Source organism: Pagrus pagrus (assembly GCF_965226575.1).
Source record: "Pagrus pagrus genome assembly, chromosome: 12".
In the NCBI taxonomy this organism is placed as follows: Eukaryota; Metazoa; Chordata; class Actinopteri; order Spariformes; family Sparidae; genus Pagrus; species Pagrus pagrus.
This window is the reverse complement of record NC_140196.1, coordinates 5,023,824-5,168,002: the sequence shown is the minus strand read 5'-3', so window position 1 is coordinate 5,168,002 and position 144,179 is coordinate 5,023,824. Positions and strand designations below refer to the sequence as shown.

Below are 144,179 nucleotides of genomic sequence, written 5' to 3'. Positions count from 1 at the left end.
CCTGAGACCAGAAGAGACAGTTGACTCCCTTTTGTCCAACTACGTTGCCTTGAAACAGAAAAATACGACTTCTGCCCTGAGACCAGAAGAGATTCACCTGCCCTCAGACAACTTCTGCCCTGAGACCAGAAGAGACAGTTGACTCCCTGTTGTCCAACTATGTTGCCTTGAAACAGAAAAATACGACTTCTGCCCTGAGACCAGGAGAGATTCACCTGCCCTCAGACAACTTCTGCCCTGAGACCAGGAGAGATTCACCTGCCCTCAGACAACTTCTGCCCTGAGACCAGAAGAGATTCACCTGCCCTCAGACAACTTCTGCCCTGAGACCAGGAGAGATTCACCTTCCCTCAGACAACTTCTGCCCTGAGACCAGAAGAGATTCACCTGCCCTCAGACAACTTCTGCCCTGAGACCAGGAGAGATTCACCTGCCCTCAGACAACTTCTGCCCTGAGACCAGAAGAGATTCACCTGCCCTCAGACAACTTCTGCCCTGAGACCAGAAGAGACAGTTGACTCCCTTTTGTCCAACTACGTTGCCTTGAAACAGAAAAATACGACTTCTGCACTGAGACCAGAAGAGATTCACCTGCCCTCAGACAACTTCTGCCCTGAGACCAGAAGAGACAGTTGACTCCCTTTTGTCCAACTATGTTGCCTTGAAACAGTAAAATACGACTTCTGCCCTGAGACCAGAAGAGATTCACCTGCCCTCAGACAACTTCTGCCCTGAGACCTGGAGAGATTCACCTGCCTTCAGACAACTTCTGCCCTGAGACCTGGAGAGATTCACCTGCCCTCAGACAACTTCTGCCCTGAGACCAGAAGAGATTCACCTGGCCTCAGACAACTTCTGTCCTGAGACCAGGAGAGATTCACCTGCCCTCAGACAACTTCTGCCCTGAGACCAGAAGAGACAGTTGACTCCCTTTTGTCCAACTATGTTGCCTTGAAACAGAAAAATACGACTTCTGCCCTGAGACCAGAAGAGATTCACCTGCCCTCAGACAACTTCTGCCCTGAGACCAGAAGAGATTCACCTGCCCTCAGACAACTTCTGCCCTGAGACCAGAAGAGATTCACCTGCCCTCAGACAACTTCTGCCCTGAGACCAGGAGAGATTCACCCGCCCTCAGACAACTTCTGCCCTGAGACCTGGAGAGATTCACCTGCCCTCAGACAACTTCTGCCCTGAGACCAGAAGAGATTCACCTGCCCTCAGACAACTTCTGCCCTGAGACCAGGAGAGACAGTTGACTCCCTTTTGTCCAACTACATTGCCTTGAAACAGAAAAATATGACTTCTGCCCTGAGACCAGAAGAGACAGTTGACTCCCTTTTGTCCAACTACGTTGCCTTGAAACAGAAAAATACGACTTCTGCCCTGAGACAAGAAGAGATTCACCCGCCCTCAGACAAATTCTGCCCTGAGACCAGAAGAGACAGTTGACTCCCTTTTGTCCAACTACGTTGCCTTGAAACAGAAAAATATGACCTCTGCCCTGAGACCAGAAGAGACCAGGAGAGATTCACCTGCCCTCAGACAACTTCTGCCCTGAGACCAGAAGAGACAGTTGACTCCCTTTTGTCCAACTATGTTGCCTTGAAACAGAAAAATACGACTTCTGCCCTGAGACCAGGAGAGATTCACCTGCCCTCAGACAACTTCTGCCCTGAGACCAGAAGAGATTTACCTGCCCTCAGACAACTTCTGCCCTGAGACCTGGAGAGATTCACCTGCCCTCAGACAACTTCTGCCCTGAGACCAGAAGAGATTCACCTGCCCTCAGACAACTTCTGCCCTGAGACCAGGAGAGATTCACCTGCCCTCAGACAACTTCTGCCCTGAGAACAGAAGAGATTCACCTGCCCTCAGACAACTTCTGCCCTGAGACCAGAAGAGATTCACCTGCCCTCAGACAACTTCTGCCCTGAGACCAGAAGAGACAGTTGACTCCCTTTTGTCCAACTACGTTGCCTTGAAACAGAAAAATACGACTTCTGCCCTGAGACCAGAAGAGATTCACCTGCCCTCAGACAACTTCTGCCCTGAGACCAGAAGAGACAGTTGACTCCCTTTTGTCCAACTATGTTGCCTTGAAACAGAAAAATACGACTTCTGCCCTGAGACCAGGAGAGATTCACCTGCCCTCAGACAACTTCTGCCCTGAGACCAGAAGAGATTTACCTGCCCTCAGACAACTTCTGCCCTGAGTCCTGGAGAGATTCACCTGCCCTCAGACAACTTCTGCCCTGAGACCAGAAGAGATTTACCTGCCCTCAGACAACTTCTGCCCTGAGACCTGGAGAGATTCACCTGCCCTCAGACAACTTCTGCCCTGAGACCAGGAGAGATTCACCTGCCCTCAGACAACTTCTGCCCTGAGACCAGAAGAGATTCACCTGCCCTCAGACAACTTCTGCCCTGAGACCAGGAGAGATTCACCTGCCCTCAGACAACTTCTGCCCTGAAACCAGAAGAGACAGTTGACTCCCTTTTGTCCAACTACGTTGCCTTGAAACAGAAAAATACGACTTCTGCCCTGAGACCAGGAGAGATTCACCTGCCCTCAGACAACTTCTGCCCTGAGACCAGGAGAGATTCACTTGCCCTCAGACAACTTCTGCCCTGAGACCAGAAGAGATTCACCTGCCCTCAGACAACTTCTGCCCTGAGACCAGGAGAGATTCACCTGCCCTCAGACAACTTCTGCCTTGAGACCAGAAGAGACAGTTGACTCCCTTTTGTCCAACTACGTTGCCTTGAAACAGAAAAATACGACTTCTGCCCTGAGACCAGGAGAGATTCACCTGCCCTCAGACAACTTCTGCCCTGAGACCAGAAGAGACAGTTGACTCCCTTTTGTCCAACTACGTTGCCTTGAAACAGAAAAATACGACTTCTGCCCTGAGACCAGAAGAGATTCACCTGCCCTCAGACAACTTCTGCCCTGAGACCAGAAGAGACAGTTGACTCCCTTTTGTCCAACTACGTTGCCTTGAAACAGAAAAATACGACTTCTGCCCTGAGACCAGGAGAGATTCACCTGCCCTCAGACAACTTCTGCCCTGAGACCAGAAGAGACAGTTGACTCCCTGTTGTCCAACTATGTTGCCTTGAAACAGAAAAATACGACTTCTGCCCTGAGACCAGGAGAGATTCACCTGCCCTCAGACAACTTCTGCCCTGAGACCAGGAGAGATTCACCTGCCCTCAGACAACTTCTGCCCTGAGACCAGAAGAGATTCACCTGCCCTCAGACAACTTCTGCCCGGAGACCAGAAGAGATTCACCTGCCCTCAGACAACTTCTGCCCTGAGACCAGGAGAGATTCACCTGCCCTCAGACAACTTCTGCCCTGAGACCAGAAGAGATTCACCTGCCCTCAGACAACTTCTGCCCTGAGACCTGGAGAGATTCACCTGCCCTCAGACAACTTCTGTCCTGAGACCAGGAGAGATTCACCTGCCCTCAGACAACTTCTGCCCTGAGACCAGAAGAGACAGTTGACTCCCTGTTGTCCAACTATGTTGCCTTGAAACAGAAAAATACGACTTCTGCCCTGAGACCAGGAGAGATTCACCTGCCCTCAGACAACTTCTGCCCTGAGACCAGAAGAGATTTACCTGCCCTCAGACAACTTCTGCCCTCAGACCTGGAGAGATTCACCTGCCCTCAGACAACTTCTGCCCTGAGACCAGAAGAGATTCACCTGCCCTCAGACAACTTCTGCCCTGAGACCAGGAGAGATTCACCTGCCCTCAGACAACTTCTGCCCTGAGAACAGAAGAGATTCACCTGCCCTCAGACAACTTCTGCCCTGAGACCAGAAGAGATTCACCTGCCCTCAGACAACTTCTGCCCTGAGACCAGAAGAGACAGTTGACTCCCTGTTGTCCAACTATGTTGCCTTGAAACAGAAAAATACGACTTCTGCCCTGAGACCAGGAGAGATTCACCTGCCCTCAGACAACTTCTGCCCTGAGACCAGGAGAGATTCACCTGCCCTCAGACAACTTCTGCCCTGAGACCAGAAGAGATTCACCTGCCCTCAGACAACTTCTGCCCTGAGACCAGGAGAGATTCACCTTCCCTCAGACAACTTCTGCCCTGAGACCAGAAGAGATTCACCTGCCCTCAGACAACTTCTGCCCTGAGACCAGGAGAGATTCACCTGCCCTCAGACAACTTCTGCCCTGAGACCAGAAGAGATTCACCTGCCCTCAGACAACTTCTGCCCTGAGACCAGAAGAGACAGTTGACTCCCTTTTGTCCAACTACGTTGCCTTGAAACAGAAAAATACGACTTCTGCACTGAGACCAGAAGAGATTCACCTGCCCTCAGACAACTTCTGCCCTGAGACCAGAAGAGACAGTTGACTCCCTTTTGTCCAACTATGTTGCCTTGAAACAGTAAAATACGACTTCTGCCCTGAGACCAGAAGAGATTCACCTGCCCTCAGACAACTTCTGCCCTGAGACCTGGAGAGATTCACCTGCCTTCAGACAACTTCTGCCCTGAGACCTGGAGAGATTCACCTGCCCTCAGACAACTTCTGCCCTGAGACCAGAAGAGATTCACCTGGCCTCAGACAACTTCTGTCCTGAGACCAGGAGAGATTCACCTGCCCTCAGACAACTTCTGCCCTGAGACCAGAAGAGACAGTTGACTCCCTTTTGTCCAACTATGTTGCCTTGAAACAGAAAAATACGACTTCTGCCCTGAGACCAGAAGAGATTCACCTGCCCTCAGACAACTTCTGCCCTGAGACCAGAAGAGATTCACCTGCCCTCAGACAACTTCTGCCCTGAGACCAGAAGAGATTCACCTGCCCTCAGACAACTTCTGCCCTGAGACCAGGAGAGATTCACCCGCCCTCAGACAACTTCTGCCCTGAGACCTGGAGAGATTCACCTGCCCTCAGACAACTTCTGCCCTGAGACCAGAAGAGATTCACCTGCCCTCAGACAACTTCTGCCCTGAGACCAGGAGAGACAGTTGACTCCCTTTTGTCCAACTACATTGCCTTGAAACAGAAAAATATGACTTCTGCCCTGAGACCAGAAGAGACAGTTGACTCCCTTTTGTCCAACTACGTTGCCTTGAAACAGAAAAATACGGCTTCTGCCCTGAGACCAGGAGAGATTCACCTGCCCTCAGACAACTTCTGCCCTGAGACCAGGAGAGATTCACCTGCCCTCAGACAACTTCTGCCCTGAGACCAGAAGAGATTCACCTGCCCTCAGACAACTTCTGCCCTGAGACCAGAAGAGATTCATCTGCCCTCAGACAACTTCTGCCCTGAGACCAGAAGAGATTCACCTGCCCTCAGACAACTTCTGCCCTGAGACCTGGAGAGATTCACCTGCCCTCAGACAACTTCTGCCCTGAGACCAGAAGAGATTCACCTGGCCTCAGACAACTTCTGTCCTGAGACCAGGAGAGATTCACCTGCCCTCAGACAACTTCTGCCCTGAGACCAGAAGAGACAGTTGACTCCCTTTTGTCCAACTATGTTGCCTTGAAACAGAAAAATACGACTTCTGCCCTGAGACCAGAAGAGATTCACCTGCCCTCAGACAACTTCTGCCCTGAGACCAGGAGAGATTCACCCGCCCTCAGACAACTTCTGCCCTGAGACCTGGAGAGATTCACCTGCCCTCAGACAACTTCTGCCCTGAGACCAGAAGAGATTCACCTGCCCTCAGACAACTTCTGCCCTGAGACCAGGAGAGACAGTTGACTCCCTTTTGTCCAACTTCGTTGCCTTGAAACAGAAAAATATGACTTCTGCCCTGAGACCAGAAGAGACAGTTGACTCCCTTTTGTCCAACTACGTTGCCTTGAAACAGAAAAATACGACTTCTGCCCTGAGACAAGAAGAGATTCACCCGCCCTCAGACAACTTCTGCCCTGAGACCAGAAGAGACAGTTGACTCCCTTTTGTCCAACTACGTTGCCTTGAAACAGAAAAATATGACTTCTGCCCTGAGACCAGAAGAGACAGTTGACTCCCTTTTGTCCAACTATGTTGCCTTGAAACAGAAAAATACGACTTCTGCCCTGAGACCAGGAGAGATTCACCTGCCCTCAGACAACTTCTGCCCTGAGACCAGGAGAGATTCACCTGCCCTCCGACAACTTCTGCCCTCAGACCTGGAGAGATTCACCTGCCCTCAGACAACTTCTGCCCTGAGACCAGGAGAGATTCACCTGCCCTCAGACAACTTCTGCCCTGAGACCAGAAGAGACAGTTGACGCCCTTTTGTCCAACTACGTTGCCTTGAAACAGAAAAATACGACTTCTGCCCTGAGACAAGAAGAGATTCACCCGCCCTCAGACAACTTCTGCCCTGAGACCAGAAGAGACAGTTGACTCCCTTTTGTCCAACTACGTTGCCTTGAAACAGAAAAATACGACTTCTGCCCTGAGACCAGAAGAGACAGTTGACTCCCTTTTGTCCAACTACGTTGCCTTGAAACAGAAAAATGCGACTTCTGCCCTGAGACCAGGAGAGATTCACCTGCCCTCAGACAACTTCTGCCCTGAGACCAGGAGAGATTCACCTTTCCTCAGACAACTTCTGCCCTGAGACCTGGAGAGATTCACCTGCCTTCAGACAACTTCTGCCCTGAGACCTGGAGAGATTCACCTGCCCTCAGACAACTTCTGCCCTGAGACCAGAAGAGATTCACCTGGCCTCAGACAACTTCTGTCCTGAGACCAGGAGAGATTCACCTGCCCTCAGACAACTTCTGCCCTGAGACCAGAAGAGACAGTTGACTCCCTTTTGTCCAACTATGTTGCCTTGAAACAGAAAAATACGACTTCTGCCCTCAGACCAGGAGAGATTCACCTGCCCTCAGACAACTTCTGCCCTGAGACCAGAAGAGACAGTTGACTCCCTTTTGTCCAACTACGTTGCCTTGAAACAGAAAAATACGACTTCTGCCCTCAGACCAGGAGAGATTCACCTGCCCTCAGACAACTTCTGCCCTGAGACCAGAAGAGACAGTTGACTCCCTTTTGTCCAACTACGTTGCCTTGAAACAGAAAAATACGACTTCTGCCCTGAGACCAGAAGAGACAGTTGACTCCCTTTTGTCCAACTACGTTGCCTTGAAACAGAAAAATACGACTTCTGCCCTGAGACCAGGAGAGATTCACCTGCCCTCAGACAACTTCTGCCCTGAGACCAGGAGAGATTCACCTGCCCTCAGACAACTTCTGCCCTGAGACCAGAAGAGATTCACCTGCCCTCAGACAACTTCTGCCCTGAGACCAGAAGAGATTCATCTGCCCTCAGACAACTTCTGCCCTGAGACCAGAAGAGATTCACCTGCCCTCAGACAACTTCTGCCCTGAGACCTGGAGAGATTCACCTGCCCTCAGACAACTTCTGCCCTGAGACCAGAAGAGATTCACCTGCCCTCAGACAACTTCTGTCCTGAGACCAGGAGAGATTCACCTGCCCTCAGACAACTTCTGCCCTGAGACCAGAAGAGACAGTTGACTCCCTTTTGTCCAACTATGTTGCCTTGAAACAGAAAAATACGACTTCTGCCCTGAGACCAGAAGAGATTCACCTGCCCTCAGACAACTTCTGCCCTGAGACCAGGAGAGATTCACCTGCCCTCGGACAACTTCTGCCCTGAGACCAGGAGAGATTCACCTGCCCTCAGACAACTTCTGCCCTGAGACCAGGAGAGATTCAACTGCCCTCAGACAACTTCTGCCCTGAGACCAGGAGAGATTCACCTGCCCTCAGACAACTTCTGCCCTGAGACCAGAAGAGACAGTTGACTCCCTTTTGTCCAACTACGTTGCCTTGAAACAGAAAAATACGACTTCTGCCCTGAGACCAGAAGAGACAGTTGACTCCCTTTTGTCCAACTACGTTGCCTTGAAACAGAAAAATGCGACTTCTGCCCTGAGACCAGGAGAGATTCACCTGCCCTCAGACAACTTCTGCCCTGAGACCAGAAGAGATTCACCTGCCCTCAGACAACTTCTGCCCTGAGACCAGAAGAGATTCACCTTTCCTCAGACAACTTCTGCCCTGAGACCTGGAGAGATTCACCTGCCTTCAGACAACTTCTGCCCTGAGACCTGGAGAGATTCACCTGCCCTCAGACAACTTCTGCCCTGAGACCAGAAGAGATTCACCTGGCCTCAGACAACTTCTGTCCTGAGACCAGGAGAGATTCACCTGCCCTCAGACAACTTCTGCCCTGAGACCAGAAGAGACAGTTGACTCCCTTTTGTCCAACTATGTTGCCTTGAAACAGAAAAATACGACTTCTGCCCTCAGACCAGGAGAGATTCACCTGCCCTCAGACAACTTCTGCCCTGAGACCAGAAGAGACAGTTGACTCCCTTTTGTCCAACTACGTTGCCTTGAAACAGAAAAATACGACTTCTGCCCTCAGACCAGGAGAGATTCACCTGCCCTCAGACAACTTCTGCCCTGAGACCAGAAGAGACAGTTGACTCCCTTTTGTCCAACTACGTTGCCTTGAAACAGAAAAATACGACTTCTGCCCTGAGACCAGAAGAGACAGTTGACTCCCTTTTGTCCAACTACGTTGCCTTGAAACAGAAAAATACGACTTCTGCCCTGAGACCAGGAGAGATTCACCTGCCCTCAGACAACTTCTGCCCTGAGACCAGGAGAGATTCACCTGCCCTCAGACAACTTCTGTCCTGAGACCAGGAGAGATTCACCTGCCCTCAGACAACTTCTGCCCTGAGACCAGAAGAGACAGTTGACTCCCTTTTGTCCAACTATGTTGCCTTGAAACAGAAAAATACGACTTCTGCCCTGAGACCAGAAGAGATTCACCTGCCCTCAGACAACTTCTGCCCTGAGACCAGGAGAGATTCACCCGCCCTCAGACAACTTCTGCCCTGAGACCTGGAGAGATTCACCTGCCCTCAGACAACTTCTGCCCTGAGACCAGAAGAGATTCACCTGCCCTCAGACAACTTCTGCCCTGAGACCAGGAGAGACAGTTGACTCCCTTTTGTCCAACTTCGTTGCCTTGAAACAGAAAAATATGACTTCTGCCCTGAGACCAGAAGAGACAGTTGACTCCCTTTTGTCCAACTACGTTGCCTTGAAACAGAAAAATACGACTTCTGCCCTGAGACAAGAAGAGATTCACCCGCCCTCAGACAACTTCTGCCCTGAGACCAGAAGAGACAGTTGACTCCCTTTTGTCCAACTACGTTGCCTTGAAACAGAAAAATATGACTTCTGCCCTGAGACCAGAAGAGACAGTTGACTCCCTTTTGTCCAACTATGTTGCCTTGAAACAGAAAAATACGACTTCTGCCCTGAGACCAGGAGAGATTCACCTGCCCTCAGACAACTTCTGCCCTGAGACCAGGAGAGATTCACCTGCCCTCCGACAACTTCTGCCCTCAGACCTGGAGAGATTCACCTGCCCTCAGACAACTTCTGCCCTGAGACCAGAAGAGACAGTTGACGCCCTTTTGTCCAACTACGTTGCCTTGAAACAGAAAAATACGACTTCTGCCCTGAGACCAGAAGAGATTCACCTGCCCTCAGACAACTTCTGCCCTGAGACCAGAAGAGACAGTTGACTCCCTTTTGTCCAACTACGTTGCCTTGAAACAGAAAAATACGACTTCTGCCCTGAGACCAGAAGAGATTCACCTGCCCTCAGACAACTTCTGCCCTGAGACCAGAAGAGACAGTTGACTCCCTGTTGTCCAACTATGTTGCCTTGAAACAGAAAAATACGACTTCTGCCCTGAGACCAGGAGAGATTCACCTGCCCTCAGACAACTTCTGCCCTGAGACCAGAAGAGACAGTTGACTCCCTTTTGTCCAACTACGTTGCCTTGAAACAGAAAAATGCGACTTCTGCCCTGAGACCAGGAGAGATTCACCTGCCCTCAGACAACTTCTGCCCTGAGACCAGAAGAGATTCACCTGCCCTCAGACAACTTCTGCCCTGAGACCAGAAGAGATTCACCTTTCCTCAGACAACTTCTGCCCTGAGACCTGGAGAGATTCACCTGCCTTCAGACAACTTCTGCCCTGAGACCTGGAGAGATTCACCTGCCCTCAGACAACTTCTGCCCTGAGACCAGAAGAGATTCACCTGGCCTCAGACAACTTCTGTCCTGAGACCAGGAGAGATTCACCTGCCCTCAGACAACTTCTGCCCTGAGACCAGAAGAGACAGTTGACTCCCTTTTGTCCAACTATGTTGCCTTGAAACAGAAAAATACGACTTCTGCCCTCAGACCAGGAGAGATTCACCTGCCCTCAGACAACTTCTGCCCTGAGACCAGAAGAGACAGTTGACTCCCTTTTGTCCAACTACGTTGCCTTGAAACAGAAAAATACGACTTCTGCCCTCAGACCAGGAGAGATTCACCTGCCCTCAGACAACTTCTGCCCTGAGACCAGAAGAGACAGTTGACTCCCTTTTGTCCAACTACGTTGCCTTGAAACAGAAAAATACGACTTCTGCCCTGAGACCAGAAGAGACAGTTGACTCCCTTTTGTCCAACTACGTTGCCTTGAAACAGAAAAATACGACTTCTGCCCTGAGACCAGGAGAGATTCACCTGCCCTCAGACAACTTCTGCCCTGAGACCAGGAGAGATTCACCTGCCCTCAGACAACTTCTGTCCTGAGACCAGGAGAGATTCACCTGCCCTCAGACAACTTCTGCCCTGAGACCAGAAGAGACAGTTGACTCCCTTTTGTCCAACTATGTTGCCTTGAAACAGAAAAATACGACTTCTGCCCTGAGACCAGAAGAGATTCACCTGCCCTCAGACAACTTCTGCCCTGAGACCAGGAGAGATTCACCCGCCCTCAGACAACTTCTGCCCTGAGACCTGGAGAGATTCACCTGCCCTCAGACAACTTCTGCCCTGAGACCAGAAGAGATTCACCTGCCCTCAGACAACTTCTGCCCTGAGACCAGGAGAGACAGTTGACTCCCTTTTGTCCAACTTCGTTGCCTTGAAACAGAAAAATATGACTTCTGCCCTGAGACCAGAAGAGACAGTTGACTCCCTTTTGTCCAACTACGTTGCCTTGAAACAGAAAAATACGACTTCTGCCCTGAGACAAGAAGAGATTCACCCGCCCTCAGACAACTTCTGCCCTGAGACCAGAAGAGACAGTTGACTCCCTTTTGTCCAACTACGTTGCCTTGAAACAGAAAAATATGACTTCTGCCCTGAGACCAGAAGAGACAGTTGACTCCCTTTTGTCCAACTATGTTGCCTTGAAACAGAAAAATACGACTTCTGCCCTGAGACCAGGAGAGATTCACCTGCCCTCAGACAACTTCTGCCCTGAGACCAGGAGAGATTCACCTGCCCTCCGACAACTTCTGCCCTCAGACCTGGAGAGATTCACCTGCCCTCAGACAACTTCTGCCCTGAGACCAGAAGAGACAGTTGACGCCCTTTTGTCCAACTACGTTGCCTTGAAACAGAAAAATACGACTTCTGCCCTGAGACCAGAAGAGATTCACCTGCCCTCAGACAACTTCTGCCCTGAGACCAGAAGAGACAGTTGACTCCCTTTTGTCCAACTACGTTGCCTTGAAACAGAAAAATACGACTTCTGCCCTGAGACCAGAAGAGATTCACCTGCCCTCAGACAACTTCTGCCCTGAGACCAGAAGAGACAGTTGACTCCCTGTTGTCCAACTATGTTGCCTTGAAACAGAAAAATACGACTTCTGCCCTGAGACCAGGAGAGATTCACCTGCCCTCAGACAACTTCTGCCCTGAGACCAGAAGAGATTTACCTGCCCTCAGACAACTTCTGCCCTGAGACCTGGAGAGATTCACCTGCCCTCAGACAACTTCTGCCCTGAGACCAGAAGAGATTCACCTGCCCTCAGACAACTTCTGCCCTGAGACCAGGAGAGATTCACCTGCCCTCAGACAACTTCTGCCCTGAGAACAGAAGAGATTCACCTGCCCTCAGACAACTTCTGCCCTGAGACCAGAAGAGATTCACCTGCCCTCAGACAACTTCTGCCCTGAGACCAGGAGAGATTCACCTGCCCTCAGACAACTTCTGCCCTGAGACCAGAAGAGACAGTTGACTCCCTTTTGTCCAACTACGTTGCCTTGAAACAGAAAAATATGACTTCTGCCCTGAGACCAGAAGAGATTCACCTGCCCTCAGACAACTTCTGCCCTGAGACCAGAAGAGACAGTTGACTCCCTTTTGTCCAACTATGTTGCCTTGAAACAGAAAAATACGACTTCTGCCCTGAAACCAGGAGAGATTCACCTGCCCTCAGACAACTTCTGCCCTGAGACCAGAAGAGATTTACCTGCCCTCAGACAACTTCTGCCCTGAGACCTGGAGAGATTCACCTGCCCTCAGACAACTTCTGCCCTGAGACCAGAAGAGATTCACCTGCCCTCAGACAACTTCTGCCCTGAGACCAGGAGAGATTCACCTGCCCTCAGACAACTTCTGCCCTGAGACCAGAAGAGATTCACCTGCCCTCAGACAACTTCTGCCCTGAGACCAGGAGAGATTCACCTGCCCTCAGACAACTTCTGCCCTGAGACCAGAAGAGATTCACCTGCCCTCAGACAACTTCTGCCCTGAGACCAGGAGAGATTCACCTGCCCTCAGACAACTTCTGCCCTGAAACCAGAAGAGACAGTTGACTCCCTTTTGTCCAACTACGTTGCCTTGAAACAGAAAAATACGACTTCTGCCCTGAGACCAGGAGAGATTCACCTGCCCTCAGACAACTTCTGCCCTGAGACCAGGAGAGATTCACTTGCCCTCAGACAACTTCTGCCCTGAGACCAGAAGAGATTCACCTGCCCTCAGACAACTTCTGCCCTGAGACCAGGAGAGACAGTTGACTCCCTGTTGTCCAACTATGTTGCCTTGAAACAGAAAAATACGACTTCTGCCCTGAGACCAGGAGAGATTCACCTGCCCTCAGACAACTTCTGCCCTGAGACCAGAAGAGATTCACCTGCCCTCAGACAACTTCTGCCCTGAGACCAGAAGAGATTCACCTGCCCTCAGACAACTTCTGCCCTGAGACCAGGAGAGATTCACCTGCCCTCAGACAACTTCTGCCCTGAGACCAGAAGAGACAGTTGACTCCCTTTTGTCCAACTACGTTGCCTTGAAACAGAAAAATACGACTTCTGCCCTGAGACCAGGAGAGATTCACCTGCCCTCAGACAACTTCTGCCCTGAGACCAGGAGAGATTCACTTGCCCTCAGACAACTTCTGCCCTGAGACCAGGAGAGATTAACCTGCCCTCAGACAACTTCTGCCCTGAGACCAGAAGAGAGTCACCTGCCCTCAGACAACTTCTGCCCTGAGACCAGGAAAGATTCACCTGCCCTCAGACAACTTCTGCCCTGAGACCAGAAGAGATTCACCTGCCCTCAGACAACTTCTGCCCTGAGACCAGCAGAGATTCACCTGCCCTCAGACAACTTCTGCCCTGAGACCAGAAGAGACAGTTGACTCCCTTTTGTCCAACTACGTTGCCTTGAAACAGAAAAATACGACTTCTGCCCTGAGACCAGAAGAGATTCACCTGCCCTCAGACAACTTCTGCCCTGAGACCAGAAGAGACAGTTGACTCCCTTTTGTCCAACTACGTTGCCTTGAAACAGAAAAATACGACTTCTGCCCTGAGACCAGAAGAGACAGTTGACTCCCTTTTGTCCAACTACGTTGCCTTGAAACAGAAAAATACGACTTCTGCCCTGAGACCAGGAGAGATTCACCTGCCCTCAGACAACTTCTGCCCTGAGACCAGGAGAGATTCACCTGCCCTCAGACAACTTCTGCCCTGAGACCAGAAGAGATTCACCTGCCCTCAGACAACTTCTGCCCTGAGACCAGGAGAGATTCACCTGCCCTCAGACAACTTCTGCCCTGAGACCAGAAGAGATTCACCTGCCCTCAGACAACTTCTGCCCTGAGACCAGGAGAGATTCACCTGCCCTCAGACAACTTCTGCCCTGAGACCAGAAGAGACAGTTGACTCCCTTTTGTCCAACTACGTTGCCTTGAAACAGAAAAATACGACTTCTGCCCTGAGACCAGAAGAGATTCACCTGCCCTCAGACAACTTCTGCCCTGAGACCAGAAGAGACAGTTGACTCCCTGTTGTCCAACTACGTTGCCTTGAAACAGAAAAATACGACTTCTGCCCTGAGACCAGAAGAGACAGTTGACTCCCTTTTGTCCAACTACGTTGCCTTGAAACAGAAAAATACGACTTCTGCCCTGAGACCAGGAGAGATTCACCTGCCCTCAGACAACTTCTGCCCTGAGACCAGGAGAGATTCACCTGCCCTCAGACAACTTCTGCCCTGAGACCAGAAGAGATTCACCTGCCCTCAGACAACTTCTGCCCTGAGACCAGAAGAGATTCACCTGCCCTCAGACAACTTCTGCCCTGAGACCAGAAGAGATTCACCTTTCCTCAGACAACTTCTGCCCTGAGACCTGGAGAGATTCACCTGCCTTCAGACAACTTCTGCCCTGAGACCAGAAGAGATTCACCTGCCCTCAGACAACTTCTGCCCTGAGACCAGGAGAGATTCACCTGCCCTCAGACAACTTCTGCCCTGAGACCAGAAGAGACAGTTGACTCCCTTTTGTCCAACTACGTTGCCTTGAAACAGAAAAATATGACTTCTGCCCTGAGACCAGAAGAGATTCACCTGCCCTCAGACAACTTCTGCCCTGAGACCAGAAGAGACAGTTGACTCCCTTTTGTCCAACTATGTTGCCTTGAAACAGAAAAATACGACTTCTGCCCTGAAACCAGGAGAGATTCACCTGCCCTCAGACAACTTCTGCCCTGAGACCAGAAGAGATTTACCTGCCCTCAGACAACTTCTGCCCTGAGACCTGGAGAGATTCACCTGCCCTCAGACAACTTCTGCCCTGAGACCAGAAGAGATTCACCTGCCCTCAGACAACTTCTGCCCTGAGACCAGGAGAGATTCACCTGCCCTCAGACAACTTCTGCCCTGAGACCAGAAGAGATTCACCTGCCCTCAGACAACTTCTGCCCTGAGACCAGGAGAGATTCACCTGCCCTCAGACAACTTCTGCCCTGAGACCAGAAGAGATTCACCTGCCCTCAGACAACTTCTGCCCTGAGACCAGGAGAGATTCACCTGCCCTCAGACAACTTCTGCCCTGAAACCAGAAGAGACAGTTGACTCCCTTTTGTCCAACTACGTTGCCTTGAAACAGAAAAATACGACTTCTGCCCTGAGACCAGGAGAGATTCACCTGCCCTCAGACAACTTCTGCCCTGAGACCAGGAGAGATTCACTTGCCCTCAGACAACTTCTGCCCTGAGACCAGAAGAGATTCACCTGCCCTCAGACAACTTCTGCCCTGAGACCAGGAGAGACAGTTGACTCCCTGTTGTCCAACTATGTTGCCTTGAAACAGAAAAATACGACTTCTGCCCTGAGACCAGGAGAGATTCACCTGCCCTCAGACAACTTCTGCCCTGAGACCAGAAGAGATTCACCTGCCCTCAGACAACTTCTGCCCTGAGACCAGAAGAGATTCACCTGCCCTCAGACAACTTCTGCCCTGAGACCAGGAGAGATTCACCTGCCCTCAGACAACTTCTGCCCTGAGACCAGAAGAGACAGTTGACTCCCTTTTGTCCAACTACGTTGCCTTGAAACAGAAAAATACGACTTCTGCCCTGAGACCAGGAGAGATTCACCTGCCCTCAGACAACTTCTGCCCTGAGACCAGGAGAGATTCACTTGCCCTCAGACAACTTCTGCCCTGAGACCAGGAGAGATTAACCTGCCCTCAGACAACTTCTGCCCTGAGACCAGAAGAGAGTCACCTGCCCTCAGACAACTTCTGCCCTGAGACCAGGAAAGATTCACCTGCCCTCAGACAACTTCTGCCCTGAGACCAGAAGAGATTCACCTGCCCTCAGACAACTTCTGCCCTGAGACCAGCAGAGATTCACCTGCCCTCAGACAACTTCTGCCCTGAGACCAGAAGAGACAGTTGACTCCCTTTTGTCCAACTACGTTGCCTTGAAACAGAAAAATACGACTTCTGCCCTGAGACCAGAAGAGATTCACCTGCCCTCAGACAACTTCTGCCCTGAGACCAGAAGAGACAGTTGACTCCCTTTTGTCCAACTACGTTGCCTTGAAACAGAAAAATACGACTTCTGCCCTGAGACCAGAAGAGACAGTTGACTCCCTTTTGTCCAACTACGTTGCCTTGAAACAGAAAAATACGACTTCTGCCCTGAGACCAGGAGAGATTCACCTGCCCTCAGACAACTTCTGCCCTGAGACCAGGAGAGATTCACCTGCCCTCAGACAACTTCTGCCCTGAGACCAGAAGAGATTCACCTGCCCTCAGACAACTTCTGCCCTGAGACCAGGAGAGATTCACCTGCCCTCAGACAACTTCTGCCCTGAGACCAGAAGAGATTCACCTGCCCTCAGACAACTTCTGCCCTGAGACCAGGAGAGATTCACCTGCCCTCAGACAACTTCTGCCCTGAGACCAGAAGAGACAGTTGACTCCCTTTTGTCCAACTACGTTGCCTTGAAACAGAAAAATACGACTTCTGCCCTGAGACCAGAAGAGATTCACCTGCCCTCAGACAACTTCTGCCCTGAGACCAGAAGAGACAGTTGACTCCCTGTTGTCCAACTACGTTGCCTTGAAACAGAAAAATACGACTTCTGCCCTGAGACCAGAAGAGACAGTTGACTCCCTTTTGTCCAACTACGTTGCCTTGAAACAGAAAAATACGACTTCTGCCCTGAGACCAGGAGAGATTCACCTGCCCTCAGACAACTTCTGCCCTGAGACCAGGAGAGATTCACCTGCCCTCAGACAACTTCTGCCCTGAGACCAGAAGAGATTCACCTGCCCTCAGACAACTTCTGCCCTGAGACCAGAAGAGATTCACCTGCCCTCAGACAACTTCTGCCCTGAGACCAGAAGAGATTCACCTTTCCTCAGACAACTTCTGCCCTGAGACCTGGAGAGATTCACCTGCCTTCAGACAACTTCTGCCCTGAGACCTGGAGAGATTCACCTGCCCTCAGACAACTTCTGTCCTGAGACCAGGAGAGATTCACCTGCCCTCAGACAACTTCTGCCCTGAGACCAGAAGAGACAGTTGACTCCCTTTTGTCCAACTATGTTGCCTTGAAACAGAAAAATACGACTTCTGCCCTCAGACCAGGAGAGATTCACCTGCCCTCAGACAACTTCTGCCCTGAGACCAGAAGAGACAGTTGACTCCCTTTTGTCCAACTACGTTGCCTTGAAACAGAAAAATACGACTTCTGCCCTCAGACCAGGAGAGATTCACCTGCCCTCAGACAACTTCTGCCCTGAGACCAGAAGAGATTCACCTGCCCTCAGACAACTTCTGCCCTGAGACCAGAAGAGATTCACCTTTCCTCAGACAACTTCTGCCCTGAGACCTGGAGAGATTCACCTGCCTTCAGACAACTTCTGCCCTGAGACCTGGAGAGATTCACCTGCCCTCAGACAACTTCTGTCCTGAGACCAGGAGAGATTCACCTGCCCTCAGACAACTTCTGCCCTGAGACCAGAAGAGACAGTTGACTCCCTTTTGTCCAACTATGTTGCCTTGAAACAGAAAAATACGACTTCTGCCCTCAGACCAGGAGAGATTAACCTGCCCTCAGACAACTTCTGCCCTGAGACCAGAAGAGACAGTTGACTCCCTTTTGTCCAACTATGTTGCCTTGAAACAGAAAAATACGACTTCTGCCCTGAGACCAGAAGAGATTCACCTGCCCTCAGACAACTTCTGCCCTGAGACCAGGAGAGATTCACCCGCCCTCAGACAACTTCTGCCCTGAGACCTGGAGAGATTCACCTGCCCTCAGACAACTTCTGCCCTGAGACCAGAAGAGATTCACCTGCCCTCAGACAACTTCTGCCCTGAGACCAGGAGAGACAGTTGACTCCCTTTTGTCCAACTTCGTTGCCTTGAAACAGAAAAATATGACTTCTGCCCTGAGACCAGAAGAGACAGTTGACTCCCTTTTGTCCAACTACGTTGCCTTGAAACAGAAAAATACGACTTCTGCCCTGAGACAAGAAGAGATTCACCCGCCCTCAGACAACTTCTGCCCTGAGACCAGAAGAGACAGTTGACTCCCTTTTGTCCAACTACGTTGCCTTGAAACAGAAAAATATGACTTCTGCCCTGAGACCAGAAGAGACAGTTGACTCCCTTTTGTCCAACTATGTTGCCTTGAAACAGAAAAATACGACTTCTGCCCTGAGACCAGGAGAGATTCACCTGCCCTCAGACAACTTCTGCCCTGAGACCAGGAGAGATTCACCTGCCCTCCGACAACTTCTGCCCTCAGACCTGGAGAGATTCACCTGCCCTCAGACAACTTCTGCCCTGAGACCAGGAGAGATTCACCTGCCCTCAGACAACTTCTGCCCTGAGACCAGAAGAGACAGTTGACGCCCTTTTGTCCAACTACGTTGCCTTGAAACAGAAAAATACGACTTCTGCCCTGAGACCAGAAGAGATTCACCTGCCCTCAGACAACTTCTGCCCTGAGACCAGAAGAGACAGTTGACTCCCTTTTGTCCAACTACGTTGCCTTGAAACAGAAAAATACGACTTCTGCCCTGAGACCAGAAGAGATTCACCTGCCCTCAGACAACTTCTGCCCTGAGACCAGAAGAGACAGTTGACTCCCTGTTGTCCAACTATGTTGCCTTGAAACAGAAAAATACGACTTCTGCCCTGAGACCAGGAGAGATTCACCTGCCCTCAGACAACTTCTGCCCTGAGACCAGAAGAGATTTACCTGCCCTCAGACAACTTCTGCCCTCAGACCTGGAGAGATTCACCTGCCCTCAGACAACTTCTGCCCTGAGACCAGAAGAGATTCACCTGCCCTCAGACAACTTCTGCCCTGAGACCAGGAGAGATTCACCTGCCCTCAGACAACTTCTGCCCTGAGAACAGAAGAGATTCACCTGCCCTCAGACAACTTCTGCCCTGAGACCAGAAGAGATTCACCTGCCCTCAGACAACTTCTGCCCTGAGACCAGGAGAGATTCACCTGCCCTCAGACAACTTCTGCCCTGAGACCAGAAGAGACAGTTGACTCCCTTTTGTCCAACTACGTTGCCTTGAAACAGAAAAATATGACTTCTGCCCTGAGACCAGAAGAGATTCACCTGCCCTCAGACAACTTCTGCCCTGAGACCAGAAGAGACAGTTGACTCCCTTTTGTCCAACTATGTTGCCTTGAAACAGAAAAATACGACTTCTGCCCTGAAACCAGGAGAGATTCACCTGCCCTCAGACAACTTCTGCCCTGAGACCAGAAGAGATTTACCTGCCCTCAGACAACTTCTGCCCTGAGACCTGGAGAGATTCACCTGCCCTCAGACAACTTCTGCCCTGAGACCAGAAGAGATTCACCTGCCCTCAGACAACTTCTGCCCTGAGACCAGAAGAGATTCACCTGCCCTCAGACAACTTCAGCCCTGAGACCAGAAGAGATTCACCTGCCCTCGGACAACTTCTGCCCTGAGACCAGGAGAGATTCACCTGCCCTCAGACAACTTCTGCCCTGAGACCAGGAGAGATTCAACTGCCCTCAGACAACTTCTGCCCTGAGACCAGAAGAGATTCACCTGCCCTCAGACAACTTCTGCCCTGAGACCAGGAGAGATTCACCTGCCCTCAGACAACTTCTGCCCTGAGACCAGAAGAGATTCACCTGCCCTCAGACAACTTCTGCCCTGAGACCAGGAGAGATTCACCTGCCCTCAGACAACTTCTGCCCTGAGACCAGAAGAGACAGTTGACTCCCTTTTGTCCAACTACGTTGCCTTGAAACAGAAAAATACGACTTCTGCCCTGAGACCAGGAGAGATTCACCTGCCCTCAGACAACTTCTGCCCTGAGACCAGGAGAGATTCACCTGCCCTCAGACAACTTCTGCCCTGAGACCAGAAGAGAGTCACCTGCCCTCAGACAACTTCTGCCCTGAGACCAGGAGAGATTCACCTGCCCTCAGACAACTTCTGCCCTGAGACCAGAAGAGATTCACCTGCCCTCAGACAACTTCTGCCCTGAGACCAGCAGAGATTCACCTGCCCTCAGACAACTTCTGCCCTGAGACCAGAAGAGACAGTTGACTCCCTTTTGTCCAACTACGTTGCCTTGAAACAGAAAAATACGACTTCTGCCCTGAGACCAGAAGAGATTCACCTGCCCTCAGACAACTTCTGCCCTGAGACCAGAAGAGACAGTTGACTCCCTTTTGTCCAACTACGTTGCCTTGAAACAGAAAAATACGACGTCTGCCCTGAGACCAGAAGAGACAGTTGACTCCCTTTTGTCCAATTACGTTGCCTTGAAACAGAAAAATACGACTTCTGCCCTGAGACCAGGAAAGATTCACCTGCCCTCAGACAACTTCTGCCCTGAGACCAGGAGAGATTCACCTGCCCTCAGACAACTTCTGCCCTGAGACCAGAAGAGATTCACCTGCCCTCAGACAACTTCTGCCCTGAGACCAGGAGAGATTCACCTGCCCTCAGACAACTTCTGCCCTGAGACCAGAAGAGACAGTTGACTCCCTTTTGTCCAACTACGTTGCCTTGAAACAGAAAAATACGACTTCTGCCCTGAGACCAGAAGAGACAGTTGACTCCCTTTTGTCCAACTACGTTGCCTTGAAACAGAAAAATACGACTTCTGCCCTGAGACCAGGAGAGATTCACCTGCCCTCAGACAACTTCTGCCCTGAGACCAGAAGAGATTCACCTGCCCTCAGACAACTTCTGCCGTGAGACCAGAAGAGATTCACCTGCCCTCAGACAACTTCTGCCCTGAGACCAGGAGAGATTCACCTGCCCTCAGACAACTTCTGCCCTGAGACCAGAAGAGACAGTTGACTCCCTTTTGTCCAACTACGTTGCCTTGAAACAGAAAAATACGACTTCTGCCCTGAGACCAGGAGACATTCACCTGCCCTCAGACAACTTCTGCCCTGAGACCAGGAGAGATTCACTTGCCCTCAGACAACTTCTGCCCTGAGACCAGAAGAGAGTCACCTGCCCTCAGACAACTTCTGCCCTGAGACCAGGAGAGATTCACCTGCCCTCAGACAACTTCTGCCCTGAGACCAGAAGAGATTCACCTGCCCTCAGACAACTTCTGCCCTGAGACCAGCAGAGATTCACCTGCCCTCAGACAACTTCTGCCCTGAGACCAGAAGAGACAGTTGACTCCCTTTTGTCCAACTACGTTGCCTTGAAACAGAAAAATACGACTTCTGCCCTGAGACCAGAAGAGATTCACCTGCCCTCAGACAACTTCTGCCCTGAGACCAGAAGAGACAGTTGACTCCCTTTTGTCCAACTACGTTGCCTTGAAACAGAAAAATACGACTTCTGCCCTGAGACCAGAAGAGATTCACCTGCCCTCAGACAACTTCTGCCCTGAGACCAGAAGAGACAGTTGACTCCCTGTTGTCCAACTATGTTGCCTTGAAACAGAAAAATACGACTTCTGCCCTGAGACCAGGAGAGATTCACCTGCCCTCAGACAACTTCTGCCCTGAGACCAGAAGAGATTTACCTGCCCTCAGACAACTTCTGCCCTGAGACCTGGAGAGATTCACCTGCCCTCAGACAACTTCTGCCCTGAGACCAGAAGAGATTCACCTGCCCTCAGACAACTTCTGCCCTGAGACCAGGAGAGATTCACCTGCCCTCAGACAACTTCTGCCCTGAGACCAGAAGAGATTCACCTGCCCTCAGACAACTTCTGCCCTGAGACCAGAAGAGACAGTTGACTCCCTTTTGTCCAACTACGTTGCCTTGAAACAGAAAAATACGACTTCTGCCCTGAGACCAGGAGAGATTCACCTGCCCTCAGACAACTTCTGCCCTGAGACCAGGAGAGATTCACCTGCCCTCAGACAACTTCTGCCCTGAGACCAGAAGAGATTCACCTGCCCTCAGACAACTTCTGCCCTGAGACCAGGAGAGATTCACCTGCCCTCAGACAACTTCTGCCCTGAGACCAGGAGAGATTCAACTGCCCTCAGACAACTTCTGCCCTGAGACCAGAAGAGATTCACCTGCCCTCAGACAACTTCTGCCCTGAGACCAGGAGAGATTCACCTGCCCTCAGACAACTTCTGCCCTGAGACCAGAAGAGATTCACCTGCCCTCAGACAACTTCTGCCCTGAGACCAGGAGAGATTCACCTGCCCTCAGACAACTTCTGCCCTGAGACCAGAAGAGACAGTTGACTCCCTTTTGTCCAACTACGTTGCCTTGAAACAGAAAAATACGACTTCTGCCCTGAGACCAGAAGAGATTCACCTGCACTCAGACAACTTCTGCCCTGAGACCAGGAGAGATTCACTTGCCCTCAGACAACTTCTGCCCTGAGACCAGGAGAGATTCACCTGCCCTCAGACAACTTCTGCCCTGAGACCAGAAGAGATTCACCTGCCCTCAGACAACTTCTGCCCTGAGACCAGGAGAGATTCAACTGCCCTCAGACAACTTCTGCCCTGAGACCAGAAGAGACAGTTGACTCCCTTTTGTCCAACTACGTTGCCTTGAAACAGAAAAATACGACTTCTGCCCTGAGACCAGAAGAGATTCACCTGCCCTCAGACAACTTCTGCCCTGAGACCAGAAGAGACAGTTGACTCCCTGTTGTCCAACTATGTTGCCTTGAAACAGAAAAATACGACTTCTGCCCTGAGACCAGGAGAGATTCACCTGCCCTCAGACAACTTCTGCCCTGAGACCAGAAGAGATTTACCTGCCCTCAGACAACTTCTGCCCTGAGACCTGGAGAGATTCACCTGCCCTCAGACAACTTCTGCCCTGAGACCAGAAGAGATTCACCTGCCCTCAGACAACTTCTGCCCTGAGACCAGGAGAGATTCACCTGCCCTCAGACAACTTCTGCCCTGAGACCAGGAGAGATTCACCTGCCCTCAGACAACTTCTGCCCTGAGACCAGAAGAGATTCACCTGCCCTCAGACAACTTCTGCCCTGAGACCAGAAGAGACAGTTGACTCCCTTTTGTCCAACTACGTTGCCTTGAAACAGAAAAATACGACTTCTGCCCTGAGACCAGGAGAGATTCACCTGCCCTCAGACAACTTCTGCCCTGAGACCAGGAGAGATTCACCTGCCCTCAGACAACTTCTGCCCTGAGACCAGAAGAGATTCACCTGCCTTCAGACAACTTCTGCCCTGAGACCAGGAGAGATTCACCTGCCCTCAGACAACTTCTGCCCTGAGACCAGGAGAGATTCAACTGCCCTCAGACAACTTCTGCCCTGAGACCAGAAGAGATTCACCTGCCCTCAGACAACTTCTGCCCTGAGACCAGGAGAGATTCACCTGCCCTCAGACAACTTCTGCCCTGAGACCAGAAGAGGTTCACCTGCCCTCAGACAACTTCTGCCCTGAGACCAGGAGAGATTCACCTGCCCTCAGACAACTTCTGCCCTGAGACCAGAAGAGACAGTTGACTCCCTTTTGTCCAACTACGTTGCCTTGAAACAGAAAAATACGACTTCTGCCCTGAGACCAGGAGAGATTCACCTGCCCTCAGACAACTTCTGCCCTGAGACCAGGAGAGATTCACTTGCCCTCAGACAACTTCTGCCCTGAGACCAGGAGAGATTCACCTGCCCTCAGACAACTTCTGCCCTGAGACCAGAAGAGAGTCACCTGCCCTCAGACAACTTCTGCCCTGAGACCAGGAGAGATTCACCTGCCCTCAGACAACTTCTGCCCTGAGACCAGAAGAGATTCACCTGCCCTCAGACAACTTCTGCCCTGAGACCAGAAGAGATTCACCTGCCCTCAGACAACTTCTGCCCTGAGACCAGGAGAGATTCACCTGCCCTCAGACAACTTCTGCCCTGAGACCAGAAGAGACAGTTGACGCCCTTTTGTCCAACTACGTTGCCTTGAAACAGAAAAATACGACTTCTGCCCTGAGACCAGAAGAGATTCACCTGCCCTCAGACAACTTCTGCCCTGAGACCAGAAGAGACAGTTGACTCCCTTTTGTCCAACTATGTTGCCTTGAAACAGAAAAATACGACTTCTGCCCTGAGACCAGCAGAGATTCACCTGCCCTCAGACAACTTCTGCCCTGAGACCAGAAGAGACAGTTGACTCCCTTTTGTCCAACTACGTTGCCTTGAAACAGAAAAATACGACTTCTGCCCTGAGACCAGAAGAGATTCACCTGCCCTCAGACAACTTCTGCCCTGAGACCAGAAGAGACAGTTGACTCCCTTTTGTCCAACTACGTTGCCTTGAAACAGAAAAATACGACTTCTGCCCTGAGACCAGAAGAGATTCACCTGCCCTCAGACAACTTCTGCCCTGAGACCAGAAGAGACAGTTGACTCCTTTTTGTCCAACTACGTTGCCTTGAAACAGAAAAATACGACTTCTGCCCTGAGACCAGAAGAGACAGTTGACTCCCTTTTGTCCAACTACGTTGCCTTGAAACAGAAAAATACGACTTCTGCCCTGAGACCAGGAGAGATTCACCTGCCCTCAGACAACTTCTGCCCTGAGACCAGGAGAGATTAACCTGCCCTCAGACAACTTCTGCCCTGAGACCAGAAGAGATTCACCTGCCCTCAGACAACTTCTGCCCTGAGACCAGGAGAGATTCACCTGCCCTCAGACAACTTCTGCCCTGAGACCAGAAGAGATTCACCTGCCCTCAGACAACTTCTGCCCTGAGACCAGGAGAGATTCAACTGCCCTCAGACAACTTCTGCCCTGAGACCAGAAGAGATTCACCTGCCCTCAGACAACTTCTGCCCTGAGACCAGAAGAGATTCACCTGCCCTCAGACAACTTCTGCCCTGAGACCAGGAGAGATTCACCTGCCCTCAGACAACTTCTGCCCTGAGACCAGAAGAGACAGTTGACTCCCTTTTGTCCAACTACGTTGCCTTGAAACAGAAAAATACGACTTCTGCCCTGAGACCAGCAGAGATTCACCTGCCCTCAGACAACTTCTGCCCTGAGACCAGAAGAGACAGTTGACTCCCTTTTGTCCAACTACGTTGCCTTGAAACAGAAAAATACGACTTCTGCCCTGAGACCAGAAGAGATTCACCTGCCCTCAGACAACTTCTGCCCTGAGACCAGAAGAGACAGTTGACTCCCTTTTGTCCAACTACGTTGCCTTGAAACAGAAAAATACGACTTCTGCCCTGAGACCAGAAGAGATTCACCTGCCCTCAGACAACTTCTGCCCTGAGACCAGAAGAGACAGTTGACTCCTTTTTGTCCAACTACGTTGCCTTGAAACAGAAAAATACGACTTCTGCCCTGAGACCAGAAGAGACAGTTGACTCCCTTTTGTCCAACTACGTTGCCTTGAAACAGAAAAATACGACTTCTGCCCTGAGACCAGGAGAGATTCACCTGCCCTCAGACAACTTCTGCCCTGAGACCAGGAGAGATTCACCTGCCCTCAGACAACTTCTGCCCTGAGACCAGAAGAGATTCACCTGCCCTCAGACAACTTCTGCCCTGAGACCAGGAGAGATTCACCTGCCCTCAGACAACTTCTGCCCTGAGACCAGGAGAGATTCACCTGCCCTCAGACAACTTCTGCCCTGAGACCAGAAGAGATTCACCTGCCCTCAGACAACTTCTGCCCTGAGACCAGGAGAGATTCAACTGCCCTCAGACAACTTCTGCCCTGAGACCAGAAGAGATTCACCTGCCCTCAGACAACTTCTGCCCTGAGACCAGGAGAGATTCACCTGCCCTCAGACAACTTCTGCCCTGAGACCAGAAGAGATTCACCTGCCCTCAGACAACTTCTGCCCTGAGACCAGGAGAGATTCACCTGCCCTCAGACAACTTCTGCCCTGAAATTGTATTTTATGATTTTGCAGGACAGGAGTGATATAAACAATGTCAGTAACTTGTGAGGCGATAATGGAGATCTATCCAAGTTGTGGGGACATTTCATTCAAACACACCCATTTTAATCTTGTTGCGTTGCTGGAAGAAAAATCAGGGGGCCCTAAACCGGTAAGCTTCATCCTCTGAGGACCATAAACTACAACATTCAGCAATCCATTAAATAGTTTTTGAGATATTTTACTCATGAACAAAGTGATGGTCCCTGGAGTTCTTTATAACCTGATTTGTAGCTCCCTCCAACACCAAGCCCTCCTGTTGAGCCTTTAATTGTGTTGACTGTAAGATCTGATGATGTATGCGTTTATTTAGTCGTCCTGGCAGAATCACTGTCTTTCTTTGAGAGCTTTTTCCACCAAACCCATGAAGGAAAAGTCTCTGACTGAAGTGCTGTTTATTTCAGATCTGGCACCGCAGCGCTTCATGTTTTTAATCTGTTTTTGGATGTAGCTGTTTCGAGATAACAGCGAGAGTGGAGTTTCTGCAGCTTCTCTTTTATCAGAGCTCATCCTGTTTGCTCAGACACTGAAACTGGAGTTTAGTCAAGGACGTCCGTCCACCTCGACAAGCTCCAGTCAAATCCAAACAACTCCCACTGGACGGAAACACCTCCTGTAGTCGTTGTTGTTGTTGTGACGAATGACCTTGGACTTATTGTACTGAGAGAATGGAAAAACAAAGCCTGTAAGGATTTATGTTTTTATCAAAAATTCAGCCGCACAAGATAAAGACTCCTCAGAGAGCCAAGAGCTTTTCTCTTAAAGTGCAAAGCGACAGGTTTATTTTTTTATCATCCGAGTTGCTACATTAGCGGACGATCCGTCTCCCTAATGACATCATTATCTGGTTAACGACTAATGAGAGGCAGGTGTGTCTGCAGCAGCTAACAGTCGGTTAAAAGCTCTGTCGCCTTCTGTGCTGCTGGAGTATGATGAAGCACAGAGATGTCTGCTTATTGCTCTAAACCTCTCATACAATAACCCAGACAGTGAGTGTAAGTGATTAACAGTTTACCACCTTTTCATGCTGTTTTTATTCAATTCATTATCAGAGGTTAAAGGCTCAAAACGATCCAGTATTTCCTCTACACCGCTGATTTACATAAAAGGTGGTGAACTCGCGAGAGACAAATTAAAAGCAGAGCAACAGAGGGCGAGATCTTCTGACCTTGACCATTGAGACCAGTTTGCTTCTTCAGTTCAACTGGGGGAAAAAAACGGCTAATTTTAACGACCATTGGGACATTTTCCAGCCGTGTTTGTGGCCACAAAACGTGTATTTTTAGCCAAAACATATTTTCCTGATCCGTTTTTGTGCCTAAACCTAACCAGACCATAAAAAGAGCATTGTCTCAACATAAAATTGTAAAGAAATGTAAAGTTTCAACACATTTGTGATTTGCAGAAACGTACAATATCAACATTTATTCTGACATTTGGGTTTGTCTGCAAAGCGACCAGAGGCATTTTTGTGTGAGACCCGTCCTGCCTGGAAAACATAAACATCTTTCAAACCTCCCAAGTTTCTATCAGAGAACATAATGTAAAGATTCATGTGAGAGGACTTCAGCTTCGAAAGTACAACATCTGAATTGCAAACAGATTTGCTGCTGTTCTCATAACCACCATGCACAAAATCCCCCGATAAAAAAAGGCCGACTGGCAGCCTGGCACAAATTCTGTCAGCCTTCATATCTTCACTAAAAACTAAATGAATAAATAAACTTAGTTTGTTTTCAATAGTTGCGACTCTGAGGAAACAATCCGGTTGTCTTTGCACCAGTGGCCTCAACAATAATTGCACTAGCGTTGGAGACGTGTGAGTTTCCACTTTAACGGATCAACTTTCTCTAAAACGTCTTGTGCCGTTTTTGGCTGCAGATTCAAGCCTTTGAATGAAATTTCAGTTTAGTTTGTCTTTGGCACATTTCATGAGTTTGGAGCTTGTTTTCCGTGAACTTGAAGATATCAAACAAAAATCTACATTTTTTTTTTTTTTTTTTGGTTGATGCAAATGCAGGCTTGGCAAAGAAAACGTGGCCTCTCTGGAGCCCTTTCGGTTCTCTCATCAACACTCGAACGCTGGAATAACAACTTCTCTATCTCCCAAACACAGTGTTTCCATTGGCTGACCGAGCACATCCACCCAGTCAAGGTTGAGAAAGGGGTGCCGGATGAAGATCACACCGAAACAGGAAACACACATGAACCTGTCCGTCGAGCAGGCTTTTTATAGAAATAAATGGGAAATATTGTTTTGAGTGAATTTTTTTTGCACTCTTTCTGGCGCTCCCAGTAGAGTTCCCGTCAACCCATCAGCTCCCGTAACTCGACTGTGAACCTCTGAACTCCACAGCTGTCAGAAATCTCTCGCATCACAAGACCAGACAACAAATACTGCTGCTGAACACGCTCAACATGTTGTCACTGGGGATACAGGCAGTGAAGTAGATTTGCTTGAGGAGATGAGAGGGTTTTATGAGTTGCTATTAATTATCTCCAATTACACTGTTAACGTGCTCTTATCATCGTCGCCGTTTGCGCCGCAGGAGTGGGAGCTTTTGATCCGATCAGCTTTCGCTCAGCCTCGACCTGCTCGGGCGGTTTAACTCTAAGTCGGGTCATAACCAGCCTCCAACGGGTCCGCTGAAATGATTCATTACTTTCACAAAGCAGCTCCATGTGAGGATGTATTATAGCTTTAGCATTCAAGATATTCCTGCAGAAAAAAGCATTACAGCTGCAGGACACAGGCTGCTCAGATTAGAATAAAGATTAGTATAAATGTGACTTATGTGCAAATTTTAAAATTATATGATCCAGTTTGTTCGTGTCAATTCCAACACGATAATAACAACATCAACAAAAAGGCACAAAACAGTTCAGAATCAAACGCAGAGTGAAGTTTAACATCCTCCACAGCACACTGCCAACACGGTGCCGCTCCAGCGCCCGAGGCGGCATTTTCTGGTTATTTTAACGACTTCTTATCTCGTCTTTTTAATTTTTCATATAGTTAAGATCCTTTTTAATGTGTTTTTTGAATGTCTTATGCTGTATTTCTGATCTAATGTCTTCTCTACATTATGTAGAGCACATTAAACTGCCTTTGGGTATGAAATGGCTCATTCATCATTTGCTTCAGGATTTAATAGGTTATAATTTGTTTTCCCATTTCTAATGAGAAATAACATTTTCAGCCATTAATTCTTTTGTACATGAGACATGTGACCAGGGAACTAGTTGACAACAAATCTGACTTGTTTTCTTTCTATTTTTACTTTAATGTGGAAGTTTTATTTCACTGGGCTGCACTTTATTTCATGAGCTTTATTTGGTTTGTGCGGTTGTCCACCTTTCAAGGTGTCCTCTCGCATAACTCCTCCATTAATTCTTCCTCCACCACAGGTCACTGACAGACTTTCAGGCCATCCTTAGGAGTAATTTTAAATCTTCATTCTGAACGGATTAAAACCACGAAGTCATCAAACGGCTCTGTCCTCCTCAACACGCCTCAGTAAACCGAACAGAAATGTATTTAAGAGGAGAGGGTTTTCTTTTAAAACGCAGCTGATTAAAGCATGTTGGATTTAAAACATGACTGAACGCATGAAGAGCTGAAGAGGAGTTTTTTGAATTAGTGTTGTGAGTTATTACTGGTTGATTAACATTTTTAATTATTAACATTTTTTAATTTGTTCGCAGTGGATGAACTCAATTTATGAAGCTTAAAGTAAAGACATGAAGGCAGGGGATGAATTATTTGTGTTTGGAAAATTTTGGAAATGTTTTTTGCATCTTAAAATTCCAGTCAGAAGTGTACCTGAGATGTTACTCATGATTTTATAGATTATTCTTTAATTTTCATGCGTTCTCTGAATACGTTGTCTGTCTTTCTGTCTCTCTGCGGTTCACATATCTGCAGAACCGTTCATCCGATCTACTTCAAACTTGGCAGGTTTGTTGCTGACGACCAACCGAAGTGCAGCGTCAAATTTGGTGCAATTTGGACAAACAACATCTTAAATATCAGGAAAGTTTACATAAACAAGAAACTCCACTCGGTGCAGCAGCGGGGGAGGGGCTTAGGGCTCAACTCAAGGAAGAGCCCAACACTTCTGTTATTTGTTTTAAAAACTTTCCTGTTTTTTCATAATAAAAAGTATCATTATCTTTGATGTTGGCCTTGTATTACTCGGTATCGGAAAAACTAAATTTGTGGTATCGCCCACCCCTGCTGGTTATATCTAACAAGAAGTCAGCTAATTTTTCAGTTTTAATGTTGACGTTTTGACGACCCGCTGCAATCAGTGTGGAGTGTGCAGTTCTCGAGAAGGCTGCAGCGACCAACACGAGAGGAGAAGCAATCAGACGGGCCTGTACTGAAGGCGCTGCACTAGAAAAATAAAATAAAAAACTGTCAGGAGACAGCGCTGAAGAGGGATGTCTGTCTCTCTTGAGGAATTCAAACCACTGTTGTTCAGTTTGATGACACTTGAGAAGATCATCTATGTCGCCACCTGATTGAAGTGTTCTCAAGGACTGATTGGCCCCAGAAGCACTGCTCGTTCACGTCGGGCACACGAGCCATGCTGGGTCCTGATCCGCCAAGATAGAGATTGCATTAGTCAGAGATTTGCATAGAAATCACTGAACTACTGTATTCACATGCTGTGTAATTCAGTTTAACAGCTCGCAGATTTTCTTACTTTATGAAACTTTCTGAACTCTTCCCATCGTTGCCTCCATCGAGTCTTAAAACTTTCAATGACTGGAGCGCAAGCTGTCAGCTAAGTGTCTGACGGAGCCGCAGACAGCAGAGAAGCAGACGCAGAAGTCCTGTGAAGTTCAACAAGTCGAGCATCTCCTCCACAGTCGGTGGTTTTTATTTCCACTGGGACCATCTGAACTCAGAGTCCGTGCACTCTCTGCTGCAGATAAGAGCGTCCAGCGAGCTGCGTGTACGTATGATGACACTGAGGTGTTGATATCTGTCTCCGTCTGCTGCTTCTGTCTTCTCTTCACTGAGACAAAAAGGGAAAAACTGCCGCTCCCCAACAAAACCCTCCTGTCTGCCCGGTCGAGCCAACTCTTCCTGTCTGACGTCGTCCTGATAGGATCCAGCAGAGACCGGACTCTTCCAGAGGTTTATCAGCAACCCAGCAGCAGCACAATTACACCAGCAGCTACAATGGAAACCATTACTGGAAATGAACATAACTCAGAATGACGGCCCGTCTCTCTCTGCACGACTCTTCTCAGCTCCACAGTTAAACCTGTTAGCTCGTATTACACGGAGCAAAAGGATTCCTCCACTTTAATTCACATCACTGTGATTTCCAGGAGTTGTTGTGTTGCTCTGGCAGGTTTCACTTAGACAGCGATTAGTGAAGGAAACACGAAGAAAACATTTTCTTTTCCCTCTGAAGCAGCTCAACAAACACAAACCTGTCCACTTCCTGCCAACACGCCTCCTCCATCTTTACAGTCGTCTCAGGAAAAAGAAAGTGTCCCCCCAGAGGCTCGTAGTGACACAGAGGGCAGCCGTTATGTAAATGACTTCAGTTATCAAAGCATGTGATGTTCTCCGCTGTAACTTGTTGACAGCGAGTGACGGGAGAAGTGGAACTTGTTGGGATTAATCAGGCGAGACGGCGAAAAGCTCGAAGCCGACACGGTGGTCGAACTTAACCGAGCATGCAAAATCACCACGTGCCGCTCCTCCCGCTTTTTTTCGACGGTCTCCCCGAGGAGCAGGAAGCTCACTGATCTAACCGAGCATGCTGCGTTAGCAGACGCTGCGACGACCTGCAGGATTTATTTAATGATTTCAGACGGAGGTTTAGTTGCTCCCAAACAAAAGCAAAGCGAGAACAACCGTTCAGCCTTGAAGCCTCGAGTTTTAGGAGGACGTGTTTCTCCTGGTGTTATTTTATGCCGTGAATACATTTACTGGAGACAGTGTGCACGAGAAGTGTAGCTGTTTCCCGATGCTTTATGTTAATCCCCTCTATTATTTGCCCTTTATGGAGACAGCTGCACCCTCAGGCATTTTGGAGAAATGTTAGCATTGATCTGATATTGTGCCTTCTAGCACCGATCTGTGTCGCGGCTCCAGCAGGCACATATTCATGAGCTCTGTCAGCCAACACAACATAATAACACAGGGCTTCAGATGCTCTCATTGATAGTTTCTGCGGGTACGAGCGTCTGCTGTGACTTGAAAATGTAACTGGAAACATCTAAAAGGTGTTTTTCCTTTCTGTTACAGAGACGTTCAGTCCTGACAGCAGACTGCAGCTGATTGTTGGCTGTGAGAGGGTTGTTATGTCAGACTGTGTCCCAAGTTTAAGTGTAGAAAACTATGATTGGTTTATATGCTGTTTGGTTCACTGAGGATGTTCTGATCCAAAACCAGTCGCATAAATCGGGCTTGACAGAATCATACATCGTTTTGTTATTTGTCCATACGTCAGGGTTTTGATTGGCCCGTTTGTGATCGGACAACGAAAATGCAAATAAAAGGTTCAGATATTAATTCAAATTCTCAGAACTCAATTTTAAAAGTAACTAAGGAGAATAGAAGTAATGCATACTTGAGTACGAGTAATATTATCGAAAAAAGTATCCCAAAAACTGACTTAATTACAGTAATTTGAGTGGCTGTAATTAGTTACTTCCACCCCTGTAAATCAGTGTAACATCACAGGCAGAACTGGTAAAATCATCAGTTAGTGGGTCAAGGGGAAGCTGTGGCTCAGGGGTAGAGCCAGAGTCTTGTTATCAGAAGGTTGCTGGTTCGATTCCCCTGGAATGGCAAAGTGACTTTGGGCAGATACTGAACCCAACACTGCATGGCAGCCACTGGCGTCCATGAATTAGGAGACTGCCTCATAAGTTTGTCAGATATCCTGCGACAGACACGGCAGGAGACACAGTAGAAAAGGACACAAGTCCTCTTAAAAAGCTTTTTCTGAAACTGGTGCTTGTCGAGTGTCCTGCAGAATGGCACTCAATCCTTTAAAGTGGCTCAATTTGAATGAACATGACCAAGCAGACATCACATTTCTTCAAATAAACCTCAGAAAAGTTGATAAACAGGAATGTGTAACATCCCGTTTTAAAAGAATTTACAGAGGAACACTGAGAAAAGTGAAGGATCAGATGTTAATCGAGATGTTCCTCTCACTTTGAACTGTTTTACTGGAAGCCTTCAGAAAACAAAAGCTACGACCAAGGGCATTTACTACTGTGGGTCTCAATGAGCCACTGACACACACACGTACAAATGGAGGTTCAGACAGTGACTCAGAGGTCGCTGGATTTCACGGTGAAGTGAGTTCACTTAGCGCAGACGGCAGAGTGGAGCTACGCTGAGCATTAAATTACCATTTATTAAACAGTGAATTGAGACCATGAATTTCAAAAGACTCGGGGTCAGTTTAGTCAGGGACAATTTGTTCTTTATTAATCCATTCGAAAAAAATGAATATTCAAATGGGCAAATAGCTTTTTGAGTTAAATGCCTGTAACGTCAAATTCCTTTGGAAAGCAGCCTGAAGCGCCGCAGACCTGTCGGATCAACCTGGCTTTACCTCGGAGCTATTGTGCATTCAAGATATTACATTTTACAGCATTTTGTTTGAACTTATTCTTCTTGTATGATTCAGTTATCCGTCCTTTCACTGCCGTATAAAGAATTCAACCTTGTACCCTTCCTCCAGTCATTTTACTTTTACTTTAGTTTTACTTTATGGCCTCTGAATTCATTTTAAGAACTTCATTAACTTTGTATTTTGCATTTCTGTGCACAGCTAACTCTCTCTGATCACCCAAACCCTAACTGGACATAATGCATTCCCCAGGCCCTCGCCCTAATTTTATTAAAAGGGGCACTATGTAGTTTCGGAGAAGATAACTCAAACTCACAACTTTAATATTTAAAATATTAATGAGGTAATAACACAAACTCAGAAATATTTATATTTTCCATAACTGAATCAATAAGGTGGTTTGTTTGAAGCTAGAAAGGTGGCAGGGTCCGCCACATATAAACAAAGTAAAACAGTGTGAAGCTGTGTTGTCATTTAAGGTTGTCCTTGTATATTTAGTTTGTTTAGGCATAAAAAAAAATCAGCCAATGAAGATCTTTCTCTTCTGATTAAAATGTATTTCCCAAAACTGCATATTGCACCTTTAACCATCAAAACTAGCTGCCTCACAACAACCCCAACCCAAAATGTCACCACTTCACAAGATAAAAACTCAAATTTGTTCCCAAAAAGATAGCTGCACACACACACAATGAATCTCAACGGACAAAATATCTGTGTATCTTGACCTTTAGCATCTTTATCTACTGTTTGTCTTAACCGAGCCCCCAGGAAGAGCGCCAGGCTTTAAACTGTGTAATTACAACATCACCTGATGCACCGGGGCCCAAAAAGACTTTTTTCCATAAGCTCATATTGTGAAGGAATACTCTATGGGCGGCACAACACAGGTCATTTGATATCCGGGAAGTCGAGCCACTTAGGCTTCAAAACGCCACTGAGCAGCCTTCATGTGAACGAGCGGGGCTCCACCTCCACCGCTCTGTCCACATTTAATATAACGTCCTTGGTCTTGACCCACCACTCTAATATCAAGAGACCACTCTGACATCATTTTTTTCTTTTTCAGTGCAAACAAACATCAAACAATAAGTTTCAAAGAAGAATTAAAAACCAAAATCACATTGAAGCCAAGCGCAAAGTCCACTGTGCTTCGTGGGCGCTCACAAAAGCAACGGTAATCCTCTTGCTCAGAGAATATCAATGACCGTGATGAGATCTTTGATGTCTGCTCTGGGTTAAACCTTGATAATGGATTTTTTTATCAGCGGTATCCTGGTGCTCACAGGTGAATGCAAAGCGTTTGGCAGGCGAAAGAAATGTTTTCTTTCATCCTGTGGCTGAAATATCTCCGAAACTGGCAACATTTTGACTTTTCCCCTGCTGTTCTCCGGCCTCTGATATCACCTTTGAATGCTCCAGTCCACAGAAAAGATATCTGCTCTTAGACACGTGCATAAGAAATGTACTGGATATCTCTGCAGACCCATTTCAGAGGCGCTAATTCTCCGGCAGGCTTGAGGATTCCCCCGACAGGAAATTCTGGTTGGTTTTATGATTGACAAAGGCGATAGCTCCCCAGAGGAAAGCTATCTGCTTAAAATCCATAACTGCCGACCTCCTTGGTTGCACGACGGCAGTCACACCTCCGGTCGCAGCACTCGGGGAAGCAGACATGTGTGAAATAACATGTGGAGATCAGACAGATGTAGAAACACAGCAGACGTCCCGACACGCGGCGCAGCCACCCGCAGATGTCTGGTTCAGAAGCTCAGGCTCGTTTTCATGTCAGGATCCCCGCGTTTCTACGCGTTAGATCACAGATCAACATCTGATCAGATGTTTTCCTCACAAACACTCGCTGGGAGGATTGTTGTCATTAGATATGACGTTAGATCTGGATTGTAAGCGTCTTTACTGCAGGTGGAACATTTGTTCTGCATCTCATCTCTCAGCATGTTAGTGGGGAGTCACAGAATAATTAATAACAAAGACGGTTAGTCATTTTTTAGAGGATGCAGCCTGAGAAGAAACCAGAAACAAATAATCAACTGTAAAGCAAAGGCATTAAGAGCAGTTTTATCCAGGTAGGTTTGGTTTTATACGTCCAGGTTTTGAGAGATCTCCCTCATCATATTACAGTTATTAATCTTACATTAGCCTCTGATAGATATATTACCTCATCGCCATCCTGTTAGTCTTTTTGGGCCCCAGTGCATCACGTGACGATGTAATTACATGGTTCGGCCACTAAGAAAACAGAAAAGATGTAATCTCTTTACAAAGCGCAGGTGTAAAGCACCGGCCACGATGGATTTAACACTGAGCTTCACATTAACATAAAGATTACCGTCTCCTCGCATCTGGAGGTGTTGATAAGTGTTAGCGGTCCCTGCAGCTGTCAGATGTTTCAGATGTGTCATATTTTAGATATAGATCGCAAAGTTGGCCGGCTTTTTGAAAATAAATGTGACACCTCTAACAGCCTGATTTACATAGATAAGTTTCACATGTATTCGCTGCAGTGGTGAATCTGAAAAGCAGAAATCGTCCCCTGAGGGAGGAAGTGTCCGACTTTTTACTATTTAGATGCACCTCCAACTGCGCTCTGACCCAGGACCCCCGTCAGCTCCTGCTCCAAATTATATTTAGTGTAACCAGGTCAAGTATGAGCCTGTTGTTGGACTTGCTACCGGCTCTGATCGTACAAGACGTTCGCTCGGGAGGAAAATGTGTTTTTGAGCCGATACAGAAAGTGTGAAATGCAGGAAAATGACGTGCTCTGTTGCATCGTACACTCGTGAAGCGTCATCCTGCTGCTGGCGCTGATGTTTCCTCTCTGTTCGGGTCCATTTATCTCTGAATTGAGTACGTTACTTTCAGGATGTGTTCCTTGCTTCTATTAAAAGTGTCCTTGAGGAGTTTCTCGTGAACAAAGTTCCTGTTTACATTCAGCGTTACTCACCAAAACACAATGTGTGTATCCTTGAGCTTGGGAACAAAAGGTGTTCAATGCATTCCCTAACTTATAAAAGATTTTAGTATTTTAAATCCTGCATTGCTTCCGTCAGTGTTTCTCAAACTTTTTCAGACCAAGGACGACTAAACCAATGAAAGAAAACTTTTTCTGAGGCATCAGTGAAGAAATATCTGGATCCACACTGGAGAGTTTTAGTCTCTTTGAAATAAAGTGTGACACCGACACGCTGATGTTCACGGCCCCAAAACGGTGAGTAAAATCTGAGGACATACCCACTACATGGCTCTGTAGTCGCTCAAAGTCAGACAGTTTTAGAAACGCTTCATTTGAAATGTGATATTTTACCAGATATACTTGCGGACCACTAGGGGGCGCTCATCTGGTTTACATCCATGTTTACCAGCCAGCAGTCGTCTTCCCTGACTTCCCTGGGGGCTGTCGAAGAGTCACCTCCTGTACCTCCTTTCTCCTCGACCTGAGCAATGAACTTAAAACTTTTATATATATTTATCTTTTAACTGTGAATAGTATAATTTATTAAACTGTACATTTTATATTTATACAGACGGTGAGGCGGAAAAACAGCACTATAGTCCCGCCTTGAAATCCAGTGTTGGGGCCTGTTGTTACCCATCTACTATTTGCTTGGGCGATTATGCTGATGACTGTGTTTCCATTGGGAACAATCATCGCTGAAAGTCTTTGAAAGACATTTTCAATAAGTTCTTTACGTAGCGGTTGTTGTCAAGAGGTGAGATGAGCAGTCATTCATGTCATCCCTCTGATCTTCCCACACGCTCTGATCCAGTGACCTTGAAGCCACCGGTTTCATTTCCCAACCTTCCAGTCTGCATTTTAATCACACACAGTTTGGATGTCACAGACTCTGTGTACTCAGGCTTCATGCGATGAGAGGATTTATCTGTTAACATTGAAACGACGCTGTCGCTGTTGCTGTCACCGTCGGTCCTCCGCAGCGAGGCTGTCGTGTCAGCGCCCCTGGCCCAGTGTCAGGCTGCCGTCAGCGGGGACGATCATTAGCTGCCTCCCCGAGGAGCCGGTGTCCCCCCCTCAGCCTCCACTCCACTTCACCCCCGGCTCTTTGTGGCTCCTGCTGATAAGGCCGAGCTCGTATCTGCTCAGTCGCTGGCTGCACGGGAAATGATAAACACAGACTGAGCCGCTGTCCACTCCATCAGGACAACAGACGCTGGAATCTCGCCCCCGGGCTATTGTTATTCGACAATAGAGGATAGTGTATGTACAGCTGAAAACCAGGGCAGGTGCTTGAAACAAAACACAAGACAGAGGGAGGGTGACAGGTTGACTTAGTGGCTACAATGGCTGCGCCGCAAACAAAATGTCACGGTTTCCACCCCGGCTACAGTCACTGCCCAGACTGCTGAAATGTCCTTGAGAAAGATAATGAAAATAGTGTCACTGTGAATAACAAGCGCTGGAAATCAAACAGAAACAAAAATACCTATAAGCCGAGATATTGTGCAATAATACAGGGGTGATGATGTAGCAGCTACCTTGTCCTGGACACATGTCATCATCCTTAAACCTGCGATAACTGACGTTTACGCAGGTGGAAACAAGATGCAAACATAAAATGTTCAACATGTTAGCAAACAGTTTTTAAACAACCTCAACATGCATTCAGAGTAATTTCTGGTTATTTACTCCTTCAGTCTTTGTTTTGGTCGGCCAGCCCAGAAGTTAGCATCGCCCTCGTTCCCTCAACAAAAAGCCTACGTGTGATTTTATGTTGTAGAACAAAACATGTAAATAACTTGTGGCAACCACCAACCTTTTTTCAGACATTTAACTGAAAACCCTTTGAAAAAAGTTTGAGACGAGGGACCTGGAAGAGCACAAATGCTAACTGATTTTCAGGTTTTGGGACTCATGACTTCATCACTCTACATGCGGCTCTTTAACTGATAAATGTCGACCAGTTAGTGGCTAATTTTGTTTGTCTGCCGCAGATATTATCAACTGAATGTGAAGAAACAACAGACGTCTCTGTGCTGTGTTGCAGCACTGAAGTTAGCATGCTACCAAGCTAGCCACGGCACGTCCTGTTTCGTAATACAATAGGCTGATTGCCTCCGTAGTTCACTACTGAGTACAAGCTGCAGTAAGTGCTGCCCCCTGCAGTGTTTCAAACTCTCGTCATTTCTTACAAGTTGCACCTTTAAATCTCTCACAGAGCTGAGGAGTCAGTCTTCCCTCTCTCACAATGAGTGCATTCATCACACAGGTTGTTTTAATTAAAAAAAGACGACTGGAGTCCACCTCTACTTATATCCTTTCCCATTTCCTCGTCGGTTTGCATTGATAGCAGCAGAATTTTCTCTCCACCAGGACATGCAATTATTTTCAAAGCCAGCGCCGCCTGTGATGAGTTGGGATTTTAACCTCTTGCCGCAGCGTCTTCCTTTGTTGCCTGTTTTGTCGTGTATTTGCCTGTTTTCTATTTTTTTATTGTCTCATCAATAAAAAAAAAAGTTTTGCAAAACAAAAGATGACTGAAACTAGAAACTGAAATGACACACAGGACTGAGAGACACCTCACCCTCTCTGCCCTCCTCTCTTCACACCTATTCTCCGGTATTATTTTTAAAGTGTGTACAAAGAGAAGGAGGACGGGGATTTAGAGGAGATGCTGACGAATGAAGGAGCGGGATGAGACGGAGGGATTTGTGAGGGAAATAACTTTGGCTGCATTCACGAGCTGGCTGTTTGTCTTTCTGTAATCACGCTCATCTTTACAGAAGTTGGGAAATTGCTTTTTATATCTGAGTAAACAACTGATTTCCATTTCAGCGGGAACCGAATGATTTCAATGTAAGATCAGGCATGTTTTTTTTTTTAAAACATCATTTTGGGGACAATCATTTTTGTTAAATCTGATAAGACTCCCAATTAAATTTAATTTTTTTCTGCACACATTAGAAGCCAGTTTAATTACCTCTCCGGTTGCTGTTGGTGGGGACTTTAAACTGAACTCGAAAACAGACTAACAGCATCTTAAAACTCTTAAACGCAGCTGATTAGTTTTTCACATTTGTGTGAAATGACTGATTCCCACAGTGATCCGTTTAAAAAGTCTAATTTCTGGCAGATTTCTCGCAGATATTTCTCCTCATGTCATTACCTCCGGTCCCTCCAACCATGAAGGTTCAGTCTCAAGCCTCACCGAGTCACACAAAGTCATTATAAACATCGTCTCTTCGTGAATGCTAATCGTTTTTTTTCTAGTGAAGTCGGCCGTCTGTCCGTCTGTTTCCCTTCAATGAAATCTTACCACGTTTGTCGAGATTTCATGAAGCAGCTGGGTGTAAAAAAGAAAAAGTCCTCAGAGAGACGAGAATGAAAGAAGAACGCATGTATTCTTAATGGTGGACACTTCCAAGGCCGTGTGTCTGTTCCCGTCCACACAGGAACTCCCTCACTCCCTCACACACACTCCCTCTCCGACTCTTGCTACCAGGTCTGCATGGTAATCGTCCTCTCCTTAATGATTTAAACACACTCACACACACTTACATCCCGACAGGCTTCTCTGCTGACTCCTGCTACCAGATCTGCATGACGATCACGCTCACCCCCGCAGTGAGCTGCATGTCAATACTCTGCATGTCCACATCGCAGCTCACTCATCCAGAAGCCTCATCAAATAAAAAGGATCTAGATGCCTAGATCTGCCCACACGCCGCGCAGCGTGGCTCCAACTAGGCGACTTAACGCCGCCGGTACAAAGCGCCGCGGGAGGCCACGCGCAGCATCAATCTGCCACGTGTCCTCCTGCGTCTGTATGAAGCTCTCGTGTGGCATTCACATCATGTCGGAGGAGGGTAATGATGGCTGAGATTCCCATGGTGAGGAATTCTGGTGTTTGTGCCACCTGACGACTCAAGACGCTCGTTTTACTGATAGTGATGTCGTTTACACACCAAACAGTTAGTATCAAAGGGGCACTAGTAGTTAACATGGGATTTTAATATTTACAATATTAATGAGGTCATAATAAAAACTTAGAGATGTTTATTTTTTCCATTATTGAAAAAACTGTCTTTTCTCAGAGGAAAATAAGGTTCCCAGAACAGCGGTGTGAGGCTTGAAAGGTGGCAGGGTCCGCCTTTAAGGTTTGAGTTTGTCTTTCTCTTCTGATTAAAATTTCTTCCCCAAAACTACATACTGCACCTTTAATATGCCTCCACTGATATGACCGGCAGCTATTTTGGTGTCATATAAAAGCCAAATATGCTTTTTCCTGGAGGCAGCATGCATCTGTGCAGACTCTGTAAGCATCGAACTCCCAAACGTATCAGTAGAAAAGAAACATTTGTTCATTTTTGTCGAGCAACACGCTCTCACTCGAGCAGACCTATAATGACACCTGTGATAAAATAAGCAATAAAAAGGTACCGAATACAGGACCATCCTCTTCCTCAGGAGCGGAGATGACCGCAGAGTCTCTCAGGGGGTTAAATGAGAAGTGGTATATCTTCTGTGCGCAGGCTATTGCGGTTACAGTCGAGGTTTACTCTTGCTCCATTATGTCGAACCAGAGAGCCACTCGAGCTAACCAGAGAGGCCGCCGGGGCGCTCGGGTTCCACCCTGAGACGTTAGCAGGGTTTGGGTTCAAGTGGAGTTCAGTGAATCTGCTCACGGTGAATCAAATCTCCAGGTCGACTCAAAAACCTTCCATGAAAACACAATAATATACTTCTTATATTTACTATATAACTTTACTGTGCTTCAAACGGACCGATCATGTGCTGGCCTATGATGAGCTGGAAAGACAGAGGTTGAGGGTCTAAGGAGAAACCCTGCACCAGCAGCAGCAAAACCTTTTTAAATAAAGGTTTTTATTCAAAAACACATATGAACATGCTGGCTGAGAGCGGAGAGTGGAGCCTTTAAACTTCTCCGAGGCGCTGAGGCAGGAACCAATCAGCTCCCAGGACAACCTGCGCTCACTCAATTAACCAAACACACCCACAACCGATCACAGCCACACACACACACACATACACACACACTCTCAGGTAACACAGAGGGGCATTAAAGCACAGAGGCAATTAAAGCACATACAATAGAAATGTTTATACAAACCTCTGGGGTCGTCACAAATCATGTACACGAAAACACAAGAAGAAAGACAAAGACGGTCACATTGACTTTTTATCTCAACCAGCTCTGATCTACCTGAGGATTTTAGTCTTGCTCTGCGTCTTCGAGGTGAGGCTCTGATTCTTCGCCACCATTAGGGGAATATTTTTCCCTCCTCTGCTGCACGTTGCTGGCCTCCTGTTTGACATCTCTATTAGAAGTTGTCACGCCGGCCGATCTGCGTCTCAGCAGCCGAAGATTCAGAGCTGCTTCGGTCTAAATATTTTATGACATCATCTGAGTGCACAAACAGCGAGGACACACCTGAATTAATCATCACATGGACAGCGTGTGACGCGGATTGAGAGACTAAAAATCGTTAACGAGGATGTTCAAAACGTTGAGTTTGTGTATAAAAACAGTGTCAGCGCATTTCTCTCTCACCTGCTGTCAAAACACGCCACATTTATTCAGGTTTTGAGGTTTGAAAGGCAACAACACTGCTGCTTTTTTAGCAAGCATGGAGATTGTTCTCACAAATAAATAAAGTTGTCTCAGGATTGACGGCTGTTAGATAACAATCTGCTTGTTGACAGGATTCACATGGAGACAATAACATCCTTCTGTTTGTGCTTTTTTTGTTTACAGTATGTTTCCGCTCCATGTATTTAATATTTTTTCAACTGAACTGTTCAACTTTGTCAGGGACCAAGCGAAAAAAAGGCAGAATTACAAAAATGTAAAACGGAAACCTGCTTTAATTAAGTTGTACAAGGTCATTTATTCCTCATTATATATTACATACATACAGTTATTAATATACAAATATACATAAACATGTAGAGCATCTTTTGAATCTGCATCAGGGTGCACGTAAGCAGCAGCAACAAGATGGTGATGATAATGTGGTCGGCATCTTCATATTAAAAGTTCGACACCTGAGAAACGCTTCCCATTAACTCTGAGTGTGTGTGAGCACCAGCATCGATGTTACAAACGCAGAGTCCGCCTCTCCTCGTCCTGCTGCAGCGCTGCAGAACACTGACGGCTCAGAACACGGCCCGCCCGTCGAGTGACAACTGCTTGATCCGAGATGCTGTGGTGGAGACAGGTCTCTGATTTCACGTTGTTTGGCCAGCCATGACTGATAAAACTAGCAAAGGAAGCTACGAGAAGGGAGACCCTAACTCGAGAGGTCAACTAAGCAATAAAACCCTAAAACTGAAAATGTACAATTGCCGTCAAATGACTCTGCAGTGGTCAAAATGTATGGATTGTCCCTTTAAACTTAAATCAATAAAATATTCATTTGTTAGGAATAATTCCCAGTGATAACCTTCAGTAGAACTAATCGTTTTTATTATGATTATTATTATTTGGGTGAACCGGTCCTTTAAATAAACATCTATATGGCCTCTGGCTCTATAACTTCTGTAACAGCCACAGAAACAACTGTAATTTCCTGCTCAGATGGTTTTCCCGTGTTGTGTCGTGATCATTTAATGACGTTTTGGGCCGCACATCTTTGTTTTTCCCGTCTCTGTGCGTGCAGGCTGGTGAGAAATCTACCACTGAGCCATCAACGCTAAGGACAGACCTTTTCATTCTGCTTTAATTTAACCCGGGTTGCATTATTGCTTGGGCCAGAAATGGCATCCGGCCCCCCCAGGTAGAAGGTGTGCACTTCCCTGCTGAGAGATCAATGATATGTTGTGGTTGAAAGGGCAGTTGTTATTATCGTTCTCTGATGTGATCGAGGTTGAAAAGGTTATTGCGTTTGCCAGGAATCAAACCCGGACCTCCTGCGTGGAAGGCGAGGCTGTAAACGCCGCTGCTGTAGTTTCAACATAATAACAGGTAGCATTAATGGGACCCCTGGAGACCTGTCATCATTATTATTACTTTCCACACCCTGGTTAGGACGTGGTGGAGCCCATAACGGAGCAGATCGGACGGCCCCTGACTCTGACCTTCACTGCGCCATTTGTGGGTCTTTTAGCTGTTGTCGAACATTCGACAAACACTGCGTCTAACTGTGTAACGTTGCTGAGCCATCGATTCAGAGATGTCTTGCTACACTGGTTGAATGAGACACATCTGTTTTTATTGGATTTATGTGGAACTTTTGTTTTTTATTACTATTTTAAAGAAAAATCTGCATTTTTTTACGAAAACGTCAGCATTTTTTTTAGCTTCCAGGTGATTTGACCCACCGACTCTGCTGAGAGAGATTCATCTGAGCAGGTGATACATGAGCAGTTTCACGATGAGCTCCAGCTGATGCAGACAGGCGATGATAAGCGGTGACGCCGAGAGGAAGCTGCCCTCGCGTTGACCAGAGATTTGTTTGGAAGACTTGCAGCTGATGACGAGGTCGCTGAAGGTTTTAATATATCAACGTTGTCCTTCCCGAATATCTCCGTCACAGCAGCTCATTAAAATTCAAAATGTGTTGTGATGCACTAATAACTGCTGCTCATCTCTTCCCTGCAGCCTGCAGAGGAGCCTCTTTTTTCTCCATTTACTGCTGCTGTCACACTGCTTATTTCCATTTACTGGCCAGTTGGTTTCCCTATTTAAAGCAAATTAAAAGCAGCAGTTAGCCGTTGACCATTTTATGATCTTTTATTCTCGTGGCTTACCTCACAGTCAGCGTTTTATCTCTTAAAGAGAGCAGTTTTTCCACGATTCAGTAAACGCAGCCTCGTTAAAAGATGACAATGTTCACAAACTATCTGTACTCCAACATGGTGACTTCTATTTCTATTACTTTCTGCAGTGAGCTTTTAACAAGTGTTGCAATAGGTTGAGTTTTAAGCATTTTTGGAGAGCAGTTCAATGTCATTAGACAGCTGACAGTAGAGATGTGAGGAGGTGTTATGAACGTCCAGAGGCGACCAGGCTGACCCGTGATGTCAGCGGCTGCATTAGGCACCATCATATCTTAGGACTGCATACCTGTGAAGTTTCATGACTGCATCTTGTGCGGCAGCAGCGCTGTTGGGTTTACAGATTATAACCTGAGACAGACAGACAAGACAGACAGGGTGAAGTCAATGACAGCTACACTAGAGTGACCAGGAATGATTAGAAAAGGATAAAAAGATCTGCAACTTAAAACAAATGTGGGCCAGAGGCATTAAGTGGCCCAACTACTACACACCTGAAAGGTTTTGTGACTGTAACTCGCATGATTGTGAAGCTATCACGCTGACAAAAACCTGTCCGCAGACAGACAGACCGAAAAACAAACACACGGAAAAATACTCCAAAGCACTTCAGTGTTTCTGCTATAACACACACACACACACACACACACACACACACACACACACACATATGCACACACACACACACACACACACACACAGAGTGAGAACATCACCAGCAGACGATTTCACAGGTTATTATTAAGTTTCAACCTTGAGAATCAGCTCACATTACACAGTGAATGCCGGCAGCGTTTGAAGTGTTAAATGCAGTATAATAGCTCTTTTTATTGTATATATATGTCTTTATGTTTTATTAAACTACAATACGCTTATTTTTCCACTTCCACATCTTCTTCTTTCGAGCAGACATCTGCACCGCACTCCATCTGCTTTAAAAATAGTTTCATGCACAGGTAGGAGTCATGATAAATGGTTCGTATCTTCACAGACGCCCTGTGCTTACGGAGGTGAGCCCTGACAAGTGGATGTCATGTCTTCTGGAGGTGTTAAAAGGGGCGAGAAAGCTGAGATATCAGAGTTACGCTGTCCTAAAGTGCACACACTTCATCACACCTGAGGCTGATGTAACATCACTTAGACCTGCGAAAAGCTCTCAGCTTTTTATAGGTGTCTTCACCATCAGGAAAAGAGCAGTCGGTTAAACTACATGTGCATTTTACCGTCTGATACGGGGTCCTTCTGGCCTGGCTGGGATTTTTTTTTCTCACACCACAGACGATGCAGCTCATTAACCACAGAGTATATTGCTATATCATGTGGGTAATGTAATGTAAACTGCCCGGAGATATGAAGTAATAAGGAAACATTTGCTGAAGGTAAGTATTTGTAGAAATAGTTTTACATAACTGAACAGAAATGTGATTTTGGCAGATAATTTTTCTAGCCTTCAGATCAGTTGATGGATCTACAGGTTGAGTCTTAAACTGTTTGGATAAACACACGTCTAAAATGGATTGTGTAAGTCAGCTGACATGTCGATATTATTGGAGACAACTTTTACCAGAATACAGCAACATGTCTTAACCTTTTCTCTGTACAATCTTAATCTGCAATAGAATTAAAAGTGCAGTTGTTCTTTGTTATATTGTGCAGGGAAAAGTAAAGTAGCAACTCTCCCACACATACACAAGTCTGATATGATGCTTTCATACAGTGTTTGAGCGAATTAGATTTTAGAAGATGCAGCCAGTGTAGTTACATGATCCCACACTGATTTTGAGTCAATTGATCACATGACCTGGAAGCTATTGAGCTAACATGCTAATATTTACATATAAAAAAATAATAAAAAATTATAAAAATTCATACAAAATATTTGAAGATGTAAAATGTAAAAACAAGAGGTGTATCCAATGCAGCCAGTGTAGTTACATGATCCCAATATGATTTTGAGTCAATTGATCACATGACCTGGAAGCTATTGAGCTAAAATGATCAAATTTACATATAAAAATGAATAAGAATTCATAAAAAATATTTAAAGATGTAAAATGAAAAAACAAGAGGTGTATCTCATGCAGCCAGTGTAGTTACATGATCCCAACATGATTTTGAGTCAATTGATCACATGACCTGGAAGCTATTGAGCTAAAATGATCAAATTTACATATAAAAATTAATAAAAAATATTGAGAGTTGTAAAATCGCACTGGTCAGTGCTCGGGCCCTAAACATACCTCCATCACCATCTCTGTGGTTTAACTGTATCATCAGTCAGTAGCCCGTGTTGTCCTGTAGAGGGCAGCATGTCGCCTCTCATCCCACCGGAAGAAGAACACGTCACGTGACATGTAACAGGAAGTAAATAAACCGCCTTCCCGCGCAGTCAAATCTGTTCAACAAGGCGCCTGCAGTCACGGTTAATCAGACAATAATGGACGAGCTTTATCTGGATAACATCGACGAATATGTCAACGACCACGACAAGATTGTGAGTGCACGCCTTATTCGGGATATGTCTTCTTTTATCGACGTTATCCTGGCTGAGATATTGCTAACGTACTAACGATAGCACCGGTTGAACTGCGTTCAAAAAACGGCCTGTTTTACTCTCCGATACATAAATATATTGAACTGGAAGAAAACTAAGTATGGCTCCCAACTATGTACGATTTGTTTGGAGCTATTGGTTACTTCGGCTCATGATAACGTAGAAAATAGCGTCTTAATTCACCAAAAATAGCTTAATATACTGGTGGAAACCGCTAACAGTTGTTTTTTAAATACACGAATACTGCAGGATTTATCAAATGTTGAAGTTCTTGTGTTAAAGGTTGATCTTTTGTTGGCTAAGCTACATGACGTGCTGCATACAGTATTTATTTTTAGCGAGTTTAACTGTGGAAATCAAACGGCTAACGTTGCTAAGAATGACAGGTTAGCTAACGGTGATGTTGACCGGAACCTAGCTTAAAGGGTAACTCCGCTAATTACACACATTAAAGTGGGTCTACAGGTTTTGGGGAGTACTGCTGTATGTTCCTCTGTGGCTCCAGAGGTAGCTGCACGTAATCTGGTAAATTGCCTCCTGTGATGTCACTGAGTGGCTAAGGTGCATTGTGGGTAATGTAGGCGCCAGGTTAACAAACAGACGAAGATGGAGAAGGAATGTTTTGTATTCGTTTTGATCATTTGCTTCAAACTGTCCATAATGAGTCTTATAATGTTACAGGACTTGCAATGCTAGACCAGTGGACTGCTTTTCATAATCTGGTGCCTACATTACCCATCATGCAATGACATCACTCTTGGTAATTTATCAGATTACATGTAGTTTCCTCCGGAGCCACAAAAGGCTTTAAACTGCTTTTTCCACCTTTTCGTAGCACTCTCCAAGACCTGTAAACAAACTTCAACATGTAAAATTGGTGAAGTTGCCTATTAACAATAGGCTGACGAATTAATGGCAGTTAAACGCTAATCAGCTGCCTCATTCATGTGGCAAACAGAACCTGAATGTAAACATACATGTCGCATGTTTTCTTGTTTGAACAGGTGACCTATAAATGGCTGAGTCTCACTCTGGGAGTCCATGTCAACACAGCCAAACAGTGAGTGTTACAGCTTCTCTTCATTCATTCATTTATCCAGCTGTTGGTTTATTGATCAGGTACAAGGCACATTAACAACATATCATATATTACATCAGTGTACCAGTGCCAGTGTAAGCTAATCAGTTCATTTTCATCAGTAGTGCTTAATGTCATCAATACAGCACTTGCACAATACAATGCAATACAAAGAAACACATAGATGACCTTACTAAGGCTACTGGTGACTGCAGAAATAAGAACAAACCAATTCTTTCCTTTGTCTGGTTTTCAGGATGCTCTTCCATTATTTGGATCACAAGAGAAAGGAAAGTTCAGCTCAGCTTCATGCCACCTATCTCGTGTCGGGGAAGTTTGTGGACAACGGTCAAACGGTGAGTCACGACATATTATTAGCAAAACTTGCCAATTAGTTGGCGATTAAATAGTTGACCACTAATCGATTAATTGTTGGCCATTTCTATATACAGTGACTCTTTGATTTTTATTTTGTGTTGCTGATGTTGTGTTTCCTTTCAGAGTCACAAGGTGTCGGTTGTCAAAGAAGACCAGTTGGAAGGTGTGTAAACGTTCCCAGATCACCAGTGTTTACTCTGTAATTGTGCAGCATTGTTGGCTGGTTGGAGCTTTTCACCAGAATGCAAACTAAAACTCACATATTGTCATCGATTCAATTGATTGCCATTATTAAACTCTTCACTCATGTGTTCTTCATTGTAATTTTGTTTCTTTAGCGAGGTATTTGTTGCAACAACAAAAACATGCAGCAGCAGCTAACCCTTGAGTGTTTTCTTTTGCAGATGTAAAGTCCAAGATGAGCCTGATTGTCAGTGTCCACGTCTACAGCGTCCAGAAGGCTTTACTGAAAGACAGCGGTCCCCTCTACAGTGTTGACTATGATGCTGTGAAAGACAATCTGAAGAACTGTAGCAAGTAAGTTGGTTGTTTTTTTGTATACTAATCGGGGTCTTTACACAGGTGCAGAAAAGCCTTTTTATTGAGGTACCCTGCTGAGGTTTTGCCTTGAAACATCCACTTCTTCATTAATTTTATCACCGTCATGGTTGTGGGAGCAACTGGGTAAATAGAGTTGCCCAGAAGCAGTCGAGGAAAAAAAGGAAGAAAAATCTGTAATTTGTAAAACTGTCAGACTTCATGAATTGTTCCCTCCACCCTGTTTACAGATACAGTGCGATCCGCTGTGCCAGCGCGGTCCCCATGTCTTCTGTGGATCTGCAGCAGGGGAGAGAAATCAATCGCGCTCCTCCACCAGAGCCCGAGCACAAAAAATCTGGCATGAACGGAGAGGCTAACGGGACTTCAAAATCTTCTGCCAAGGCGCAGAAAGGCATCATGGGAATGTTTGCAAACAAGACTTCTCATAAGAACACGAACGGTGGCAAAGACATTAAGCCGGAGCAGAAGGAGGAAGCGCCTGCGGTACGGCTGCGTATTCTTTGGTTTGATTCACAGAGAAATAAATAAGTGATTGCTGTAGTTTTCACTGCTGGGTTTGGTGTTGTAGGTCGATGCCCCCAAAAGTAAAGCTGCCGCAAAAGCCAACCCTATGATGAACTTCTTCGGCAGTCAAACAGCAAGTGAGTGACACCAAAGATTTGTTGCTTTTTCCTTTCTTTTTGTGCATTTTCTAAATGAAAGGATTAATAGAAAAGGATGATAAGATTAATAAAAATACAAGCTATCTGCAGCCCTAACGTCAGATGATGCAGCTGTGTCCACAAGGAGCTGCGAGCCTTGTCCCCAGTCAGCTGATAAATGTTACCTGTAGTCTGCTGATTCATTCAGTCGACAGATTCTCCATCTGAACACTCCTCCTCACTTCTTTAGAGAAACCAGAAAAAACTGTGAAGGAGGAGGAAGCAGAGCCGCGACGTCAGACTTCACAGCCTCAAGAAAAGCAAGAAGCTGCTGCAGTGGAGCCGACAAAAGACACTAAGAAAGACTCGAGGAGGTGTGTGTGTGTGTGTGTGTGTGTGTGTGTGTGTGTGTGTGTGTGCTTTAAAATTTTACAGAAGTTGGAAATTATATATATATCCGTGTTATATATTATAGGACCTCTTGGAAATGTAAGAAGCTGTAAGAGCTTTTGGAATTAACATAAAGGGTCTTAAACATTTGCTATGAATATGTTTTAAATGCAATTCTGTCTCTTGTTGAAGCAAAACCAAGCGATTAGTGGATTCTGACAGCGAGGACGAGAAAATGGAGAAGAAAAGGAGACGGAGGATTAAGAAGCCTGAACCAGACAGCAGTGATGAAGATGGTGAGTTGTTAGCTTTTTCTTTGTTCTCTTAATAAGTGAAACAATTGTTTTTCCATGTTTCACGAACAATTTATATGGAAATAGTCTTGTACGAGTTTACAGCCACTGTTCAGAGAAAGATAACCCAGTTTTGTGTTTTTATTGTTGAGCCAGAATATTTAAGATCTTGTAAAATAAAATGATGAAAAGGGAAAGTTTTAGATTTTAAGAACGATTATAGAAACTAACATTTGTTCACGTCTTCAGTCATTCCAGATTCTCCACAGCAGATGGAAACAAGAGAACCATCACCGCCTCCTAAGAAGGAGGTCGAGTCTGTTTCACATTCACATGTAAGTGATCAAACCTGATGATTAGATACTAATATGTATTTAAAGCTCGGTGTTGGAAAGAGAAAACCTGTTTTTTAATTGTTAGTCTTTGATGAAACGTCCGATGGCTAATTGAACATTCATGTTTTTATTCCACAGCAGGCGAGTTCTGATATGAAGATAAGGAAGAGGAGACGAGTCCTGAAATCTCGCACCTTTCTGGATGATGAAGGATGCATCGGTATGAAAAGCAGACAGATGATTGAAAACGTATTTTCTGACTTTGTTGAATAAGATAAACTTGCACTGCATGTTCTTTAATTTGAGGGGAAAAACTCATTTTAAACTTTACTTTCTATAATCTAATCATCAGGTTTGATAACACATTCATAGTATGGTAATATATTCTCAGAGCAATCATTTTTACCATTCATAAGCCTTCCAGTAATTTTTTGCTTGAGACTGACAGCTTCCTGTCACCATGCGGACAATAGTGTCAGTTTTTTCTGTATTAAAACGGTCCTTCTCATTGAGTATATACACAGTAAATATTCACACAATCGAGCCCAAAATCACTCTGGTTTCTCTTTTTTTTTTCTTTCCCCCACAGTCACAGAGAAAGGCTATGAGAGTGAATCATACTCTGAAGCAGAAGAGGATGTTCAGGCCACCAAACAAGCTCCGAAAGATCCGTTCCCAGCAAAACTACCTGCAAGTAAGAAACAGGAGGAGAAGAAAAGCCAGAAGAAAATGTCGGCCAGTGCAAATAAAGGCGGTAAACAAGCTTCCATCATGGGCTTTTTCCAGAAAAAATGATGGAGAGCAGCGTCTGACACTTTCATTGGCACTGAGGAACACCGAGCACTGCTGCAGACTCTGTAATGATCTCTCAGTCAAACTGACGGCTATAACACACGACATGGACTACTGAGGAATGCAAATGACTTCCCACAAGCACTTCGACTCCATGGACGTGCACCATTCAGGATGACAAACATTTTACTTTTCACCTTCTGTGTGCTGTCAATACATCTTCTGACCTACACATTAAACAAACATTAAAAACTGAAACTAGAAGTGTTTTTCTTTCTTCTTCTCAGATACATGTAGCAGGCTGAGAGGATTTCAGTCTGCTGCACAAATTCTAGTTGGGTGTTAAAAAATGCTGATGCTCTCACAGAAAATTGGCATCTTTTCTATTAATTTACCATCTTTTTAGAGTTGGAGATGCATCTCTGTTTACTTTTTGTTCTGATTTTCTCATATAACACCAGCAACCATATGGGATTATCTGTATTTCTGTGATGGTGCTGCTGCAGTAACCATATTTCCTTGCTGGGGATCAATCAAGGGTTGTTTTACCTTAAACCCAATGTATTACATATATGTAATACATTACATAATTTTGTGATCATCTACTCATCCCCATGCCGGTGAAAAGTCTTTTCGTAGTCCACAAAACATTTCTGCAGCTTCACAGCAAAACAGTGTTGCAGCATTCTCCTAAAAAACGTAAGTAGATGGGGACTTGTTTAAAAAGAAAAAAAAAGCTTGTCCAATGTAATCCAAGTCTCACATAATTTACACCCCTGACACGCAGTTAAACTCGTGCATCCACTGCAGACTGGGTGCATGCTAACACTTTGAGCTTAACAGTGAAGCTATAAAAAGGGTGTAAAGAAAATCTTTTCAAGTCAATTTGGGATGACCGGGCTTCCAGAGACTTGCGTTACAGTGGACGAGCTGTATGGAGCCATTTAATAATTTTTTTTCCGATTGTTTTTTATGTTTTAAAACAAGTCCCCATCTACCTCTGTTGTTTCGGAGAATGCTACGATGCTGTTTTTGCCCTTTGAAATGTTTCGTGGATTATGAAACTTCAGCTGACTTTCCATCGGCATGGGGGTGAATGGATAATGACTGAATTTTTGTGTGACCTTATCCTTTAAGATTGCTCTTCATTGTAAGTTTCAACGCGTGTGATATTTGTAATATTAAGCTCCTGTCTAGCCGAAGTAGGGAGGACACCAAATCCCGACACGCTCCATGAATTCTGTCCTTCTCTTCAGCTCCAGCCACAATCTTCATGTGAGCTTTTGTTAAAGTGACTTTTACAGACTTGATATTTTACATATTAAGTGACTGAATGTTGTTTTTTTATAAACTGCATAAAGCATTGTTGAATTAAAATGGTTATTGCCTCATTTCTAAGCACTGAGCATTACAGAAGACGTAGATTAATGTTGTTATTCCCCAAACACGTCTATGCTCACAGCGTATCGTATTAACAATGAAAGTAAATCTACATGTTAGAAGATTATAATAACCAAGACACAGCTGTCAACTAATAGGCTTACTGGAAGCTGAGCCCTCTATGGTTCGGGGTGGGGTGGAGGGGGTCACAATTAAATGTGTAACTCAGTATCATAAATTAACACCGCCGCCTGCTTCGTCCTTTTATATCAGAGTAGCAGAACGTGTAAAGAAATCCAGCTCGTATTACAGAAGAAGCCATCCATTCCCTCAGACGATGAACAGTAAACAATGTGGTCTTCGGGGACTTGTTGCTCATTGACAACCAGACTTCCCTGTTAGCTCACACAGAAGCACCACGCCCTTTCACTGCCTCTGTGAGCACACAAGTGGGCCAGTAGAACTGGTATTGGGATTAGCTAAGCACTCCAACATGAAAAAGGATATCCTTCAGTGTTTCAGGGAGTGGCCAGCCTCTAGTGGTTTTTTTGCTCCATTATAGCATCTGTCGAGTGAGGTCAGACACGATGCATTTTTATTTAAGAGGAGGTCTCACAGCTGCAGCATACAGTCGCACCGACAGCTGAGCCACAGGCTACAGTAATATCCGCTTGTGGGTTTAACAATAGCGCCAGTGTTCATCATATTTTCCCTGAAGCAGCTCACATAATGCATGTCCTCCACACCGTGTGACATCATACTCTGCCTCACTTTCCCCAGTTATTTTTTTAAAGCTTACTTAGATTCAATGAGTCAAATCTAAGACATCGTTTTTATGGCTGGAAAATTCAAGTCATCTTGTGTTTAATTTCACGCACATTCCCATGTAATTCAATGCAGCATGTTGATTTTCAATCACGGGAAACTCTGGGATCTTAAAGGAGACATATTATGCACTTTTTCAAGTTCATAATTTTATTTTGGGTTATTACTATTTATTTATTTTATTTATTTATTTATTTATTTATTTCGGCATGTTATTAGACAGTCATCATCACACATCATCTTAGTTAAAATCAGGTAGTACACATGGCCGAAAGGGAAAGCGGGAGAAGCAGATGCTTATCTAGTCCCGCCCCCGTTAACTAGAACAGGTTTGCATGTTTTAACACTCAAAACCGCATCATTTTTTTCTCACACTGTCCAGTTCTTCAGCATTGTAATCCCCCTCTGTTGGAAACGCTCCTGTCTCTTTAAGGCCCCCCCCTCCTGAATACCCAGTCTTCTCTGATTGGTCAGCTAACACACGCCTGAGCCCGCACCACTAACAATAACAGAGCAGCTGTGCTTGATGAATTCTTGCCTGCCAAAGTAGCCACTAGGCAGAAAGTGACACAGAGACGTAGTGTGATGTCATGAAGTCACAGAATTAAAGGCGGGGCTACTGACGAGGCGTTTCAGGAGCAGTGTTTTCTGTGGGAGAGAGGAACGTCTGTTTGTGCGGACTTTGACCTTTTTTAACTTTTAACCTTTTACAAGCACAAGACCATATAAAACACAGTAAAAAAGAATAATAGGTCTCCATTGAATAGAGATAAGATTCAGGTGTTTTAACCATAAACTGTATATAACAAAGCTTGTCCACACATTTTGCCCCTGAATTGTTTTGAAATGCTGACTTGACTTTTTACTCTTCTGGTCTGTGAGCTCATAAAATCAGAGTCACTGTTAAAGTTTAACTTGTTAACTAGCGGTCAGATGACTACAAGTCTGTGACGCCGCTACTGTTCAACTGTTGGTATAAAGGTGTTCAGACGAAGGACAAATGGGCTGCTGTCTTTTGGCCAGAAGGTCCATAATCAGGACTACTTTACCTGCTAGCTTACGTCTAATAAACAACAATATTTCCCTTCAAAGGTGCTATTTGTATGAAAAGTTGATTTTTGAGTTTCATTCCCAACTTGTCCAAAACTGAGGCCAAGTCCACGCGTACAGAGATGTTCTGGTCCACACCGACGGTATGAAAACACAAACGCAGGCTGTCAAGTGCACGCCAAAGCAACAGGTGGTGAAATAATCTCTACTGTAAGGCCACGTTGGCCAATCAGAAGAAAGAAAAAACCTGTTATCCTGTCCACTCATGGAAAACACTGGAAATGGCGTTTCTGAATATCTCCACCCTGGCAGGAGTTTACCAAAAGCTCAGCTTTCAGTGACCTGACACGCCTTTGACGTGTGCACAGAGGGCCAAAACACATAGAAAAAGCTTTGTGTTAAGAAATACTCCATGTATGTGTGCACAGGGCATGAGACTCTTATCTTACGGATTGCACCTTTAAATGTAAAGGAGCAGAAGTTTCCAGAAGAATGGGCCTGACAGCAGACTACAGCACATTTACAGACAAGTTAAAGTCTGTGAGTAAACCGTGGATGTGTCACATCACAGCCTGTCCTGAGGCTGCTCGCTGGTTTTCCTGATGCTCGCTGATTATTTGAGATTTTCATCTCGACAACAAAAACCCAGTGAGGAGGGGAGCGCCGGGTGACGTCACCGCGAACCACATCCACAGCAGCAGGAGGGGTGAGGTGGCCAGCCGCTGATCCACCGGTATCATGGCTTCCTAACAGGAGTGGGGAAGTGATTGAGAGGAAAAAACAAAGATTTCTGTTGACTGCCCGACAGATAATCGCCCTTTTCCAGCACCTGAGATCGGGACAGAGGGGCTCGGCCTCCCTTTTTTCGCCCCCAACGGCCGCTCCTGGGATCCAGGATATACTTTTAATTCGTATCGGTGAATTTCCATTCGTAAACCGTGGAAGATGGCCGACCCGGCGGAGTGCACCATCAAAGTGATGTGCCGTTTTAGGCCCCTGAACAGCTCCGAGGTGACCAGAGGCGACAGATACATTCCCAAGTTTCAAGGGGAAGAGAATGTTATCATCGGGGTAAGTTGCTTAGTGTCGCTACCTATTTGACACGGCCCCGGGGCACGGTCAGCAGTACGCCATTTTTGATTGTCTCGCAGCTAGCTACGGTTGCTAGCACCTTAGCTTGTTAAGCTAACGTTAGCATGGGCTGACCTGCTCACCGCTGCGATGTTCCGCCGGCCCTGAGCTGCAGCCAACTCCGAGCGCCAGCGAAACACTCAAATATATTAAACGTGTCGCTTATTCCGACTCAATCTCGTGGGCACTTGGCGCTTCAGCATTTAATTTCACATTTTGTAAAAGTCAAACCAAATGCTTGTTCCGTAAAAATGTCCCTATTCGCAGTCGCCCTGTCATGGCTAGCTGAGCTGTCATTCAACAAAGCCACAAACACACAGCCTGGCACAGGTTAAAATGTCGCCAGCGTTAGCCTGCCAGTCATGCACGCCATTCCCGACACTGTTATCACGGCATTAATTAGGAAGTTGCTGTGCATCTGTAACGATAAAGCTATTAATTGTGAACAGTTTGCGTCAGCATAACGCGTAAGCCAGCTTTGATTTAGTAGTGGCTAACAGACTGTTGGCTAGCAGGCTAGGCCAGCTGGTAGTTGACAGATTAGCCGGCCTTGGCTAGCTGGCTAGTTTAATGCTGTTGCTTAATTAAAGCTAACATTAGCTAGCTAAACCAGCTGGCTACATAACCAGCCCTGTTTTTAGACCATGTTGAAATGACTCAAAACATTGAATATAACATAAAACTAAGATATGCTTCCATTAAGGGCAGGGAAACAGACAATGCAATGTCAAAATACTATCAGTCTGACAGTGGAAATGTCAAATTATAATATACAGGCCAGTGGTATTCTGCTGCCCTTGAGTGACAGGACACTCCAGTCAATAACCCAAAAGGTTCAAATACATTGTTAAAAAATGAAGTAATACGTTTTATAAGGAAGTTAAGTTTGTTTTCTTTGATCCATTTAGCCCTCAAATGATACAGAGGCCTTCAGCACATGATAAGGATAATGGCATGGGCACCATTTCCACCATGACAAAACAAGGAAATGACTTCACTAATGAGGTGCCATGCTACCTCTACTTTACTGAACCATTAAAGAATGTGTCCTGAGGCCAGTTTGCAAATGATGTGGATTTGATGCTTTGTCATGATACGTCTATACAGACCGGTGCTGTTTACACAGCCTGGGTTCATGCCATCGCGTGTCTCTACAGCGCTTCTATACAAATGGAAAAGTTTGGTCTTTTCATACGTTTTGTATGACTGTAGTCATTAGGAAGCATATGCCTCAAGTTTGTGCATGCCAAACGTTTAAAAAGGCCAGTAGCACAACATTTGAAAACGATCATGGCTAAACATTAAGTTTCCATGGGGTCAAACTATCACTCTCTTTGTGGACTTTGGTGTCTTTGGTCACCTATGCTTTAAATGAGTTTACAAGGCAATATAAACTGATTCCATTCATGAAGTTGCATTGGTTGGCTGAGTGGATATGAATCGCATCCTCTTTGGAGCGACACTACTAATTGAGGTGGTGAATTTAGACTACAACAGGACTATTCATTTTCTGTCATGCAAAGCAGAAGACTGTTGTAGCTGTGGTGACTTCTTGAATGGTTTTGCTGACACTGACTTCAGGCCTTTCTCTAATAGCAAGCGTACTGTCTGTGCCACTCAGACACGATGTGGCCCAGCCCAGTTCAGAGTGCCAGTCATAGTGCCAAAATACCAGCGCGCATTGTGAAGGACGCAAGTGTTGCGGGCCGGAGCTTAGTAGCCTCTGCTGGTGCATCTGCTTTGAGAAGTGCAACACTTACAGTGCCCATAAGCAGCAGTCCAGGCCTCCTGGGTAATCCCCCTGTGTTTTCTCTCCTGGTAACCAGCTGTTCGACCAATCAGAGCATGCAGTTGGGTCGGGCGCTGGGCAATCTCTCCCGGTGGGGAGGGTAATTATTATGGTGATGTACTTTTGTTTTGCAGACGCTCTTATCCAGGGTGACTGACACACTTAGCTCATATTTTTATCCGTTTTGAAACAATCTAGGGCGTGGACCCTGTATTACAGCTGACTCCTCATCAGCAGTGATCGGCCAGTGGTGAAGCTGACCACATTGTGTGCGGTAAAGAAGTCTGACAGGCAGCAACAACCATTGCAGGCCTTGGAGATGCTGTTTTAATACTTCCAGGTTCCCTAAAACATATTCCTGCAGTATGCCCTTACTCCGCTGTGGCTCACTTCAAGGTCCTGCCAGTCTTCTGCTGTGAAGGGAGGGAGATGAAGTTTCCAGATGAGGTGGTATGGGTGTCGTAACGAGCTTGGTTTGCCAGCGTAGTGTTAGTGTTCAGCAGGTGAATTATTCATGCATCCATTACTTCTACGTCAGTTCTGCACATGAGAGATCACGTCATTTCCCCGTGCTTTGCTGTCACATCTCCTATTTGCATACAGTAGCCTGGGACACTACACAAGAACATGACTGAGCTACTTTTAGAAGTAGGGTAGTGTAGTTGTGGTAGTGCGTGAGGGATAAAAGGAAGGAAAAGGATTAGAGAGATGAGTGAAAGTGCTCCGCATTTAAACAAGAAAATGAAATAGATGCAACTCACACCTGTTTTTTTTCCCTGCCAGCTTTGTACCAGGAAGTAAGGTTACCAACAACCCCAAATTGATAAAAGTGACTTATTTTTACGCTTAAGAGCACAAACCCAATGTCAATTCATGCATCATATAACAAGAACCATGTGGATGCTGCAGAGTAACCTTGGACAGTGTGTTACTGTGTCTCCTGACACTTGGCTTCGCCTGGGCAAGTATCATAACAAAGCCATCAGGAAGCAGAAACATGACAGAGCACTTATTAATACTTTAACAATGCTTTTCACTGTAATTACATTTTCAGCAAGTAATCCCATTAGACACAAGTGTAGGTAACGAGGCCAGTGGCAGCAGTAACAATGAGGACTTTAAACTCGGGCTGTGCCTTTTGTTTGCTGACAGTGTCTGGCAGGCCTGATAGTGGCTCAGCTCTCTGGGCAGGGTTAATTGCCCGGATGTGGCTAGCTGGAGTGAATTATCAACGTCTTAAGATGCTGCTGGTCTGTGCTTTGAATGTGACCGTCTGTCAGGAGGGGGATTATGAGCCGGAGTACAAACTAAAGACATCTCAGCTGTAGTGGTGTGAATAATTTTAGTTCTGGTGAAGGTGCTGTAGCTTTTTATGCCAGGCAGCGACATATTTGTGGCTTCACATTGAGTTATGAATGTGTTTACATCTACCACCGGTCCTAAACGAAAAAGCCCTAGTCAGTGGCGTCTCTAGGGTGACACCAGCCACTTGACGACATTCTCGGCCTTCTTTTGCTCTTACAGGTGTTGACACTGAATCTGACGATAAATAATCTACTGCTACTAAAGCATGTGTGTTTTGCACCCTGGGGTATCAAATGTGAATGGAGCTGTGTTGTTCTTAAACTCTGAATACACAGATCGAACCCCGCCCATCAGGCTGGAGAAGAGATGAGTCAGCTGGGACTTCAAACCTCAGAAGACACTGCCTTTTCAGTTGAACCTGAGAATTGCCTGTAACATCAGTTTTATTACCCTGCGGTTGCCTTTTTAAATCCAGATATTGATTGCTATCTCTCTGGAATTGGGCTTTGAAGTTCCGCCTGGCCCGTGGGACATCACAGTCAGCTGCAATATGCTTCTTTGCCAGTAGTAAAAGTTCAACGTATAGTTCATTATAGTTGGAGAGGAGTTTAAATGGGATGAGAGATGCTGTGTTTGGACAGCTAGCTTTCTGAGGTTTACTAGAATGCAGCTAGCAAAAGCTGAACTAGAAAACATCAAATGGTGACAGCTTGGAGATGTCCTGGTGGAAAGACAGACCGTGTACTGCAGTGCCCCTGGTTTGAATATGGCCTGAGATTTTTGTTGGATATCACCCCGTCTGTTTACTCCATCATGTCTCTGTTAGGGTTGGGCTCAAACTCAAATAACAATGGCACGATTGAGTAAAGCACACCAACAGTAGTAAAGAATCACCGCTGCTACCAATGTAACTGAGCGTTTTGGGTTCGCCTAACTAAACTGGTGTAGTAAGACATTATATATTAAAACAAGGACATGGTGACCTAACGGTAGAGCATTGAGAATCTATTCATTTCTTGTCCCACATGTCACAAGTACCAGAAACTCTGGGAGGACACACCACTTACTTTTTCCTCTCTTCTTTCCAGGGCAAACCGTACATGTTCGACAGAGTGTTTCAGTCAAATACAACACAGGAGCAAGTGTACAATGCCTGCGCCCAGAAGATTGTAAAAGGTGAGCTCTCACTTTTGTTTTTATCCATATGTTTACACACCAAGCTTATTATTTACAGACATGTTCACAACAAATAAAAAAGACAACAGGACAGCAAACGCTTTGAATCCTTGCTTGAACATATTCTGTGTCTTCTAGATGTTCTGGAGGGATACAATGGAACAATTTTTGCATATGGGCAGACATCATCTGGCAAAACACACACCATGGAGGTAAATATGATGTCTAAAACAGGTGTTGTTAAATCACTAATGACGTGCATCTTCACCTTCTCATGATTACATTGATTTGCTGTCTGTGCGCAGGGGAATCTTCATGACACAGATGCAATGGGCATCATCCCCAGGATAGTGCAAGATATCTTCAACTACATCTACTCCATGGATGAAAACCTGGAGTTTCATATCAAAGTAAGTGCAGAAGATATTTTTAATCTCCAAATTCAAATTCTAGCTCCAGATAATGTCTTTGAAATGTGATATTTATGGCTGACAAACACAGATTCAAACTGTTTGTGCTAACAACAAGCTACCTACTCCTTGCTTTGCAGGTTTTTTTTTAATTACTAAGCATTTTAGTTGTGGCAAATAAGTGATGGAGGAGGCTGATGTGCAGGTTTTTTAAACGTTGGGAAACCTGCTAAAAATATGCAGTTGATTCCCTCTCCATTGCCAGTAGAAGAGTTTACCTTTATTTTTCTGTGTCACGTTTGACATAACACACACGTAGAAAACCGGGAGCAGTAGAAAGCAGCAGATCGCACGCCTCATACATAGGATTAAAACTTAGACTTAAAAAAGTCTTAATTAATGCAGATAACTGCTAACAGCCTGGCTCTTTTCCATAACCTCTTTGCATGGGCTTCATGTTTTCATCATAGCCGATCAGAGCTGTGGTTGACAAACAACCATTTCTACTGCAGAGTCAGTTCACATGGGAATGAAGGGCGATGGTACCCTTTTCCATCTAAGATGAAAACTAGACGTTGGTTTCTTTGTGCAGTGAAACAGTTAGAAGTGATGAAATAGGCTGACTGTAACGTGCACTTGTTGCTGCTGCATCATATTTTCTAGCTGACTCCCCACCATGTTTGTTGATCTCTACATTTCAACATACGGTGGTAAATATTTGTCCTGGGAATAATGAAATAATAGGAACATGAGAAATTGCCATTGCCAACATACCAACACATTGTTGCTGTTAAGAAAATACTTTATTTAACTGGTGTTGACTCTGAAAATATCAGACTTGATCTGCCTGTCTGAACACAGCGTGACTATCAGAAGCAAGTGTGAGGAATTAATTCAGTTATTCAAAGAAGAAAATAATAGAAGCCATACTCAAAAATGATTCACACATCTGGTTTGTTTGAGGTTTGTGTATTTTGATTCTCTGGTCAGATCTCTCAGCTGGACGGCCAAATAATGAGGTTCTCTCTTTGTTCTCAGGTTTCATATTTTGAAATTTACTTAGACAAGATCCGGGACCTTTTGGATGGTAAGTGGCTGAAGTTGTAATGTACGTGTTAATAGACCCTTTACACAGAAGATATTTTGACTTCTCAAGGCATGAAAAGCACAGGTGGAGTTAATAACACTAGCGATGACCTGTTCCAGTGCTCAGGTATTGTGCATGCTCACTCACTGACATGGCTTAGGTTGACACTTAATGAAAAGGAGACATTGTCAATGTCTATTATATTCACTTGTGCTTTTCCTGCTTTGAGAGTTCAAAATGTGTGGGGTGAAAATGGTGTGAAGCCTATGAAATGTTGAAAAGATGATCTGTGTTGGAACATAATGGATGTAAGCTGGAAACACACTGACTTTGTGGTTAACAGACATTCATAAATGTGTATGTTATTATATTTTGCATATACAGCAACACCACAAAAGACTGTTCTCACCTGAGGCTATTAAACAGTTGTAGCTCATCTCTTTCTAAAAGCCTTCTGAGTGAAACATTTATGGTTATTACTCTCTGAATTGGCCAGTGGGGAAAGATTTCCAGATAGTTTTCATTCAAGTTAAAGACCATTTGAAATGTGATGACCAGCTGTAATTTGTTGTAGAGGTGGGAATGGAAGCGAAGACTTTTTTAGAAGAATTGATCTTTCTATCAATGTAAATGTTGAAAGTATTATACCCACAGTATGTCAAGGCAATTTCCCTGACACCTTTTTCCTCTCATCTCCAGTGTCGAAGACCAACCTGTCAGTGCATGAAGACAAAAACAGAGTACCCTATGTCAAGGTGAGAGCTAACCTCCTGTCACGTGTCAAGTATCTGGTAAAACGTGTCTGTGAAGACCAAAAATCTCACCTCATATTCTGCTGCTCTTTAAAGGGCTGCACTGAGAGATTTGTCTGCAGCCCAGAGGAGGTCATGGATACAATTGATGAAGGCAAATCAAACAGACATGTAGCAGTTACAAGTAAGATACCATCCTGTTGTTTCACTGTTTCATTCCTTTAGTTTTTGCATTTTTTGAGGCTGTAGCAATGTGACCACATGGGTGTCGTCTCTTCCTTAGACATGAACGAGCACAGCTCCAGGAGTCACAGTATTTTCCTGATAAACGTCAAACAGGAGAACACTCAGACAGAGCAGAAGCTCAGCGGCAAGCTTTACCTGGTGGATCTGGCTGGCAGTGAAAAGGTACAAAAGAAATATAAACCATCTCTGATAGATACTGATATATTTCTTTGATTTGGTGTGTTATATATCATAATCTACATTTAAGTAGACTACTTGTCCCTGTATTGTCTACTTAGCTTGGATTCAGATCAGAGTCTGTTCTTTGCCTTAATTATGAGCTACGCAACTCCTTGTTAAGGTTGTTGTCTATGTGATTTTTAGGTCAGTAAAACAGGAGCAGAAGGAGCGGTGCTGGATGAAGCCAAGAACATCAACAAGTCTCTGTCATCCCTGGGAAACGTCATCTCTGCCCTGGCTGAAGGAACGGTCAGTAACGCTACTTCAACTCTCTTTAGTCTCAAGCTGTGTTTCCATGTAATTGTCAAGAAACCTTGAGATGAGCAAATAAACTAGGCTACCCAAACCCTGTTTTCTATGGGCTACATTATGCATGGCTTTGATAAACAGAGTAGAAGAAGTAGAGATTGTGAACAGGAAGCAAAACCGGTTGTTTGCCAAGCGCCAGTAAAGTAGAAGAAATCAAACCGGTCGTCTTGTCCATTCACATGGAAATGTGGCAGTAAATCTGCAAAATGGGAATCTTGTGGGAATATACGGGAAGATGTCGACAGTGGATGCAGCTTCTGCTTCTTCTCTTGGTGCAGAAACAGTTTTATTAGTGATCGGAGTAAAATGTTTGCTGTATCAGAACTCATTTGGAAGAGATGTTTCCATCCCCACGTGAACTCTTTTTTGAAAAAGGCTAAAGCAACATAAAGCAACATAAAGCAACATAAAAACCTTTTTTTGCAAAAAATTGTGAAGTTATGGCTTTTCAATTATCCATTTCCAATGTAACACAGCTGTTAAGGCATTGTCTTCAGTCACTAAATATGTTGTTGCAGGTATCGAGATCCATTTGTTGAATCTGATTTGGTGTTATCCTGTGGGTTTTTGTCTCTGGTGGGATAAATGTGTTTCCTAATTGAGGTCACTGTTACACAGTTAACTGTTTTTTTCAGTTAATCTTCAATCGTTGGTTCAGACCATAATGATCCCTATTTTGTTTTTGGCATTAACATAAAGCTTAGAAATTTCAGATTTGATATAACCTCAGGTGATGACTTTATCCCCACATGTTTCGATAGCATTTTGAAATTACAGACATTACCGTTAATGTAACAGCCATAAGGGAATTCAACCGTTTTAGCAGCTGCACAGCCCAGAGCGAGGTGTGCATCTAGAAAACCAGCATCTCTTTCAGTTATCTCATTGTGAAAGTCCCATTTTTAAGCATCTACAGGTCCTTTGTGCCGCAGAAATAACTTGAGCAGATAAAAAACTTTCCTCCAAGCAATGTTTTGTTTAGCTGCTTCAGAGCGATTTCACACTTTTCACTTTAATCAACGATTGGTTTGTTCTACGGCCTCTTCGCTCTGTAAACAACCTGAGGCGGACAGCTGCTGATATATTTGTGATGGTCTACAAACAAATGAGCTATTGTGCAGAGATGTCTCACTCCCGACTGAGCATAGTGCTGCCTGAAGAATTATAGCAGACTGCAGTAGCATGGCTTCTTTGTATCAATACCTATAATATATCAAGTTATCCATGTAGCTGCCTTCTAACTTTACTCAACTCATGAGAACGGTAACCAAAGCTATCACTTGGTGTTTGCTCAGTGCTGGTGAAACCACAGGCCTCTTCTTAAGTTACAGGATAACAGCAACAGCATGATTGAGTGTATTACCCCAGTTTAGAGAATACCATTGTTTTGTACTTTCCCCCCCTGTCTAACTCTGGGGTCTGTTGTCCAACAATTCCTAATTAAAGTGGTGTTCCACTCAGATTTATATGCATCTTGAGTTATTATCAATTGTGGTTTGAGATGACCACTTTAAAATAGTCACACAATGACATAAGTGTTTGATTTTATGAGATAACAGATGGCTGCTCCCTCTTCCCAAAGTTTTTATTTTGTATAAGTGTATTCATTTTGTGAAGTTAGCAGAGGTGGTCTTTATTCTTTGGAGCTCTGCTTTAAAATACCCATGATTTGTTTTGTAAGAGGTGTTTTACATCTTGGTCAACAGATGCTTTATCAGCTATTTGGTTGAAAAGATGCAGAACATCATGTACCCGCTCATCCTTCAATAGCTCAACAAAGAAATGATCTGTATTCATGCTTGGGATGGGCGGGGCTTTTCTCAGAGATTGTAAGGTCCCCTACAGTCAGTTAATTTGTTAATTGTTCGTGTATATATTTTTGTGTATACAACTGTAGGCTTACATCCCCTACCGAGACAGCAAGATGACCCGTATCCTGCAGGACTCGCTGGGTGGTAACTGTCGAACCACCATTGTCATCTGCTGCTCGCCTTCCTCCTATAACGAGTGCGAAACCAAATCCACCCTCATGTTCGGACAAAGGTTAGTACGCAAGTAGAATGAAAACAAGCCATACTGTTTTTGTATTCATTACCATGGTCAAAGGTGGTCCAGTGATGGTTCAGTCTTGGTTGCGGGTACATTTAGATACCTCTTCCTTCCCTTTTGAAGGAATAATGCTGCATTACATTTTCTTAATGGAGTGCTTTAAGTGGAACAAAATCTGATATTTTCTACATCCAGAGCAAAGACCATCAAGAACACTGTCACTGTGAACGTCGAGCTTACAGCAGAACAGTGGAAGCAGAAGTATGAGAGGGAGAAGGAGAAGAATAAGACCCTGAGGAACACCGTCACCTGGCTGGAGAACGAGCTCAACCGCTGGAGGAATGGTGAGGGAGCAGATTCTGTCTTTGCTTTACAGCTTTTGCTTCAGATTATTTTGGTGTTGGAGGAAGCAAGAAGTCTGTTTTCAGTTTTTACTTCCAGTGCAGATTACCATGCTGGACTTTGTCCTGGATTGTTTTTGTAATGGTTAAATAAACACCTGGAGTGATCATTTTCTCTTTGTGGTCACAGACGGCTTCTTTCTTTTTTGATAGTACAAATGAAAAGCTTTACAAACCATCGACGCATACTTAATGTGTGTGTGCTTCATGTTTAGGTGAGAGCGTGCCAGTGGAGGAGCAGTTTGACAAAGAGAAGGCCAAAGAAGAGGTCCTGGCCTTGGACAACATAATCAACGACAAGCAGGCCTCCACGCCCAATGTGCCGGGTGTTCGCCTCACAGACGTGGAGAAGGACAAGTGTGAGGCTGAGCTGGCCAAGCTTTACAAACAGCTGGATGATAAGGTGAGGAAGGGCCAGGGTGTTCAAACCTTCATCTATGCCTCTTTCCTCTTTTTAATTGTTGTCTGTAGATTCTGTGAAGCCTGCTCGTTCTCATAATAAAAGCTCTAGGTGTTGTAACAGTACTTAACCTTGATCCATGTTTGAGACTATGCCATTTTTCGATCCTTGACTTTGAGGGATTTGAGCTTGGAAAGTCCTTCATAAGTGCTTGTATTGATGTTTAAGAAGGTGTGGGAAACCTGAAAGAGTGATTAACCAAATTGAGTCCTTCAGACATTCTTTTGCCTCAAGCTCCTCATTAATTGGGTGATTTCCACCCAATTCATGTTTAAATGAGCTGAGAGAGAAGCAAGCCAACTGTTTGATTCTTTGGTGTTCCTGCTGGTCTTTGGATCATCGACCACCAGGTGTCCTCTCATGAGTAAATGTTAATCACGGATGTCCCCTACTGTTAGACTACCTGCTGACTGCATGAATGCTACAGTCTGAAGAAAGAGAATACTTGGAAAGTTTCCACTTTGTAGTTGACAAATGTCTTTGTAAAAATCCAGGATTTGTTTTCCTTTCGAAGACTAAAAACGTTGATCTCATTTGGGATTGGGCCTTTTTGAAAATGATACTTGCTAATTATTGCACAATTATACAATCACTTGCACTTTTTCTAAATATATATACATGCAAAAAAAGATAGCTTTGCTTAGCAGGGTTTCAGCAGTCAGTACTAAATGGCATAATTTCTTTTGGACAAATTCTGATATTGTAAGAAAAATGAATCAAAACATTGTTCCTTTCAGTCCCCAAGGCTTTTTTGTTCAACAGTGGCTTGTCGCCTTGTACCTACCGTCTCTGGTGATATCTTTGGTGCCTGACGTGAATGCTAATGTCGCCTTACATCTCTGCACTTTGTAGGACGAGGAAATCAACCAGCAGAGCCAGCTGGCTGAGAAGCTGAAGCAGCAGATGCTGGACCAGGATGAGGTGAGTGCTGGAGGTCCAGCAGGTGCAGAGTGAACTCTTGATCTTTGTAGTTTCAGAGGTGTGAGGTAACACATGAAGCTATCAGAGCTGTCAAGCTGTTTTTATATTTTACTTTCTCAGTCATGTTGTCTCGAGTAGGGCTACAATCTGCAGTTGCAAGAGGGTTTATGTACTGATAATTTGGTCTGGAAGCCATATTTTTACTCTGGCAGTAGCAGACTAGATGTGCTGCTGCAGGCATAGTGGTTTTGCAGACGTTATACATCATAACATTACGATAACAATACAAGATTAAGTCCTTTCAATGACATTCCTAAATTCATTTTCAGGACAGATACATGCATCTATCAATTTTAGGAAAGCTTATGTGTTCAGATCAAATAAAAAGGCAAAGTGCTGACTCATTGTAACAAACACTACATTATGTCTGCAGCCCTCATGCAATTTAAAGACAAGTAGCATAATTACACTTCTTTCCCCTGCTTGCAGCTTCTAGCCTCCTCCCGCCGCGATCACGAGAACCTCCAGGCTGAGCTGAACCGCCTGCAGGCAGAGAACGAGGCCTCCAAGGACGAGGTGAAGGAGGTGCTCCAGGCTCTGGAGGAGCTGGCCGTCAACTACGACCAGAAGAGCCAGGAGGTGGAGGATAAAACCAAGGAGTTTGAGGCCATCAGTGAGGAGCTTAACCAGAAATCGGTAAGCTGGGCACACTTGCCTGCCAAGCATGTCCAAAGTCACTGTGATGCTTTAATTTTGGTCACGTGTCTTTTTAAGTGTCCTTTAGTTAGGTGATGTTAATATGCAATACACGGACACACAACACTGTGATTAAACTTTTACAACCTGCAGGAATAAAAATAATGAGTGACATGTACAACTAAAAGGGCTTGGTGATTGACTATATTCTGTCAGTCTCATGATGTAACAAACATACAGGGACAAAAATAATGTACATTATTTAAGTAAGAATCAGTCAAAGTTCCTGTTAAATCGTAGAAATGACCACAAAAATGGGACAAATGTAACTTGAGCATCAAGGATGCGTGAAAACAATGACGGGGGCAAAAAATAAACTGCACACTATTCTCTCACACTGCTCTCTCTCCCTGCAGTCCATCCTGTCCTCTCTGGACTCTGAGCTCCAGAAGCTGAAGGAGATGTCCAACCACCAGAGGAAGAGGGTCACAGAGATGATGTCTTCACTGCTCAAAGACCTTGCTGAGATCGGTATCGCCGTAGGAAGCAATGACATCAAGGTAGAGGAAGAAGAACGAGATGTTGGAATTATTTTAAAGGATGATAAGATGGAATCCTTCCACGGGATGTTGTAGCCATCATATTTATGCAGCATAATGTCAGTGTCAGTCAGTTTCTTCTTCCTCCATGTGGTCTTCCCACTTCAACTTTCCTCTTCTGCTCTTCCAGCAACATGAGGGTGGCAGTGGCATGATTGACGAGGAGTTCACAGTGGCCCGTCTGTACATCAGTAAGATGAAGTCAGAGGTGAAAACTATGGTGAAACGCTGCAAGCAGCTGGAGGGCACCCAGTCAGAGAGCAACAAGAAGATGGACGAGAATGAGAAGGAGCTGGCCGCCTGCCAGCTGCGCATCTCTCAGGTAAGCAGGAGCTAACCACTAGTAATGTTGTGACCTGAAAATGTGTACCTCACTGATTCCTGTGTATACATACAGAATATTTTCATTTCTGAATCCTTGTTAGATTGAATTTATAAGCATGTGTGTCCTGTAAGATTGTCTGTATACTTATATGTAATATTTTTTCTTTCTCCAGCATGAGGCTAAAATCAAGTCCCTGACGGAGTACTTGCAGAACGTGGAGCAGAAGAAGAGGCAGCTGGAGGAGAACGTGGACTCCCTCAACGAGGAACTGGTCAAGATCAGTGCTCAGGGTAAATCACTATTTAAGGACAGAGCAGGAGATATGGCAGCACTCACTTTAAGTCCACTTAAATATGGTTATTGGAGGCATTTATTCCCAACAGCAGCTGTGGAATAAAAGTTAAACGACCTCTCAGGAACTCCTTCAGCTCAGCTTAGTTTTTCAACAATCACACACATATAATTATAGATGTGATGTACATATGAGTCACCATATAGACCGAATCACAATGTTTGTTTACAGTAACTTCCAGGGAGAAAATGCCTGCATCACGCATGCACATTCATACAATTTAATCTGATTTTAGTCCTTTGTAATGATGTTATTTTAAAGTGTATAGATCTTATTTCTTCTTTGTTCTTCAGTGACAACGATTCCTGTCTTTATGTTTTACAGAGAAAGTTCATGCTATGGAGAAAGAGAACGAGATCCAGACTGCCAATGAAGTCAAGGTATGTGACAGTGCGACAAGTGCTCACTACAGTTTAACAGAGTCTACAAGAGTGATAAAACTAATTCAAAATGTCAAACCTTTCTGGTTAGTGTCACCATCAAACACCATTTGAGAACTGATGCTAAATATAAAAAAAAACTGTGTTTCTGTAACTTATTCTGTCAGATGAGTTGTATGTGAATTGTGTGCATTTGTGTGTGTTCAGGAAGCGGTGGAGAAGCAGATCCACTCCCACCGTGAAGCTCATCAGAAGCAGATCAGCAGCCTGAGAGATGAGCTGGACAAGAAGGAGAAACTCATCACTGAGCTGCAGGAGTAAGACTTAGTTTCTGTCACCTTCAGTCATTGCTCCATTAGACATGAAAGGACAGCAACAGGGAGACATGTAGAAATAGACACAATGACAGTTACAGGTTCTTATAAACATGACACTGTGTCTTCTCTTCCAGTCTGAACCAGAAGATCATGCTGGAGCAGGAGAGGCTCCGAGTGGAGCATGAGAAACTCAAGGCCACCGACCAGGAGAAGAGCCGCAAGCTGCATGAGCTAACGTATGTTACACACGCACACAAACGCACATGCACACATACACACACACTCGCTATTGATTCACGAATAAAGTTGGTTCACTTTGTTCACTTTAACGGTCAGATACAATGATTATGCAGCCATTTAGCACCATTGACATTTTCTTTAGCAGAGACTGACCTCACAAACAGCATCTGCTTAATGTCTGTAATTCCAAATGACAGCCGTGTATTTGTTCACATTTTAACTGTTGTTGTTGTTGTTGTTGTTGTTCAGGGTGATGCAGGACAGAAGGGAGCAGGCCAGACAAGACCTGAAGGGTCTGGAGGAGACAGTGGTGAGTTCATCTAAATCAACTGATGATTACAAGCGCTCATTGTGGGTCTCTGTTGGATCAGATAGTGTGATTACATCCATTCGCACTTTGAATTGATCGTATCTGTGTATTGAGTTTCAAGTTGTAAATGTGTTTTCATTTGCCAGCTAGCATTTAAAATAAACATTTATTATGAATGAATGAATGAAAAACTGAATTGGAGAAGGCAGTCCGAGGGATGTGACTCTTTCATGTTTGGTGGAATATGCTGAATGAATGAAAACATTTGAACACCAGCCTCTGTATTAACGTTTTAATAATGTAGGAACATCTGTTCACATTCTTCGTTTCTTTGATCTAAATATAAATCTGCTGTGTTTAATTCTTAATAATTGAAACAGGCTGAAACAATCAGTGTTCTTCCAATCAAGCTTTTTCCTCATTTTTCTTTTCTTTTCCTTTTCAAGGCCAAAGAGCTGCAGACCCTGCACAACTTGAGGAAGCTCTTTGTCCAGGACTTGGCTACCAGAGTCAAAAAGGTGAACTGCTCGTCTAGTAGATAAGAAAATATCTTAAGTTGCAATTAGGGGAATCAGTTTAGCAAAAATGTATGTTGTGATTGTAAGTCCAGCTGTGTTTTATTTAATATTTAATGCTTGTGTTTTATTTGCCGTGCAGAGCGCTGAGATGGACTCAGACGACACAGGTGGGAGTGCAGCTCAGAAACAGAAAATCTCCTTTCTTGAGAACAATCTTGAGCAGCTCACCAAGGTTCACAAACAGGTAGGATTAATATACAGACCCAGCACCAATTCAAAGATTATTGTGTTCCTTTGAGGATCTCACATTACTCCAATGTGACTGATCTCCCTGTGCAGCTGCTCTTGTTTTCCTCCCTTGCTATCTAGTCATCATAATCTCTGCCTTTTTATCAGTTTGCTCTATAATCTTCTTGTCTTTGCTCGATCTATCTACCCATTTTGCTTTTGTGCTTGCACACTGGTAGACTGCTGTCAAAACGCAGATGAAAGAAATGATTTAAAACGATGCACATTGTCCCACAGCTGGTGCGTGATAATGCAGACCTGCGCTGTGAGCTTCCTAAACTGGAAAAGCGTCTTCGTGCTACGGCTGAGCGGGTCAAGGCCTTGGAGTCTGCTCTGAAAGAGGCAAAGGAGAACGCTGCCCGTGACCGCAAGCGCTACCAGCAGGAGGTGGACCGCATCAAGGAGGCCGTCAGGGCCAAGAACATGGCCAGGAGGGGACATTCGGCCCAGATCGGTTAGTAGGGATGGATGGGGTGGAAACACGCACATGACTCTAAATGAGGGTTAGTTGTCTATTTAAGTAGACCGCTTTATAGCTGTACCTAAAACTGACCAGAAACATTACAATTTTCTTAACCCAATTTGTCATGCTCGCATTGTTGTGAGAATGGATTAAATGTAGTGTCACACCAGTCCAACAATTTAAGTATAGATGTCCCAAAGTGAAACTACAGAGAGAAAAACACAAAGAGGACATTTATTCAGAAGGATATTCAACGATCGTACATGCAAACCTAAAAATGTACATTTATCATTCATCTGTATACTTGAAAAGTATTTCAAATTCACAACCACCGTCCTGAAATCAGTTACTTTCCCTGCAGTGAGATTCTATGTATTTTACTCTGAAGATTGACAGTGGAGACGTTGGGAAAACAGAACAATTTGTGTTCTGTCTGAAATGAAATGCAAATCTCCCTGACATCTCAAACAACAAACAGTCTTCACCTGAAAAGTCCTCATGCTCCTCTCTCTCTCCCCCCTCCACAGCCAAGCCTATCAGGCCCGGGCAGCAGCCAGTGGCGTCTCCCACCCACCCCAACATCAACCGCAGCGGAGGAAGCTTCTACCAGAACAGCCAGACGGTGTCCATCAGGGGAGGCAGCGGCAAACCAGAGAAGAAGTAAGTGTGACACAGCTCTTTTTTTTTTTCTTTTTTTTTTTTAGGAAATTAGCGAGACAGAAGGTCATTTAAGAGACTCAGTAATTAAAGAAGTGGTAAAAAAGTGGTACTATGAGACAAGAGGTGCCGGGGCTAGCTGGTTAACATCCAAACTTCAGATGAAACCTCCGCAACACAGTACATAGATATCTTTCACGTAACGTTCTGCTGATTATTTTAGTTAATTTTGACCATTTTAAGCAAAGATTGCTACATATTGCATCTTTAAAATGTGAAGTTAACAAACTGCAATTAAAGTAAGACTAAAGATCATTTCCACAACAAAAAGGACACATCAATACAGAAATAATTAAAATGAAATGTCAATGAAAAGAAGAGTGAGGAAAATACAAAAATGAAATACCTCTGCACTGATTATAGGCTTACCTCAGTAATCACCTGAAAGGTTATGTCAAATATTAGAAGTACAAGTATTGCTTTATTTGTTTAGTTTGTAAAAGGTGAGAAAATCTCAAAGTTTCATCTTCACAACAGTCCAAACCCCAAAAGCTCTTTATTTACTATCATAGAAGACAAAGAAAAGCAGTAAATCCTTACATTTAAGAAGCTCGAACCAGAAAATGTTTGACGTTTCTGCTTGAAATATGACTGAAACACTTAATCATCAAAATAGTTGGCATATAATTTTCTTTCTATGGCAGCAGCTCTAGTTTGAAATACAGTTTCTATTGTACTTGTGTTAGTATTCAGCATTTGCTTGTTTGCTTTTTGCCTGGATGCAAATCGGCCTCCTTTTCTCCTTCAAGTGAAATGTGTTTGTCGCATCTTGAATATAACTTGTCAGCTGCATGATGGATGGTTGCATTTGTATGTGTATGACTTTTCACTTACAGCGTTTTATTTCTGTTTATCTTCTAGCTGAAGAGCAGCGGGACAGAAGGACGACACCGCTGAAGAAGCCAATATAACCCCCCCTGCCCCCCGCCCACCCCGACAACCTGTCATTCCATTACAGCGAACAGGCTCCTCGTCGCTGCTCTGGAGCCACGAAGGAGTTTCTGAATTATAAATATATATATATAAATATTCCTGGCCTGTACAGCTCCAACCCCTCACACCTCCACCCACTCCCTCACTCCCCTCACCCCCAATTCTCATCATGACTTATCTCGTTTTCTCTTACTGGATATAATAAAAAGAAGACAGCAAATTTAATTTACAAAAAGGCAAGATAATATTCTTACCCACCGAACCAAACGCAGTCTTGAGCGCAGCCTCGGCGAGAGAAACCACGCGCACCTCAAATGTGTTGCTTCGGTTTTTTGTTTTGCACAGTCTGTCGTCATCCGTCGTCGTCGTGCGAGTAGTCCTGCACTGTGCCAAGCTGAATGTAAAAGGGTAGCAAGATCTGAAAAAAAAATAAAAACACAACCTAAAACAAAACAAACAAAAAAAAGAAGACCCTACCACGAGAAATAGCTTGATCCTATAGGCTAACCTCTGTACATTTCATCATTACTATTATTGGTTGTTAACCACACTTTTCTCTGGATAGATTTTACATGCTTCTTAAAGGAAAAAAAACAAAAATTTAAAAAACAAACTGTAAACGGTTTTGAATTGACTAGATGGCGTTGAGCACTACTGTTCTGTCCGGTCTTGTACAGATGTAAAATTGGCACTACTGCACATGCTTCCCTGCAGAGAGAGCTGTATGACACAGGGGAACGGCTAAAGAGAAGGAGAAAAAAAATAAAATAATGGAAAGCCAAGACATGCGACAGTGTACTGTAGATGTATTTAACTAAATACCTGTGGAGGCCAATTGTTTTTATCATTAAGTTAAAATAAAAACCTATACTCGTTATTGGTGACTTCATGAGAAGGATGTAAAGAATGTAGACGGGAAGGAAGGAAGGAAGGAAGGAAGAGAATGATCCGGTTAACACAACAAAACTTCCACCTTTTAGCATAGCTTATGCTAAGTAGCTAAATGTACTGTTTTTACTTCTCTCAGTGGTTGATAATGCTGTGTTAATGGACGCTATTTATATCTCTCTGCACATTGGAGCACATAGACTGCAGGTGTATAGACTGAGATAGCACCACACCACAATGCTTGTCCTGTCCTAGCTGGGTCGCTGTCACTCACTCATCTCCAGGACCGTTTTTTGTTGTTTTTTTTTTTTAGTTGTTAACCTGGAATTTGTTTTGATCCCTGTCGTGTCATGATTTCTTTTCAAGGGGGCTTTGATTTTATTGTTTTTCCCGTCTTCCTTCTCGCCCCCTTTTTTTTTTGTTGTTTCTTATAGATTTAGGATCTGTAACTGTTCGTGCCCCTCTGGTTGTAAATTTATGCTGGGTTTTATGTACTGTATCTCTTTTCATTGTTCCATAGATGGTGTAGATGCGTTTTCAAAGGGGAATGGAGGGCGGGGGTGGCAGTCGATGGGTCAGACCCTTTTGCCGCTGATCAGCCAATCAGGAGAGCAGGGTCTAAAATTGCACAACAATCTTCTGTCATCATCTGGAGGAAGCGTTTATTTAACTAAATCTAGTCAGGGGTATAGGATTTATTTTGTGTTTTGTTGTCTTTGATGTATTTTTTAGTGTCATTTCATGATTTTTTTTTTTTTCATTTTAATTCCCACCACAGCTTCTTTTTTAAAAAACAAAAACAAAACATAACCCTGTGATGAAGCCCCAGTGCATTGGCAAAGAGCTTGTAGTGATTGTAACCCCAGTGTGAGAACACTAACATCTTGTGCAAGTGCAATATACTGTAAAATACACTGTATATCAGTCAACTGGCAGGTGTGATCAGGGTGTGCTTGCAGCGGTAATCCTGCCATTTGGAGTCAAAAGTCCTGCTCCTCTTCCTTTGTTAGCTTCTGTTCCGCTAACTTTTGGTTCTCATTGTATTTTCTCATTGCGGGCTTCTTTCTGAGAATCTGGAACATGATACAGGGCTTTTTCCTGGACTATACTCTAAATAAGAAGAGTATTTACTGCTGGACTGGACGGTAAAGTCCGAGGAGATGGTCAAACTTGACTAAGCAGTGCAGTAGCACATATTCCAATTTGCCTTTTTTAGAAGTATAGATCAAAGAAACTCCCTACTGAAAAAATACACTTTTGGCCGAGACTAGTGGAGCAAATCTAGCTGGAAAAGGAAGACAGGATTTTCGGCTTTCTTTCATATGATGTCATGCTAAAACCTGCCATCACGCAACAGAAAAAGTTGGGTTCAATAGCACTTCTTCACAAAACCTGCACTCAAAAAAAAACACTCCATATGTGGCTGTTTTTGACTGGAGGAAGAGAAGTCTCCAAGGCCCTGTAAATGGAACTGTTTGTAGTATTAATTACTTCCTACACGCTGCAGGAGTTGCCGCTCCCCCGTATCTATGACAGGACAGTGTTTGGTGTCTATCGAGATGGTTTATTCCCTCTGTGTAATCTTCTAGATTAGTTGAGACTTTGCAGCATGGACCTCAAAATGTTTATCCTTTGACCTTCCACCAAAACTGGATATGAAATGGGGGGAGGGGGGGGACGAAATAGCAAATAAAAAAAGAGCAAAGAATATTTGTGGTGTTTACCTAAATTGAATTTTGCATTAATTCTAAATAAAAACAAAAACAAAGTGTAGCCACTTTTTTTATTACTGTGTAATAGTTGGTCAATTTTTAAAGGACAGTTTTGAGGATCCATCAGTGGACAAGGTACTGGATCATTCCTGGAGAACTGGGGCACAAATAGCAGGGCTCTGATATGGACGGAGATGGGAAGTTCATGAGATCACAGTTTTGGATTGATTGCATGATGTAAATGTATGTGTGATTAAATAATTATGAGAAAACACTCGCCTCTCGCTCTCTTTCTGTCCTTTTTGTGTTTGTTATGACTTTGTATTTGTTTTGCAGGAGTGCTGTAAAAAAGTGAATGAGTCACTTCATGCTGAACTGATGTAATGCTTACAGACTGATTGCCTGAAATCATCGTGATTCTTCAGTTATTTTTAGATTTTCAGAAAGCACATCCATAATATGGTCAATACGTCTGTGTACCTTCGGTTGGGTCCTGTTTGGTTTAGGCTCCTCAGTTCCAATTAAATGAAAGTGTAACAGTACAATATGCAATAATCTAGACAGTGGTTCCAACTTGGCAGCTGTTTGGGACAAGCTGGTTCTGGTTTCGACATGGCTGTCTTCCCCAGCTAGGACTAAAAAGGTTTAAACCCATGCTGTTTAAGCAAGTGATATAAAACATGAAGGCAGAACAGAAAATGTCAAAACACGAAGACAGTGTGAGTCATTACAAGTACAAGGAATAAAAGCCATAAAACGGGCAAGATCACAGAAAAAGAGATAAAAATAAAATCAAAGACATCACATCAGAGGAGTTAAATACAGATAAAAAGGTTCAGAGCAGTACAAAGAATAAAATAATAAATAGTAATAAATAGATTTATAATAAGCAAATAAAAGCCGTAAAGGACGGAAGAAAAAGATATCACATGAGAGGATTAAAAACAAGACTAAGAGCAGGAAAAGGAATAAAAATGGTGACCACATGAAAGCAGGTCTATAAAAGGTATAATGATAATAAACCTGAAAAAAATATATAAATAAATAAATTAAAATAGAAAAATAATACCTGTAAGTGTAGTGTCTGGACACGAGTGTGGTTTCTGAAATGCTTATTGATGTAATATCATGTAGAGACCATATAGAGGTATGACTGTTTTGTCATGAGGTGACTACAGGTGGAGGTAGCCGCCACTGCGTACGTTGCAACGTGATTACGTCACATTGCGTTTCTTACGCAAATTGGAGGAAAGTGCAACCTTGCTCTCAAACTGGTAAAATGTTTGCGAAAATGAGTGAAACCAATGATGAAATGCCAAAATCAATATTTCTGTTTAAAAGGTGGAAAGAAAATAAATGTTTGCAGGTTTGATATCTGTGTAAATAGCGTTAATGTACGTATTTTTCTTTAAGTCCTCATGTCTGTATGCTAGATATGAAGCTAAAGCTAGCAGGGGGCTAAATTAGCTTAGGACACAGGCGCAAACAGCTAGCCTAACTGTGTCCAAAGATGACAAAACTCACCCGAACCTCTACATGAAGCGACCACCTGGACACAAGAAGTACACTGCACCCGTCAGTGTATTTGTAGTTTCATGTTACAGCCATCAGGTGGCGCTGATTCCCCGTTTGCGTCCCGAACACCTGAGGGCTCTCTGACCATAGAGCACAAATTCGACAGGAGGTCTCACACTGAACGTATTTCCGCTCCGAATCTAGCGTGTTAATGAACATAATAACTAAACACAGCCAGTTGTTAGACATAACGTCTTAATAGTCAGTATCAAGGCGACTAACGTTTGAATTAACTGTCAAATAAAACTTATTTTATTTCTTCATTGACATATCGCAACCTGCGCTGGAGTGGTCGCCATGGCAACGCCAAAGTTTACGCACACTCGGGTTAAGATTGTGTCCTGGGAAAGGCTTCAGAGTGAGACGTCTTCTCAAGAGCCGATCTTTTCAGCGGAGGTACTTGCCAAAGTTGTCAGGGCAGGCGTGAGTCCGCGGGAGCGAGCACTGCTGTGGATTACACCGGCCAGGAGCGACGGGAGCGCCGCTATCTTACAAACCTGACAAGTAACCAACTAGTTTGACACGGTGGTCTCCCGACTGGGGAAGTTGACGGGAATTTAACCCCGCGCAGGAATAACTGGAGGGCGCCCTCTTTTCTCCGCGGGCTGCCTAACCGCCAGGAGAGAAGGTACGTCAGGGTGCGGATCTTTGACTGCGGCACTGTTTGGGACACTGAGGAATGTTTAGCTAGAGAGCTAATTAGCTAGCTAACGTTAGCGACAGATTAGCTCCAGTAAGTCAAACTAGACGCCGAGACGAGGGCTGTGACTCTGTGTTAATATGACAAAACGTGAATACAAGTCAAAGGTGAGAGTTTTACACCTTTTGAACAGGAGTATTCCCATTTTCATAAAGTTCAGAGGAAGGCTGCTCAGATATCAGGAACTGCAGTTAATCCCATTAGGAATGCTAGCTAAAGGTGAGAAACCATAGAAAATCAGAGCTGGATTCAGAGTTGCTGTTTAACAGTTGAGCTATCTCAGACAGACATGTTAAAGTAAGACATATCTTTTTAGTTGTGGTTAACTTCGTGAGCTGTCAGCAGTGAAGTGAACCTGTCAGGGTCACAAAGCAGGTTTTAAGTCATGTCACCTTATCTATGTGATATGTGACGAATGACGTTGATGTAAGGAGTTTGGATATACTGTCTTTACCATAAAGTCAATCTTTGTGGTTTGCAAATTGGATTTAAATCACAGTCTTGTTGGGTTTGTGTACTGGTGATTGATCTTTGCACTGATTTTCCCATTGGTCGAGCAATCTCTGTTTGAAGCTAGAAAGGTGGCAGGGTCCGCCACATATAAACAAAGTAAACCAGTATTAAATAGTGTTGTTATTCAGTCATGAAAACAAAGATAATAAAAAATCAGTCAATGAAGATCTTTCTCCTCTGATTATAATTTCTTCCCCAAAACAACATAGTGCACCTTTAAAGATTTTCAACGTTTGCTGATATTATAAATTGGATAACAGCTCAAGTTTCTTTGCTGTTACAAAGCTTTTATTTCCCTATTAACTTAAGTCTCAGTTGACAGGTAATTTAATTCATTTATCAAGCAAAACTGACAAAAAATGGGTTATGAAATATGAAGTTTAGCTGCTTTCTTGTTGTAAATACAGTATGTCTTTGTTTTGATGCACCTTCTAGCTGGTAATTGGGTTTTATTTACCAGTAAAAATGAGCTGGAAAAACAAAAGAGGGGGATGTCATGTTGAATTGGATTTGACAAGTGTCACTCCATCAAGTAGCGAACCTCTCTGTCTGCTCTCATATCAACGGGCAACATACCCGCCTCTATACAGACATGTCCTCCTCTGTTTTGTTTCTGTTGTGTACACTCTCGTTTCTCTCCGTTCTCAAGATGCCCACGCTGAGTGAGCTGCAGCTGGATGTGGTCTGTTGAAGTGTGACAGATTGTGGTTACATGACAGTTGCATGCGACCTCAGGGAGTTGAGTTTCGAGGAAAGTCGCGGTGAGAGGTGCCTAACTGGGACAGCCTGTGCTGAATCCAGGCTGTTTTGGGAAACGTGGACCTACATTTGCTGTGATTACGTGTGAAGGTCACAGTGCAGTACTTGACTGGCTGTGCTCGTTCCTGATGTTACAAACTGTGATTTCTCCTAAGATCACATCGTCTCACTTATCAAGCGTGATATTGAGCCATGCTGATGGTTTTTGTTTGTCTCTATCTCTATAACTTCTGCCACTTAGGGCTGTCATGTCACTACATTTAAGATGATGATTTTTACTATTCATTTCATGCCACTCTAAAGAATATACATGGTCCTATATGAGCTGAGACAGAAGAACCTGTCCAGCATCAGGAAGGTCTAGAAAGCCAAGCTCTGTTTTCCTGACATGGTTTCACCGAGTGCTCAGGTTGACAGTTTATTTACCTCCAACTGATGTAAAAGCATATTTCTGCAACATTTCTAACATTAGCCAGATGTCCATCCACTTGTAATACATTTTTTAACTACATTTACTGAATTTGGGTGCCTGAAATTACAAGATTAATTCACAAGTATTTGTTAGTCTTCTTAGCTCAGTTTAGATATCCAAGGGGCATTATCAAAATGCTTTTGGACCTTCAACCAATCAGAGAAACAAAATGTGTGGGACATTTCTAGGTCTGTTTTCAAGCAGATAAGATAGTGGCCCGGTCACAAACCTTTCCAGATTAAAGCCCATCTGTACATTAAAATGTGCTTCTGAATATATTTGAGCAGAGAAACCGGCAATGCAGTAACAAAATCTGGATTCGTATTTGATCAGCGCTGCCTAGTTTGACAGTTTGATCTGAGTTTCATGAGCCTGTACAATTAATCAGAGCAGCGAAACAAGTGACTTTTCAAATCTGATGACGCTCCTCTCTGTGAGGCATCGTATCAAACCCGCCCCAAAGTCAATAAATGGCTGTGATTGGCCCGTCACAAGCCAGGATGGAGGGAAATCTGTCTGAATAGGAGGTTGGCCAGACGTATCTGCCAGAGCAAATGAAACATGAGCTTACAGATGCGTCCGGTTCCCAGGCTAGAAAATCAGCAAAGGAAAATGCAGAGTAATGTACTTTTCCATCCACTACCATTTTGCAAATATTAGAGGTTAAGATAAGCTTTTAGATAAACAGATTGTAGATCTTATTCTCCACTCAGGTACCGTTAAACCATAGCAGACGACGGGGGCACAATGAGATGATGGAAGAGCAGCAGTCATTCTTCAAATGGTGGAAAACGAAGTACAATAGTGATGGAAGTCTGATATTTGTGTTTATCCAGGCAAAGGAAAGAGACGGGGCAGGTCTCATTTTTCACTTCAAGTTGTTGCACATCTTGGCTGTTTCATAGTGAACTCTTCAAACTAGCTCAGCGAGTCTGATAATCATCTCTCCAACCTCCTTTCCCTTCTCTTTAAATAACTCCATAATGGGAGAGAAATGTGCTCTCTCTGATGAAAATAACTCGCTCAAAGTAATCACTGGCAGCCCGCCTCTGGATAGAAACAGTCTCAACTCTGCTAACGAGTGTCATGTGAGAGCCGATGCAGAGCAGCTAACTCTGCTGCCACGTCCATGTTTCAGTGGAGACGTTTCATGGGTTAATGGTGAAAAAAAACCCAAACCTTTCCAAGGTGCTGCTTTCTGTTCTGCTGAGGCAGGAGAAAATAGGAGGGTGTGTTTCCTACATGTGCTGACAACGGCACAATTTCCACCACATATCAGTTCAAACAGTCCCACACACATTTCGTCCATACCTTACCATCGGTCTATACTCTTCAGCCAAGGACCAACCATCATGTCTTGTAGCTCTGGATGGTTTTACTCTTCTGACCCACCCATCCACCCCACAACCTGCTGTAAATCTTATTACCATCACATCAAATTAAGGTGCTTCCTCTGTCTTTGCTGATTGGACTCTGAGAAGATTTGTGCTGTCTGCTAAATAGCGGTGCCGATGTCGGAGTTTAATCTAGGCAGAGATAAGTGAAAGAGACACTCAACCTTCTAAATGCTTTTCAATAAGGAGATTAAGAGTAAACAAATAGTCTTGATTCATTGGTGTGTTCTTTGTGGTGCCCAGCTTAAATGCTAGGATATTATTTGGAAAGAGACGTTATATAAGAGGGACAGGAAGTGGTGTTCTGTTGGTGTAACTACAAGTTACGATTATTGCCATTATCATATATTTAGCAGAGTATTTTCAATGGATTGAGTTCATAGACTAAAAAGCGAATAACAGTTTCCTACTGGCCATGGTAGCTCTTCAAATCCTTTGTTTTATTTGACGAGCTTCAGAAATTCAGGTTATAATCACATCCAACCAAAAATAGCAACAAATCCTAGAACTCTAGTTGCCAATTTCCAGTCAGTTGACCGACCGGTTAATCAATTTATTTGCAGCTCTAGAATATTTTCTCTCTACTTAACAACCAGAGAAGTTTCATAGAAGCCCAGTTGGATTTTGACCTGAAAATACAAATAAGCATTTGTCTCCAGATTTGTTGCATTAATGTTTATACATGAGCTGTAATGTCATGGAAAATTTGTTGACACAACATAAATAAGTTTTTAAATACTGTTGTTGGTTTTAGATATAAAACCAACAACAGTTTGTAGTCTGTAGTTCCTCTTCAATGGTTTCACTCTTACATGTGCTGCTGAAACAGTCTCAAACTGAAGTAACTGGCCTGGCAGTGTTGTCTCTGGTGACTCCACCTTCTGATAAGAAAGTCCTGTCATAAACATGTGAACATAATACAACACATATTGTTTAAATGTCATTATGATGCATAGCCGATGACATTAACAAATGTGAACGTATCAGTGGTTTGCAGAGACGGTACATGCTTACATTTTATTCTGGTGACTCGGCTGTCATGTGAGATGAGGTGTATCCGTCTAAATCGGCAGCTGTCAGATTAGAGTTGCTACTACAGTTATTTTTCAAGCAAAAATGTTAAACATTAACTGCTGTCTTTGTCATTTATGACAGTAAATAAAGAGTCTTTGGATGTGGGACTGTTGGTTGGACAGGAGGAAAATTGTGATAATAATTTTGCAAATTTTTTTGACATTTTATAGACTAAATGATTAAGCAAATAATTGTGAAAATAACTGGTTGGTGATTTACCTAAAACCCTTTGCAGGATATTGCAAAGAAGTGAACAAGCGAAGAGAAACAACCAGGGGAAATCTTGCACAAGGGAGGCATATCTTGCACAAAATTAACTTTTGTCTAGCTGCTGCAGTGACTGAAGTCGCAAAATTTCCCAGACATATTTAGTCATTTACCAGCCAAGTGATACTCATAGAAGAGCGCCTCAGAGGAATGATATTTGCTTTTGAGCAGGTTGAGGAAGCCAGGCCCTCTGTTTGCTCTGAGTTATTAGGATCGGAAAAGTACAGCAAAGATAAGGTAGGCAAACCACAGAGTTTTTACATGAAGTGCATCACCGCGACAGATTGTGTCATAGAGCATTCAGTGTCGCAATGTGCACAGATCAAATCTCAGACCGACTCTGGATGGTGTAGGTTAAAGCTGATTGAAAACCTGGAAGTGTGACTGTGCAGTTATGGGTAAAAACCCTGATTCGTAAATGAGGCTTATTATTTAGTAAGAAAAAGTCCAGGTAGAAGGATGAGGGTTAGACAGAAATGAAAGACATGCTGTCTTCTACCTGTCAGGTTAGCCAGCTCAATGAACAGGTCACAGGTTAATGAGGAAAGCTGTCCGCTCTTGTCATGATATGCCCATGATATGTCAGCTTTAGTTCAGCTGGCATCAGAGGCAGTGTTTGTTTGGTTTAATTTGGCTAATGGACATAGTGTTGGTGAGATTTCCTTCAGTACCTGTTAGCCTGAACCCGCGAGGTAATCCAAAGCGATATTATCCCCGCGGTCACTGTATCAGAGTAATCCAATCACAGATCATTATTAAGCTAATGCACAGCTGGCAAAGGTAACAGATGCAGTAGTAATATTACATAAGAGCTGCCTTACCCATGTTTACTGTTCAGCTGCCACTTTAATGGTGACACCACTAACCTTACTATTGTGCCTGTAAATCAAGAGGCTATAAAAGGGTGTGGCTCATGTCGCTTTGTAGACCGTGGATACTTCTTCCCATGATATGCTCATTATGGATTCCTCAGTATGATCCCTGAATTGATCCATATTCAGGATTTTGTCTGTCTAGATGGTTGGTTTGGTGGGTCTGTGTCTGTTTGTGCATCCTGAGTATAAAAGCAGAACGACAGACAGATTTCTTGTCTCGATGCTCATTAAAATAATAGTCATCTTCTTGGTTTCTTCAGGCTTGTTCTCACTGCATGTGACTCACTGATGAGTTGTAATATCCTGCTTTAACTGCTACTGACGCTGTAATATCCTGCCACTTCATTTAGATCAGATCAGATCAGATCCAGCCAGACTGCACCATCTTTAATAAAGTAGCCATTAAAATGTAAAATGTTATGAAGATTCAGATCTTCGAATGAAACAAAGTCAAAATGATAAACATGGTCTGATATTTCTGAGTACACATGTAAAAGTCTTCAACTGCTACACCTCCAGTCCTATTGTCATGTAACTTATCCGCGCATGATTTCACAGTGTTTACAAACATTGCTGTAACATCACAGAGTGCTTGGCTTTCTCAGTCTTCAGGTGCCTCCATAAATGTTCAATGGGGTTGAAGTCAGGTGACTGTAGAGGAAAGTCTATGACTCCTCGGTCTTCTTCAGTTTTGTCAAAACTTTGAGGTGTGTTCGGGCTCGTTATCCTGCTCTAGTATGAATCATTCGCCACAAAGATTGAAACCAGAGGGTGTAGCATGTCTCCGAAGGATAGAGTGGCGTCAATTCAATGCAGGTTTCCAAATCCAGGGTAGGCAAAACACCCCCAGACTTGAATATCCCCCCCACCATGTATCACTGTTTCTCTTCTGTTCGTCTCCTCACATACACCCTGTTACTGACATAAATCTCTAACCTGGATTCATCAGTAAATAGAACTTTTTTCCAGTCATCCATTGGGAAATTCTGGTATTTCTTTGCCCAACTCCAGCAGTTGGCCTTGTTTCACCTCCTGAGAAGTGGTTTAGAAACTGCTACTCGTCCTCTGAGACCGCTGCGAGACAGCCTTCTTTTGACAGGACGTTTGCTGATTTGAGCAGATTCTGTATCTGTGATGATGTTTCTTTTCTGTCTCTCAGGGAACTAAACTTGATGTGTTGACCTTCTGATGGTGGGGTCACTTTGGGTTTACCTGATCATGTTATGGATACACCTGATCCAGTTTGTGTAAAGCATATACTGCCTCCTAGAAACCTTTAGTGTAGCCATGATTTGACGCTGAGAAAGCCTCTCTTTGATAAGAACAACAATTTGACTTATTACATTTTTATTTACTTTCCCAATCCTCAAACCTTCATATTATTTCCAGCTATACATGACAGAATAAAAGCTTTTCAGTGTGATCTCAGACTTTTGGGCCATATGAAGTGTCTGCATTAATTGCTAGCAATTGCAAACATTTCATCTTCTAGCTCACCAGCAATCCAGGAAGTTTTAGTAATATGTTTAGAAGTCAGTGTTGTAATACACCTGCAACACTGCAGCAAGAAATGTGTTGCTTTCTTTACACTACACAAAGTTATCCAAGCATGATACACATCTTTGAACTCTTAAGCTTGTTAGAGCATAAAATATATCTTTTCCTACTACTACCCTAGGCTCAAACTGGCACTAGCAGCAATTTGGTACCGTCTCTTTCTATCGAAATAGCACAGAGGTAGCCCGAGGCAAGCTATGACAAGATCTCATCCTGCCCACGGGCTAAACGTGCTCTCCAAATATAATGAAACATTTTCTTAGCTTTGGCCTCTGTTATTGTCTCGATTTGCCCCGTGGATTAGTTTCACTGAACTCATGTCTGACCTCAAAGTTCACTTCAGATAAGACGTGCCTTTTAAACTCCATTACACTTTTACCGTCCAAAAAAAAAAACTTGAAATGGAGACGCTTCAAAGCTCAGGTTGCTCAAGGTGTGCTGGAGCCTCACCTCATGTTGTAAGAGAGAGTGTGTGTCTCTCTCTCTCTCTCTGTCTGTGTGTGTGTGTGTGTGTGTACACATGTGACTTCAGCAAGAAACTATGTGTGTGTTTCGACTAATCTGTGCGTTCAGCATGCCTCAGTTGGTGCTTGACTAGCCGTCATTAGCAGACAGAGGAACAGAGTTGGACACAGAAAAACAGAGATACATTAGTGGAAGACCATGTGAGTCACATTAGTGTCTCCACTCCTTCTGTCTGACTTTACGTGGCGCTCTGAAGCTGTGCAGCCTCTGAAGAGGATTAAAGGGCTTCAGTTTGTGTCTCGTTTATTTGTTCTGATTGGGTTAGGTGAGTATTAGGCTTTAAAAGAGACTGTTGTCTGTGTCTGTGTTGTAGTAAAGGTTACATAAGAAGGCAGAAAAGGAAGAGGCATTTTCTGACGTATAAATACATTACAAAAGCTTGGTCACCTGGGAAGAAGAAATATAAGATTGATGTTTTACTTTTTGTACTTTTTAAAACACTTTCTACTCGATGATAGTAATCCTTAAGGCTCATCACAGCTTAAACAACTTTACCGTTATTGTATTGCCTTTTCTTTTTCTTCTTACCTCTTGATACTACCTAGTAGCAGAAATGTCAACATTTTTTGGTTCCAGCCTCTCAAATGCGAGGCTTTACTGCTTTTCTTTGTCAGTTATGATAGTAAATGACAAGTCTTTGGGTTTTGGACGGTTAATTTAACAAAAGAAGCAAGTAGAAGATGTCATTTTGGATTCTTGCAAGTTGTGATGAGCATATTTTCAGATTTTTTTTTTACACTACATAGCCCTAACGATTAATCCATTAACCATTAAATTAATTGTCAGATTAATTGATAATGAAAGTTACTTTCTTTGTGCTGAAGGATTTTCCGAGTGTTATATTGAATACTTACTTTATGTACTTGTTGTTTCCCCTCCAGGTCTGCTCTGGGAGCCATGCTAATAAACCTCCTCTTGCGGTGAGCTGCCTCGTGGACAGTCGGAGGCATCATGGCAGAGCTGCCTATTGCTCCGGGCCAGGTCTACATTGAGGTGGAGTACGACTATGAATACAAGGCCAAAGACCGCCTCATTACCATCCACCAGGGGGAATGCTACATGCTGATCAAGAAGACCAACGAGGACTGGTGGCAAGTGAAGAAGGAAGAGGGGACTAAAGCTTTCTATGTACCTGCTCAGTATGTCCGCGAAGTCCGCAAAGCCCTCATGCCACCTCCTAAACCTCTCCCACATCCTCCTGCTGCCGCCGGCAACACATCTCCACAAACTGGGGGTGCGCTCTGGGTGAAGCCGTCAAGTCTGGACCTTGGATTCCAGGACCATCCTCCTGAGAATCTTCACAGACGCGAGTCTAACTATCGGCGCTCGCCCTCTGCACAAACTGCCTCTTCTGGGCACTTCAGTCCCCCGATTCACCGCAGGGACAGCAACCACCACCATGCCCCCAGCACTCCCACCGACCACGACCGAGCTCTGGCTGACATCCTTGTCCACGCTGGAGGCCACCAGCCGGAAAACAAAGGAAAGTCCAACACTCTACCCCGCAACAGAGCTCGATCCCCGGAGCTGGTCAGAACCCCCCTGGATGTGGACAGCACCCAACACTGTGACTCTGCAGGTGAAGACAGACGCACCAATGACTCAGAGTCAGGAGACGAACTGAGCAGCAGTTCCACTGAACATCTCCAGGTAAAGTCAACAAACAAATTTTAATATTATTTTATTATATGTGTGTCCACCTTGAGACTGTACAGATTGTACAGATTTTCAGTGCTGCCGGGTTGAAGACATGTCTGAAGCATCCATGTTTAAAGTGTTGTCTACTGTCGTGACTTGAACTTTTTGTGCCATCAGAATCAGCTTTCTTGGCCAAGCATGTAAACAGCAGTGGTCGATCTCAAGCTTATCAGTTTTGCTAATATTGAGCTTCATGTGACTGTTGTTGTTGAAACTATCCACTGAAATCATCAGACGTGGATGTAAACTGCAACTTGACTGGTTGAAAGAGACACGCAACCATGAGGCAGTAATTCTAGTTAGAATAAAAATCAAAGACTAATACGCAGAACTTACTGTATCACTACACATGCAGCATGAGAGGCAATAGTCTGGGGCACATACCGTATCATTCATTGGACCCGTCTGCAGACATTTGCTCATTTCAGATCATTGTCAGTATCTGTCGACAGCTGTTTTACAACTGTACTGTTCAGCTTCCCCTTTCTTTCTGTGGAGAACATTTGTAGCTGAACAATGTAAAATAACCTGTGATTGTTACTTTCTTTCTATTTCTATTCTGCCTTTATTTAAAGGTACATGAGACGATTGAAGTCATTCATTTTATGTTGGTATAGGCACCAGATTTGTGAACTTGGCTCTACTTATGTTCCCCCATCTTGTTCATTTAAAGGTGTCTGACATGTTTTGGGTGATCCGATCTCTTGACCCAGTTCTGACAGTTTTGTCGAACAGGAGAGCGATCTGTCACTCCGGGCCTAAAGCTACTGAGGTGCAGGACAAATGCAGCTTCAGTCAGAATGGCTCAGTGAGATGGGGCAGCTGATTACTTGTGAGTCTGGTCAGTGGGGGTGTTTGTTCCTGAAATCATTAGCTCAGTCTGCAGCTGAACAAAGGCCAGAGAGAAAATAGAAACCGGGTCTGTGTGGCGCTGCCACTGGGTGTACACCCTTTTTTTGTGTACAGAAAGGAGGGGATTGTAGTGTAAGTTGTGTTCAAGTTACACATGTATAGTACTTTTACAGTTTGTGGACTTTGACCTGAATACCGATACTTATATGTCATAAATATCAACTTTGACACAGCTCCATGGCAAACGATATAGTCACATAGTACAACTATTGCTTTGAAAAATCATTTTTTTTACTTTATACTTTACCTTGACACATTTGAAGCAGCTTTTGCACATTTTTTAATGATATTTAGCTGTTTGTCAATCTTTTTCCGTCTCCCTTTACAGTTCACTCTCAGGTTACTTTGCCTGCTATGGTCCACTTTCAGTGTGCAGCTCTTTACATTCTTAATTTTCCTTTTCTCATTAATTATTATTTATAACCACAATACAAGACATAACAAATGCATATTCACACAGAGTTTAAGCTTAAGATATACAGAATAATACACTTTATAAGAAACCCAGATACCCCAGAAACTGACTTTAAGAACGAACAAGACATTTGGTCAAAGCGTTCAGTCTCCCTCAGTGCTACTAAAGTAATTCTTGTAATTAATCTAACTAAAAAGACTCGGACAAGATTATGCTTCCCATCCACTAAATAACTCCTGACACTGGGCTGCAAGTTTCTTACTCAAGTTTTGGTCACTCCAACTCTCTGTCAACTTTACTTTTAGAGGTACTGACTTCAGAGCGATGCATCACACAATGACGTAACCACTGACTCAATATGTTGTGTTTTTAAAGGTTATCTAAAAGTGAGCATATACAATTTCAAAGTCTGTATATTCTCTGAAAGCGCCCCCCCCCCCCCCCCCCCCCCCTCCACAATGGAGTTCCTTCCTTTCTCTGTGTGCCATTTAAATGGCAGGAGAAAGGTCAAAGTAGTCTAGCTGGTTTTTGGTAATGCAGACAACAAGTCCAGCATTGTGTGAAAGTAAACAGTGTGATTTAAAAAAAAATCAAAAGCATGTGTGTTTCCTTATGTTGCTAAAGTTTTATATTGGAAATTAATGATAACAAGAAAACAATGTTTTACAAGTCAAATTGTGGCCATGACGTAACTGATGATGGAGTCGAGGCGTCCTCCTATAGTCGAGACATTAAGTGATGTGGTATTCTTCACATCCACCTGTATTTTCCCTTATCAGAACATGTAAATGGCTTGTGGAGGTCAAATTTGACCAGCTACTCTATAGATTGTTTTTGTATGGTGAATAGAGCAACACTAACAGCCATTTGCATAATTTAAAAGCGTTTGACTGGTTGTCTTCATTAAGTGATTGATTGTTGTTTTGTCAGGTGGATACACAGTCCTACAAAGCTCATGTAATCCAGAAGGTGGTTGTTTCCAAAACACAGGCCTGGTGAAGAGAAACTGCCTCAGTTTCAGTGGGCTGTATGTTTGTTTTTCCTCTGTTCTGTCAGCACGCTGCTGGTGACAACAGCCCAGGTGTGACTCAGGACTTCCTAAAATATGCAAACCCTACCTCTTCTCTCATATTATCTCCTCTTATGTCTTTCCTTTCCTTTCCTTTCCTTTCCTTTCCTTTAGTGTAATTATAAACGAGTGACTTTTACAGCAGGAGAAGGATGACTGAATGTGACAGGAAAGCAGCAGAGTAAATGTTTCCTGCTGCCTTGGCCTTGTTCCTTATTGGCAGCTCATCCAGCGCCTTCTGCTTAGTTCCTTGCTCATGAGTGTGCTGAGCTGCACAGCTCCTTGCCAGGCTCTTATCTGCCACACTGGACCTGACGCCCGGGCCTACTTTGTCACCACTTTAGTGACTAGTCATCTTTCACCACCCTCCAGGCTTCATTCATTGCCACGTTTCTTCAGCAGTTGAATGTTGGGCTGTGAATGTGTCATCCTTTAGTCATTATCTCAGACAGATGAGTTGCTTTTCAATGAAGTGTGGGGTTGTTGCATATCATCTTTCCAAAATATCAATGATTTCAGAAAATGGGCATTCATGTGTTTCTCATTAGTGGCATCTCAGACACTGCTGACTGAATTCTGATGATATCTGAGGGATATATTAATAAAATGGGCTTTTATCAAGTTAGTTTCTCTATTCATTCATTTTTTTACATAAAGGTCATGACAAACTCTCTTAATTTCATGGAATTGCCAGTAAATCTGTGCAAATCTTTTTCCATCAAGCTCAGCTTGATACTGTTGACCAAAAGTAAGTCTCCTTGGTAGTGAGGGAGAGAGCAGAGCGTCAGTACATCACAATGGTTTTACCTTTTTTATGCATGCATGAACTTAACTGTGCCATTTCCTGGTGTGAAGTTAGGCCTCTTGTGTTTTTTTTATTTTATTTTTAGTGCAACTGCCTTGTACAAGACATTACAGGAGGCCTCACTCACCGTAAGGGCAAAGTCCTGCTGCTAAAGCAAGATCAAGACTTCCCATTGCTTCTTCACAGTAAAACCCTTCTAGTAGAGAGAATTGATAATAGCACAGCTACAGCTACAGGGAGTGTTGTGGTTGGAGTCTTCGCTGTTAGTTCAGCTTAGCTCAGGTCAGGTTGTAGCTGAGGTAGAAGTTGGTTTAATGTTGCTTTTGAGCATTACTGGCAGATCAGTGAACACAGGTGGGGGTTGGGTAAAAAAACACATAATCAAGGTAAACAATACTTTCCCCATTCTATTATCCACACCACCTGCCCCATTTGGTACTGTCTACAGCGTCCACAATTTAAGACACATAGTCCAGGGGAGACATCCTGCAACACAACTATAAGGCAATAAAATTAATTACGCAGGGATTTTGTAAACAGCACAGCAGGATCACGACATTAATAGTGAGTGTCATATAAGCCCAACAGCCATTGATCCTTATTTTGAAAATGTTGAAGTTACCAACAGAGATCTCACTTGATAGTTTCATGCATACAGTAGGTTTTAAAGCCCCTGGCTGAGGTGGATTGGACATTGTGTCCAGTGAAGCAAATGTCCCCCCCCCCCAGCCTCTGAATATAGTGGCTGTCAAGGTCTCAGTGTGTTTTAATTTGCTGCTTCACTGCACCGCCTCATCCATTCTGCTTTTCATCACCCCTCTTCCTTCAGGATCATAATAATCCAACAGTGCTTGTGAGAAACACTGAGTATGCTATACACTGTGTGCTTTAACTTTACATGATTAAGTCTGTTGGTTAAAAAAAAGCAAAAAAAGCTTCTTCTTTTTTTTTTTCACTTGTGCCATCAAATGTCAAATCCTGGCTGCTGAACTCTGACTTTTTCTCTTGTCATGTGTCATGTCACACTTTAATCTTTGGTCTTGAATCTGCTGATTTTCATGAATAATCATTTAGTCTGTAAAATGTCTCATCATAATTTCCCAAAATGTCTTCAGATTGCTTCTTTTGAACCAGCAAACGTTAGACATTTAACTTTCTTTTGATCAACAAACAGATTAATCTTTTTTAACTACATAACAATGGCTTCTTTAATTGATATTGACCAAATCTGAGCATTAGCATGATGTTTTGATACCTTGACTGTCCATCTTAGTGTTAGTTAGTTAGTTAGTTTAGCCCTAGTTTACCCACAATTCCCCTTTGACTTTATTGCCTTCTGTAGTGACCTGGTTCTGTTAGCGGCTGATAACAGGAGACACAATCGCTAGAAAGGTGTTGCCAGCAAAACCATTGATTTCCTCAGTTACAGTGCGCCTGCCGTGCACTCCTCCCTTGTGCAGTGCTGCATGTTTTTCTAGCAGATTTTAGAAGTTGAAATACTTTCAACTTTGCAGTGCAAGGCACATAGTTGCACTGCTGTTTTCGATTATAACATATGATGGGTGGTTACACACATATCACCGCTCCACAGGTGCTTAAACACACTTTTTCCAAGGCATTTTTGAAGCGTCCGCATCTGTAGTGATGAGTATCTGTGTGATTGGGGCCTTACGCCAGGCATGTTTTTCTAGCTGGTTTCAGAAGTTGAAATATTCCCAACTTTTCAGTGCAAGGCCCCCGAGTCCCACCTCTTTTACCATTAATTTTATTTGTTCGCCTGGTTGCACATACAGTCCCACTTTTGTCCGACACACTTTTCAGAGGCATTTTTGAAGCTGCCATGATTAAAGCGATGAGCCTGTGTGATCAGTCCTAATGCTGCAAACGCTGCAGGTTAACTTCAACCTTAGTCTGTCTCTATGCATTTCCAGGGGAGTCTACAATACTTGAGAAAGTTTTAATTTATTTACAAAGTTGTGTCCTATGGCTCACCAAAAACGAGGACCTTCTGAGTCCATTAATCAGTTGCTCTTTCTTGGCACACTGTTCCTGCCTGGCGTCTCACTTTTGAAACTAACAAACACTTAAGAGTTAGCCTCTCCCTTTGATTGTCACAGTCAATAACCCCCACTCAACCCTGCAGACTCCCATCGTTCTCTATGACAGCTGTAATCAACTAATGACTCCCAGCAGGATGATTGATTGGAGGAAGCACTTCCTCATTTGTTTGATTACCAAGTGTGGCAGGAAGTTGATTTGGCAAGTGCGTGTCTTCACACTGTCGCACCTATTCGTACTTTAAGTGGCTGAACACACCCGTACACATTAATGAACGTCCGGAGCACATAAAAATAAGTCATTCATTAATTCAGTCATTCATTCAACTCCCACACACATACACACATGCACTGAGTCAAGTGGTCTTCAGCAAGGGCACCATTTATGTCAGTTATGCAAAGACACACACTCTCTCTCTCACACTCACACACACACACACACACACACACACACACTGAGGGATCTGTTAATGGGAGCCAGACCATCTGCACTACTGTTAATTCTCTTTCTGTGCCTTATTAAAAAGGCTTATTATATCACATGTTGGCAGGGAGAGTCAGAACTCACTGCAGGGTTATTTAGATGCTAAATCATCTTCTCTTTCAGGGGGGCCCAAATGTTTTCATGCTGAGGACCCCCAGATGGAAACATAATAAACAATGGGCTCCGATTTGTAAAGAATTTTAATAAAGCATGAATTAATTGCAGTTGAGGAAGTTTCTTTTTATAACTGTGCCTCGGGTTTTCCATTGATACAGTTTATACATGAGCTTCTTCCTCTGCTTTCGACTACTGAGCTGCGCCCTTCTGCAACTGTTGACAGAAAGGGAGTGACATTGAAATTAAGTAAGCAATCCACATATTTTCCCAGACATGCCGCTCTTACTGCTGAAAAAGGTTGTTTTATTATGTTTTGGATAACCTCAGTTCTATGTTTGCATTCTTTCTTTTTCCATCTTATCCCCCTCCGTCGTGTTTCCTGACAGATTGTTTGTGGATTACAACTGTTGACCTTCTGTCACAAGCCCATTTCTCTCACATCTGGGTCACTATTCAACCAGATGACTGTGACCGTCATCACAGTGACGTGCTCGGTCTATTGAGGCTGCAACTAATGATGATTTTAATTATTATTAATCTGCAGTATTTTCTTGATTGAATGATTTATAACTTTGTTCATGAATTTTCAATTTAGCTGAATGGCTGAATAAGAAAAACAGAATCTTGAACGTGCATTTTTGTTTGAGAATTATTTTAAAGATGAATTTAATATCAAGATTGTTCCAAATTAATTATTTGTTGTCTTTGTCCTGTCTTGAAATGCCATGGTATTGAATAACCAAGACTAAATCTTTGCTGCACTGTTTCTGTTGTGGATTCTGATGTATTTTGGGATTTGAGACTCAGAATGACTTCACAGATGTCTCCTTTCAGGAAAATCACCGTCAGCAAACAGCAGTTCAGTTGGGAATAAGCATGAAAGTCTCAGTAGAGCAGCGCAGACTGTGTCAGTTTTAAAGCGCATCGCCAATGTTATGAAGCAGCCCTGAGGGGTTCATAGTACTGTTCTCAACCTGAGACACACAAACACAAACACACACGCACACAAACACACAGAGCTTCAGGCGGTCTGGCATCAAACCCACTCCCTTGCAGTGTGTTTGGCTGTTGTGTAACAGAGCAAGGGTAAGGCCAGGTTTGACACCCTCACTTTGTGTCTCTCTCTTCCTCTCACTCCTTTTCTGTCTGCTTCCATTTAAAATTCACTTGGTCCTCCTCGAGCTCTGGTCCATCTGTCCAACTTAACCTCTTTAGGTTCAAGCGCTGCAATATTAACTTGCTTCAACACTACAAATCACTGAACCAGCGCTAAAGTCGGTGTTGAAAAGAAGTGCTTACTGAAGGGCAAAAACCGCAAAATTACACATATTTAGAGCTATGGATAATAATTTTAATCCCAATATAATTAACTCTATGTTCTACTATGCTTTATGATGTAGTGCATTTCTTGAAATCCAGTTGAGAGACCATTGACAGAAGTTTGGCTAATCCAGCAAAATGAAATACATGTGTAATTATGGCGCTTACATCATCATGTTAATGGAAAAAAGCTGTGAATCCAATATTGCCATAAAGCAAGCAAGACTGGCTCATTGCTTTACAACACCGCCTCAAATGCTTGAACAACCATAGATTTTAGAGACACACTTTGCTATGAAAGGTGTCGTAAAGGTGACGGCAGTGGACACAAATGACTTTACATGGCTTTAAAGTAACTGTATAGCAGCAATTACACAATTATATGTCTCACTATTTAACAAAATGCTACGACAGGGTGACAAAATAAAATACTACGATCATGATAATATTCAACCAAATATCTCTATATCAATATTACCAGAGATCACTGTGGTGAAAGTAGTATAAAGCCTTTTGTGGCTCCAGAGAAAGCTGCATGTAATCTGATAAATTGCCTCCAGTGATGATGAGGTATTGTGGGTAATGTAGTTTTCAAAAGCAGTCCACTGATCTAGCGTTACAATCCTCTATCACTGTTGGACAGTTTTAAAACAAATGATCACATCGTTACAGCAGAACCAGAGATGAAACTGCTTTTTCCCCATACATTCTACTTCCATTTCAAAACCTGGTGCCTGCTATTACCCACAATGCAACTTAGCCACTGAAAGACATCACTGGAGGCAATTTATCAGATTACATACAGCTTCCTCTGGAGCCACAAAAGGCTTTATACTTCTTTTTTCACATATGCAGTAGTACTACCCAAGAGCTGTAAGCACACTTTCTGTGAAAAGAAGAAAAAAAAAAGGCAGAGTTTCCCTTTAACAGGTCAGTATTGGCCTGAAATTGATCCAGTGCCTCTGAATGATAGCTGTTTAATATGCGAAGGATCCAGAAGTGTTGTTTTCAAGTCGTTTTAACATCATCAAAATTAATTTACATATGAAGAAGAGTGTGGGAGTTGTGGCAAAAACTGCAGCCAAGATGTAGAAGATTTACAGCTTTCACACTCACACAGAAATAGATTTTTGTTAAGGAGAGAGTGAACATGATTTTTTTTGGCCACAGCATAATGCAGATTTTAGAGCTACAGGAGTGATGAAAGTTAGATTCATGATGAGCAGCAGTACAGTATAATGAATATCCTGGGTAGTGATTATAGGGGATCATCCAGTGTAAAGCGTAACTCTGCCCTGTATGACTTCTTTGATTAGAGACAAAGAGGAGAAGATGTGTGTGTGTGGGGGCAGGGGGCACAGTGTTCCTCACTTTATGGAGCTTTTCTTAATCCCTCTGGGAGCTTCAATTGGATATCTGTGCTTGTGTGGACGTGCGCATCGGTTATTATTTCAGCTCGGGCGTCCTGCGTTGTGTGTTGTGCAGAGTGGCATTATGGCATTAGGGGAGGGCAGGTCAAGCAGCGTGTGTTGTGGCAGCTCGGGGAGAGCGAGCATCACAGAGCACTCTCTCTCTCTCTCTGTGTTTATGTAAGGACGTGTGAGTGAATAAGAGTCTGTGTGTGTGTGTTTGTGTGTGTTCAAGTGTGTGCAGGGCCCCCAGAGTGACATTATCTGGTTTGCCACAGTGACATGTCAGTCAGGGAGAGAGTTTGTGAATAAGGCAGCGGCTGCTGTGTTTCTCTGCATCATCAGTGTCCTCGCCAGCACCGCCGGCTACAAGACTTATTTCTCCGCAGCGGCAGCTCAGCTACGGGACAGTATGTACCCAGATGAGAATGAGACGGTAAGACAGCTTTTTTATCTGTGCATGTGTGCTCGCAGCAGGGACACTCGGAAATACAGAAAACTTCAGACGTCTACAAGTCAGCACAACCCTCCACGTATTGTTTTCTGCTGTATCAAAGTGATGTTCTGCACAGTGACTTGTAAATGTTTCTTACACACAGATGCACACAAGCCAGCTGTCAGGGTTTTTTTTGCATTTATCATGTCCGTTGCTCTGTGCTGTGCTGTATGTTTTGAACTGCATAAAGCTTGCTACTGTATGTGTCATTTACCTAATCCCAGTCATGCAAGCAGAGCAAAGTTATCTTCAAATGCTTTCAGTCGCACATGCACTCACAGGTCTGTGACTATTTCCTCCCAGCTTTGTATTTCTGTCTCTGTCCCATTCTCTGTCTTTGTCTCTCCCTCTCACTCTCACTCAGACACGCAGCAGCTGATCTTGCAGCTTTTGTCCACAAGCTCAGAGGCAGACTTGTGTTTATTACCCATTCGTTCAGCCTGAGCGCTCACAGTGATCCATAACATCGACTGTTTGAGTCCCAGCTACTTTCTAGCCAGAAGGAACAGACGGGAGGTTCAGTCGTACTCAGAGTCTCCGACATGTTTGAACTGATGATGGCATGAGACAGGGTAGCTAAGAGGATGCGCTAAGCACTTGCCATGCTTCATTACATAAGCGCTGGCTACGTAACATTTGTTTGGACAGCTGGCTGGTGAGACGAGCTCGGGGCAGCAGCGATGATGGGGAGAGGGAGGACGGGGAGGAGGCGGGGTGGCATACTGGGCAGAATATTATTTTGTGATATTTTTCTGGGTTTTTGATATTTTAAATAGCTAGAATGACTAATACTTCACTGGGTGCACTGAGCGTTATATTATTATTCAAAATAATTTAAAACTGAATGCAAACTTTACTCTTAAAATGATTGACATGAATATCAAACCCTCTTCCTCTCATTTCCTCTTTCCTTTTGTCTTTGGTCAAATGGCAGAAATAAAAATGTTTAAAAAATTGACAGCTTTACAGCTCAAGAACAAAATGTAAATAAAATTTCAAAAAAGAGGGAAGCATGTACCTATTACCTCTAACAAGATATAATAAGAAGAAGCTCCTTTTTTAATCTAGTTTGTGTGTAAAGACGGCTCTTTGTCTGTGTTATGAGATCACTGCCCTCCAAACCGCCACGTATATCTGAGCAGCCACTTAATGACAGAGAGCCGCTCGCGCCGTATAATCTGCTGGTCCAGTATAAATAAAGGTTTGCTTGTGGCCCTGCCTATGTGTACTCATGCTTGTCTGGCTGATGACAGCACGCACTATAATTTCTCACTTTCCACGAGGAAGGACCGTCTTTGTGTGCACTTTGCCCCCAGTGAGCTTCAGAGTCAGAGATCATTAACTTGGTGATATAGCATCAAGACTATATAGTCTTACATTAAGCGTAGTTCTGATGTGCATTATGAAAGGCGTGAAGAGAAGGATCACAACTTGTAGGTTTTCAATGCTGTGATTTTCTTCAGCAGTATTTACTTGAAGGGTGCCTCTTTCAAGAACATTTTGACATCTCAGATTGTATTCTTCGGATTGAAAAAGTCACAGGAAATTCATGCCTTCACTTCCAAATTGTATGAAATCAAAGCAATGAAAAATGTGCTTAATACTGGTACAAATGTGCTAACCAGAGGTTTTGTGTTTTTTCATATTTTCCCACTTCTTCAATATTTTGAAAACATCTGAAGTTGGAATTTAAATTATCGTCCGACATTGACTCCGCGTCTATTTTGTCCCATTACTCCTATATCAGTATCGGCATTGTTCCCAAAAACCGAGTATCCGTTGACCACTAATTTGGACTACTCGCCAATAATTTGACTACTTGATCAACATGAAAATGACAAAAATGTTTTGTTGTCATTTTTTATTTTGCCATACTGTGGAACCTATAATGAATGTACAGATGGGAACATGTATCAGGGCTGTTCACTGGTTGTTTGTTTTTCTGTCGCACTGTTGAACTGGAGCATGTTTGGTAGTCTTGTTGGTTTATCCTTCAACAAAGACCCACTTTCTCCACAGAGCTTACACTGGATTCTTGTGAACAACGTCACAGGTTGAAGATTTTACGTCAGTGGGTCACTTGCATCTTAAGCATATTAGATATTTTTTAACACTGTCATTGTAGTTGGAGCTCAGTAATGTAAGCTGGTTGTGTTACAATCAGGTCAGAGGCCGTCGGATAAAGAAACCAGTGTAAATGGTCGTAATATGAACTGGTTGGGGATCAATGGCGGGATGATCCCAGCTTAAGATGTGCTCTAGTTCTGCTGTGCATGACATATAGGTTTCTTAAAGCTTCTCTCTTCATTTATTTTTTCTTCTTAACTAAACCTGAGGTTGCATATAAGCCTGAGATTATACATACAGTAACTCATGACACCGGATCTTATGTACCCTGTCCTGCCAACTGTGTTGAGCAACTGTCAGGTTTAGTGATGTGAGACATTGACCTGCCCTAGTATAAATTGCAGAACTAGAAATAAACTCATGCTAAAATTATTCACATACATTTCTCTGGACATGATGTCCATGTCAACTTCTATCACCTTAATCAGTCAAACGTTTTTACCAGAAATTGTCCTTTTCAGGTCCTGAAGAAGATCAGTTTGTGGTCCATATAGACTAAAAGTTCAACTGAGAGCAAGACGGCACTCTGCTGTAGCTTCTGTGCAGATAATTACTACCCAGCACTTGCAAAGAATTCATGCATGTGCATGTTCCTCTCAATAGTAGTCACATTTTTTAGACAGATGAAACGTTGACCCAGGACCTGATCATCTGCTGCGTATCTCTACTGCGTATGGCTGCAGCAATTACTCTATTAATTGATTAGCTGATCCAAAGAAAGATACTTCTTTGTCATTTAGGATAATGAACTAAGACTCTTTGGGTTTTGGACTGTTGGTTGGACAAAAGAAACAATTTGACGACATGACTTTGGGCTCTGGGAAATTTTGATGCAAATTTTTTGACCGTTTCTTGACATTTCAGTGACTCAACAATTAATCAATTAATGGTAAAACAATGTTGCCAGGTCAGGACTGATGTAAACATCAGCAGACTAAAAGTTAATCTTCTCTCCTTCGATATTGATTGATCAAAGAGAAAAATAGGGAGTCTCTACCATGAGAGGAATGCGCTCAAGGCACATTTAAGCTTTTGGTGACTAGTCTGGCTGTCAAGGCTGTTTGGATAACAATCTCCACTAAATCTCAACCTTCTGTCCTCGCTGAACATTGGGTGTGACTGTAAACAGACTGAGCTTACTTTAAAGGAACCTCTCTAGACATGTTTTAAAACATACAGAAATAATTGGCTTTAAAACACATGTCTGTCTAGAGTTGACAGTCACTGCACTAAATGGTTAAATAGAGAGAAATGACACAGCTGTTTCTCAAACCAGTTCATCATAACGTCACTACCCGTCTGAACATCTGAACATACTGAACAGTTTCGTCTGAGCCCGAATGTTTCTTCATAGCTCAAGGCCTCCTTATTTGGAGTTTAATCATAAAATACCCAAGACATGTGTCGGCTAGTATTCAAAGCTGAGACGTTGACTCCTCAGCTTAATGCTAGCGTTCAGTGTGGCGTAATAGTTGCATAGCTACAAGTTCGAACCTAGCTCTGCAGCTTTTGTGTTTGTTGGTCAAGCCGTCATCAGGGAGCTCTGCAGCTGTGATTGCCTGCCTGCTCTCCATGTGTAGTAGAAACTAGCTCCCACATACACTGTCTGAACCACTGTGATTTAATTGCTCTGATAAAACAAAGATGGGCAAAGATTACGGCCCGAGTAGACGGAGCTGCAGAGTCATGCTGGGAAATCAGCTGCACAGCTCTGTCAGCTCTCCTATAGGTTTAATGTCAGCTCCTCTCCTGCAGGATAAAAGCTCCTTAACTTCCTGTTTGGACTGTGCCCCTGAGGTAATTCCAGTTCAGCTTAGATTAGTAGATTATTCGAGGAGACTGGCCTGCCTGTTCCTCTTCCTGCTCCTTTTCCTCTTCCTTCTACCTACTGATAATTTTCAATAAGTGTTAGAAACGGATGTAATACACTGTTACGCATGATCTGTGTGATTTGGTGTTTGCTGTAGTTATCTGTAAAATGCACTTTAATCCCAGCGAAAAATCCAGGCAGCCCCCTTTGCCCCGTTGAACTGGTTTGACATGAGCAGGTTTTTGTTCAGGTTTGCTGTCAGAGAAGCCGAAGACATGATGCAGACTTTTGTTCATTTGCATTCAAGACCAGAAATACAGGTTCATCCCAGTGAAAGGCTGGTATTCTGAATAGCATTCTTTTTCTAAGGACAGTTGGATTTTCGTACGCCTGGTTGAACACAATTTCTAATCACAAAATGCTTGTTATCTGGCAATTTCTCGTCTGCTCTTTGTATTCTGGTAATTTGTCATTTTTTAGAGTGCAAAGCGCTGATTGCGATTCTAATCCCTGCTTCTTGCTGAGTGAACGGATCAGTGAAGTGTCGAGACTGAGCCACTAAATGTTAACAAAATGTGAACTTCTGCCGCTCTGGCTTTGTGTTTTATCAGCTTCTGTGGAGATAAAATGTGTCACGAAAGGCCACGAAAGAACATGGTTCATCCTGACCCCAGCATTTGATTTCATTTTCCCCTCTAAAGGTCACTCTAACTTCAACTGCAACTTTATTGTCCCCAAGGGGAAATATGTCTTGCAGCCAGGTAAGACCTAGGCACACAGAGTAAAATATATAAAACATGAAAACAACAAATGGCAACTATTAATAGTCTTTTGCCTCTTTTGGGGGTCTTCTTCCCCTTCAAAATACTATTCCTGCTTATTCCTCGAGGCGTTCAAATATGGATTTGGAAGTCAGTTACTATGGCAGTGGCCGAAGCCTTAAAACATTCTCATCAGATCTAAATTTATTGACATCTGTGTCGTCATGGCCAATGATTAGTCAAACCTTTAGAGAATAACTGATCAAGATACTTGAGCAATCAGACGGTCTTGTAGGTTTAAAGCAAACCCCAGTAGATTTATTTGGTCTGGAACAAAGAGCAAAATGATCAACAGTTGTGTTTGTTGAAAACACCCATTATAGTTTTCCCACCAACTTCCTGGATCAACCCTACTTACTGTTGTGTGCACAGATTTCCTGTCGAGTGAGTGAGATTATTATAGACATTCCTGGTACCTGCACTTTCACTTGAAGCTCCAAATAAAGTAGTTTTGAAAATGTGACTAATATAAGATCTGTTGTAGCCCCACTGGAAGTTGTTGTCGCAATGCCAGCCACAGCTTAGCAGTTAATGTAGTGAGTAAAATGTTTTTTCATAAAGGAAAGAACAGCCAAAACTGCAAAAATAAGATGGAAGTTGTAATAAACTGAGCAAACTCTTTCCCTCAGACATCATGCTAATTCACCAGTGAACCACCCAGCTAGATTATTAGATTAATCAATGAGATCTTCAAATGATTATTGTTTCTCAACTTGGCTGCTTGTATAGACCAAATAATCAAAATCAGGAAAACAGGAAGCTGAGACTGTTTGATGTCATGTGGTTGTTTCCATTCAGCCTTGTATCGTCCGTGGAAAAAACAAGCACTTATCAGATTGTTCTTACGCGTTGTCTCTCTTTGTTGTGGAGCCAACAAGACAACAATGATCCACATGATGTGATGAATTAAGACTTCAACTTTTCATCTCTACTGTAGCTCAGCAGACAATATGTGGTTTCTGTCACAGAGAACACTTATGGATTGCTTCGTAGACGATGGTAGTTCCTGACTGCTTCATGGGCAAATTCTCTGATTTTGGTTCAGGTTTGAACATGTCTGGGGGAAATGGCTGTCTGATGTTGTTGTCTGTTTTCTCAGAGCTCCTTTTTTGAATTGTCACTATGGCACATTTGTAGCAGCGTTTTGCCTCCACCTCTCTGCCTCCCTGCGTGCCTATCAGAACGACCTTGCAGGATTTGCATGGTCATCGAAGTAATCACAGCCAGCAGTTTCTATCTCAGGCTCATCTCCCCACGTTGCTTCATCCCCTGAGTGGAAGCTGCCAGGAATCATTTTCAAGACAAGCTGCAGCAGCTGACAACGCCTGTGTAATGCAGTTTCCCCCCCCCCCTTTTTTTCAATTTGTGCAACTCTCCTGGCAGTTTTACTTGTATTTATCCAGGGTAGGTTGGCTGAAGAGGCTGGCAGAGACATTATAAAAGATGGCGGTTATATGACACATATCCTGCCCCATTCCCTCAAGAAGCAAATCGCCTGCTTTATAACAGCCGAGGAAACATATATGCAAATCATGTTCTTGCACTGAGGCAGGCGTACAGTTAAAATTTCTCAACCGTTTCAAACAATTTGGTGGCAGGAATGAGCGGGTGCAGATGGACTTTGAATGAGCATGGAAGAGGAGGATACCACGCTATTGCACAATAAAAAACATTCAAATGAGATATTGAACTCTTGCCTTTGTTCAAGTGCTGTGGTGGATGAGCTGATGGCGTCTCCAGGGCCCAAAGTTGGCACCATCCACCAGCCAAATGCTGTAGCGTCTCAGTACCATTGCTCTATGTTATGTTGGTATTTGCAACTTTATTCCTTTTTACAAGCATTTATGTAATCTATTAAGAAATTTAATTAAAATGTATTATTGGGTGCAACCATTGTTAGTGTGGAGCCCTGAGCTAGGACGAGGTGCTCCTCCTAGTTTTATCCTGCAAATGATCCTACAGTCACGATCCTTGCTTTGTAGTCTCTGAATACTAATTATTGACAGAGGTCAATGGATTTTCTGCAGTAGATGATGGGACTGATAGGGTAGTTATAAATGACCCACTCAGAGAGGAGTCATTGAGTGTGTGAAAGCTCTTTCTCTTGTTATTTTACGCTTTGCTGTTGAGAAGCTCATAACTTCTTACAGCGTTTGTGAACAACACAATGATAAATGTCACAAGCAATTGCTACCACATAAAGTTGTAAGTTTAGAGACCATATTTAAAGAACGATGCTGCAAAATCTTTCACACTCATACATTTAGAATAAGAAGGGATTTCTTTAATGTGCCTGGTTTCCTTATTATTATAGGGATTTAAGTACTATTCCTCCTTATTCCTCGTACAGTTTCTCTTAACCCGCGCCCATAAAGTCCTCTTTAAAAGAAGTTCTGACATGCTACATGCTGAATGAAGGATCATCCTTAGCCAGAGGGGGATCTCTCTTCCTGCCTCTGTCTTCCTCATACCTGCCCTTTTACTGTCCTCCTCCTCCTCCATAAAGAGGTGTGCTGTTGAGGCATGCGGCTGTAAGGAAACTGGGACACGTGGCCTCTTCTCTGTAGCTGGAGGAGGTGAAAAGTATTTGAGCACATGTATTTTTTTTCTCTCCCTCTCTTCCTCCTCACCACATTTTTTAAGGTGTGCAGAGACAGGTTGATACACGATTCCCTGGTGAACACAAAGAGTGTGAAGTGAGCTCGAAAAAATGCACAAGAAAGAAGGAGATGAGGAGAAAGAAGACATTTTAGAAGTAACATTTAAGGTTTTACCATCTCAGTAGCAGATGTTTTACAGCACCACACCTTCATTAGTCAGGGAAAACAGTATGCAACGAACACAATTCAGCAGCAGCACTTGTGGTGTAGGCATTAATGAATTATTACCAAACAGCACTAACAGGAAAAACACTTTCCGTTGCAAAATAGTCTTTGTGTTGTGGTTTTCCCTTTAAGAGAAGATGTGGTCTCGCTGGCCTGTTTTCTAGACGCAGCTCTAACTGGGATGCATGATGATCAATGAATCTCTGTCAGGACACACAGCAGGCTAACCTACATGGACTGAGAGAGATGCAGATTTACCTCAGCACCACAGAAAACAACAGGGAAACTTTTCATTATGTGTAGTTTTTCCTCTGCACACTTAAATCAGGTTGATGCATTGGGTTCGTTGACGTATCTCTGCACCAATCGACTCGAGCGCTATTTCATTTCCTCGTTATTCACCGCCAATTACTTTGCCCTCCTGTTGACCTTCTGAAAGGACTTAAGAGGGAATATTTTGGCACATTGTCAAGCTTAATTACACTCTGAGCTTTTTCTAATTGCTGTGTCATTTTCTCGTTGCATTCTGCTGCTTTGCTTTCCTGCATTGCAATTACTGGCCTCTTCACTCGCCGTTCAACGGGTGTGTTTAAGTGGCGCTCTGGACCTGAAGGTGTGTGGTGTTTCCCTGGGGTTTAGTTGTCTGTTAAAAATCATCCTGGCTTCACTTTTCATTCTATATTTCGAATTCTCGTAAAGTAAACCCCTTGTGGCAACTGCAGTCCCCAGGAATGGCCTGAGGGACGTGACAAAGAGGTCAATGTGTCGACCTCGCCTCCAAATTCCCCAGATCCAGATTCGATCGAGCATCCGTGGAACATGTTGGAACAAGTCTAACCCGTCGAGGCATGGACACAGGACCTCTGCCTGTGTCCTGTGGTGTTTGGCACCAGAGCGTTGGCAGCAGATCTTTTGAATCCTGTTGGTTTCAAAGTGAGAATTCAGTGGACCGGACTTGTCCAGGCAAGCCCCATGGCTGCCTGATCGGCATGGGAGGTTGGACATTTTGAGGCCAGGACAGGGTTGCAGATGATCTGAAAAGTGTCATGCAAACAACATTATTACTTCTTGAATGTGAGGGATCAATGTTAAATGTAAACTGAATATTACTGTAGCAGCAGAAGATTTGATGGTACTGCCAGAAACATGTGATTGTTGACACATTTAAGATGACTTAATTGGTTGGACTTTTTAATTACAGCTTCTGTGCAGCATGAGATCATGACTGAAGAGTTTTACTGGAAAAAGCAATTTACCAGGAAAATTGTTCACCCCATTAGCTGAAACCCTTTTTTTTTTTTTTATTACATCATCTGTACGTCAACAGTTAGTACTGCTTCTCAATGTAATCAAATGCAGTGGTAGTATCTGACTGTTAGATCTCTAAATAAAGCACAGTTAGCTTAAAATACAACTGGGTCCATCAGTGAAAATGTCCTATATAAATGTCAAGCCAGTAACCTAGTTAACCCAATTAGGCCAGCGCTGCACTGACCTCTTAAAAACAGGCAGTTTGTTGTCAATTTTCCACTGAAGTGCAACAGTCAACAAGTCAACTTCCTATCTAACCATTTTATGTATAATTACAGGGCTGTTTTTGGTCTCCCAGATGGAGAAATTAGCACCAACCAAATAAAGATGATGTTGATTTTATATACGGCTGCAGCTATATTTAAGTGGACATTTGTTATGTGCTAGCTTATGTCTGATAGAATTGAAATGTTAAAATGCCATCAGGGTTTGTACGATTGTAAAACAATTCTCCCTCTTAAGTAACGCATTCATCTCATGATTTGTTTTGTCAGTCAAAAGGCCACTTGTGTCACATCTCAGGCGTGACTCACTGTTTTCCAGTGCCCACTCATGTATGAGGTCCTCTGTTACGTATGTGTCTTAGAATGCATGACGTTAAGTGTTTCCATAATCTGACCTTAGTAATATTTTCTCCAGATTCTGGTTCATGATGTCAGGGCTTTGAATGTCGAACTCGACAACTTTGTGTGTGCTTCATCTTACATCTCTTTCATTTCCTCTTTGTTCATTTAGTCCTCAAGTATTGAAATGTTTGCATTTGGTTCAGTATTTCCTTCACCCCGTGTTTGTCAGTTGTACACATTTGCTGGAACTTTTAGTGGCGACATTGAGTCATCAGACCGTGTGTAGGTTGTTTTTGATGTAACCTCTGCCTCCTCTGTCTTCAGCCTGGCTGCCATTTGACTTGTCACCCACATGTTTGACCTTATAGTGTTATTACGGTTTGAAGGCAAAGAATGTGGCTCTTCATGAGGGCTGAGGTGGGAAGAAACTGGTGTGGGCTGTAAAACTAAAGCTGTGAGACTGATGTTGGGATGGTGTTTGTGGTCATTGCTGAGGGTCTGTGGACCTCCAGTTCCAGGAAGTCTCAAGTGTGATTGGACATTCCCATGTACAGCTGCAACTAACGATTATTTTCATTACCAATCATGATGCTGATTGCTTTCTTTGTTTATCGATTGATCATTTGGTCTTTAAAACATCAGGAAATCAATTGGTAGAGTGTGCGCCCCATGTACAGAGGCTGTGTACTCGCAGCAATCTGACAAACTGGATTTATCAGTTAGTTTTTGGGTTTTTTAAATGCCAGAAAATGGTGAAAAATGTTGATCAGTATTTCCCAAAACCCAAGATGACGGCCCCAAATGTCTTGTTTTTGACCACGACGCAGAGATGTTCAGGTTACTGTCATTGAAGCGTGTGAAGAAACTAACACATTTACTTAGATGGTCTTTACATGAAAAATATGGTGTTAAAGAACAGCAGAGATTAGTAATTATTTGGCATTTCCAACCTCATTTAATATTAGACAAGCGCCTATGTTTTGGTTGTAATGTCATGTGAAATCTTACGTCACTTTGCTCCCTGAAAGGCTGTAAGACAAAAGGCTGAAGGTATGAGGAAGTCAGGTGAGATTGTGGAGTATTGCTGCTGCATCGCTAACAGGTTTATGAAATAATTCGGACAGTGTGGGTAATATTTCAGCTCACATTATGGAAGCTATATTTTGCCCAAATAAAAGTCCCAGAAACAGCACTGAGACAAGCATTTAAATGAAAGAGGCACACACAGCTGTTTTTAGAGACATGTCTAGACAGACTGTATTTCAGCCACTGGCAACACTGAAGGCGAGCGTGTAGCTTTGAATGAATTAAGTGTGCCTGGATCATTTCTGCTCCCCACAGAGCCTCCTTTTATCTTTGTCAATTACACTGCTGAGCTCAGAGCATCATGCTTGTGTTGTGTCCCTGTTTGCTGGGTTAATGGGCCTGTGGCCTCATTCATGTCCATGAATGGACGTCAAGCACATTTGGACCGATGGCCCTTAAAGGACCTGTGTCTGTGTTTGAAGAAATAATACTCAGTTGTGTTCCTGCCTGCTGAGTTTTGGTCTTAACCCATTCAGTGGGCCCAGCTGGGTCAGGCTGCTCAACAGTGACGCTGTGTCTGTTGTAATGTGATCTGGCAGGATGAACTACTGTGTTTAGCTCCTCAAAGCTGTGGTTGGTGGTTTCCAAAAGTAGATTTTAATTATATTTTTTAAGGTCTTTGATCTGATTCAGCTGGTTGAATCCTCAAGTTTTGGGTCAGTGTGCAGGTTGATGAATTCAGTAAGGATGCTGTTGATGGACATTTGTAGAGGGGAAACAGTAAAGCCTTCAAGACAGAATAATAATCATAATCTTTAAAGAAATTTAAAATGAGTGACTTTGATGTCCCTCAGTTGTAGAATCAAAAAGTCAAAAAGTCAGTGTGTCGAGCAGGAATAACAGCAAGTTTTAACCAAACCTTTGGAAAATTTGTTTCTATTCCTGTTAGACGAATATTGGGAGATGGAGCATCAAGATGGACTACGCCAAGGGGAGTCATTCTTAAGCCAAGGCAGAAAAAGATGGAGTAACATATGACGTTATTTTATTATGTTTGTTTTTTTGTATTAATTTTAAGTAGGTAACCAGTTTCCCATCGCTCCAAACAGATGTGATGTTTTGTCTCTTCAGTGTCGAGTGTCCATTGCATCTTGTTTTGATACTCCACCTTTTTCCACCTCCGCAAAGCATAAAAACTTTTATGTAAAATATTGACTTCTTTGCCAATTGAAAATATGCATAAAACAGGCAGATAGAAATGAACACACTGAGTTGAATGACCTGGAAGCAACTTCAGACTGCATCACATCAAGCAACTAATCCTGAAGTATCTTTCTAGCCACAGCTAAATGACTGCCTGACTAATTTATTGTATTTTTGTTGAGGTATACAGCGTGCTGTGTTGAACTGGTGGAATCAGAAACGTTATGGTCCTTGTTGTAGAAGTCAGTGTTTGATTGGAGGATACTGCAGTGGAAACCAGGCTGTGTCCCGCTTGTGTTCTCTCATGTGCTGCTGAATGGGAGATGAACTGATTGTGCCCTGTCTGCCACGGAGGGATTACAACACTCTCTCTCTCTCACACACACACACACACACATAGACACACACAAACACACACACACAGATATGCAGCCATCTGCCTCACCACTTTCAAATGAGATCAGAGGTCTGGTGCATCAAATTAGGCACACAAAAGTCAAACGGTGTCTGACGATGATTTAAGTACTTTTTGCTTTTAAAAGCCTGTTGTCGCCTCGGATGTGTAGACTTTAACAGGCTACGCTCACTCAGCATATTAAGTTATTTAAATGGATTCAGACTTGTAACGCACAGAGACACAACTCAACATGTAACTCATAGGTTGATTCTTATAGCTTGAGAGGCCAGCGGCTGGTTGTGCTGGTGCAGAAAAGAGTAAAAGGCTGAGATAAAAGAAGTGGAGTGGACAGGTGCATCAGGCTGCAGGTGTTTGCTCTCACTGTCCTCTTACCCACATTTTCCCTTTTCCTATTCAGTTGGAAATGTTTGATATGCCTTATGGGCCGCTCTCTTGACATTCACTGCTGCGGACTGTGAGGAGTAAAACATGTTTTTGCCTGTGTAAACTCTCTCACCCACTTCGCTTGCTTCGTCTGAGACATTTTCATATTTGTCACTTTGACCACGAAAATACATCCTGGCAGAAATACATTCAAAAGTTCATAGAGAAAAGTGCATGTTTTCCCAAGAAGGCAAATATTAGCAGAGGGGATGGTATGCCACTTGCTGAAAGTTATATATACATATGTATTACACTCAGTCCCCGTCAGGCAACTTTTATAGTTTGCCAGCTGTGCTTTCTCCCTCTCCCTCCACACCGACAGCAAGTTGGCACACGTACCGCTGCATATCCGACATAGGCCCATCTCCTCCTGCTCTTCTCAGTGTGGTTAGAAGTAACTTAGATGCTGTTGTGCTTAACACACAGTACACAAGCTTGTTATAAATATATTTATATTTGAATAAAAATCAGAAATGTTGTCCTTGTAAATTTGTCCTTGTCGTATCAAATATCGATATTTTTTTAGGTCTTGTATCGAAGTTAAAAATTCCAGTATTGACAACACAACAAACCCCCAACAATTCATTAATCAGAACAGGAGATATGTTACATTGTTTTACAGTTTCTCCAGCTCTTTTGTTTTTTTAGGTCAGCTCGCTCAGCCACCGACAAGCAGCTGTACATTAGTGGGTTTAAATCCCCAGACCAGCTGGGATGAATCTGGGTGTAAAGTAAATAGAAATTGCTCCGCCTGAAACCGCTCACATTACTCTTGAGCAAGGCATTGAACAACCAGCTGCTGTGATGAGTAGAAAACTGTCTCACCCTCAGATTTGAGAGATTGTAACTTCATGTGAATGTGAAACAGAGCTCTGCTGTAAACAAACTTGTGTGCTGAGCCAAACCATCCACAGATTAATAGGTAGTTTAAATTAAATTGGGTGTTTCTGCTCAGGACTTTCATGCAGCACTTCATTTAATAAGCATGGTGTTGCACAGGATAAACAGACAACCGGTTCACAGGTCTCCTGGAGGATGTTGTGACTGAGCCTGGCATTAACCGAGCAGCAGGGCCGATATGGGAAGTCTCCATATCGCCGCTTCACATCTTAATCCTCCTCAGCTGTGTTGGCCCAACAGAGCTGGTTTGCCACAGCAGGCGACAAGATGTAAACATCCATCAGTGGCGATTTAGATACCGCCTGAAAGCCTGTTGTGATGTGGTCGGCCTTTTATTTCTAAGATAAGCAAATCTCAACTGAGGCTGTTGCATTGTGAAAATGAAAACCTTATCGTTCTCATTTGGATTCAATCTGTTGTTTTAACTTGTACTGAAGGATCTCTTTCTTTCATCTCGGGCACCTGAGAGCTTTTCTTTGCCTTGTCCCTTAAAAAAAATGACATTCGAAAGATGCATTTTTTACCTAGCAACAGCTCAATGTTTATCCTGCACAGAGCCTTAATTAGATTGGAGGGCTACACACAGCGTACATCTTCCTCAGTCACATCCCACTGCATTATGTGTCCTGGGCAGTGACCGAACCAGTCCCCCTGCTACCCTCTTACATAATCACCTACAAACACCAACACACAAACACACACACACGCAAGCATATATATATGCTGTATGAGGGTTAGGGTATCTTCATGATTTTGATAGTTTTGCAGTGAAAATGAAAATTGTGATGCCACAATGATCATTCCCACTCATCATGAATCATATCTCAGTCATATCTGAATAATCACAATATGACACATATTTTTTACCATGTCGTTCATCCCTATACTGTATAATCATACACATGGCAACTGTCCTTAGAGGACCCCTCCAGCCTCCAGCCAGAATTAGCGTCATTAGCTGTGACCAGTCAGGTAGATGGAATTAGAGGATTAATCATTCAGCTGCCTCTCTCTGCTCTGTGTTACCTCAGGCTGGTTCATCTCTGCAGAAAAGCATCACCCCTGCAGTGATCGCCTATTCAACTCTGACAGTGTTACACAGCCGTTTTTAGAGTTTTATTGAAAAAGCGTGTATCACTATGGGAAAACCCTCTAGACAAGAGAGGGAAAATGTGTCACCGAGCATCACCGAACCTGTTCCTGCTCACTTGTTTTGAATCTCTGTGGTTAAAAATATCTTTTTGCTATGAAATTAGATTTTTCCCTCCATTCAGAAAGGGTTCAGGCGTCATGTCCCAGCCTGAAGTGAGTAGCCCTCGTTCCCTGTGGAGAGGGCAGAGCAGCATCCAGGCAGCTGCTGCTCCAGACACACAAGCATATGGTCGTACACTCTGCAATCTAAGACACACATACACACACATCTGTAAAAGTTCATTTCCTCCTACATTTGGGCAGCGCCAACTTTAATCACTTGTGTCTAAACACACTTTCTGTGTCACTGAGGTGCACTCTGTACTCTGTGCTTGTGTACTTATGTGCATTTAGTCACGCAACCCACAGTCGACTGTGTACGGAGAATCATACGCTGTGAAAGTGGACAAGAAATGCTTATTTTGTCTGTTTGTTCCATTATTTGAAGCAATCAGACTACCACCGACAAAAATATGCAGAATTGTCGAGCAAAAGCGTTGAACCTGGCTCACCTTTTGCCACGGTGCAATGTAATTTCGTCCGACTGTGTGGAATTCAGAGGGTTTTCTGACAATATGTCAGGAATATGAGACAATAACCGGATCAGATCATCTTGCAGCAGCTTCTCTGCCTCTTTCCTTTCTCTGTAACTTTCTCTCCCTCCTGCCGTTTCTTACATTTGACCCATTTGCAGCTCGCTCGTGTCGACACACGAGTAGATCAGAGTTAGATTGAGAACAAGATCAGGGTTCCTCTGTGGACCTGCCTTCTCTGACAGACCTCAGGGATGCTGCACTCAGGCGGGATCATGTAAAAGAGGGCACTGTACATCACTTCTCTCTGATCTCTAACTGTGTAGACATTCATGATATCCCACAAAGAACAAAGAACCGTATATTTCTCCTTTTCCCAAATGAACTTTAGACAGATCGTATTGCATATGTCACAAAATAACACAAAAAGGTGTTCATTTTTCTCACTTATTTTTAGCTTTATAAACTAAATTATTATTAAAGCTGCTGTAAGTGTTGTCATCATTTTAGCTAACTTCCTGTCCATTTAGCAGTTTAGCAGTCCCCTCTCTCCTCTCTATGTCACCACACGTGCACGACTCCTTCCTTTTTTCGAGGCAGCTCTCTTTGCCTCTTTCTTTTTTCCTCGCTTGCTGCATTTGGTAGTAAAAGCCGTCACTGAGAGCTCTGAAATTGGTAACTTTCCCTATTTAACATGGGCCAACGTCCAGCCCATCCAGCCCTAGATGTTGTGCTAAATCGATCGTATCCAACACTAGTAGAGATTTCATTGTTCATATTTTATACATTTATTCAAAATACTCCTTTCCTATACAATTTAAAATCAAATTCTCGTTTTATATTCGTTTTGTTGTTAGTCGATGTAAGTTGATGGAAACACGGTTAGTCTGTGCTGTCAAGGATTGTGTGAATGAATGATTTGTCCCAAAACAGACACGTGTAGGTGTCATGTGTGTTAAGCTCAGTTGATGGTTCATTATTGTTTTCTTATTCCTTATTTAAGTATGGATGTATCTACTTTGCCCAGTGCAGCCTGAATGCTTCATGACTCCAGCCCTGAGCATCATGAGGCCACTCAGAGATCAAACTCGCCTCAGGCTATTCACTGTGTTCTCCCGCATTGCATTGTCTGCCTTTCTCTCCTGTTGACTGTAATTGCTCTAGAGTTGTGTAATTGCCCTGGGTGGTGCCGGTGCTTCAAGGCCATTTTGTGTTGACTTGCAGTGTGTTTGTCCGCGGTTTGCCTTTCTTCCCTGTTGTTCATTTCAGTCAGATTTGGTGAGATTACATCAGAGCAGACAGACAGAGACATCAGGCTGTAATGGACATGTGTTTTCCAAGCTTGAGTTCTTTCAAGGTCTCTTGAGGATAACCTAAGCCATTTAATCATGATTATGTTTTGTCCTTCAGCTTAACCTTTTATTTTCCTCTGTGCTCTCACTTCTTGTTCCCTCTCTGTTATGTATTCGATGCTACCCCCTAGGAAAATGTACAAAATGATACAGATAGATTAAGGTTGAACAAGCAGAATACATGTCTGTAATATATTAAAATTGCAGTCATACAGCCAGAAAATTGAAAAAACCTTATGAGTGATTCATGTTCATTGTGATGTAATCTTAACCGGAAAGACAACCTGGACATTTTCCATGCACCGTGCACAATTCCTCTCTACCACAACCTCCTTTCTTCCTGTTTCGATCAGGCTCTGTCACACCCCCTGGCTGGTTTCGCTTGACATTTGTCCCACATCCAGCAATCAGTGTAGCACCTAGCACTATTATACCAGTTACTAAATTATCCTACTTTAAATCAACTCAGACGAAAGGGACACAAACTTAAATTCACTTTCTTTCTTGTTCTTGTGGTAAATACAGGTGTTTCTTGTTTTCCACCATGCTAAAATTATAATAGCTGTTGCCAAAGAGGACAATATTGCAAAACATTTCCTTCTAATGTTATGCAACATGTGTCATTGGGCAGCTCCTCAGTAAGACACACTGTGTGACTGTGATGGTCTGCTGTGTTACATTGACCCAGTGAAACTAAGACCTGAATGGACGAGGAAGTAGGAAGAGTAAGTAAGTTGTTTGTGAGCATGTTCGTACATGTGCGAACTTGCACGTTTGTATTTTAGCCTCACCCGCGCACTTTGGCATCAAAGTACTCCACAGTGTGTGTATGTTTACAAGCGTGTATGTTTTGTGTTTGCATGGCCTAGCTCCCTGTGGTATGCAGCAGAGCAGGTTCATCTGTGTCACACAGAAACGGGGAGGTGAACATGTGGAGCTCCACCTCCTCCTCCTCGTCCTCCTCCATCACTGACCCATCCCTTTTAAAACTTTACAAACTTTGTTGCTGCCACCTAAAGGACGCTGATGTCTGCACCTCTGGTCAGCGGTGACCTCTCTGACAAAAACAAAAAGATGAGCTGTAGTCCAATTTCAGTTGGTTTGGATTTGGAGAGATTTAATTAGTTTGGTCTCAGCTGAAGAAGACTAGACAGTGTCAACTGTGAAATAAATACGCAACTTTAGTTTTTAAGATTGCATGTTGTCATAAACTGTAATAAAGTGAAGGATGAATTGTTCCTTCTTCTTAACCTCAGTAAATTATTTTCAAAGCCTCTTGGACTAGTTGGGAAATGCATTATCACAAAGCTGAAAACAGGCTGTTTTTCTGACACCATGAGAAGAAATGTATGTGGTTCTCACAGGTGAGCCACGCTATAAACATACGATCTTATAGAATATGATGTAATGCTTTAGATTAAACTACCCAACAGTATATAGTTAAAATGAGCTCAACCTTAAACAGCAGTAAGTAGGAAAACACTAACAAGGAACCTTTTTTGCAGATAATAGTTTTACCTCAGTAAGGTTTTGTAAAGCAGTACTGGTTCATTTTCAGTGTGGTTTTTGTACTTTGTCACAGTCAGCTTGTAGTTATTAGCATACGTTCATTAACTCTTTACAGAGAAGGTAAAGAGATCTGCTGTTTTTTCTTGTCTCGAGTCATTATGATTTGAGTGTCTATTAGTGTTTTACTGATCAGACAAAACAAGCTATCTGAAGACAAGAAAATGAAAACAAATACCCAAAAACCCCCTAAAGAACCACTGAAACCACAACTGAGACAAACACTGAAAGGACCCGGTTGGCATCACCTGGCTTTCGCTTTTAAAAAAAACAACCCTGTAGTTTTAAAGTGACCCCCAAGTTTATGTGATTCGGGACAACACACAGAGTTCAGAATCTCACACCAGAGGAATCTAAATATAAACGATGTGATGCCAAAGCAGCTGCAGCCATTTCCATCTAATATTAGCTCCGATGCTTTCAGTGCCTGAAGCAGAGTCCTGCGTTTTCTCCCATTTCTCTCCATCTCTTTTTCTCTCTGGCTCTGATGTGGTTTATCTGTGGCTGAAGAACACTGGACCGGTTGATTATTATTCCACTGCAGAGCTGCAGGCAGTACAGATAAGACTCTGCAGGTCTCCTATCTGCAACTGGCAGCGTCACTCTGCGTCCCTTTCTATTCTCTGCCCATTAACTTCTGCTCCGGCCTGGAATGGGAAATTAGGAGTATGCTGAGCTGCAATCAGAAGTGTTGATTGGCTGCTGCAGTGCAGTGTGCCCCCAGGCTTCTTACTGCAGACTAGCGTTGTGGATGAGGTTGAGACTTACTTGTCAGTATTTTAATCAGTCAGACCAACTCATGGCCACCTTTCAATCGCACAGCCAGGGTTTGTGTTGGGATTAATTGACTCATCTGCTCAAAAAAAATACCAGAAAACAGAGAAATAGTGAGCTGAACTGTTTTTTTCTCCTCGAAAATCTCAGTTGACTTATCTCTTGACATTTTTTTCTAAATCCTTCTAATGTTTCTAACTTCCCCGTCTCTGAAACGATGATTCATTCAACAGAGTTTCATGTCCGTCCAACTGCCCACCACATAACTTAAAATATGCAGAAAAAGCAATCAAGACTTTTACTTTTAAAATCATGGATGCCCAAAGTACCTCCTGCCACATCACTTTAGTACATGATAACACTTGTACACCTGGCAACCTCCACTGAAGCACAGTGCACTTTGAAAGAGAGCAGCTCCCTCGATGTAAGAGGTCAACTTTTAAATGTCCCACCGCGGTTCAGTGGTTCTGGAGCGCAGTATTGATTAGGTGGTCAGCCTGTTCACGCCAGATGTCCAGCACCAGCTGCTCAGGAATATACCGCTGCTATAATGGAGTCAGGAGACACCGCCTGCATTTTTAATGAGCCAACCTGGCGGTGCAGCCTTTAGTTACATAATGAGTGCTGTTATGCGACATGGCCCCTATTGCTGCTGTCATCGGAAGACCTACCTGCACTTGTTGTCGGTTTTACTCTCAGGCTTTATTTGAGTCTTGTACCGAGAGGGTTTCACAACCTCGTGGCTTATAAAAAACAGTCTGACAATGATGCTACTTCTTGAAATTTCTTGAAAAGTCCCTCTAAGGGTGCTTGGTTTGAATTGATTGACTGATTTGCAGATTTAAATCGATCCTCATTTGAAAGATCCGATACCGATTCATACAATCCTGAGATCGATCTTTCAGTAGACCTGTTTGCCCTTTCCTGTGGATCAGGGTTTGAAATTAACACCCCTACAGCGCCAAACTCAGAAATGTATACCCAACGGATGGTTGTTTTTTTCGGGGGGAAAAAAAAATGCATTTAGGAGGTGAGGTTTTACTTATTTTAGCAATGTTATTATGTATTATTTACACAATATCAATATAATCAATGTCAGTACATTGCAACCCCTTTAATGTAAACATTAATATGAATATTTTTAATAATGCACCAGGTTTGAGGGTTTCCTTGTACAATTTACAGCATTTATTACTCTCTGAATTTCCTTCATATCCAAGCAAAGTTGGTAACATAACTGAAATATCCCAAACTGAAAAGGTATTGAATCGAATCAAATCAAATCTGGACCCTGTGACTTAAATCAGTGGCGATATCCAGCTCTATTCTTAAACCACCTTTCTGTTTTTGTCTTCAACTTCTCCTCAAGTGAAATACCTTCATGCGGAGTTAAATACTAATGACAGACCTTCTTGTGTCCTGCACTGGTTTGCTGTAGACTTGGGCACACATGCAATCAGGTAAAAAATGTCCTGTGAAGCTTTAAGTGAGACCTCTGGAAAAAAAACACACCTCTTCAACATTTTTGTGGTAAAGTTTTACCGTCCTACCACCTTAGTGACCTTTAATTTTAGAACAGCTTTGGGAGGAAAATGTGGTTTAGTGGCCGACACTGAAGTGGGATCCTAACTGCCTGGGTTTTTAACGGTCGATTGACTAGCAGGACTTCCCCTTTGACAGATCCATGCTCTAAATCACATGTTGACTCAGTGTTATACAGGAAGACCACAAAACGGTGTCGCCACCGACCACTGCACGCAGTATTTCAAACTCCAAACATTAAACGGGGACAATGGCAATGACCCGTTGGAGGAGAAGTTTTCTTCGGGCGATCTCATTGCACGAAGAGGATGATGTGTTTATGAGTTGCTCACCACCAGAGGTAATGTTTTATACATTTTCAATTCTTGAGCATAGCTTAACTCCTGGACGACAGAGCATTTCTGGTACAAGCAGTCTTTTATTTTGGAAGTCTTGTGCTTCACTTCGTGGCTCAGCGGTAGAACTTGCAAAGTGACTTTCCCTGTTCTGTCTGAGATTTCCAACAAGTGACTTGGTCTCCTAAAATCTTTAAAAACAGCTAGACAAAACTACCTTAAATTATGTAGTATATACAATATACTCTCCACCTTTACTTCATGTGGCTGTGATACTGTATTGACCAGCACTGTTCTCAGGCTCCTTCTAGTCCACTGAATATTCGATTCTCCCGGGTACCTCCAGCTGTTTGCTCGGCTCCTGCATATTTCATCCCTATTGATCCCCGTGCAATAAAAACATCACAGAGCCAGTGTTAGGAAGCCTCCGGGCACTGGCATTATTTATGACTTTCTCTTTGCCCTGTCGCTCTGCAGCCAGGCGGCGTCTTTGTAATGCCTGCATGAAATAATCATGACGAGCAGCAGCCCATTGACCGGATCAGTCGTGCGTCAGGGGTTTTGAAGAAGGATGCTCTGTCATTAGAGGCAGCGGGCTGTTGTGCTGTTGTAGTTCGACTGGATACAGGATCTAACTTTTTTGTTTACCTTGTCAATAATTGTATAATTCAACCCCACATCCACCAGTTTTTTCTCTCTTTCTTAATACATTATATCTTAAATCATGTTCGGTCACCTGCCAAAGTGACAGTTACATGTATTAAGACTCTCCCATTTTAACAGCATCAAAACATTTGGTTTGTGGTTTATCAGGTTTTCCAACCTGTCAAACATTACACAACATTACTGCAGTGTGTTAGTAACATGTCAGAGGTTCTGCTTTGCCATGAGACTTGGTCTGCCACATGTTGATATTAGAAACGGATTCATGATTTTCCTCATTGTTTCCACAGGTCAGCTGGTATCAGTCTTTATTATCTGCAGCTCCTTCTGATTCAAAATCCACTCTGGAAAGTCCAGGTTTAAGGATGAACATGGAGATATTTGCTCTAAAATAAGATATGGAGTGTGTCATTTAAAGACTTCCATAGTTAAAGATGGTAGAAGTGAAGATAGTAAGAAAGGTTTTCACAGTTTTTTTGCAGCTGTGAGGATCAGCCCAGACAAACTGTCCACCCAATGTTCAGGATGCGTGTTGATCGACAGTTTTACTTCCTTATTTCTACCTGACATGAGCCACTCTGTTATATAACAGCAGCACTTCCTTCCCCTGTCCTCCTCCTCTTCTGAGTTCATTCAATTTTCTCTGCTCATTTATTGCCGACAATTACCATTTCAGCCTGATCTACAGTCGTTTGACATTTCAGCCATTTCCTTTATGCTCAAATGCCACTCAATGTTGAGCACAAACACGGCAAAGACTAAGTGATTGACTCCACGTTGAGCTCAGTGGGAACATGGCATTAACAGTGTGGGGGTGAGGTGTTTGATGTGAGCTCAGAGGGCGTTTTAACGTGTTTAGATGAAAGTATCCGCCCGTTTACAGGCGTAGCTGTTGATTAACACTCTGACAGCTGTGAATTTCTTACATCGTGGCATCATCACTTGCTGTTCAGGAACTTCTCCCTGATTATATAACAGACTTAAAACCACCACAGTTGACTCACAGCTCTCCCCCTCTCTCTCTTCCTTCCCCCATTCAGACGGTATCTTCATCAGGCCAGGGCCGCCCTGAGTCGCCGGTTTACACCAACCTCCAGGAACTGAAGATCACCCAGTCCAACCTGCCTCCTTATCCCTCCGGCTCCCCCATCCACGCGCTGGGCGACTGGGAGACCTACAAGGACCAGAACGGCAGGCACTTCTACTACAACCGCTCCACCCAGGAGAGGACCTGGAAGCCGCCCCGAGCCAGGGACACCAGCACGGGCAGCTCCAGAGGAGAGAGCCACAGCACAGGAGACAGCTCTGAGGTAACATACACATTTGGACACACTTTATTTTACATCTGTATGAACATTCAGTGCCAAGTCCTAAATTAAAGGTCCATTTGGTAAGATTTAGGATGATCTTTTGAGAGAAATTATGCGCTCATTGTCGTATAATCACCTGAAACTATGAGTCATTGTGTTTTATTATTTGGCAAGAATAACTACAGTGAAACAAAATCTTCTCTTTAAAAAAAAAAAGCTCTATACCTGGTTTATTCCTTCGTCTTGGGCTGAGAGAAGTTATGAGAATACTGTTCCCCCTGAAGATTAAATGTCACCCACTGGGTCAAAAAAGCACAATCTTGCAAAGCGGATACCTTTAGAAGGTGGGCAGGGAAGCTCAAAGGCAGAGGTGGGTTGGCTGTTGGTACAAGAGATAAACAAAAAAGAGAAGCTCAAGAAATAAAAACATTGATGTTAAAGGTAACACACAGGTAGACACATTTCTTATGTGTTGTGGCAGCCAGCTGGGCCAAAGTGATTTTATAAAGGTGGAGGTGAGCCGTAAGGAGAGTCCTATGTACAATATGTTGCTCCTGATTGAAGCAGCTCCACTGAAAGCACATCACCTCTCCATGACTGCACACACAGATGCATTCAGCGTTGTTCAGATGTAAACACCAACAGTGGAAGAATCTGAAAAATGTGGAGAATATAGTTTGTAAAGCCTTTTGTCATTTCACACGTGAACACCTGCAGAAAGCAGGTGTGACTGTCATCTGACACATATCTGCCCTCCCTGTCTGAACATCTGAGACAAAGTTCATAACAAACATGACTGCCTGAAGAGCTCTTCTGACAGAGTACATATTGACTTTTACCTTCACTCTAATGTCAAACCTTAAAGGGACAGTAGCAACAAAGATCAAAAGTGTGCAATTTTCCTCTTACCTGTAGTGCTGTTTATCCATCTAGATTGTTTTGTTTTGGTTTGAGTTGAGTTGTTTTGAACATATCAGCCGTAGAGCATCTGCCTTCTCTTGAGTAAAAGGGAACTAGATGGCACTCGGAGTTTGGGATGCCTGAAGTGCCAGAAATTACAAATCACTGCACCGGGGAAGGGTGGATCTACTCATCGTGAAGAGGCTCGTGCTCATGACGGCGCGGGATGTCAACATTACATCAGCTAGTTTAGTTAGCTAGCCTTTTGTCCATGAGTAGAGGCGTGCTTCCTTCTGCGCATTGATACGGAAAGAAAATAGCTGAGCACCACAAGCCGAGTGCCATCTAGTTCCAATTACAGTCGAGAGAAGGCAGACGTCTGTAGGGATGATCTCTTCAGTTTTTATTTTGAGATTTGTTTCATCGAGAGAGACGATCCTATAATCTGGTGCAGTTATCGAAGAAGTGTAAGAGTATAGTGATTTTTTGATAATGAATAAACAAATTAACTTTCCATTAAAGGAACGTTTGTGTATGCTGTCAATTATAGTTCTGAGAAAGAGAGAAAATCGGAATAAGCAGGTCAGACTTTTAAAAAGTCGGACATTCAAAATCGGTGCATCTCTAATAAATAGCGCTATAGGTGAGAGGAATATATGGATTTTGGAATCAACTGTCCCTTTTAATCTTAGATCAATTAATTCAGAACCCTAATTTTGACTAAACGAATTGAAAGTTTTTTCCCTAAACCAAACGAGTGAACAGCAAAAATATTGTCATTGTGAGCTCGAACTGGTTCTCACAAGCATAGAATTACAAGGACTCGCACACACTTGCTCATATAAACAGAGTCGGTGTCATGAGTCAGAGACAGATACTAAATAGATGACAAACACAACATGCCAGTACTTCATCACATATTGTGTCTGACTGATGATTAACAGCTGTACGTGCAGACGGAACGGAGTGAGGCATCTGCAAAATTGTTCTTTCAGCTCCGACAGATTGCTTGGGGAGATTTGAATTGTCAGACAGGAAAAAAAAAAAACATCTCAGAGAAAATGAAAGTTTTATATTCCTTCTGACACAAAACTTGATTAGACACCCGCACCAGAATAACTTGTTCTAGAAAAGCTCTGATTAAAAAAACCACACACAGACTTATTACAGTTGTGATTTATGAGATGAACTGTGAGCGACTACACATACGATCAAAACACAGACAAACATTTTGTGACATAACAGATTAGCCTGATTCATTAGCGAGTCATCCCTGATTATGAGTCGGCCGCGGTTTCATTAAATGGCTGTACCACACTGCCACCTACAGGCACGGAGCGGCCACTGTCACCTCATTCATTCTGTGGCACACTGCAGCAGCCACCTTCAGCTTTACACCACACTGCTTCAAATCAAGCATGAACATGAGTGATTTTTAGCTCTCTGGTGGGTCCTCTGGTGGTCTTTACTGTATTAAATCGGTGTTGGATAGTTTCTGATGATTTATTGGTTCTGGGTGCATGTTCTCCTCTCTGACTCCATGGTGAAAGATGCCCTCTCTTTTCTCCCCTCTCTTCCTCTCTCTTTGCACTAATGGTAGACCACTCCTCTCTCGCTCTCGCCGTCTTTCCTTCCCTTCCTCTCGCTCTCCATCGGTCAGCTCCAGCCTCTGTCATCGGAGGACACCTGCTTCAGTACCTACTCTAGCCAGTCTGACAGTCAGTATGGCTCGCCGCCGCGCGGTTGGTCGGAGGAGATGGACGAGCACGGCCACACGCTGTACGTCAGCGACTATACTAATGAGAAGGTACCGGCTGCACGGATCTGATCTGCTGTCTGCTTACTGGGAATGCATGTGGGAGTGGGTCGTGGGTTGATTCATGGTAGATTTTCCTCTTTAGCACACAGCTTAGATGTTTCCTTCACACTGATTAGGCAGAGTTATAACACCTCAGCGTGACAACAGTTACCACTGCTACAGAAACGAGGAAAATATCAAACTGTTTTCTGGCAGGCACTTAAGATATTTCCTCGTCGTCCAGAGCTTCATTTGCAGATTCAAAAAAGGATTTATTGTATAAATATATGGAAAACAAAAACATAAATGGATTCATGGATACTGTTTAAAGCATTTTGGTCAGTAGGTTTGATATTATTGCACAAATACTGAAGTAACTAATCGCTCTAATGATTCTTATGTTTATCCCGTCTGTCCATGTGTGCACCGCCAGTGGTTAAAACACGTTGATGAGCAGGGCAGACCGTATTACTACAGTGCAGATGGTTCGAGGTCAGAATGGGAGCTGCCAAAGGTAAGACTATAGGAATCCTTCAGTCAAATGGATAACATTAGCAGTAATGATTGTTTTTGTTATGGACTAATCCAAATAGTTAGTTATTTACATGACTAATCAATAAATTGTTGCCCGCCAAGTATCCACAGCCCCTTCGTTTCAAGTGTCAAGCGCCAGTCAGTCCAAAACCGAGACAATTAAAAATGATATTAAACAATACGAGTAAAAACAAAAAAATCCATCACATTGTCGAAGCTGAAACCTGTGAATGTCCGGTATGTTCATTTATTTCATTTATCTATAAGTACGATACACATTAATCTGCATTAGTGTAAATGTGCAAGTGTTAGCCAGCTGGCTAATTTTCAACTGCAGTCCTTGTTGGACTCTGCATGCAGAGCAACAGGTTGCAGCAAAACACGAGTACAGTAATGCAGCAACCATATCAGCTGTTCAGTATTCATGATTATTTTTGACACATGCAGACTCGCAATAAGAAATAGGATATAAATGAAAACCACATTAGTGATGGATCTCTTAATAAGTGTTAAAAATGGTGATATACACACCAAACATTAGTCATCCAGCAAATGATGCTAAATCCTGTGAATTACTGAAATGATTCACTGATTATCAGGCTGCTGACAGGTTTTTTTTGTCCAAAATCAACGTTATTAAATTTGTGTTCGCACTAACATGCAATATTTGGAAGATGAAGAGCTGTGTCCCTGCACTCTCTGTAGTGTGATTTTGCAGCTCATTGCAGAGAAACGTGTAAATATCTGGCGTTATTTCAGTAGATGAGTAATGCCCACATTTCTTTAAAAGGGATGCTCTGCTTATATTTGTTGAAGGCCCACTTCTTTTTTTATTGAAGATGAATACTTGTTATATATAGGTAACATTAAAAGTATATTAATACAGTCCCTGTTCCCTCCCTCCAGTACAACCTCTCCCCTCCACAGCTGCCTGGAGACGCTCCAAAGAGTCGCAGTCTGGACAGGAAACACGTGGAGCCCATCGTCCTGACCAAGTGGAGACACAGCGCCTACGTCCCCGATCCTAACGACAAGGTCAGACACCCGAATCTGCAGCCGCACACTCAAACTGAGCTCCTCTGTTAAATACGTCATTTCACAGCTAGCAAAGAAAATCTCCAGGGAAAAGTAAATTCTATGATCCGTTACTGTTCAGGATGAGTTTGTTCCGGACGGAGCTGTTGTGTGATGTGTTCACTGGTAAGATGTTTTACACGAGTCCAGAGTTTCAGTTGTAAGCTGGTTGCTTTTTCAGCGGCTGTTGAAAACCAGGCGTTTCCGCTCAGGCTCTGCCCGCCTACACCCGTACAAACACCAAGTCAGTAGCCTGTCACACCGACCAATCAGTGCCTTGCCCCTTAATCTGAGTCGACAATCAGCTTGCATGTAACAAATCGCACAACAGGAGTAAAAATGAATGTACATTCCCAGCTTTGCCTGATTCACCGAGTTGATTTGAATCATTCCTCCAAGAAACTCAACATTTAATCATGAACTTGATGAGCTTTTGTATTCGAGGGTTTGACCACAATGAAATGTAAATGATTTGTCCACAAAAATGCTAAAGATAAAGTTGCTTTGAGATAATTCCCTTCATCCACATCTAATTAATAATCAATATATCCCTCCTGGACATCACATGAAGTCGAGACACTTTCATAATCTCACCGCTTAATTGCCATCACTCTCTTTCATCCGTCTGTGTTTTTATAACCTCTCATCATCCTCTCATTAACCCTTTTGTTGTCAGTCGATGTTACGGTTTGTTTTTTCATCCCTGTCTCCTCACTAGGACGCTCCTCTGGGCCCAAAGCCCCCCTCTCCTGACTCTGACTCCTGCCCTTCGTCTCCCAAGCCCCCCACCTCTGTTAGTACTCACCCCTTCACCTCGTCTCCTCCGTCCTGCAGGGTTTTAACTTGGTCCCTGGCTGTAGGCAGGGACACGTGTTGCAGCTTATTGCAGGGTTTCTGCACGGGTGTGGTAAATGTGGAAATCGAAGGAGAAAAGGATGCCAGTGTACAATTACCTTTACCATCTCACAAATTCTGAGACTGAGGTAGAAATAAAGTTGCTGTATGAGAGTAAATGTGAAGTTGAGCCTGTGTAGAAACCCTGTTAATAAGCAGAGCTGACGGGAACATTTCCAGATGAATTTCTAGGTTTTTTAAAACCACACAGGAGCTTTATTTGCATTTGAGATAATTGCTGGCTTTGTTCCCGGGTACATTGGTCGTGTGTCTGTGTGAAATCTGAAACAAAAGGTCTTTGGCTAAAAGCTGCACAAGTAGTAGTTTTGCCAAGAATCCAAGGTTTTATCTTGATGTCTGTGTGCACTTTCTAGACTTCACTTGCCTTCCTTCAGTGGGAATAATGATAGCTGTCTGTTTTTCCTCCAAGTTGAAAGCTGGTGGTGGGATATGTTTTGGTGGTGGTGGTGGTGTTTTACAACGGAGTGACACGATATTCATCAGCTTTCTCTTCTGTCATCTTGCTGTGGTTGTCAATCATAGTTTGAGTGGTTGGTGTGTATGTAACCTTCTTCTTTAAACTGTGTCCTAATGCTTGTATTTTTCCTTTCCAGCCATCTGAAAAGTGCGGCGTTCTCAATGTGACAAAGATCACTGAAAATGGCAAGAAAGTACGGTGAGTAGCTGAAACCGGACTAATGTTGATGTTATACAGTATCACACAGTAAGATGTGAAGATGAGGAACACAATAAGTTCTATGCACACGTATAGACGTGATAGTTTCCATTGATCAACAGTTGTTGGCAATAACAAGAAATGTAGCAATGTGCCAACAAAGGCAAGGAAGAAGAAGAGTTCAATATACAGACTGGTGGCAAATTAACGATATACACAGATGTAACGATGGCAAAGGGCCATAGCATGTGATTCACATTCATGTCACACTCATCGAACCATTCGGTGAGCCCTCGTGCTCTGTGGATGGAGACCACTCCCATCAGAATACAAGTTCACCCAGAACAACTTTGTATTGATCTGCAGTAACTTTTCCCTCTAATGGAACGAGCGGGCCCTAAAGCTTAACAGAGCCGCCGGATTTTTTGTTTTTCTCCTCATTAATTCAGGTTTTTACCTTTAATTTGTCGCCCGTCTCTAGTAAACACAGATATAAACAATGAGGGTTTTAAACTATTCAGAAAATCTGCATTGTAAATGGTTTTTAAGGAAGTGAATACACTCAACATATTTGTTGTTACAACAAAAGTCCACGGGGGAACTAAAAGTAATTTATTTGTTTAGTTATGTTTATATTGCATTCCAATTATAATAATAATGCAAAAGAGCAAAGCATTATCATTAGGCTGACATTTAACCATGACTATAAAAATGTTTATTTTCACATTTTCTGTTGGAATGAGTCATCCTCTTACTGTTTCACTGCTTTATAGGGCTGGATGTCTTCACCTCAGCTTCAGTAGCTGCTTTTTTTTACTATAAAAACGTTTAAGTACAAACCCTGTATTCCTGTCTAATGAAAAAAACTTCCCTAATTTCAGTACTTACAGTGTTTACGAACTATTTGTTGCAGGAAGAACTGGACTTCCTCCTGGACTGTGCTCCAAGGATCCACGCTGCTGTTTGCCAAAGGCCAAGGAGGCGGAACAAGCTGGGTTAGTGACAAAACAAGAAGTTGTTTCATATCAACACAGCAAGAGATCGTATCCTGACAGAAATACATTCAAAAGTCATTGAAGTTCGCCGTCAGTGTTCAGTGTTTTTGAGTGGTTTGTCAGCTCACCTGATGGGAGTTGGGGTTGAATTTTCTCTCTTCTACATGTTTCCTTCTCCATCTCTTTACCTTTGGCTCCATCCCCTCCGTCTTCCTTGTCTTCACCCCTCTCCGTCCTTCCATGCAGCCATACTACCACAGTGGCTCCTTCCCTGAATTTCTCCTGTCACTGTTGAGTAACTGGAAGCCGTCTGCTAAGAAACGTCCTGCTGTCTCCTATGGCTGCTCTGAGCTCGACAGAGCCTCCTCTGTATGTGCTGCCTCCTTCCTTTTGTGTGCTCCTCTCTGTCCTCCTCTGCATGCCACCTCTCCCTCCTGTCTGTCATGCTCTGACCCCAACCCCACTGTGTGTTATTAGTCACTGGCATGGATCAAAGATTCAGGACAATACTACTGTGCTATTATTCTTTTACTCTGCGGCTTGACTGGACTTTAAATAGGCATATTGATTTGAGCATTATAGGAAAGCAGGCGATGTTTTTGCCTCGTAAAGAAATAAGGAGTTCATGAACCACAAGGTTTAAAGAGAGAGAAGGAAGCTGTAAAGGTCAGATTGAGGTCTGTAGGGATGTGGTCTTCCAAAGAAAAAAGTCCTGCCAGGATTGAAGCCGTTTCAAGGTATGAACATGAACGATTATCCTGCCGTGTTCACTAGATTAATTGTGGTATTGATTTCTACCATATAAGTGATAGTAATAATATATATATTTCAAATTAGTATCATGTTTCATGTCTGTCGGGACATATTATTTTGTGAAATTGGATCGCAGCATTTGTTCGACAACAACAACAAAAAAAAGCCCTCTACTTTCTTTCTCTGAAGGCTCACTGTAACTATGATAGTTGTTGACCGTGAAACTGTGATATTTATGCGATGTTTACCGGACCATGAAAAACTCTTAACGTTGACCCTGATTCCTGCACACACTTATCACCTCTGCATTGATTTGTTAATTTGTGGTCTTAATCACCACAAACATTTCAACTAATTTCATTAACTAATCTTTTAATTTCTTTTCGTCAAAATGAATCAAACTCCTCTGCGTGAAAGCCAACATTTCTGATGTGACAAATCTTTAAACCTACACTGAACCCGATACTGTCTTTTTACTTTTTTACTTGCACTCACCTGTTGGCAAAATTTGGATTAAACTAACTCGCACCAATAAACATATTCTTACATAAAACCCACCTCTGCACAGGACCACTTATAGACTAATTATCTGCGGTGCTTGAATGAAAAAACTGATGATTTGTCAAAAAATCTGTTTAAAATTTGGTTAAAAAAATATCTTGAAGTGTGTGTTTATATAAAACTTAAGTTTTTCCTGCAATTAATGATTCATTCGGACAGCGCGGTGCTCCACAGCTTCACCAACAATCAAAACACAACTAATTGCAAGTGAGAAAAATCATATCACAATAATTTGTTCTAGTTGTTAGCGGAGCAGTTGGTTAGAAAGATGAATCCGAGCATTAAACTCTAATCATGACCTCTGTTGTCAAGTTGTTGCATGGTTGAGTGCTGAAGACATCTATGAAGAGGCCGTCTGTGTGTTAATCTGCCCTCATTTGATACATTTCCTCTCTCTCTGTCCAGTTCGGAAGCAGTCAGTCCAAACCAGAGTTCACTGTGGATCTGAGGGGCGGCTCGATGGACTGGGCTTCCAAAGACAAGTCCAGCAAGAAACACGTTCTAGAGGTGCGGAAGAGCTGAGCTCGATTCTGCGTTTGTGTTTTTATGGCTGACAAAAGAAAGAGAAAGTGTCAAATGCAGAAGAAAATCAATCGGGTGTAGTTTCAGAAATGGTGAAAGAGTTTATTTTCCAAATATCAAATATGCTTTTCCCTTGACAAGCTAATTTCATCAAATTTTGGCAATAATCATGTAAAAATTACTCACATTAGAAAACAAACAATGTAGAGTGTTTACATATTCGATGGGTGGTATTGATCACTTCGTGTGTCTGTGATGTTTGCAGCTGAAGACTCGGCAGGGCACAGAGCTGCTGATCCAGTCGGAGAACGACGTCGTCATCAACGAATGGTACCGAGCGCTGCAGGACACCATCAGCACCCATGTAAGGATGAACACCTTCACCGAGTCCTTAAACGTACTGCGCTGAGAAAAAGTCGCCCAATCAGAGTCTAAAAACCTGCGCTGTTGTCATCAAAGCAGCCCAGTCAGCACATTAGCACGTATATAATTCTTAAATTGTGATGTCATTTGTTTCAGGTTGACTCACATTAACCTGTTTAGCTTCACTTGTAATCAACAGTTTGTTGTTTTCCTGCCCTGAGAGTCCAAAGGTGTGTCGGGTACTGTAGAGGTGTTTACAACCAGAAACTTATTTCCGTGTGTTTACGTTTTGTTGGGTTTCAGGCCTGGGAGTCTGATGAGGCCATTGAAGAGGACATGCCAGAGTCGCCTGGTGTGGAGAAACATGACAAGGAGAAGGAGCACAGAGACTCAAAGAAAGGTAGAGCTCTCTGAGGTGTTTAATGGTCTCAGACACATTTATATACACATAGCATGTTAGCAGTATTTAACAAGTAGAAGACTTCATAAAGAATTAGGTAAAACTGAAAATAAATCACCAAAAATCTAAATATAAGAGTTAGGAAAAGGGCAAATGGTGGGAGCAGGAAAAAATTACACAACAGTGAAAATGAAAGCATGAAGTGAGTTTCTGTTTGGCTCAGTCGGCCTCACGTGTCTCACTCACCCTATAAAACACACGCTTATCAAGTTTCATTCTCTCAAAACTTCAATGTCATCATGGCGATCAGTCAGCTGAGACGAGCGGTGGTCAACGATGTCCTGTCCCATTTCTCCTCCGCAGGCATGAAGAACTCGGCCAGCATGGACGGCTCGGACAACAAGAAGACTCGGCACAAGCTGAAGAAGTTCCTGACCCGCCGTCCGACGCTGCAGTCCGTCAGAGACAAGGGATACATCAAAGGTACCAGAGAGCAACGAGCTCCACATACTTTTCAAATTATTGCCGTGTCAATTTCTGTCATTCTCATCAGACAGTGGGTGCAGATTTATGTGAATATTTTCTTTTAACCAACTTTTATTGGTGCTAAAATGGGACAACAGCAGCTAAAGTCATCACAACCCGCCCAAAACAGTTTTTACCCCAGTTAAAAAGTATCCGGACTGGTTTACATTTAGAAGAAAATACACAAATATGAAATGAAAAAAGGAATTAAATGATGGTAACCAGTCAGTTAGAAAGGAGGAAGGCACAGGGCGGTTTTGCCAGTCCGCCGTAAAGATCTGACTGTCGATAAAACGCGCTGCAGCAAAACGAGGACTTTGACCGTTTCATGACTGTGGCTTTGTTGTTCCTCTCTGTGTCTTTCAGACCAGGTGTTCGGCTGCAGTCTGTCCGATCTGTGTCACAGGGAGAACACCACAGTGCCGAGCTTCGTCAGGATTTGCATCGACCACGTGGAGAACAACGGTGGGTTCAGTTGTGTGTCACTATCACCAGACCTGTGTGAAGACATGAAGGGAAATTATTCCAGTTTGTTTTAATCTACCTGTAGCTAAGTGAGGGCGGGGCTTACTGCCTCATGATGACACAGGTGGTGTCAGATAGGGTGCGGCTGCCGTCTTCTGCTGATTCAACTCTTGTGGTGCTTGAAGCAGTAAAAACAAACTATTGGAATAATTTGCAGATATTATACTGATATACTGAAGCGATGTTAATGTTTTTCCTCCCATGATCCCCTGCAGGTCTGTGTATAGACGGGCTGTACAGAGTTAGTGGGAACCTGGCCGTCATACAGAAGCTACGCTTTGCTGTCAATCACGGTGAGTTACTGCTTTCTTCTTCTCTTTATTATGTGGGAGAAAACTACGGAAGCCCTGCGGGGCGAGTGAAGACCATCTTTTTTCTTGAGATCCATTTTTTCGAGTCTGATCTAAATGGTTTTCTCTCCTGTGTTTATGACTCGAGATCTGGAGGGGAAAAAATGGTTTGCCAGGATAATCTGTCTTAAGTTTCTAAATCTTTTCTCGTCTGCGAATCATCTGTGCGTCATCTGGGGGGAAAAATAATTTTCAGAAGAAAAACAAAAGTTGATGTGAAGCTAAGTGAAAAAACTTTTCACTTTTCAGGGGATTTGTTTTTTTCTTAGATTAAAACCAAGTGGGGAAAAAAAGTGTTGGCAGGCACAAAGTTGTTTTCACTGGGTTTCACATGAAAAACAAAGATTCTCCTGAAAATGTCTTTTTTATGTCCCGCGTTTCCACAGATTGGATGAAACATTAAGGAACTTTGAAAGATTATCCTGGCAAAACTTTTTCTCCCACCAGTTCTCAAGTCATAAACACATACCTGTAAATCACCTTTCAGTTTTTCATTACAGTGAAAGACTGAAAGGTCATTTAGAGGCGTTCTGACTTGAATATCTGGCGGCATCTTCTGCTGATAGCGCTCTGACTGAAGGGTTTGTGTTTGTGTCCAGATGAGAAGGTGAACCTGGTCGACGGGAAGTGGGAGGACATCCACGTCACCACTGGAGCTTTGAAGATGTACTTCAGGGAGCTGCCTGAACCTCTCTTCACCTACGCTCTCTTCCATGACTTTGTCAGCAGCATCAGTACGTGTCACATACAGCTGTACCACAGATGTCTGTATTCAGCCATGCATTCACTCACAGTCTGAAGTGATTGTACCGTCTGTGTTTTGTGCATCTTTCATGTATTTAAACTGAAATTCGGGGGTTGTGTCAGAGTGAAACGTTCTTTTTTTATTTTCCAGTTGGGAATTAAAGGGTAACTTGACCTGGACCCTATTTTCTAATATTTTTGAGTCTAAGTGACTAATGAGGATATTTTTTGAGCAAGACAGGAAGCAGGCTGCAGTGTATTCCCTGTTAGAGTACGTCCAGTTGACAAGTGTCTAACTTTATGCAAATGCAATCTTTTTTTGTTTAACCGCAAACAGCTGCTTTCCACTCTCATCAAATCCACCAGACTCCACTGCAGAAACAGTCGTTTTATCGTTGCCTTCCCTCTCACTCCTCTCCCTTTATTTTCACATCTATCCCAGTGAGCATAGGGTTTATTTTCCACCGAAACAAAGTAGTTGATTGTTGGACAAGTGAAAAGATGAACACAAAAGGTTTTGGTGAGCTTTTCTTTTCATCTGACTTGAATGAAGTGTGTTTTTACAATGATAAAATTACTGAAATGGAGTCTGGCAGCTTTGGCGAGAGCGATTTGGCAGCTGTTTCTGAGTAAACAAATCAAATCTTAATCTGTAACTGAATGGTCTATGTCTGTAGGGATCCTTTCCAAAGTCTTGTTGGACACTTAGAATAACAATCTGATCTGATCTGATCAGTGGCACAAACAAGCACTTTAAGTGGATGTACTTTGACGGCGGGGGATTACGTCGCAGCCTGTTTCCTGGCTGCTGGCTGCAGCGCTCTCGCTCAACACTGACCAACACTGACAGTTTAAAAAAATGCTGTCTCTGTTAGTCACAAAAATATGGGAAAAGTTGAATAATACTGACGTTTTGGATAAAATTAAATTATTATCCACACCTCACAGAAAACCACCTACCTCATAATAAAGTCCTGATATCTAACCCCGGGGCCAAAATGGCATTAATAAAGCAGTATACATTGGTTGTTGCAGGGGAAAGTGAGTTGATTCGTCTCTCTCACTTTGATATGCGTTGTGTTTTCTGCTCTGCAGAGATTTCAGACTACAAGCATCGAGTTCAGTCCATCAAAGAGTTGGTCAGACAGCTGCCGAGGCCCAACCACGACACCATGCAGACGCTCTTCAAACACCTCAGGAAGTAAGAGACACAACACTGTATTTCATCGATTTCTTTTTCTGTCCAGAAGATTTTTAATATGAAGCCACAAAGACAGGCGCCATCCTCTACACATGAACACAATGTATATCACAGTCAGGGATTTACGCCTGCAGCGGTTGTCAGACGGTTTACTTTTATTGATTGATCTGTTTTTTTGTACGATATGTCACAGCGACACGTTTGACACAGTGTCTCATCTCTTCCCTCGTTCCTCCAGAGTGATCGACCACGGTGAGGAAAACCGTATGACCACCCAGAGCGTGGCCATCGTGTTCGGCCCCACGCTTTTGCGGCCTGAGACGGAGACCTGGAACATGGCGGTCCACATGGTCTACCAGAACCAGATAGTGGAGCTAATACTGCTGGAGTACGAGAACATTTTCGGCAGGTAGACGGAGACGCCGGAGGACGAGCCTCTTCGTTTTTTTTTTCTTTTCTCTCTCCCGACGCAGAGCTCTTCCTGACCCAGCATGGCCCTGCCACAAAAAAACACAGCTCGGCTCGGCTCGGCACGGGAGACGGCTTCTCTTCATCTCAAACCATCATGCGCTCACTGGCTTCTACAAATCCTGCGACCTCTGGACCAAAGCCGCGCAACATATGAACCAAAACATAGATGAAAACAAACTAGTGACCAAAAAGTTTTAGACTCTCTGCACTTTTCAGTATCTCATCCTTTTTCCTGCAGCTGCGTTTGTGCCACTTTACTCCTGTCCCGACACTGGAAAAACTAATCCAGGGGCCAGACGGGCCTCTGACTACTGCACAGACTGACTGAGACCAAAGCAGCCTCAGGAGCCTCCATGACAGAGGAGGCGACAGTATTGGAGATTGGAGGTGGAGGTGCACCCTGTATGTACTGTACTGTATATCCTATGACCTGTGTAGACCACACTGGGAAACCAAACTGCTGTGCTTGGCTTTTGACGTTTAGACACTAAGAGGAAGCAGAACAAGGAGAAGAAGGGATCATAAGGAGGTCTTTTATTTAGAGAATATGTTGTTAACGAACCGTTCCTGCTCTCTCTTTCCCTCTTTTTATTTTTAAATGTTTCCCTCCTACCTCTCTCCGTCTCTCTCCGATGCTACTTCCTGCTTCCTTCCTGACATCCTGAAAAACTGGACCAGGGTCCTCTGAACACATGAGAGGTTATCGCTCTGTAATATATATATATCTGCACGCCTCCTTCTCCATTTGGCTTTAAGAACAAATCATCACGCAGCGGTCTGAACATCAACAACGGTACTCGGCTGTGTCGTTCCTCCACTCGTGGATACAAAATGTTCGGGCAGAAACGGCCTTTGAACGTGACTCCATGATAAATCTGTACAGTGTTTATGTGTGTGCATGTGGATGTGGGGGGGTGGACGGATGAATGAACTTAATGACAATATATTGTACAAATAGTAAATATAAGTACGTATGCCTGGAGTGTTACGAGGGAAAAATCACTATTCTGTGATCAGTGTCGACGGGAGGATTAAAGTTGTGGACCGGGGGTGTGGAGGTTCACCTGTGTGTCAGGTGAACGAGAGATTGTGAATGTAACTGTTGGCTTTATCAAACTGGAATAAAAACCTCTAAGAGATATTCCAAAGGAGACATCGTCAATGTCGTTTTTATACTTATTCACACGTTTGGTGTCGACTTGTGCTCCAGTGGTTTCATGTGGAGCACAAAGTGACGGCGTCAGAATGAGGAAAGAAACATTCATTCATTCATGTGTGTGAAATTATGAGCTTTCATTAAATATTTTAATAAAAATGACACATCTTCGTAAACAACGATTTATTTTTTTTCAATTAAAAAGGACTTATATCCAATAGAAAGAGGTTTGTCTCTTTCAATCAGTACAGGAAGACACTTTGACACTGACTTTAACTCACCTCAGCTCCACCTGTTTGTCCTGACCCTGGAGGACCAACGAGAAGAAAACATGTATAAAATATTTATTATGTAAACCTTCAGTTTGTTCACACATCCCGTGAGGAAGGTCTGTTTTATAACTCTTCATCAATGATTTCATATGTAGATTTACTTCATCCACACAATGAAATATGTTCGACCAAATTCACAGCTACGCAAAATAAAATAACAACTGAGCCTCTTATTAATTATGGACGTGATAATAACACTTAAATACCTCATAGTGCCTCAACATTTGCTCTCCCAAACACAGCTGTACAAGGTTGAGGATGAAATCTTGATAATCTACGATAAAATAACGTCTTTCTCTCTAAAGACCCACTCGGTGGAAGTATTCAACAAACAAGAGCACAGACAACTTTACATTTTCATGCAGAGAAATGTAAATTCAGGTGGCAGAGGCCCATTTCCACCAGTTTTAAAAGAAAATAAGCTTGAATAACATGTTCCCATGGAAGGTTACAAATAAAGAGAGAAAAGGACATAGTTGTGAGACAAAAGTCAAAATGTGATCCTCCTAATTATGACTTACCATGGGAATAAGTCTTTTTTTTATGATGTGACATGTATGTGAATGGAGCCTCTCTGCTTCTGCACTTCTTACGCCCATCTTCAAACTGTAGATCTGAAGGAGCGGGAACAGAGAACGATGTGGAAAGAGAGGAGCTCGCTGTGCAGAGCAGGACGAAGAGAGAGGGCTTATCAAGCTGCGACACAGGGGAGGGATCAGGGAGACAGTGTGGAGATACTTTAAATACAGTACAGTACTCGAGTACTTTGTACATTCTCAACTTTGACACAAAGATCTGTATTTCTACTGCAAATGTATATTGTTTCCAATCACCAGTTATTGGTCTCTTGATTATTAATAATCTGTTTTGGTATCGGCCCTGAAAAAACACATTGGTCGACCGATATGGTTTTTCCTTGTGAAACAAGGTGATGCAAATGTTGGAGTGGAGTAGAAGTAGAAAGTAGCATAACATTAAAATAACCTAGTAACTGAAACCCAATAAATAATAATAATATTAATAATATTAATAAATGTCATTTCAGTCGTGGTGTCGCCTGCTTTCCCTTCACACCTGCACTGCGTCACCTTAATGAACCCCGCCCTGTTCCTGGTGTTCTTCCACTCGTTACCCTCACCTGTGTTTCTCACCTGCACCTCCTCCCCTCGTTAGTTTAGTTTGTATCTAAGTCCAATTTTTTAGTTCAGTCTTTGTGGAGTCACTGGTTGTGTTTTCCTGGTCCACCTTATCTTCTCCAGCGTGACCGAGGTATTTGATCTTATTAAACATTTTGAGCGACTACACGCAACATTTCATTTTACCTTATTTTTGCACATTTTGGATAACATGGATAGATGATAAAAATCACTTCTCAGCTCTCAGTGGCTGTCATCCTCTGTCCTGAGACCCTCGAGTCGAGTGAGGAAAAACCTCTAAAAAACCCTTTAACAGGGAAACAAAGATGGAAGAAACCTCAGGCGGAGTCACAGAGGAGGGATCCCTCTCCCAGGATGGACAGACATGCAATAGATGTCGCCTGTACAGAGCAGAAAGACAGAATCACAGCTGATGAAGGAAATTATATAAAACCAGAGAAGTGTGTGTGGATCCAGGAGGACGAATCAGGGTCGTTCAGGATAAATGATCTGAGCCGTCTTTTTCTTTCTGTCTGGACCTTTCTATCCTCTGCTTTCATCTGAACATGTCGGGTCAGGGTTAACCAAGAAATGTTCGGTGGAGTTCAGTTAAAGCTGCTTTCAAACTGCAGTTTTATTCAAAGGAGCTTCACACTGATAATAAAACTTCTACATTTCATACAAATGAATACACACACATAGAAATAACAGATATGGATCTAAGCGACAGCTCAGTGACAGTCTGGACCTGAACGCCTCTGAAGCACCACAGAGATCACACTTTCAAACTTTGGGTTTGGTAAACTTTATATTAACAGAAGGCTTTTCAAAGCATGATTACAATCAGGAACGGCATTAAAGCAGAAAGCACAAGGTCAACATTTCGCGGTGCGGACGCCTCAAACAGGCCGTAGGATTGTGGCACACTGATTCAGATGAGATCTTTGATGTCTGGTCCGGGCTGAACCTTGATAATGGTTTCTTTTATCAGAGATTTCCTGGTGTAGAAAGAGAAATGCAAAGCATTCAGCGGAGGGCAAAGGTTGTCTTTTATTCTGCGGTGGAAATACTCCTATTTTCGAGAAATTGCCAACAGTTTGACTTTCACTCCCTGCTGTTCTCTGGCCTCTGATTTCACATGTGAACGCTCCGCTGCGCCAGATCCACAGAAAAACAAACTATCTGCTCTTCACAACACGCGGCTCTATTACCGACAGTATGTAAGCAATGCTCTTCAGCAGGATTTTGGGATTGTCTTAACAGAACAGGCCGATTATTTTAATTTTTATTATCATCTTTTATTTTAATTCAAAACCTGTAAGCTACAGGATCCCCGAGGGGAAGTTATCTGCTGAAAGCCAAACCCACCGACTTCCTCAACTGTACGACAACAGTCACGCCTCCCGTCACAGCCGTCACGTGTGAAATAACATGTAGAGATAAGAGCACAGCCGTGCGACTCAGAGGGTGTGATGTTTCTGATATGACGCGATGCACAGGCGCCTTCAAATGTGCAGTTCAGAAGCTCAGAAAGCTTTTCATGTCAGGAGCCCCGCTTCAGACCTCAGAGCAGCTTTTTGTAAGATGTTTTTCTTCAGAAACAGACCGAGAGCTTCTTTGTTGTTAGATTCAACTTCACATGCAGGAGGGATGATCAGTAAAGTAGGCTGCGATCAATACAATACGGGGGGAAATGATTAAATGATGCAGGAACAGAGAAGCACAGTGACGTCAACACGTCCAACGACAAACCTGCCACTACCTGCTGGACATATTGGCAGGGTTCGACTGACGGGGAGGATCGGGGGGCATGAGACGACCCTTAAGACACGCCATAGGTTGAACTAAGTAGCTAGTTTGAGTTTCTGAATTAAGTTGTGTCAAGTCGTCTACAGATGAATGAACGAAGCTAACGTTTGTCTTCCTGTGTGCCTGGCTGACTGCGCGCCCTTTCATTTCTAATGTTGGCTAAATAGCTAGCTGTGTCTTTAGAGAGCCGCGGTCACGCCACAGGACTGACGAACGACCCTTTCACATAACTGCAGATGTTAATACGACCAGTTTTATTCTGATCTTCATCTTTTTTTAGTACCTTTTCATTTCAATTGTATAACTCACACTCTGCGTATCGGGGGACTTAGCAGCTAAAGAGTCGCTGCTGCTGACCGGTCGAAGGCTCAAACATCTTGGTGACATTTTGTATTCCCAACATCTTGTTCCCACAAACTACCTCTGGATGTGTTGTATATGCACACTGCTAACTGCTGTTGTCTCGTGGCCTGCATTGTCCCACAACATCGCACCCTAATTCATCCAGAAGCAGGTTTTCATGCTGAGTCGGCGCGCTCCTTTTAGCACTGTCCTACTTTAAATGGCTCCAGTTACACCTGAGAGATGAGGTCGGGACAACCAGTGCTCCTCTGGTAGTCACTGACTCGGTACAAAGTCTCATATTAAACAGTGTTTTCTAATGAGGTCGCAGTCAGAGTAAACTAAATCCAGCTGAGGGGTGTGGAGGGCAGTCAGGCTGTTGTCAGGGCTGCAACAGAAAAAGCTTCAATAAGCAAATGTTTGTTTGCTGGGAGGAGCGAGATGTGCGGTGAAGAACCAGGCTCAGTTTCACAGCTATATGAGAAAAATCCTTCCAGAGGCAATGGATGAAAACGGCTTTATGATTGCGAGACACTCAGAATAGTTCAGTAGTTTCTTCTCGGGCAGCTGATCTTGTTTCCACCAAGAGTGTCATTGAGGTTCACGTTCCCCCAACGTCCAATTTGGTCTGATTAACTTGCTCTTTGTTTTCTTGATAAGACGTCTGACGGTGTGTTACGTTAATTAATAGAATAGTGTCACATTAATTTCACTAAACAGCTGAGTGACAGCTGGTGTCAGAGGATGGGGAGACGTCGCCGGCCGAGGGTGGATGGAGAAACATGAGGAGCATCACCAATGTTGGAGAGTGACAGGTCAACACACACACACACACACACACACACACACACTAACATGATCTCCTATCTCTTCACTGAGTGTGTGCGACCACCTCTGAGGAAACACCCTTCTCCTCCACATGCATGTGAATCCAGACAAGACCTCCTCTGTGTCTCCTGCTACGAGCGCTGCATGGTAATCACATCCTCCTCAGTCATTTAGACACAAACACACTCTCTCACACTCACTTAGAGGCTGACAGAGTTCCTCTCTGACTCCCGCTCGCAGCTCTGCATGGCGATCACGTTCCCCCGCAGTCATTTGTGCACGCCTCTCCCGCTCTTAACCCGGACTCGACTGCTAACAGCCAGGTGGGCCGACCGCGGCGGCACGACACGCGCTTCACGCAGCACGACCACTTCATGCTAAGCAGCTTTTTGCCTCGCTGAACTTTACTCGAAGAGTGTTTTTAGTCCCGTCAGTAAGCGCCCACCACGTCTGGGTCCGTGGAGGAGGTCTGCTAACAGATACTGGTGGATGCATAAACGACATAAAAAATGAAAATGAAAATGAAAATAGGTGGAACAAGGGGAGCGCTAAAGTGGATCGTTTTGGTGTAAAAGTGACAAAATACTGTAACAGAGCTCTTTACCAGCCTCCATTTTGATATGATGAGTGTTCATGGGATTTGTTTTCCATGCAAAAATGGACCGTTGTGGTGTCGGTGGCTGAAAATGGTAAAACAAACAAACAAACTGTGGTTTCACTAAAAGTTTCATGAATATCCAACCAAAAAAATCAAGATGGAGATTGCAAAACTCAAGACTCAGTAGGCTGAAACCCAGTGAGCCTCTGACTGAGTCGCTGAAGCTGAAAACCGACTACCACAGCTGCCTTTAGTGTTACAGCTCCGGCTGGCTTTTGTCTCCACATGACTCTTAGCTCCAGTGGCCGTGAGAGAGATCTCTATGAAGATCTACCTGAGCGACAGGAGCTCCAGGTAGGTTTGTCTGGTTGGAGGTGAAAGCAGCTCACTACACGGCGACAAACCAGCTAACCCGCAGGATAAAGAGCTGGAAAAGCGGATCCGTCTCTCCGAACTCTGCTTTGAATTCATACTTTCTTTCTTCTTTTCTTGCCGACAGGACTGAAGTCGCTCAGGATGAAAACTCATCCTGTCAAAATACATTTCACACCCATCTTCTTCCTAATCAGGTTTCCTCCCTTTACCGCTGTCCTCTATCAAAAACACCCGGAGTGTTGATGTGAGATGTGATGATGTGCTCTCAGGTGATTTCTGTCGCTACTTTCACATGGAAATCAGGAGGTTTTATTTTCCACGTGGCATTCAAGGTTGTGAGGACACTGCAGCAAGGTGACTATCAATCAGATGTGAGAGGGTAAGTCGGCATCATGGAGCAAGAAACGGGTTGAGAAAATAGTTTAATATAAACTAACGAGCTTTCAGAAAATGTCCACGTACTGTACGAACCTGAGGGTTGTGTTGCTCAAGAGCACTACCTAAAGGCACAGTTTGTAACTCTTTTTGCTTGTTTAGCGTCTCCTTTTTGGGGGACAAACCAGCAACCAAAACTTGTTCCGGTAACTTCCTTTTGTCGATCATGTTTTTCAACCCCGGACTCAAACCCACGCTCCTCTGAGGATGTTCGACTCCACTCAATCATCATTTTCTAATGCATCGCTGAGCAGATGGCCTGACTCATTTGGCTCTAACCAACTTCAAAATGAGGGATTTGCTCTTCGGTGTAAAGTGACACCTATCTCACAAGTTGATTGATCGTCTGAAGCCCCAAATTTGGGATGGGATGAGTGATTTTAATAATGCTGAGCAGATAAGTTTGTCATTATCCTCCTCTGACCCCGGCACTAATGTTTCCCAGCTCGCCTGTGGGTGCTGCCGTATGTTAAAGCCCCTTTTCTTACGACACTTAACGTGAATCTTTGCAGTTCGAGGCCCACTGTCGACGAGTGTCGAGGCCAAAACGTACATGCTTGGTGTCCTCGTTTGAATTCCCTCACCTCTCGTAGCAAAAGGTGCCAGCTTTCTCTTGACATTTTGGTTTGATGACTGACAGCAAAATGGCAATGTTACCGAGTTAATGAGATTTATCCAGAAAAGGCCAATCTGCTGATCCGCAGAGACGCCCTGACATTTCTCTGGCTGTAGATTGATCGATAAGTGGCCAGACAATCCCCGCGGGCGAAAAACATTAAAACAAAAACACCATAAAAAGAACTGACTCCATTAAAAAAAAAAACTGCCGCCTGGAACCAAACAAAACAAAGTTTGACTCGTGCAGAACAGATGAGGTTGAACTTGTACGTCTGTAGGGGAGATGAAACACATGCAATCCAAAGTCTTTAAACACCTTTTATGTTTAAATCTTGACACAAGCAGGGATCTTGTTGTCTGGGTGTGGTACTTCAAAATCAGAGAGGACACACAACAGCCACTCAGAGTATCTCCTGGACATTATCTCTTAAAAAAGTGAGCGTATTTAAAAGGCTTTTTACTTCTGTGGATAAATAAGGACTTCTATGTTGCATGTGAAGAGGTTTGTGTTGTCATACGCAGCATCGAGCGTTAACATTGTGGTAACGGGAACCATCAGCATCACCTCTGCTTCACAGCAGGGGTGCCCAAACTTTTATTTCCCTTTCGGGGGCCAAAATTCGGACGACTCTACTGCACCAGATGTGCGGGCCGCGTTCAGCCAGGTATGAATGTGCGTCTTCTCCACGGCGTCATCATCTAGCGAAGATGAATAACACTTCCAGTTGCCGACAGATGCTCGTACTCTGCTGTTTGGATGACTGCTGGCTGCAGTGGTGACACAGATCAGCGGTGAAAGTCACAGAGTCAGATCAACACCAGCGTTGTGTGGATGTGTGTGTGTGTGTGTGTGTGTCAGGCATTAATCCAATAACTGTTTCTCCAACTTGCCTGAGGGTGCAGCTGTCTCCATCAAGGGCAAATGGGAGCAAATAATAGAACGGATTAGCATAAAGTGTCAGGAAACAGCTCAGCGATCTGTCGCTACACTTCTCGTGCACACCGTCTCCAGTAAATGTATTCACGGCATAAAATAACACCAGGAGAAACACGTCCTCCCAAAACTCGAGGCTTCAAGGCTGAACGGTTGTTCTCGCTTTGCTTTTGTTTGGGAGCAACTAAACCTCCGTCTGAAATCATTAAATAAATCCTGCAGGTCGTCGCAGCAGCGTCTGCTAACGCAGCATGCTCGGTTAGATCAGTGAGCTTCCGGCTCCTCGGGGAGACCGTCGAAGAAAAGCGGGAGGAGCGGCACGTGGTGATTTTGCATGCTCGGTTAAGTTCGACCACCGTGTCGGCTTCGAGCTTTTCGCCGTCTCGCCTGATTAATCCCAACAAGTTCCACTTCTCCCGTCACTCGCTGTCAACAAGTTACAGCGGAGAACATCACATGCTTTGATAACTGAAGTCATTTACATAGCAGCTGCCCTCTGTGTCACTACGAGCCTCTGGGGGGACACTTTCTTTTTCCTGACGACTGTAAAGATGGAGGAGGCGTGTTGGCAGGAAGTGGACAGGTTTGTGTTTGTTGAGCTGCTTCAGAGGGAAAAGAAAATGTATTCTTCATGTTTCCTTACTAATCGCTGTCTAAGTGAAACCTGCCAGAGCAACACAACAACTCCTGGAAATCACAGCGATGTGAATTAAAGTGGAGGAATCCTTTTGCTCCGTGTAATACGAGCTAACAGGTTTAACTGTGGAGCTGAGAAGAGTCGTGCAGAGAGAGACGGGCCGTCATTCTGAGTTATGTTCATTTCCAGTAATGGTTTCCATTGTAGCTGCTGGTGTAATTGTGCTGCTGCTGGGTTGCTGATAAACCTCTGGAAGAGTCCGGTCTCTGCTGGATCCTATCAGGACGACGTCAGACAGGAAGAGTTGGCTCGACCGGGCAGACAGGAGGGTTTTTTGGGGAGCGGCAGTTTTTCCCTTTTTGTCTCAGTGAAGAGAAGACAGAAGCAGCAGACGGAGACAGATATCAACACCTCAGTGTCATCATACGTACACGCAGCTCGCTGGACGCTCTTATCTGCGGCAGAGAGTGCACGGACTCTGAGTTCAGATGGTCCCAGTGGAAATAAAAACCACCGACTGTGGAGGAGATGCTCGACTTGTTGAACTTCACAGGACTTCTGCGTCTGCTTCTCTGCTGTCTGCGGCTCCGTCAGACACTTCGCTGACAGCTTGCTCTCCAGTCATAGAAAGTTTCTAAGACTCGGAGACATGAATGTGGTAAAGGTGGAAAGAGAAAAGTCAAGACTTTCCCTTTTTATGAGCCAATCATTGTTTACAGTCCAATAAGCAACGCACTTTATGTCCAGATGACATTTTGGCCAACAGATTCTTCCACATGAATGCAGAATCAATTGTTTAAAAAGCTAAATCTTTGTCAGATGATAGAAGATAATTTCCCAGATTACGTTTCGACCAATGTGTTCCTCCTGTTTTTGCTTTCCACATCGACTGTTTACCTGCGTTCAATCGTAAAAAGAGAAAAAAAGTGGAGGAAGACTTGTCAGTGACTACAAATCTTTGAAAGTTATTAAATTAGATGATGAGTGATTTATAATTTCCACCTCTTGAGGCAAACGCAAATCCTTAGTTTCACCAAATGTCATCAGCAATGACCAGAAGAGTTGTAGCACATGAGAACGCTGCTGAAACCAGAAGTCAACTTTGAGTCCATATCGTGGCTTAAGTGACTCAGGTAGGTTTGTAACACATTTTACAGAAGGAACAAATCGATTTTAACCTAAGCTTCGATGTTTTCCTGAACCTAACCCAGTAGTTTTAACCTAACGCCGACTGTACGTCGAAAGTCCGGCATGCGTGTCGCTGTCACGCTGCAGCAGCCATGTTATTTTGGAAATGGTTATGTACAGTATGTAGTTTTGGGAGATGCTGGCAAACGTCCTATCGAGTTGTTAAGATATGAGGATGCGTTGCATTAATTATACTGGCCTGGATCTAATTAAACGGGAGCCGAGCCAATATCAAAGACAAATCTAATCAAGCCATTGGGCTGCGCAGCGCAACAATAAAACAATGAGGCTCTACAGATGGTAAACGATCAGCAGCTTCTACAATAATGTGTTTCTGTGTGCGAGACGTTCACTTCACTGAGGGACTCATTTATTCTTTATGTACTTACTGTAAGAGGACATTTGTTGACAGTAATAGTCGGTTATAAATAATCCAAGTCTATGAATTCCCGACGGATTCAGCGTCCTCTCGAGCTCTTAATGCATTCAGTCACGTTTAATCCAGTGTGCTTTCATCATTGGTTTTAAAAAGAAAATCCTGCTCTCTTTAAATGGCTTCTTTTCTGTTTGCTCAGGCGTAGTGTGGAGGACCGAGCTGTTTGATGACTTTAAACCACTCTGAGCGAAGATTATAATTACTAGTCTGGACTGTGTCTTTCAGAGGAGCAGCAGCGAGGCTTTTATGCATGTTCACTTTCAGTCTTCACTTTAATGTTTAAGTGTGACTGCTTTAATTTACTTAGAGAAAAACTTGGTCAGTAATATCAAAGACTCTGTTCTTTTCTCTGAGCGACAGCCCAAATAGATACCATGTATTCATCTCTGGCTATTATCATTATCAAGTACGTTCCTGCAAAAACAAGGATAAGATGAAACTTTCTGTTGCAACCTGACGTCTGTTTCGGTTGAATTTTCTTTTTCTTCCTCGTCACAACGCTGTGCTTATGCTCTGGTCTGACTTCCTGTGATTAAAAAAAAAACGGCTTGAGATGTTACGGCTTCTCGTGAAGAATAGCCAGTTTTTATTGCCACATAAATGGCTGGATATGTTCCAACTTCCTGTGAAAATAGCCGGTTTTGGTGGCCACAAAAACGGGGACTTCCTGTGGAAAAAAAGGCAGGTTTAGCACCAACGATGACTGGAAATGTCCCCAGCTCGGCTTAAAAAAACACCTGGCTTTGTTGCCACAAAAACAGCTGGAGATGAACCGACTCCCGTGAAAAATAGCCGGCTTTGGTCGCCACAAAAACAACAATTTCCTGTGGAAAAAAAGCCAGTTTTAGTCGCTACAAAAATGGCTGGAAATGTCCCCTGGTCTCCTTAAAAAAAACACCTGGCTTTGTCGCCACAAAAACAGCTGGAGATGGTTCGACTCCCGATTTTAGTTGCCACAAAAGATGCCTGGAGACAATGCGACTTCTCCTGAAGAATAGCCAGTTTTGGTGGCCTGATGTCAACCTGGTACGTATCTGTGCTTTACACTTTAACTGCTAACACTGTATCCTGGTGACTGGGCTGGACGGTAAATGAGATCTCTCTGCCGCAGACACACCTGTCTCATTATTTATTAAGCTGATAACTATCATCAGGGAACATCAGCAGTAACTAATGAGGCATTTG

General features: G+C 43.7%; 3 protein-coding genes across 7 annotated transcripts; all 3 read left to right on the top strand.

Annotated features, from left to right (window-relative positions):
- Positions 1-46,771: 46,771 nt before the first annotated feature.
- pold3 (polymerase (DNA-directed), delta 3, accessory subunit) lies at positions 46,772-51,705 on the top strand. Its single transcript, XM_084368533.1, has 12 exons — positions 46,772-46,919; positions 47,984-48,039; positions 48,314-48,413; positions 48,559-48,598; positions 48,840-48,972; positions 49,224-49,479; positions 49,565-49,637; positions 49,888-50,011; positions 50,220-50,323; positions 50,570-50,655; positions 50,794-50,875; positions 51,245-51,705. Exons 1-12 carry the CDS (start codon positions 46,863-46,865, stop codon positions 51,448-51,450), a joined length of 1,317 nt encoding a protein of 438 aa, XP_084224659.1. The 5' UTR covers positions 46,772-46,862; the 3' UTR covers positions 51,451-51,705.
- Positions 51,706-55,395: 3,690 nt separating this feature from the next.
- Positions 55,396-75,969, top strand: LOC311266913 (kinesin-1 heavy chain). The gene is made up of 26 exons (XM_084369595.1): positions 55,396-55,773; positions 60,016-60,103; positions 60,242-60,315; positions 60,409-60,513; positions 61,552-61,600; positions 62,300-62,355; positions 62,449-62,536; positions 62,636-62,760; positions 62,962-63,066; positions 65,024-65,169; positions 65,371-65,519; positions 65,792-65,979; positions 66,889-66,957; positions 67,447-67,653; positions 68,070-68,213; positions 68,383-68,574; positions 68,750-68,867; positions 69,254-69,309; positions 69,517-69,626; positions 69,761-69,862; positions 70,116-70,176; positions 70,623-70,694; positions 70,834-70,938; positions 71,220-71,436; positions 71,973-72,105; positions 73,024-75,969. The coding sequence occupies exons 1-26, from the start codon at positions 55,648-55,650 to the stop codon at positions 73,025-73,027; spliced, it is 2,889 nt and encodes a 962-aa protein (XP_084225721.1). The 5' UTR covers positions 55,396-55,647; the 3' UTR covers positions 73,028-75,969.
- A 1,695-nt stretch (positions 75,970-77,664) lies between these two features.
- LOC311266491 (rho GTPase-activating protein 12-like) lies at positions 77,665-133,321 on the top strand. Of its 5 annotated transcripts, XM_084368878.1 has the most exons (19): positions 77,665-77,898; positions 86,288-87,056; positions 95,928-96,128; positions 118,615-118,884; positions 121,385-121,591; positions 122,016-122,096; positions 123,023-123,151; positions 123,909-123,983; positions 124,699-124,760; positions 125,674-125,755; positions 127,475-127,576; positions 127,857-127,955; positions 128,258-128,354; positions 128,718-128,837; positions 129,246-129,344; positions 129,620-129,697; positions 130,354-130,488; positions 131,594-131,699; positions 131,938-133,321. In XM_084368878.1, exons 2-19 carry the CDS (start codon positions 86,358-86,360, stop codon positions 132,110-132,112), a joined length of 2,817 nt encoding a protein of 938 aa, XP_084225004.1. In that variant the 5' UTR covers positions 77,665-77,898; positions 86,288-86,357; the 3' UTR covers positions 132,113-133,321. The 5 variants fall into 5 exon arrangements, with proteins under 5 accessions (XP_084225004.1, XP_084225007.1, XP_084225006.1 ...); XM_084368881.1 differs by lacking the exon at positions 121,385-121,591; XM_084368880.1 differs by lacking the exon at positions 95,928-96,128 and having other exon boundaries at positions 77,666-77,898.
- The last annotated feature ends 10,858 nt before the right edge of the window (positions 133,322-144,179 follow it).

Excerpts from the sequence above, each read along its gene's own strand:
- pold3 (XM_084368533.1), top strand. The coding sequence starts at position 46,863 with ATGGACGAGCTTTATCTGGATAACATCGACGAATATGTCAACGACCAC. Across the intron at positions 48,973-49,223 it reads AATCTGAAGAACTGTAGCAA|ATACAGTGCGATCCGCTGTG; the intron begins GTAAGTTGGTTG and ends CCCTGTTTACAG. Across the intron at positions 49,638-49,887 it reads CTTCGGCAGTCAAACAGCAA|AGAAACCAGAAAAAACTGTG; the intron begins GTGAGTGACACC and ends TCACTTCTTTAG.
- LOC311266913 (XM_084369595.1), top strand. The coding sequence starts at position 55,648 with ATGGCCGACCCGGCGGAGTGCACCATCAAAGTGATGTGCCGTTTTAGG. Across the intron at positions 61,601-62,299 it reads GATCCGGGACCTTTTGGATG|TGTCGAAGACCAACCTGTCA; the intron begins GTAAGTGGCTGA and ends TCTCATCTCCAG. Across the intron at positions 63,067-65,023 it reads CTGCCCTGGCTGAAGGAACG|GCTTACATCCCCTACCGAGA; the intron begins GTCAGTAACGCT and ends ATACAACTGTAG.
- LOC311266491 (XM_084368878.1), top strand. The coding sequence starts at position 86,358 with ATGGCAGAGCTGCCTATTGCTCCGGGCCAGGTCTACATTGAGGTGGAG. Across the intron at positions 87,057-95,927 it reads GTTCCACTGAACATCTCCAG|TGTGTGCAGGGCCCCCAGAG; the intron begins GTAAAGTCAACA and ends TGTGTGTTCAAG. Across the intron at positions 128,355-128,717 it reads GCACAGAGACTCAAAGAAAG|GCATGAAGAACTCGGCCAGC; the intron begins GTAGAGCTCTCT and ends TCTCCTCCGCAG.